The sequence below is a fragment of the Lepisosteus platostomus genome, chromosome 5 (assembly GCF_059453375.1).
Source record: "Lepisosteus platostomus isolate fLepPlt1 chromosome 5, fLepPlt1.hap1, whole genome shotgun sequence".
Classification (NCBI taxonomy): Eukaryota; Metazoa; Chordata; class Actinopteri; order Semionotiformes; family Lepisosteidae; genus Lepisosteus; species Lepisosteus platostomus.
In genome coordinates, this window is record NC_142615.1 from 15,565,418 (window position 1) to 15,709,596 (window position 144,179).

Genomic DNA, 144,179 nt, shown 5'->3' on the forward strand with positions numbered 1-144,179 from the left:
CACATGGGCTCAAACCCAGGTCTCCTGTGTTGCTTAACAGAAGGTTTTTTCAGCTGAGCTACAGAAAACATCCTTCAGTACTAGTGGCTGCAACCGGCTTGTACCATTTGTATGCCTGTCGTTTGTTACAATATTAATAATGAACGACCATCGATGAACTGTAAACTGAAGAGTTAGAGACGACATGTTGAGTCTTGTCTTTTCAGCTTGGAATTTAACCTTTGCTGCGATCCTTTTGGCCATATTTTTTCCATAGCCGGATTAGTAAAAATAGATCGGATTAATAACTGGAGTAAGACGAGATATTTCACACATACTTTGAAACCATACAGCTTTGGAACAGCAGGAGGCGAGATCCATCTGGGAGGGGGGGAAGGTATTTTGTTTTTCCTGCGCAAACCGTATTTGCTACAATACTAAAATGAGTCCCTGAGGCATACCATTCAAATTTTAGAATTATAAAAAATATATCTGTGTTGAGTTTGCACGAGAGACAAAAGGTACCTTTTGAGAAGTCGTGTACTGCTTGCAAAATATCAGATTTTGACGAACAGCTAATTTTGCTTGAAGAATTTAAAATCTGTCTGTACTGTAGCTTTATTTAGTTTAGAAGAAAGTCACCTTTCTCTTACAAGCGGCTCTGTTAAGCAGAGTTTGTGTTAACACACCACTCCCTTTTGAATGATTTTTAATCAACTTCGTCTGTCAGTGAAAAAAAATGACAGCGGGCACTTTTCCTTCCCCCCTGGTGCGAGGTGATAATGTGGAAAACGTTTTTTTTATTTTACTGGGAGTGTGAACATTGAGTGAGCACTGGGGCGTACAGTGAGACTAACACAGTGAGATTGATGTGATGGAGAGTTTTAGTAAATATGTTGACAAATATCACAATTTTTGCAAGACAAAATTATATCCAGTTTTGAATGAGCTATGTGACCTTGCCCTGTGAAATTGTGGGAAAGAGGTTTAGTGAACAGCATTACTCACAGTGTAGTGACCATAAACTGTTTTATTACACTGTACAGTATAACAGTGTAAAGCAATGTTTTTTTTAATGTTTGTAATCGTTATTCTTGCAAGTACATTTTGTATTCAGTTTGGTTCTGTGTGTCAGCTGGTGTGTCAGCTGGTGGGCAAATATTCAAGGTGAAAATTCTTCCAAAGCAAAGAACACGGCACCAAACTTTTTCGGCTCTGTATGTCTCTCAAGCCTTTTCTCTTTGGCAGTTTAGTCATAAAGGTGGGAAGACGCCTCCCTTCTCCCCCCTCCCCCTTCCCTCTGCCTGCCTGACCTGTTCCCATTTTTAACCATTCTGTGTCTGAATCATAGTGGGTGAGAGAGAGTAGCAAGAGACAGAAAAAAATTAACCCTGGTTTAATTTTATATTATATTTTACCTTCTTTTTTATTTTATAAGTTAATATAGTTTACTTATTTTTATAGTCGGATTTAATGTATATTTGAACACAGTTTTGCAAATTAATGTTTTTACAAGATGGGGAAGTGTAACAATTTGTCACAGTGAGAATTTTAATACTAATTATTGATTACTAATAGTTATGCACCTGATGCCTGACTTTTAGATGTATATAAAATATTGAACTGTGACTTAACATTCAGAAATACAATCCAAAATAGTCTGTGATATTCGTATAGATTAAACTCTTCTAAAATGTATTTAAAAAAATAAAAATTATTAAACTGTATCATCTTTCCATGTGTAATGTCATTAGAAAGTACAACAATGTTTTGTTTAACGATGGTTTCAAATATAAAACTAACTGGTAAGAAAGCTGTTTAATGACAATTAAAAGATTTCAAGTTAAACTAAATGATTGACATTCCTTTTCTATGTTTTAAAGGCAGACACACTCAGTGCCATAAACACTGCAAGCTGCAGAACAGTCTTCTTACAGCACCACCTCTGCTCTGACTGAGCTCAGTGGGTGCACTATTTTCTCAGCTACCTGCTAAGTTGCTTCATACCATGGGAAGAAATGAGAATGTGATTGTACTGTATCTGTATGAAATGTGTTTAAAATGTTTAATTCAAAAATTTAAAAAATTGCATCTTACACAAAGATTCTAATCTGATCACAAGGAAAATCACCCATTTTTGGATTAAGTGTTTTTAGCTATTTAGATTTTAAAATCATGCAGTGTCTGTTTTAGGCAGACACGTTTTTTCTTATTTTTTGATTTTCTTTAAAATTAAAAGAATCAGTTGCCCATCATGCCACACGATATTATGTTACATTTTTATGTTTTTGAGAGACTTCAGAAGGCTTCAACTGATGCATAAAAAATATAGCATAATGCCTTCTCACGTTATGAAGTCACTTGCACCTGGGATCCGGTTTATTCAAACTAAGGTTTCTAAAAATGCAACCAGGTACCGCTTTGTTATTCTCGATTTTAATTACAATCTATATGATTTCGTGTTAAGACTTGAGGCGTCTGTTAAATTGCCCCACTGAATAAAATGTTTTGAATTAAACTGGTTGAACAGTTGACAGTATTCACGTTTCCTTATTCACATTTTTATTCCATTATTAATATAATTTAACATTGAATATGTTATAATAGTTCAGGTGGGTAGCTGCGTCAGCATGCGTAGGCTGCAAAGGAACAAGTAATAGGTTTATTCCATGCTGGAAAAAAGAAGAAAGAGAACACAACGTTTCGGCCGTGGAGCCTTCTTCAGGTGTGAGAGAGACAGGGCAGTAGGCAAAGGTAAAGTAGCGGGAGAACAAAGGTTGAGAGGGAGGAGGAGTGAGAGGCGGGAGCAGGGGACAGAAAGAGAGGCCAATCAAGAGGTGTGAAGTCAGAATGGGTGCAGAGAGGTGTGAAATGAAACTTCCAATGAATGGAGAAAATTTAAAAGAACAGTAATCTGTCGTTAAGGGAAGGGAGAATGTGTGATCCTAGCTGCAGAATAATTTTAGTTTCGGTGGTCTTTCTGATGTATGAGTTCGGAAAACCGTCTTTGAGAACACAGACGGAGAGATTAGAGTGGTCGTGGCCATCAGAGGTGAAATGAGAAACAATGGGCTTGGAGAGATCTTTAATCTTCACAGCCCTGACGTGTTCTCTGAAGCGGTCTCCGAGTCTCCTTCCTGTTTCCCCAATGTAGATGGCTGGGCATTTACTGCAAGAGATACAGTAAATAAGGTTGTTGGAGGTACAAGATGCTGTCTGGGTGATCCGGAATTGTCCTGAGGGGCCTTGAATGAGTGTGGTGGTGGCTGTGTACTTGCAGGTGATACAGCGAGCTCTGTTGCAAGGGAAAGTGCCTGGTGTGGATGGTTGCTGAGGGCGGTCAAGGGAGCTGTGAACAAGGAGGTTACGCAGATTAGGTGGTCGGCGATATGAGATGATAGGTCGATCAGAAAAGAGGGCCCCAATGGAGGGATCATCCTGTAGGATGGAAAAGTTCTGGTTAATGGTCCTGGGGATAGGAAGTGTGTTAGGGTGGTAAGGAAGCACCAAAGGAATGCGGTTGTTATGGCGGGAGTTCCTGATCGGGTTGATGGTCCGGGGGGTGTTTTTGGCTCGGGCAAGGGCCCTGTCAATCACACTGCTGGGGTATCCTCTGTTGATGAAAAATGAGTACATTTCTATAAATCTATAAAAGGTGATTTGAAATACACTAGAATAAGATTGAGACAAAATGGAAGTTATTATATAGGAGAAAGTGTTTTTTTTTTACAAGAAGAGACAGTAAGAGAGGAAGATGCCTTTTTTAAAATATGTCTCAATGGCAAAATTATAATTAAAATAATAAACAAAACCCCATTCTAGTTGTATTTGATGAAATGTCAAAATCAGCTTGAGCACTGTATTTAATGTTGTACGAGTGAATTAACTATTCAGCAAAAAGCACATATACTTTTGTTATTAATTTCAAAGATAGTTCTTTATTTAACAACATCAAACAATAATCAAAAACAGATAATCTGAGGATTCCATCCAGCTGTTTCCTGAAAATAGCCAATGAATCCACTTTAACAACATGGCTGGGTATCTTGGTTTACATTCCCACCTCCCACATTTATATCTTATTAAAAAACACATTAAACATGTTACAGAGGAAAACAGTATACATTCAGTCACAGCGATCTGTCTAAGCTACAAAATAAAGCATGTTCTATTCACAGACATCTGAATTAGGTTAAACAGAAATGGAACAATATTCAATACACAATTTTAAACTTGTGTTCAGGTAGTATGTATCCAAAATACATGACTGAAGTATTTCTGAATGTCATTACAGAGGAGAATATTAAATATTAATTTCAATTTGTATTAAGATTTTATCAGACTTAAATGACTTCAATTTTTTGTGTAATAGCAAGTCCTCTTTCAGATGTGTAGGCAGCCTTCTGACTACAGTGCAGTGTTGTTTAAAGGTTCAGTGCATGGTGTCATCATGATTCACAATAGATTATCCATTCACACAGTTTCCAGAGTCTCATTTCTTTCTTTTGTAGCATTTGTATCGTACACCGTGTCTCTTCTTTTGATGTCTTCGCTTGTCTGATTATCACTTTTGAAATTTCTGGAAATGCTGTAGTATTAATTTGAATGATTTGCATTTATTTTACAGTCATTGAATTGAATGCATTGTGTTGTTTTCCAATTTAGTAGCATTTGATACATTCAATGCAATAACTAACTCATTTATTTACAGTATTCATAAAGGTTCAGTGAATAGAACATGATGAGTGCTGTGCATCGATTAACGTATTTGCATTGGTGGATATTGACATCTTTCATGACAAAGTGTCTTTTAGAAACTGAATCTTACTGTGAACCAAATATGCTTTAAGATTGTTTTACTTCTACATGGAATTTGGGTGGACGAATGCTGTGGATACTACAGTATTTTGAAGTTCTACTGCATTATTTCCTGTACTTTTCGATTTGTGTTTTTTTTTCTTAATTTGTGCGGTTGATCTCTTACTCCTTTTGTAATTTCTTTTAATCATTGTTTTTGATAGGTCAAGCAAGATCTTCAAAATTATCACAGCAAATTGTACTAGTTAGTTTTTGAAACTTTTGTATGTGCTCATCAATTCGATTGAGATCCTTTTCAACATCTGTTATCAAATGATTTATTTGTTTAGCAATTTCAGAACCATCTTTGAATTCCTTTGCTTTATTTTTAATGATTATTATATCAAAAATCATGGTGGCTGCGGCAAGAATTCCACCAGCCACTCTGACAACGCGGCCTGCAACGCTGGCCCCCGCAGCTATAATGTCATCTAAAGGCCCAAGTAAGTTCACAGCCTGGAAGCACTGGCACAGCATATTATTTGCCATATTTTCAATGTAAGAAGCATGATCTTCTCTAAATACTTTCATCATTTGGCCAACATATTCAATTATGTTTTGGAGCTCCCTCATGTGTTTCTGTATTTCTTCCTGAATTTTTTTAGCATCATCTGTCTTGTTCTTGGTAACAAAGTACTTAGTGATATCTGAGGTTAGGACAGTGGCACCACCGCTTACTCCTGCAACAACCCCTCCAACTGTAAGTGCTAAAGAGGCACCAGCAGTAAAAGGAGCAAGTAGTATCCCACCAATAGTAGCAGCTGATCCTGCAATTCCAACACCAGCTCCCACAATGCTGCCTACTGCAGTGCCCTTGTGGGTTTTTTCAATGCCCTCTGCCAGGGTTTTCATAGATCCCACAAAGTTGTCAATTTCTATCTTCTTTTTGTGGTACAGAAGGACTGTGTAATATGTGAATTTCTGTTGAAAGACACAGAAATTAGAAAAAAAAAACAATGCATTGTACTAAACATAAAGGAACACAGTTGTATACAACCTCTAGAAGAATCAGAATTATTTTAGATATTATATATTATACAATTAGTATACATTTACAGAATATTACTACATAATAAAACATTGTATCTTATTCGTACCATTTTGATATCTCATGTACTTCGACACACAAAACAGGACCCTGAAAATGGTCCTGTGATCAATGGTTCTTGATCAGACTATATTTAGGTTTCTCATTGCGTTATTTACCCACATCCAGAACATATCTACCAGATTTCATGTGCCTTCAGGTTTAATTTTTTTTTCCAATTTGTGATTAAAAAGGTAAATGCAGTTTATTTAGTTTTTTGATAGTGTACCAACTGCTATCATAATAAAAAAATAAAATATTTATACTGATTTAGTTTTATGTGTTTTCAAATGTTTTACGTTAAGATGCAATTACCAGATCTGTTGTGTTCATTTAAAACATCATAAATTACAGTTTTGGAAAAAATGACAAAGAACCTAAAGTATTATTCAGTGAATCCGTGATGATGGTAAGATAGTGATAGTAGATCCATTCAGCTGATTTCTCCTTAGTGTAACAGTTTATGTCTGTTAATTCATCCTCAGAAAAGTATTGACATCTTTCCACAGATTAATTAATGTGAAATTCAGATATTTGTTTTACTTTGTGAGTTAAATGTTTAAAATCATGACCTATTATATCTATTATGACTAAACCATATTATACAAAAGCATATACATTTTTTTATTACACTAATATATAAATATGGTGTGCTGTGGCCTCTAAAATATTTAGCTTTTTTCCAAAAAAGTTGGAGAGTAAATTAGGTTCAACCCTGAAAAACTGTAAACTCTAGCTCATGTAAATTCCAATTTCAAAACAATTTCTCCCACAGACTGCAAGATAATTAAAAGCAAAATCTGTGGTCTACTTAATAAGTGACAGTGACAAAACACTGCACTGCAAAATTAGGAGATCATTCAAGTCATGAGACTGTTTCTTAATGTGTTCTTGCATTTCTCCAATGCTTTATGTTGTGCATCTTATTTTCCGAAGCAATTTTTGCACATAAGTTTGTACTAGTGAAAGACGTTGTGATTTATATACAGATGCAGCCATTTAAAATGCGCGGGCAATACCGCATTATTTTGTGGTGCGCTTTACGCAGTTTACCGCGAGTTACCGTAAATTCTCCTATAATACCGCAAGCAAAATAATAGTATCCGGAATTTCCTGAGCTAATAAAGCTCAACCTCTCATGTTTGAGTTGTCGCCATCAAAGTCTTTAACGAAGATATCACTAATAGTATTAATAATGAATGACCTTGGACAAGCTGTAAGTGTAAATTCAAAGTATTGTAAAAGTAACACCACAGCATTTCGCAATCACGCATTTGTTTCCAATCATGCAAAGTACAGTAATTTTTGAGAATCGATTCACCATGCCTTTCACATGCTCATAAAAGAGATTGATTTAGGAACATAAACATATTACCATATGCAAACTGTACTGTATATAGTATGTATATGTATATTTAATGTCTTTACTGTGCCCGTTTAAGTATTGAATATTTATATGGAATTTTACCATTGAAGGGAAATCTTAGTGCCTGAGCATAAAAAGAATAGGAGCATACTGTAATGCGTGTGAAGGCCATAAATGATATTAATTTTGGAACTTAAACATACAGTATATGGCTGGTCTCGGTACTTTAAAGAAAACATACAGATGCAGCCATTCAAAGTGCGCGGTACAGACACGTACCAGAGGTAATTGGCTACGGCGTCGCGCATTGTGAGGCACGATGACGCGCGGTACCACGGTACGTGATTGGTTGACCAACAGGGACACTCGTGGTCCGTTGGTCTGTCGTAGAAAGATTTACAGTAAACGTCTTTATGGTGTCCGTTTTAGTATTTAATATTTATATGGAATTTTACCACTGAAGGGAAATCTTAGTAGCTGAGCATAAAAAGAATAGGAGCATACTGCAACGCGTGTGAAGGCCATAAACGATATTAATTTTGGAACATAAACATACAGTATATGGCTGGTCTTGGTACTTTAAAGAAAAAATACAAACCAATATTCCATTTCTCCCTAAACATTTTAAGCATCGAAGTCTTTAACTAACGTGATACCGGAGTCAACAAGCATACTTTTAGAATTTGATTAAAAGGGAATATTATATGGAATTGCGTATCTAAAGAAATTAATAACGATATAATTATATTCATGTACCGCAACACAAGAATAATGCACGCTGTACATTGTCTGTTGATAATGTTTCTGTAGTGCTTTTTCAGCACTCTGCATGTGACCTTGCTGGTGGTGCAGTGGATTAGGTTCCTGACTCCCATGTCACACAGTCTGTGATTGAATCCCATGGGAGCCATGAATTTCCTTTAACAAACATTTCTTTGAAAAAATGAAACGTTTCCCTGCGTCAGAGATTAAATAAAACCTCACTCGCACCAAACAAATGTATATTTCTAAATATCACAACATGATCGAATTTAAGTCATTTTAATAACAATGAATAGTCACCTAGGCATTACAATATAAACATTTATATTGATTTAAATCGCGTTTTGATTTAAATCGCAAACGCGGGTTTAAATATATGTGTTTTTTGATTCACAATCAGACAAATGCAACATAAATTGATATCTTTGTCTTCTAAGTATCTTAATAAACTTTCAGCATAGCTTTCTCCCCGTTTAGATTTATTTTTCTTGGGATCTTGGGATCAAACGTGGAAAGATTAGATTGTAATCGTTTTTATTTTTTAAATACATTTTAGAAAAGTGTAATCTATACTAAAAAGCTGTACACCACCTGCTATAAAGATACATATTGTAATACTTTCAAGTTCGGATAGGACAGACACGAGAACTCAGACTTGCGGAGTTAAAGCAAATTAAAGCCTTGATTTTTTTTATCACCTTTAAAAGTGGCATCTCAAAGCAAAGTAAATACCCAACACTGATTGTATCCATCTGTCATGCTAATAAAGCACCTTGAATTGAATTGAGGGAGAGAGGGAGGAGGGCGAGCGAGAGAGCCAGGACAGACAGGCAAATAAGATACACTCCACAGACATTCACAACAGCGACATATCATAAAACGTTTGCACATATAGTTAAGGTATTACTTGGTTTTCAAAGTGCAATGAAATACAATATTGTTGTTGTTGCTGTTATTGCTGTTTTTATCCTGTAAGGCGTTTTGAGAAGCCACCTTTAAAGGCGATATATAAAAGCGCTGATTCTTATGGCATGTGTTCTGCCGGGGATTAAAAAATGTTTTTTTTAATCGCGTATCTAAGGAAATAGCAGTATAACCTTGTTCATGCACAAACAGTGGCATGTTACATTATTAATTTGGGTGTCTCCTCTTGCCAGAAAGCTCTAAATTGCATTTTGAGTGCGTTTTTTGGCTTTTTTAAAATTGCAACCCATAAATAAAGCTGATACTGTTTAGACTTTAAATTATTTAAACTGTATTACAGCAGCACAATGGACAATGCAACGTAAATTGCAAAAATGCACTTGGAATCTGTCCAAGCCCTACTTTGTCAGGCATTTTCTTTTACTGCAACGGACATAAAAACTCCCTTGCTTTTAACAGAGCGTTTCATAATTTCTAACTACGAAAATTATTTAAACTGCGACACTTATCATTCAACCAGAGCTCGAAATATCACAAGGATCCCCAAGAGCACAGCAAAGACTGTATTAAAAGTATACTAGTGACAAACTAGTATACTTTAGATCTTTTTTTCTGAACCGGGGAAAATCTGATCATGTTTCTCTATAACAATAATAAAAAACATTATTTTACATATCACCTTTATGTGATATCACCTTAAGGACAGCACATACAAGGGTTAATTGCACAATGGACCGCGCAAAGAAATTTAATATAGTCTTCTTTAGGTGTGAGGGCAGGAGTGGATCGCAGAAGGCATAATCAGCAAATTAGGAAAACAAAGAACAGGACAGGTGAGACGTTTATCCAGAGAGCAAGTGATCAGAAATAGGAACAGCTGTTACGCCCAGGTTTTACGCTCTCTCTGCTGAATGAATAAAATAATTTTATTAAAAACGCGTTTGCGTTTGTCTGGGTATTTACTCTGTAATCTGTGGTTTACATCTACTGTATTGCTTTGAGATGCCACTTTTAAAGGTGATATGTAAAATAAAGTTTTTTATTGTTATAGAGAAACATGATCAGATTTTCCCTGGTTCAGAAAAAAGCCGATTAAAATCTGTAATCTTTCCACTTGTATGTCATCGGAAAATACAAGAAGTTTCTGCTTTGTGTAAGGATGGTATCAACAAGTAATCTAAGTGGTGAGAAAGCTGTGCTCCTCAAAGCGCTTTACAGGATAAAAACAGTAACAACAATAGTGTTAGGCTGGGCAAACAATTTTTTTATAGAAATACAAAATGAGATATAATGATGTGTTCCGGCTAAGACATTAACGAGTACAACCCTTCTCTCTGCGGGAGGGCTGGCTGTGACAAATTAAACCGGTTTCACAGGTATTTTCAAAGTAGAAGGGGGCGAGATTTCTAGCGAAAGACACCTCCCCCTCCAAAACCAAGGAAGTACAGTACTTACTAGTTAAGAAAGCTAGGCTTCTCAATGAAATCGCTTTAACATGCTAATGCGTTGGTGTAACAGTCCGGGCGTGGCAAGCTTTTAATGTCAACTCGACTCGATTGGAAGACAATGAACATATTCTAGCCCTAAATGAATTAATAGCAAACATGGTTTACATAAAAGACATTTTTCCAAGAAAGTTTATAATAATACGATCTATAGTTGAAATCTGAGCCTAAATAAAAAGAAAAAGCATTTTCAGAGAGCAAGTACGCTGTGTTTATGTAGAAAAAGTGATTAGGTTTATAAGCAATGTAATTACTTATTCGTTTAAAATGCTATATAAAATAAAGTTTATTATTAATTTGCTGGACAGAGTGGTGAACATTATGGATAAGACAAAGATAACGATCCTGATCAGTTTAGAAATCTGTGTACGCTGTAAGGTTTTTACTTCTTAAACTTTTAAAATACACGTTTTGAATAGAAAGAAATCATCTTCCTGGTACAGTATGTATAGCAAACCAGCACGTCTTTTTTCTCCAATCAGAGGGGTTAGACGCTCGGTTAAAAGCAAAGGAGATTGTCTGTTATAGTGGACATAAAAACAAGAGTTCGCTGGCATTATATCCTAGAAGACACAGACCGGCACCAGACCGGGAGAATGCCCGCAGTATAAAAGAAAATGCCTGATGAACTAGGGATTGGACAGTTTACAAGTGCTTGTACAATCGATGGAAATGTTCAAATAAATGTGCAAAAGAAATAAACAAAATAATCATTTATTTTTTTATCATATTGGCTAGCTAATGTCCTCTCTTTGCTAGTTAGTGGCTGTGTTTCTGCGTTGGGTAGCAACGGGTGACTGTTCTCAGGCGGAAGATGTAAACAGCTTAATTTTCGTGTTAAATAATTTTTTAAGATTAAAATTCATCCTATACAGCAATCACATATTTGGGTACCGTTTCATAAAACTTTCATGCTTAAAATGTTTAGGGAGAAATGGAAGACTGGTGTGTATTTTTTCTTTAAACTACCAAGACCAGCCATACACAGTACAGTTTACGTACATATAGTAATGTTTATGTTCCTAAATTAATATTTAATTTAGATTAAACCTTTAGACCTTCAGATGCGTTATGCTCCTCTTCTTTTTATGCTCAGCTAATTTGAAATTTCCCTTTAGTGGTAAAATTACATATAAATATTCAAAACTAAGCGGATTAAAATGTGCACAGTAAAGACATTAAATGAAATAAATCTTTTCACTACCAACCAATGCACCACGAGTGCCCCTGTCGGTCATTTTGGCCAGCCAATCACTTACCGCGGTGCCCTGCAGTGGCTTGTGGGTAGATTACCATACCGCGGGTTTGTACCGCGCATTTTGAATGGCTGCATCTGTATCAATAGTACCACTATTCTGTAACAGGTCTTTCAGTAAACCGGTGGACCAAACAATTCAATAAGAAGTTTTTAATTTAATGACAATTACCTTCAAGGAGTCTTTAAGCAAAGGGTCCAGGTGAAGGGTGCCAAGTTCAGAAAACACAGTCTTGCTTATATCATCAGACCCTAAATGAAAACATTTTAAGTGCTTTACTCCAACAGCATAAAGCACGTTAAAAAAAAAACTTAGCCTGTGAATATCAATGTTTAAAGATGTACACAATCTTTAGAAAATGTGTCTTTATAAACACATGTGTAGTTCTCAAGTGAATGACTGATACCTTTTATGTTCATTAAGTTCAGTGAGAATTTCAGAAATTTTAAATTATTTTTGTTTTGGAATCTTAATGCATGACAACCCCTGTAATACAGTACAAGCACCAGTAAAATATAGCAAAACTTTGTATTCATTAATCACAGTGTTTTGTCGATTCAATATACAACAGGACAGGATTATTAAAAAAATGAAAGGTTAGTTCAAATGAAAATAATGATTGTATAATTTTAGGACAGCACTAAAAGTCAAACAAATCGGATACATCTCATACAGTTTTGGATCTTGGATAGAAAGAACATCTTTGCATGTACAACAGGAAAGACTAAGCTGTCAGAAGTGAAATCTCTTTGTATTCTGTGAGTCCTAGAACCTAAATAAATTGCTATTATCTCACACCAGAAAGGAGAGATTGTTGAGTTCACATTCATGACATTCATATCACATGAACTGATAAAGGTAATTCTCTAGAACAGGTAAACCATAGCACAGTGTTGAAGGTATTAGTGCTTAATGTGTAAGCCTTTTGAACTGCTTTTCAATTGGCTTGAAGGAAGGCTTGCTTAAAACATTGGACTGTGTCTGGGATCTACTTCCATCGGATTTCAGCTCTGCCATCAGTAGGAAAGAAAACTGTAAACTTACAACTAAATATTTGAACAATTTTTTTTTTTGGTAACCAGACTGAGATTCTGTGTCCCCTTCTCCACAAGATATACTGAGTTAAGGAAACTTTATTTTAACTTAAAAATTACTAACCTGTACGAAATGATTACATTGTTTTTTTAATCAATTAAAATTAATGAATACTCTAACAAGGCAGAATCTCACCAGAGTATTCAGTAAAATGCAGAATACAAGGTGATCCTATAGCTTGCCCTGACTCTCCTATAAGGCATGAGGTTATTCAACAAGAAAATCAGGAAGGCATGGCAGAAGAGCACAATAACATTCTGCAGTGAAGGGGTTCTGATGAGCCAACAGCTGCTCCAGTCAGGCTCACTGCCAGTATAGAGCCCAGCCACAAGAAGAGTGAGGAAACTGACCCAAGTGTGATTACAGACCAACATGTCTGACTTCTACATCTAAGATTATGGAAATAATTAGAATAATTCAGCCCATTTTTCAAGGTTTTCAGTTTGTACTTTCAGAAGGTAGGAGCATTTGGTTTTTACTTGGAGGCTGTCTGTTAAAATGTGTAAATAAAGCTAAAAGAAAATTCATATTTAATAAGTCTTTATTTCGCCCAGGTCAGGATTTTACATAATATTGGATTTATGTAAATCTTGCATAACTCTGGGGAGTTATTTTATTCCTGGTAAATCGTCCATATGTTATTTCTGGGTAAGTTATGCATACGTTTGATCAGATTATAACAACAACTTACTTTGTGTTCCATTGATTTCAAGTCAACATAAGTACCGAGACACATCCACTTTAAGTTAAAAACGTAATCACTTGAGATGCTTTAATAAGATGTTTTAATGAGCAAAACAGGATAGTTTTGTCCATTCTTTCTATCCCCCCCCCCCATTATATTAAATGCTGCTTAATTGGATTTGACTTGGACTGGCTGAGATAACTCGAGGTTTGCTGGGATGGTGTGTTTCGGGTCACTGTCATTCTGATGGTGATGATGGAAGTCATTTCTTCAAAATAATGGCCCAAATATTTCTGTAAACCTCAGAATTCACTCTGCTGCTTTCTCATTATTTATATAATTAATACATTATCTATCAAAAGCATTCACTCCCGTTGGATATATTTATCTATTATTGGGTTACTATATGGAATAATTGAGTATTTAATTGGGATTTTATGCCATTGATCTGCACAAAATACTTTATAATATCAAAGTGTAGCCAATTCTACAGATCCTGCCAAATGAATTATGGATATAAACCAGAAAATAACTGATTGAATAAGTATTCATACTTAAAAAAAACACACACACAAGTGTTTCAATCAATGTGAGATGAGCTCTTAAAATAATCTGTAAATTCAACTGACCAGTGCTTTCAATTTATCCAATGATAAAGGCTTCCAACATCATTTTTCATGCTTTGATGCAGAGATTAAATATTTTGTCCTACAGATGCAGCCATTCAAAATAAGCGGGGTACACTGCGGTACAACGCGGTGGGCATGTTGCATCAAACATGCGTCATAACAATTCATTTCAGGTCATACCGCATTTTACCTCTTGGAAATTAGATTATGTTAAAAGTATCCGGAATCACCTTATAAAACCGCCAGGTGGAGTTACAGAAGCAGCCATTCAAAACAACCGGGCGATACTGCGTTATAACGCTTGTCGCGGTATAACTCAAGTTACCGTATAATACTGTATTAATACCGTATATTCTTGCATAATACCACATGGTACCGCAAGTAAAATAATAGTATCTGGAATTTCCGCAAGGTGGAGCTAATAAAGCTCAACCTCTCATGTACAGCGTTTGAGCTGTCGCCATCAAAGTCTTTACCAAAGATATTACTAATAGTATTCATAACGAATGACCTTGGACAAGCTGTAAACTCAAAGTATTACCCTGGTCCACATTCTTTGAAAACGAAAATATTTAATTTTCCACTCATCATGTGAGTGGTGTGATGGTCTAAGTGCCTGACTTCTAAGTGAGAGGTTGGCTGTTCAAATCCAGCTAGTGCTATGCATTTTCTTTTAACAAACATTTCTTTGAAAAAATAAAATAGCAATATTATGGACAATTAATTGACTTTTTTATATTTCTAAATATCACAACATGTTCGAATCTAAGTCATTTTTTTAATAACAATGAGTAATCACCGTCTTGCCCTCTGATCGTGTGGGGATCCGTTTAGATCTCCCTTCAGATTTAAAAGGTTATTAATAATATTTTCGGTGTCACAACTTCAAATTTAGCTGATATTTTGCTGCCTTCGCATGCTTACACAGCTCCATGGGTAAACTATCGTACGTGACTGAGAAAGCTTTAGAGAACTTAACATTTTTATTATCAACAAATTGTAAATACGATGTTTACATTGGGATTATTAATTTTTCACTTAAGTGTACGGAGGAGTGTCAGCTGTCAATGAGAGCAGACCCCCCCCTTAGACTGCGCAAACGATTTTTAAAAATGTTATAAAGAAATGGAGGCTGTATGCGTTACAATATAAACATTTACTGTCAAACTTTAAATCAAAAATTAATTTACAGACGATCTGTCAAAGTGCAAGGAGAAGCCACCTTTAAAGGCGCTATATAAAGGCGCTATATAAGGGTGCTGATTCTTATGGAATGTGTACCTTTCTTCTTTTTTCAGCATGGAATAAACCTATTACTTGATTCTAATGGAAGCCCGATTCCACCAGGAATTAAAAAAAACACTCACTCTCTTGTTTCAATACTTTTTTCAAAATCGCCAAAGCGAGAGAGAATTTGACGTTTATATTGGCATTATTAATTTTTCACTTGAGTGTATGAAGGAGTGTCAGCTGACCCCCCCTCTTAGGCTGGCCAAACCTGTTTTTAATACAAGTAATAGGTTTATTCCATGCTGAAAAAAAGAAGAAAGAGAACACAACGTTTCGGCCGTGGAGCCTTCTTCAGGTGTCAAGACCTGAAGAAGGCTCCACGGCCGAAAAAAGAAGAAAGAGAACACAACGTTTCGGCCGTGGAGCCTTCTTCAGGTGTCAAGACCTGAAGAAGGCTCCACGGCCGAAACGTTGTGTTCTCTTTCTTCTTTTTTTCAGCATGGAATAAACCTATTACTTGTTCCTTTGCAGCCTATGCATGCTGATGCAGCTACCCACCTGTTTTTAATACATCTACTTAAGAAAGTTAGGTGTTAGCATAAACTATTAGTAATCAATAATATTAAATTTAGCACTGTAATAAATTGTTGCACTTTTCCCCACATCTTGTAATACCATATTTTTATTGTTCAAATGTACATTAAATCTTTCTATCATAAAATAAGTTAAATACAAAATTAAAGAAAAAATAGGGTAAATATTTTGCTAAAAATGTTAACTGTTTATAAAAATAAAATGTATTAACTAAGGAATAGGATGGCACAGTTGTTAGTATGCTTTTTGTATGTTTTTTTTCATAAATACAACAGTAGTACCAGATGTCTCAGTGGCTCTCAAAATTAAATTATGCATGCAAACCTCTTGTAGCGGTGAGGCTTAATAATAATGCAGAATTAAGTGTTTCTGAGCTTTCCCAAATTAGGCCTCATTTCTCTGTTCATCTCTGTGGTGCAGCCACAGAGAAACCATTCATGCAAGGTGATTTAAGGTCCAAGGACAGCTCCCAAAGGGGGATGCACTTAGCTAAGCCTGGCTATCATGATCAATGGTCACCCATTGGCGCCTATCTGTCTAGGGAGTGCGAGTTGGACATCTGGATTGCATTCCTAAGTGTCAGGACTAAGTGACTCATATCTCACCTTGATCAACCAATCAGGGACTGGTAGGGCCGAGTAACCCACGTGGGACTCTGATGCCCATGGAACTTTCAGCCAATCAATGAGCTGAAGTTCCTCCAGGTAAAAACAGGCAACACAGAGAGCCTGAGAGATTCAGAAAGGGAGATTCAGACAAGATTCAGATTCAGATTCAGATTCAACAAGATTCAGAAAACAAGATTCAGAAGGGATTCTGGAGAGGATTCTGTGGACTGTTCTAAAGGGAATTCTGTGAGAATTCCAGGGCAGGACGGCCCAGGAGCAGAAGGCTCCCAAGGGCAGGACATTCTCGCAGCGCGCCTCCTGACCATCCTGAGACTCAGCCCGGACAACCACGGAACGGCCAGTGTGTCCGAGTGCCAGAACTTTCCTTTGTTCTAAGAGTCTAGAGTGGAGGTTGCCAGAGAGTAACCAGCAGCAGGCCTCCTGAACAGGTCGGAACTGTGGAAAGCTGAATCACTATTCAGAACTAGCTCTTCATCAGGAACGAACCAGTCCTCTTCCTGACTTGCTGGGACCCACAGTCATCTTTTCTCCTGTGCACAAACTTTGCTAGTTAATGCCAACAGTGAGCATCAGCAGCGCACCGTCGCAAGCCGCACAGCACAGCCTGGCACGGAGCCAGAGAGCGCGGATTGGACAGCAACAGCCTGCAACTGTTTCTTTGTGCCCGCAGGAGATCTGAATCCCCAGAGATTGGATGAGTATTCAACTTCAATGCATTACAGCTCGAGAATTCAATTGTTATCCCAACCAGTTGATATCAATTTAATTCCTAAGAGTTATGTACTTGTTTGAGTATCTAATGTAGAAGTTGTAACCAAGTTCACTTTACGAAACGGTCTTAATGAATGATATACTGAACGTATGTCCTCTTGATGTGTAACACTTTGTAACTGATTGAATATATATCTTTTGTATTCTGATAACCCTCTCGATAAGATCTGTTAGGTTTATATGCATATTCTATGTATTAATAAATGTATCCTCGTGTATTAGTACCTGTGTGTGCGCGTTGTTTGAGTTATGTCGCATGGTTGGATTCTAAAGCCATCAAAAGAATCAACTTTGTGATTTACTGCTACAATTAATAATTGTCTCAGTAAATGCCCAAACCCTACAGAACTGGTGCCTTCAGAGAGCCACTATGATTACATATTTGGCGTCCCTGAACCGGTTTTCACTACACTCTGAATTAGAAAGATAACTAAGATATCCATCCATTTTTAATGGTGGTGAAGTGGTTAGCATTGCTACCTTGCAGCACTGGGGCTGTAATGTAGGGGAATCTGAACGAATTAAACTTTGATGCAGGAAAAATGTATTTCTATACATTCTATATAAATGTAAGCTATAGTGATTCTCCCCAATGTAATGCAGTTAAAAAAATATCTCTGATGCAGTTCCTAAATTAATATAGTTTATGACCATCACACGCTTTATGCTTCTCTTCTTTTTATGCTCAGCTACTAAAATTTCCCTTTAGTTTCCCTACTGGCCATGTAGTACACAGCATTGTGGGATAATCGTTTATTTTAAAGGGAACATAGAGAAACTAGGAACTAGAGAAATCAAGAAAGGCTTTTTTCAACACAATTAATAGATGCACATCCTGTTCACTAGGTTATTTAACTCCACACTGAGCAATCTCCAATATGTTCAGAATTTGATAGCCAGAATCCTGTATTACTTTGAGATGCCAGTTGTAAAGGTGTTATATAAAATAAAGTAATATATTTACAGTAATTTAAAGTATATATTTAAAGTAATAACTTAACAATATATGTAAATGTTTTATGATATGTCTTTGTTGTAAATGTCTGTAATACAGATGCAGCCATTCAAAAGTTTTTTTATACATAGCATTCAGAAATACAATCGAAAATAGTTTTGTGGTGTATGCGTAGATGAAACTTTTCTAAAATGTATAACAAAATTAAAGACGATTAAAATCTGTAATCTGTAATCTTTCCACATGTAATGTCATTAGAAAGTACAATAAGTTCCTGCTTTGTCTAACGATGGCATCAAAAAAGAAACCTGTGCTTGATGATAATAAAGGGACTTAGAAGTCAAAGAAAATTATTTACGTTGTTTAATTTTAAACACTAAGTTATGAACGCAATTGGTGCTTCACAGCCATTGTGCATTATTGAGCTCTGCGCTTTCTCCTTTCCAATGCTACCTCTCCCTCTGACACAGTGCAGTGGGCAGCACACTGTTTTCAGAGCCTCTGATACGGGAAAAAAAACCTGCTGATCTGTTCTACATACCAGGAAGATAACAGAATATTATTTTTTTTAATCGAAACGTGTGTTGTGTTTATGAAATTCGTGTATTTTAAACGTTTAATTAAGTAGTAAAAACCTTACAGCATAAACAGAGATTCTAAGCTGATCATGAGGAAGAAAAATCACCCATTTTTAAAAAGTGGTTATTAACTATCGAAACCTGTTTTTTAAGCTTTTAAAGTCGTGCAATGTCTAAGTAGGAACACAACATTATATCTTGTTTTTGATTTATTTTTTAAGAATTAAAATAATCATTTGACCAGCCTAATTTTAAAGACCTCTTTTTGTGAAACTTTTCACAGCCTGTACAAAAAACTATATACACAATACTGCTGACAGCAGGAAAATTCCTATTCTTTACTCAGCAGCTTATTAAAAACAGCCCCCATGGTGTTCAAACCGATTTTCTTTACACAGAAGACTGACACAGCTTCGCACTGTGAACCTGTTTTACTAAGAAAACATGTGTCCGTGGGGGAAGGTGGAGTGTCTTTTGCTGGAAGACTCGTCCTATCCTACTTTGAAAAAAACAGTGAGACCGGTTTGATTCGGCACAGCCAGCACTCCTGCAGAGAGAGATGTAAACCGCGCAGCACCAGGCGAATGCACAACGTTAATGTAGGGCTTTCGGGCTCATGTGGATTTACGCCCTACAACCTGTGGTACCACTGTCTACATACGGTACGAACATGTGATATTTAGCAATATAAAAAATGTCAATATACTGTAGTGTCCATAATATTTGCTATTTTAGTTTTTCAAAGAAATGTTTATTTGTCAAAAGAAAACTCACAGAGATTGCTGGATTGAAACATCCAACCTCATGCTTACATATCAGTCACTTAAGCTGTCACGCCGCCAAGGCAAATCATAAGACATGCACTGAAACAGCAATACACATATCAATATAGAACTATAGCTATACCGTTATTAATTTATTTAGATACACAAATCCATTTTATATTCCCTATTTATCCAATTCTAAAAGTATGCTTTTGTTTATCCGATAACGAGCGTATTAGCAAAGGTTAGAAATATCAATTTTTCACGAAGTATATAAATGTACAGTAATATGGTCAGAAGGAGCAAGTAAAAACATTTCAAAATAACCACATGTACTGTAAGACTTTGATGCTTAAAATGTTTAGGGAGAAATGGAATACTGGTGTGTATTTTTTCTTTAAAATACCAAGACCAGCCATATACAGTACAGTTTACATACAGTAATATGTTTATGTTCCTAAATTAATATCGTTTATGACCTTCAGATGCGTTATGTTCCTCTTCTTTTTATGCTCAGCTACTAAAATTTCCCTTTAGTGGTAAAATTCCATATAAATATTCAATACTAAGCAGATTATAATGTGCACAGTAAACAGATTAAATGATCAAATCTTTTCACTACTGACCAATGCACCACGAGTGCCCCTGTCGGTATTTTTGGACAGCCAATCACGTACCGTGGCATATGCCGAGGTGGCTTGTGGTTAGTTGCGTGCTGTACGGGTTTGTACTGTGAACCTTGAATGGCTGCTTCTGTATATACTGTATACTGTATCATATAAATATACCACGATCCTTGAGCAGAGAATTAAATTTCTGCTGCGTTTGTGGAAGACACAAGACAACTTAAAGTCAATTGCTGGTCCGCAGTCATACCAAGCAACAGTTTAAAGGTACAGCCTTGTGGAAACAAGTTTAAACACTGAGTTTAAACACTGAAGTGCACAAAACACGTCAGGCCAAAAACTAAGAGCACCATGGGAGCTCATTCTTTGTGTACTGAAATGTTCTTAAAAAAACAGAAGTAAACTGTAACAATTGATAAAACAACTTTAAAAGTATTGTTTTCAATTAAATTGAGCCGACAATTTAACTTACTGTGAAACATGAAGTATTCTTCTCTGATCTTCTTTATGCTCTTCATTGTTTCATTAAATATTTCTTTGTCTTTGTGATTCTGAAGACCTCTAGTGTATTTATCCTTTAGATTCGTAAATCTTTTCATGCAATTCTTTTTACAAAGTTCATTCAGCCATTGGTCTTTCAGTTTCTAAGTGGAATGGTAAAATTTGATGGAAATTCATGTTTTAATAAGCAAAGAAAAGGGATTATAAACAATAATAACAGGTTTCCTAAAGTGCTTTTCCTAAAGTTTCAATTAACAATATGTTTGCTGCTTCAATGAAGATATACACTTTGTTCTTTCCTTTTTCTGCACTAGACCATATCTACTAAGGCATACAAAACCATAATGTCACCTTTCCCTTTATTTTATTATCAAACTTGTGCATCTTTGTATTCTTTTTCTGTTAATGATAAATCAATTTGAAAAACTTTTGCGAAATGTGATACAACACACAGCATGGCATGATGAAAATTAATTTAGGAGGCGAATGTTACTTGGGAAATATTAGTGAATGTGTTGCAATGCATTGCTGTTCCTTAATGTGACACAGTTGATTTTAACCTCTGGTACTCTAATTCTCTATTACATCACTTCCTAAAGATCAGTAAATACATCTGTGGTTGTCTGTTTTTTTTTCCTGGACTACTGATGGCATGAATGAGTCTTGCTGTTAACCAGGCAATTTGTTTTACTCAAGCAGGGCAAACCTTCACCATTCTTGCATAAAAAAACCCATGTATTTTGGCTTTTTATACAGATTTTTAAGGAACTCGTTAACATTGGTCATCTGTGCTTTGAGCTCAGTATTTTGCTATCCCAAAGAACATATAACACACCTATCTGCTGACTAATTAATATTCATGTATGCAATGAAGTAGCTATTAATGTAAAACCTAGACACTTATACTTTCATTGCTCTTCAATAAACAGTGTAATTATTTTCACTAGATTAAAAAATTATTTAGGAAGATGGGAGATATTCAGGTTTTCAGAAAATATTAGCATTTCAGCCTTATTGATATTTATATGTAGCAAATGTGTATGCTTTTTATAAACAAAGTAAACAAGTTAGAACTATTTAACAATGAAATCAAGTACAGTATTCATTCTCTACTGATATTTTAATTTAGTATTTAGTATTTAATGACAAACTATTTTTTAGATTTACCTGTAACTCCTTCTTCTTTTCTTCCTTTTGATTCGTGCCGCTGGTATATTCCAGTTTTTTCATGAACTCCTCAATTACTTTGTCACATTTTTCATTGTAGTCTTTGCACAGTGCATCTTCATTGTGTGGAAGGTGAACTTCCATCTCTGTTACAATATTTTCCATGTTATCTTTTGCTAATAGAAATGTTTTGTTTATCCAGGCCTCATTCATTTCCAGAGCAGCTACTGTCAGACAGACATTGTCTTGTTTGTTCAGCATGTTGATGTAGGAGCGAGCCAGCTCCACAAAGGCTTCACAGAGGGGAAAAGAGTAATGTCAGGTGGTGATATGTTGAGATTAAGCAAATGAGAACAAACAAAATGTGTATATTTATACTGAAAAACCATAATAATACAACCAGTAATTACTGGAACTGACAGCACCTGTAATGCTTTTAATGCCTCAAACACTTAATAAAATAATGAAAAGTTCTTTGTAATATTTCCAGGATTTTAAAAATATTTAATAATATTACAGGGCAGTAAACATTAATATTTATCATGCTTTGTGTGAGATCCATATTTGCACTTTGAGGCATTAAGAGACACATCTGATTGACATTCCCAGACATAAAGTTGGGGCAACATGTCAAAGGAAATTAAAGACCAAGGGGCTGAGTTTCCTTTCTTCACTGAATGAGTCCAATACTGGAGAACCTTTGTGTCCTCCAGGTGCTGCTGTCAGTGGCCACATGGACTTTTTTGATATTACAGAAGCATTTCTTTCTCTCTGGGAAATCTTCTTCCACCTGGTGAAGGGGGTGAGATTACATTTTGACTTCTTCCCAGAAGATTGCTTATATCTCATTTCTTATATTCTCAGCAGTAAAATAAGTGCTGAGACGAGTTTTTACATTTGGTTAACTGATTTTTCAGAAATTAATAAAATTAGTTTTTAATGTAGTTTACATTAAAAACAAAGATGGATTTTCCCTCAGCTGCTCTAATTTGTGAGCATTCCTGAAGTAATTTCCTTAATTAAAAAATACATATTCTTTCATTAACACACTTTTCATATTATTACTATCAATATACAGTAATGAAACACATTAGTATTGCAACAATTGCAGTGATAACATTCAGAATTATTTGAAACATTAATGATGTAAAAATTCATTGGTTGTCCCTGTTTAAAAAAAAACACATTTCTGCACGAAAATGTAACAAAGCAAATATGTATTTTCAGGAAAAATATCACATCTTTCACCAGAAACTGAGGAATAAAAATGAAACTGCAATTAGAAATCTGCAATGTAATTATTCGTTCTTTGAATTCTGATGAGGACTGCATTTTAAATTCTAGTTTCTTCAAGGTATTATAAGAAGAAGAATCATACATACAATCACAAAACATTATTGCTACAAAATGTGACAATTTTTCCTTACTATTATTTATTTAATGTACACCAGCACTGACACAATGATCAGTTTATATCAGTGTATATACTGTAAACGTAAACGTTTTCTCCTCCTTGCTCATGAATTCATTCCTCCCCCTGTCTCCACCTCTGCACCAGCCCCTCAGCCACTCTTCTCTGAACTGGGCTTACAGTTTCCTCACCCTATAGCCTGGGAACATGGGTTCAGCCAAGTCTCTCTATGCATTGACATCTTAGTTTACTCATTTAATGATCACTCTTGAATACACTATATACTTCTGGGGAACCAAAACCATGTGTTTTATTTTATTACCTCCCAGTATAAAAGAGGTTAATTTGTCCCATAAATATGCTAAAACAAAGGATGAAAATGGAGACATTTTCAATGTGCCAATGTAACAGACCCCTCCCTCCACCCCAACATCCTTTGCAGCAGGTCCCTCATGCTCATCCTTCTTCAGTAAGGAGGCAACACTAATCTCCGACCAGCACTGTCAGTTCCTCAGCCAGGTGTACTGTCCAAAGTGTAAAGCCAAAGTGCTAAAAAAAGTGCTTTTTTACGTCAGCTCATTCCATTTTTAGAATTTGAACAAGAAAATCAAGAGATGTAATTGACAACAGTCGCATAACTGAATATCCACTGTCATTTAACAGAGCTGCTTGTGAAGGCTTTACCTCCTGGTGTGCAGACGAGACTTTTCACTGCCTTGGGAGCAGACTGTTTATCACGAACAGTGGTCACAAAGGTGTTGAGTGATGTTAGAAAGTCATGGTCTAAATCTTCATCTTTTATTTCCGGGAGTTTTCTGAAGAAGAATCAAGTACATATGTTAAAAACACTTAAGTAAGCATGCTCTTATTACCAAACTTACATATAATAAAGAAATGTAAATAGAAATTATAGTTTACTTAAATTTATAAATTATAGTTTACTACTTAAAATGTGGATCCATCAGGTAAGATAGAATAGGATTTTAGGAACAGTAGAATGTTATAATTATTATAATAATTAGAGTGATAATTAATATCATATTATGATGTCAGGCAAATCAAAATAATAGGGGTACAGGGGTAAGACTAAGTGACAGAAAACAAAACTGTTTAGCAGAGGTGAAAAGCAAATAAGGAAGAAAAGATGATCTATGAATAGATTGTGTCTCACTTGTTTTTTCCTCACCAAAACAAATCCTAATACATTAGCAAGGATGTGAGGGGACAACAAAAACAGAAGGTTTGAGTTTGAGAGGAAATTACAGACAGAAGTAAGCAGAGTCTGTTGAGTACAGATGATATTTGACCCTTCCTTTCAAATACTGTACACACACTGGAAAGGAGAAATTATATAAAGCACAGCAAACTTTCAAAAACAAGAACAAAATGTTTAAGTATTTGGCAATTCCTGAATAGTTTATTATATTATTATATATAAATAAAAAGTATACTTACTTGAGCGCTTTCCCAAGAGCTGGTTGTGGCAGAATATGAATTTCTGTTTTGTCAAAGACTTCCTTATATTTTGTCTTTGTTTCTTTATCCAAGGCATTCAGAAACTTGTCCTTAAACTTATCATGATCAAATTCTTCAAACTGGAAATCTCTTATCAGTATATAGAACAAGTTCGGAAGGTAATCTTTAAGTGACTTATTTTTCTCCTCACTGACGAAAGACATCTGATGTACAACTTGTAAGAGGCAGCTGTACTGGGTTTCAGGAAAAAAAAAATCTATGACGTCACATTGATAATGGCCTTTAATTAAAAAATAGAGTTTAACATTGCTGATATTTTTAAATCACTGAACAGTCCTTCGGATCAGACGTAAAACCGAGGTCCTGACTCTCTGTGGTCATTAAAAATCCCAGGGCGTTTCTCAAAAAGAGTAGGGGTGTAACCCCGGTGTCCTGGCCAAATTTCCCCATTGGCCTTTACCAATCATGACCTCCTAATAATCCCCATCTATGAACTGGCTACATTACTCTGCTCTCCTCCCCACTGATAGCTGATGTGTGGTGAGCGGTCTGGCGCACTATGGCTGCCGTCGCATCATCCAGGTGGATGCTGCACATTGGTGGTGGTGGAGGGGAGTCCCCATTACCTGTAAAGCGCTTTGAGTGGAGTGTCCAGAAAAGCGCTATATAAGTGTAAGCAATTATTATTATTATTATTATTTGAAAAATTCTTAACACTGCATCACTTACAATAAGCACTTGTCCATTTCAGAGTCCCAGGAGAGATGGATCCTACCCAGGAATCAATGTGCAAAAGGCAGGATACACCCTGGACAGGACATCAATCCATCACAGGGCATACACTCACACCAGGGCCAACTCTACCAAACCACTTGGTTAAGCACCTGGAGGAAACCCATGCAAAGAGTATGCAGAGAGCACCCCAGGAATTACACCAAGGGCCCCAGTGCTGCAAGGCTGCAATGATAATCACAGTGCCAATGCACCACCTGGTTTAAACATGGATAATAATATTTTCTTATTTATAATCTCTTTGTTAGTCAGAAACAATAATTTTGATATGTGTTTTAAATTCCAATATAAGTCTTCATTGTCCTTTTTTTCCTGTAATGTCCTGTTGAAATGCTCCAGAAATCTGATTTTGGCTTTTATTTTGGCTTTTATTGGACTTTTGCAGTTCTAGATAATTAGATTGTTTCAGTTTCAGTTTCATATGATTAGAATATGATTAGAAGCTGTCATAAGATTATAAAAAATATTTTACAGCAGACTTCATTAACACTCTGACTGCACATATGTACTTGTGGTTCAGTACTGAAAGGGGTGAAGTGAAGTGACCCAGCAATGATATTAACTAATTCTCCAATTAGACAACTCCACACAGCTGGTACAGTAACAGTACTGGGCATCATGGGTGACACAAATCAGCATAAACAAAGATCACCACAGCTCACCCCAGAATTCACTTTAAACTGAAAACTAAATCTGCTCATGAAATTGGAGGATTATGTAAAGCTCAAGATTTCTTTTTTAGTAATTTATATTGTTGTATAGTTTAAAATGTTTTCTTCCCAAGGATACAGAATTTCTTCAATAGCGCTTCTGTCGATACATCCTTTGATGTTGAAGATTATACTGCTGGACAGCAGTGTTGTCAGTAAAAATATAGTCTTATCAGTTATGAGCCTATTTTCACAGTCGTCCAATCCCTCAGTATCCAGAAGCAGGAGACAGGCATTTGTGTGGAAAGGGTGTGGTCTGGACCACATCCAAATGCCTTTGGTACATCCTTCCACTCCATGTCCAACTTTGAATCCTTGGTCTTCATTAAAGAACCGAGACAGCAAGTAAGACTTTCCAGTCCTGTGCTTACCCACAATGCCAATCACCTCTGCAACACCTGTCATTCCTGACAGAACTTCAGCTGCCCTCTCATTGAGTACAACTTTATCATTCTGGATCTCAATGAATATCTGTGGAGTTGCCATCATGCCTATTCTGCTCCTGGTAAAATAAGAGAAAACTAACTTAAGAATACATTAACTCATTTTTCACTATTTTATACTATGTGAATTTTGTAAAAATTCTATAGGTTCTGATTCTTATTAATTCATTCAGGATACCTGTGCCACAACAAATTGACTGTAAAAACATGTATACGTACTATAGCTGTCAACAGTTAATGTATATTGATTAGTTTTACACATTATCACAATTCCTTGAACCAGCAATACAAATTGATTCTGAAATTTGCATTATAAGTCAAAGTCATAACTTGGAAGTGATTATATAATGGAACAGTGTTATAAGTTGGTGACTAACTCCTGATTCAACAGCAGCTAGGCAACATTCATTATTTTGTGATCACAAATAACTTAAGGGAGTAGACAGAGGTCTGATTTATGCAAGATTATTTGAAACCATGAAGTCAGCTCTGACTGGATGGCATAAAAATGTGACCTGTGGGAAAACTGGTTTGCCTATGGTTATACTCGATTAGAGCAATACAAATATGAAAAATGCCATTTGGCTAATTTTCCCATTTGGTAGTTAGTTAATTGATCTGGGGACTCATTCAGCTGTTTCTTGAAAAATAAAGACAGGTGTCACATAGAAAACAAAATAAATTCACCTCCCGAATCACAACCCAAATCTCTAATCACCACCAGAGGGCCCCACACGAGAAAACCAATATCACTCTTCCCTAACAGCCAAGTGAATATCTCTCTAATCATCATCACCTTTAATTAGGAGCATTATATTAAAGGCTCAAGTGGCTACTCTAGCATTCATGCCAGGACCATGAGCCTTCAGCTCAGATAATCCTCTCTTCTCTACTTCAGAGAAATAAAATCCTTAACTGAGTTTTAACATTCGCCCTAAAAACCTTCCGAAAAGCTAAATATGGAGCGACTACAAGCTGACTTTCTACTTCTGTCTGGGATATTGAGCCTGAAACCGGTGAAAGGTGTCGCTAAAACCCACACAATGTCACACAGGCTGTTAAATTTAACCATATTACTGTCTAGCTTGTTCCACACTTTGCTAACAAGTCTGCATGCCTGCATCTCTGAATAATGGGGAATTTATTATTCTTTGAGTTTCTACAAAGGCTAGAAGGACTGTGAACCTCTCTCAAGGAGAGATAAGAATTGTACTGAAACAGACATAAAACCATTTAGCCAAGAACAAAACAGGGCTAGTGATTCTCAAGTCAAGAGAGGTGATTTCCCAACACCTGACACAAGGCCATAATTTAAGGGCCACTACTTAGTAAGAAATGCAAGAAGGACTTTTTTTAAGATTCATTTTAAAGGAACTGACCAAACATACCTTAAAATCATCCATAAATAGATATTTTATTTATCACATTTAAAAGAAACAGAACCAACTGCATTAAACTAAGAGAAACAATGGATATCTGAGCAAATGCCTGTAACTACTGTATCACTTGTATGGTCTTAAATTAAAGAGCAATTCATAATTAAACAGTTGGAACAGTTGGAATCCTGGTTACAACAAGCATTACTGTAAGGATTTTTCAGATTTTTCTGATCCATCAACATCGATTGAGGGTCCAGGTTTGAGTCTAGTGAATACATGAGGATACAATCCTCTCCAATTGCTTGTAAAGCAAGTCAGAATTTTGACCTATTAAAATTGCATCCTTCATTCTGTATTGATAAAAGACTATATTAAGTACTGGATGTGTTGCCACATGTTTCATTCCCTTACGAAAGCTTAAACCTACATTATTAAATTAAAATACAATATAATTCATCATTATCATTTCAGAAATAAACAGGCTGTACTTGTTTGGTATCAAATGAATGGGCAAAGCATGAGTAGGTCAGAAATCTAATAATCTAATATTAACTTTGTAAATTTTACTCAGAAGAAGTTTTGAGTTTTCTCAATTATTGGATATTTTATCCTGTCTTTCCTGTTAGAAGCAATAAAAATTTCTGAAGGCAAGATATGCAAATCACAGGTTTGAACTGGCCAATCAGAACCCTGGAAGAAAAGACTCTGGTATGTCTTTGTCTGAGGCTAATCAATAGAGCAAGCCAAGAGCCACACTTTGGAAGTCTGGAAGTTTTAGAAGACCTTAGGTCCTACTAGTGGATGTCAAGTCTAAAGGAATTCAGCAGACAAGGGAGAAGAAGTAACAAAGAGCTCAGCTAGACAAGAGGAGTAAAGTCTGATCCACTGCTCCACCCTCTCCAGCCAGCAGCCCATCTACATGAGCTCCACAGCAACTCTGGATCAGCTTCTGAGCAGAGTCACAGCAGTCTTCTACTTAACAAATCCGCACCAGATGATGCCTACTTCCCCGCTATCCAAGACATAAGCAATACGGACGCAAAGCTTTTTTAGTTTGCACTGTTCCTTAATATATATATGTATTTATTAACTTTGTGTTTGGTTTATCTTGATAAAGACTTAATGTAACATGATGCCTTCTGCCTCAAATTAGAATTTGACTTTGTTAACACTACTCTATAACTTAGCAACTTGCACTTTTCAAATTCTCTATTTCCAACCATTTCCACTTTCCTTTCCAAAGGCCTTTGTTGTATTAATTGTATTTCTAATAAACTCATCTGTTTTAATAAACTGAAGGAATCTGGATTTGAATTCACACAGATCAACCTCACCTTTATCTTGAATTAGGAATATTCAGCACAGTGGTAATTATCACATTAAACTGGCTGTGTTTTCAGAGGATATGGTCATCTAAGGGTTGGTGTGGTGATAAACACCAGATCACAAGACCTGTTTTATCCTTCTATTGGTGTTTCAGTAACCTCGGACACATGGTTTTGGTCGTGTGCTGGAAAGTGCTTACAGCAGTGCCTAACCTTTAGTCACATGTGCTGTACATGATTTACTGAAGATTCAGGCAACCCTCCAAAACCATCTGATGCACAGCTTCCTGTTCTCAGCTTTACATATACTTCCATGTAGTCCTCACTTGTGTCTTCTAATTTGTATTTAATTGTGATGAATTTGTCAGTACCTTTGAGGATATTGAATACTTTATCAAATCCCCTTGATCTTCTCTGTTCGAGACATAAAGGCTTTGGTCCTTCAGTCTGTCAGTGTAGGACATTCTCCTGAGTCCCAAACTGTATCTGGTAGTTATCAGACTTAATTCTAACAGGAATATATATATATATATTGTTGTTGTTGTTGTTGTTGTTTTAGTGTGGTGAGCAAAAGTGTACACAGTATACCAAATGAGGCCTTACTATTACTATATTATGTGATTTTAACCTTTTAGTACTCCTGTTTGTCATATGTCCAGAGGCCATTTCCAGATGGAATAATGTCCCCTGAAACATTCTGTATTAATTTTGTAAGTACAGACAGTTGAGGCCTGGTTGACAGCTTAAATTGAAACTAATATAACATTCCCTGATTTGCATTCTGCTCTAATAGATGTATAATCTAACATTTTGTTTTGCCTTTCTTTCTTAATGTTTTTATTATTTCCAGGAATTGTCTAGAAGATATGTGCTCATATTATCCAATGTGTATACATTGCGTGTTCATGACTCGCTTGTGAGCATGTTTCCACACCTGTCTTTTCCTGATAATAACAGCAGAGCTGACCCATGTAAAACTATCCTCACTGTGAGGAAAAGGACTGCTTACCTTCCTCTTCTCAAGAAAATATGTTACACAGGCTCCACTGTGACTCTGCCATGTAGGAATGTTAATTAATTTGGGTAGTATGGTGTCATATGAACAGTGACTCACACACCTGGGAACTGACAGGCAGCTGTAGCACCAGACAGTTGCACAGAGAAATTCAATATAAAAATTGCACTCTCCATTCAACAAGATATATTAACATGTCCAACAACTGCATAGCTGCTTGTTTTAATTTTCATAGTAAGGGACACACTGTCACAACTACAGGAAGGGCTCTGTTTCAGTCTCACTACATTTGTTTCCACTGTGCATTTAAAACAGCCTTAAACTTTGAATAATACAATTTTATCTGTCAACATTGTAGTATGTACTGCATATTTCCAAACTTCAGTATCTCAGATTTACTGGTTTAACCGTAATTAACAATAAAACAGGATGGTTTTGAGACTTTATCTACTTACATGGGATCTCACTTGTTTAATGTTTTGATAATTTAATATCCTTATTTTTAACTTAATCTCAGCAAAATGTGTTTCCAGTGCTTTGGGTTTTACAAAAGAAACACAAATCTGGAAATAATTTCTCCTGGTGGCATAACTCAAGGGACCAATTGTATCGACCCCAAAGCAGCGAGCCAACTGGAGTTCAGCCTGTGCAAAACTAGTGAGCAAACTTAAGATCAAATGCAATGAACATGGCTGAAATTTGTCCACAGCTCCATTCTGAACCTGTCCTGAATTACAATGAACCCAAAGTAACAACTGCTGCCCTCTACATATTATTGTAGTAGTAGATTAATTTAAACCACCTCTTCACAGGTTTTAAGCAACTCAGTAGCGGACTAAGCACGGGATCCCATTAGAACTTTCCTGAACATAGTGGAAATGATACCTTCACTAAATGATGAACTTAGCATCTTTAGCTTGACATTTATTGTAAAATTTACCTACAATACTTGAGGGGCTTTCCAGACACAACAATTATTTATCAATACAAGTATTTATTAATAAAAGTGTAATCTGTTAATAATGAAGTTTAATATCTATCTTTATCAGTAGCTGTACTACAGATAATGCATGTTTAACCTAACACTAACCCTTTTGTATGTGATAGTTAATTTTTCAGATAACCAGGGGAGGGAAGAGAACTGAAATCAAGGAAATACAAATTGAAATGGAGTGTAATTCTTACATGTGTTCTGTTACATCTGGGAGTTAATTGAATAGATTTGTTGTATTTTTCTTTGGGATTTGACTCTTCACTTGTGTTTCTCAGGGAAAGCAGGGATATTGGGGATGCAAAGAATAAGTTGTACTGTATAGGCAAAGGTATGGGTAAGTTAAAGAAAAAAAAAACATATTATTAAAAGTGATAATCTAAGACAATTCTTTGGAACAGTGTCCTTTCTCATATCTGTGGCTGTGGTCCAACAATAATGGTGTTGAAATGTGCGGAAAGATTTGGAGACGAACAGGAGGCCCATCCAGTCGGTAACAAGGTTGAGCAAGACCGCACATGCCTCAGTGACGGTGCTGTTAATGGAATAGTACACAGACCACATGAAAGGCAAGGAAAAGGTGGTTTTAAAATTTCAAGATCAGAGGAACAGCAATTAACTGAAAAGATCTGTTACAGAGCTCTAAGTTTTCCTTTTTAGAGCTGTAAATGTAACTTGTTTTTGTAGATCAAATCCACATATTGATGTTAATTCTATTTAAAAAATAAAATGACTAACGCTGTTGGACATTAGATGATGCTTTGTGTAACATTTGTTTTCACTCAGCTGTAAGGAAAATGCACTACGCGCCATTATTTTAATTAAAAACTCTTAATGTAGATGAGTTGTACAACAAACATTACAACAAATGCAGCCCCTGAAGTTGCATAACACTTACGTTAAAATTATTGCAGACACAAAAGTAGCTTATGCCTATTATAACACCGAAATAGCAATGTGTTTTCTTTATTTGTCTGAAGGATCTCTGTATGAATCAGTATAATTTATCAATGGAAATAAAAACTGCTATAATACATGTTCAAGCTTAACACGCACCTGCTATTATCGTTTGTTCGTTTGTGATTAAATGCAATTGAGTATCTCATAAGCAGTTACCTTCTCTGGTTTATTTCAATATAAATGCCGTTCTTAAATTCAAATTAACATTAAATTGCCAAGAACATTCAGTTATATATTAACACAAGACAGATAAATGAATAATTATGGCTGACATATTAACGCACTGAACAGACTAATTGAAAAGCTCTGATTCAGAGCACCGGCAGTTCTTGCTAATTTGAACAACAACGATGCTGAACCCTCAGCACCGTACGAAACACAAGTTCATTTGGTCCCCAGCTTTTTTTGGTCCCCAGCAGTTTTCGTTGCATCTGAACTCAGAGCTGGAGATGATCTCCTGATAGTACCTCATTAAGTACTCCGGAGCTTAAGCAGAACGTGCTAAATCTGAAAGTTCGTTGAAATTGAATGATCTTGACACAGTGGCCTGTCTTGTAATCATGAGCCGAAAAGGTCGAAAGACGCATCCTCACAATAAACACCTTTGCATTTCTGGGCACTTGTGCCATCGTTACTAATCTATTCTATCTGCGCTTCCAAACTATTCAATGTTGAGATTTTGACAGCTACATTTATGTATATGAAATACTATGAAGGCAAACATAGGATTACTGGGACTATTAGAAGCAGAACTAGAAGAAAGCAAAAACATTATAGGAGTCCCATTTATTAAGGTGTATTTGCCTAGATTTTAGTTCACTTCACTCCATAGAATATTAATCTACGTCACAGTATGTCTCCCAGAAATCTATCACAAATGATCAAAATGATGACACTTGCTTCAAGACTGGAATACAATTTCAGTTTTATATTTCAATACAGTATATTAACAGTCACTAATGTTTAAATTAAGTTCATATTAACGATATTATTTCAGTAATGCGTTTCTCCATCATTCAGAACTTTCCCTTGCGATCTGCTTAGCACTGTACTAACTTGGTTAGTGTAGTAACCTCTAGACGGCAGCAGCTGTTTGTGTTTGTTGCAACAGAGGATATATTTTAGTGCAGAGATAGCGACTAATTTCAGCAGCCAAGTCATCTGCAATTGGTATTAGGAGTGATTTCCTTCGCTTACCTTTGTGCTGGAATCGGTCAGTACGATTCAATTTCTGTGCGGTTCCCCTCTGGTCCTGACCACAGCTCAGTTCTACAACGATGATCTGGTGTGCACAATAAATCAGCTATATTATATGTTGCTTTTAACCACAAAAAAATGCATTTGTGTTAGTCAGTTAGGTTAAATATTTTTATATCTGTAGCTTCTCCGATAAGAGGAGAAATCAGAAATGATAAAATGTCTAATTTAAAGCAAACAGATACCCATTTCTCTAACGTAAATGTGGGAGGAGACACTTCTATGGATTCTGTATTGTTTCAAAGTATTTGAAAATGAAATTAGAACATTTCTTGAATCTGTTTAACTGGAAAAAAAGATTGACTGGAAAAAAAGATTTTCAGTCCTAATCAGATTTTAATTTCCTCGAGGGCCACATTTTCTTCGGAAGAAAGGCCAGATGGCCAGACACAGGGAGGGTAGGTATTTTATGATGGAGGAATACGTAATAAACAACACAATTTACACTTATAATAAATTAAATGAAACCCCTTATATTGTAATATTCAAATGAACAAATAAATCTAGAAGAAATATTCACATACATGTGTGCAAATTTAATGCGATATTTGGAATTGCTTCAGTGACAGAATGTCTGTTTCATCTTTGTAAATGTTTGTTCACACAAAATGTGGAGGCAGAAGACAGAAAACTTTAGAAAAGTTGCTCGTGGAATGTTCTTAAAACACCTTTCAGGCAGTGATTTATGTTTAACAAATCATTTTCCTTAAACAGATCCCTATTCAAGTCATTCGCAGCAAAGTCAATTACTTCGAGCGGCAATTCAGGCTGAAGATCTTCAACTTCACTTGCAAAAGGGTTCTTGAACAATCTTATGTTCTGTGAGATACTGTTAAAATCTTGAAAACGGTCCTGAAATTTCTGCTTCAAATGTGAAATCACATTTAAAGTGAACGGGATCGGAAAAGGTTCGGCACATTCATTTCTGTACTTTTCACAAGTTGCGAACTGAACAAAATTGTTTGCTGCCACTTGTTTGTCCAAAAAGAATTATTGTCTGAAGAATTTTTGTCTGAAGGATTTTACGAGTGAAAACAAATCTGAAATTATAGAATTTGAAACAAATCTGAAATTATAGAATAGGTCGTGTCCTTTGAGTCATGAAAATATCGAATTCTGTGCGTAATTCACTAAATCTCTAGCACTTGGGTTTGCTGATCCAGCGAACCCCTCAGTGGTACGGAACGTCCGGATATTCACTTTCGATTTCAGATAGGAAGTTTTTAAACTGACGATGATTAAGGGAGGACTATCGTATAAAATTCACTGTCACTATCCATTACTTCAGATAATTGTAATTTTTTATCGCACAAAGCCTGCTGATGAAAGATTATGAATACAGTGCAAAATAATCGTTTTTTCCCGGGTCTTCTGTGCGACGAGCAGTTGTATTAGATGACAGGTATATTTGTTCGAGCAAAGCAACTTTTTCTTTGTATATGCTGCCCATCAGTAAATGGTTTCCCTGCCTTAGCTATGACGTGCTATTTTGAAACTCGCCCTTACAATGGATTCTGATTGTTGTGATCGCTTTTTTAAATATTTCACGCTGATAAATTAAGTTTTTCTTCAGTGCTTCTACTTTATCTGAAATCATTTTGCCAATCACATCTGAGTATTTCTGTGCTTCGTATCGTAATGCCTTCGGATATTATACTCCTTGAGAACAGCGACGGTTTCTCTGCGTATTAAGCACAACGCTTTCAATCACGAAATAGTTTTCTCATTAAAAATACGGCACTCTTCGTCAACGTTTCTCCACTTAGCTGACATTTCGATGTAAAAAAACAATGCAAGAAAACTCAAGCACAACAAACGTGAACCTGAGGTAAAGGTTATTTAATTTAACACTTGCGCGTAAGCATGTAGTGGTGACGCTTTCCTCTGTTCTCGGGCCGGATAAAGATACCGTAGGTTGGAGACACTTGGGTTAATCCATTCGATCGCTGCATATTGTTAAATGCGGTGAACTCAGCGTTCTGTATAATGCGAGTCTGTTTAAAACCGTTCCTACAGCTGTATCTGAACAGGAGGAAGCGACAGTTACAAGCTGTACAGCTCTATCCTGTCCGGCGCCCTTTATCCTGGAGTTTTCGATAGTTACGTTTAAACCTCCTGTCAGTAACAAAAAAAGCCTAGACTCCAAACTAATCTCATTTCTTGTACTTGAAACAGGTCCAGAGTGGGGGCTCTCTCTATTAGTTTCAAAACTATTATTAGTTCAGACTAATTTAAAGCAGAAATCTAACATGCCAGCAATCTGCGCCACACGATACCTCCTTGTCCGAAGGCTGTGCTGAGTTTGAGATTGTGACTGATCGAAACAAATGATCATCTCACCTGTATCCTCCGGTCCTCCTCTGTGGTGCGAATCGGTAAGGTGGTGAAGGGGATTACCGCGCTGGAGTTTTATAAACACACATTTCCTTTCACTTTCGAGTTTTATCATGACTAGAACAGGGAGTAAGTAACTATCCTTCCTTTCACTTTCAACTTTTCATACTGATAAACTATTCGCGGAAATCCCAAAGAAAGAAAACTTCCTATAGAGACTACTACATTTTTCTAATATAAAACTTTGAAATATAAGCACTAAACAGTTAATCAGAACAGGTTTTAGACTACTTTGTATGTTAATTGAATTGTTTCCATAAAACACCTGCAATTGAGACAACTCACATAATCTGGTTATATTAAAGGGTCTGAGGTGCAGCTCATAAACCTGTCTAAATATTGTTGGATTGGGATTGATGGGTTAAACTAGTGTAGCGCCCTTGCCCAGTGGTGAGGAGGAAGTTTGGAGATACTGTGGAAATGTCTATAGAGATAGGCCCCGTAGAAATGTGCAGTACACAAAATATGTCAGTTTACTTTGACTTTATCCTGTCCATACAGACAAGATTACATTATTCTCAGAAACCAACCACACAGTGCTCTATAACCACCAATGAGGGCAATGTCTGACTGCTCTATACAGGGAAAGGTGTGTCTCAAATCTTTATCTGTAGCTGGAGACATACTGTATCACCAACAGCCAGTCTCGTCTCTTCTGTTACCTCTAGCATACCTCCTGTCTGACATGATGTAATTTTTTTAACCCTGTGTAGCGTACATTTCTTTACACAGAAAAATACTTAAATTACAATTGCAATCAGCTAACTCCCGTCAGAGTCCTGACTCCTATGTAACGAACAGTTCTTTCCGGACCCTATGCGGACGACACAGTCCGACGGAGTGAGGAAACACTGGGGAAACGTCATGCAGGAATACGGGGCTGAAGACAAGGGGGCGTGTCCAAGGTGCGCTGGTGCACGGGGGAGGTGTGGCCGAGGCAACAATCCCAAAGAGTAATCCTTAGAGTATCCAAAACACACGAGAAAGTCCAAAACCAGGAAATCCATCAAAACACGAAGTTAAAACCACGAAGGCCGGGTCAGAACCGGCGGACAGGGAACAGGAACGGGAACAGAGGTTAAAACCTTAACGGGACCAGGCGCTTCCAGGTCCCGGACTCGCACGATACGGAAATCAGATGCAGAGCCCGGATGAGCGTCAGCGCCTGGCTTTTAAGGTGGGCTGGGAATGGGGAAACAGGTGCACAGAATGAAGTCTTGAGTGAAAGGGCTGGAGCACCCTTAAGGAGGGGGAACTAATATCGTGACATCCTAAAGACCCTGACTAAACACAGCCAAGCCGTCTCAGAAAGGTCCTTTCCTGTAGCACCAAGGATATAACCACACAGTTAACAGCAGGATGTAGGGAGGACCCTAGCTAAGAATGGAAAATGCCCTGCAAATAATTTCACAGTGCGTCCTCTAAACCACTGCTTGTTACGAAATAGCAGAGAGGGCCCTATGCAGAAAACCATAACGATCTCCAGAGATGTAGTCGATATAACAATCCGAGGTCCGAAAGCCGTATTAAACAAGCTGGTGCAAAAGTACAAAACCAGATGTGGAGCCATGAGGAAGCCGAGAGTAGAAACCAGAATGATACCCAACATACAAAAAACCAAAACCAGGAGACGTAGTCACAGAACAAACCAGGGTCAGGAAGCCAAAAACCAAGTAGTAAGTCGTAGTGAAAATAGAAGTAGCTCTAACCAGGAAAAACCCTCATATGAGCCCAGGGGAGAGTGTGAAGAAGCATTAAGTAGGCAGGGGTAAATGGGCAAATTGGGAACTGTGTTGGAATGTGAGGTGGAATGATGAGTCCTCCGGGGCCGTGGCATAACAGTATGGAGTTTTCTTTCAGCAAGTGAGTCTCCTATTCCTGTGAATTGTGTAGGTCCACATATTAATGCCTGCAGGTTTTCAGTGTGACTGGATTGTTCAGGTGGGTGTTGGTGCTGTAGTGAGTCTTACCTGAGAACCGCTCTGACTCATCTGTAATGGAAAGGAGACTCTGGGGTCTCAGGTGCTGGGTAAGCTAAGCTATCTGAGCTGAGACCTGGGCCGTTAGAAATAACGGACAGACAGGATAAAGTGAAAGTTTAAGCTGTCCTGGACTGCTAATTAAATTAGTTAACACCTCAGTACTACTGTAATAATTTCAGAGGTGAAGCTCAGCCTTATTGTCATGGTCACTGCTAACTGAAGTGATAAAAACCCACTATGGAGGAATAGTTAGTGCTGTTATCTCAGCTGTAGAATCTGGATGCTGTGGTCAGTCTAATGGCCAGGGATGGTGTTCGTACAGATCCCTGTATAGAATAGACTGTACATTTTACTGTAGTACTGTAATATTGAATGTAGTAAACTGTCATATAAGTCCACCCATTGGTGTGGAAACTTACCTGCTTTTTAAACCAGCTTCAGAAACTATGATGCTGAAGTTTTTTTAAATGGCGATAGATACAGGCCCTGTAGTAATATACAGTATTTCAATAACAGCTGTTTACTTTGGCCTTATCCAGTCAACCAGTGGGGTGTTAACCTGGCCATATGGACAAGATTATCTCATTCCCAGAAACTGACCATGCAGTGTTTTGTAAATACCAGTGAGGACAGAGCCTGACTGCTCAGTACCGGGAATGGCGTGTCTCAAGTCTTTATCTATAGCTGGAGACATACTATATCAACAACATGACATGATGCAGTTGTTTTAACCCAGTGCAGCATACTGCCCTACACACAGAAAAATTGAAAATAGAAACAGCTCAGTCCCATCAGAGCCCTGACTCCCAAAAGTCCCTTAACACATCGTTCACAGCAGCACTCAGGGAGGATACTAGCTGAGACAAAACAGTCTGTTTCTCTGAATGGAAAAGGCCCTGCAAAATATTTCACAGTGCTAAACCACTGCTAGATCAAGGTCTAAGTACAGTCTGAAACTCCTCACCCCGAGCTACACTTTAATAATATTCCTGTTGCTTGTGCGATCTAGAATTCCTTTCCTCTTCTGTTACAGGCAAAATCAAGAACATCTCTGAGGCCATGATGGTCAAAACCATCCTAATAAGAATGGCTGTTTACTTTGGCCTTATCCAGGCAACCAGAGGGGTGTGTAGAGACAAGATTATCTCTTTCAGAGAAACTGACCATGCAATGTTCTGTAACCACCAGTGAGGACAAGGCCTGACTACTCACTCAGTACCGGAGAAAGGCTTGTCTCAAGTCTTTATCTACAGTATAGCTGTCAGTATAGTATAGACATGCTGTCTCTTATCTGCTCTTAGCTCCTGTCTGACACAATGTAGTTGTTTACTTCACATTCTCAGGATATAATGATGGTGCCAAATACCTCATATCTATCTCTTCTAGTGTTATTTATTGCATAAATCTTGTAAATTGTAATTTGTATAATTTATTGCAGGGATTCTTAACCTTTTTCAGAGACCTTTTTTGGGGTTAATAAACTTAAAAATAAACACATACAGTAGATTTAAAAATCGTCACAGCCTACTCACATAATACTCACATAATAATATTTTTTTATTTATATAGCACCTTTCATACAATTGTTTGCAACTCAAAGTGCTCATAACTTAAAATAAGCAACAATAGCAAATTAAAAGAACCATGCACAAACAATACAAATAGCACTAAAATTATGTATGAAAAATCAAGTAAAAGCAAAAGTAAAAAAATAGGTTTTGAGCTGTTGTTTACAAATATCCACAGAGCCAGCCCCTCTAATATTTTTTGGAATACTATTCCACAGTTTGGGTGCGTAGTAGCAAAAGGCTGCCTCTCTTATCATCCTATGCTTAATTTTTAGAATAATCTTTAATAATTGTGCGCGTGTTGTACTGGCCTTGATGGAATTTACAGCACGAACAACTTCATCCATTACTTGAGTTCGGGAGGCATGTTCTTATCTGGGAGTGTTTGCCAAGATTCATACAATGTGTCCACAAAGTGAATGGAGCAACGGCCTGTACTTTCATGAATGGCCCGCTGTGACCGGACTACTGTGACCGGACTGCTGAGACTGGCCCTCTGTGACTGGTCCCCCTTTTCTCTGGTAAATCCAGGTTTTATTGCTCATTTCAATTAGTTTTCATTCTTTACATTTCATTAGTATGAAAGACGCGACCTTGTACTGGATAAAGCGAATAGAAACTTGACGGACCTCTGTTCACGACTAAAGACACTCAGGATAAAGAGTCAATTAACTGTAATTAATGTAATGAGCTGTAATGAGACCCGGTGTCGGAGTAACTGTGACTGATAACATCACAGATGGTATTATATTAGTGAGAGTAACAGTCAGGAGACCAAATCTTTCATAGGATATCACCTGACTACTCCATTTCTGGAAATATTAACTGTTATTTTAAATTGTCTTCAGAGTGAAGTAACTGGACACTTTAATCAGAAAGTGTTGCTGTAAAAAGCGAAGTTCCCAGTTTTTATACTCGTCCAGAGACTCTCCCCGCTCTGACCTCTCCTCCAGGTCGCTTCTAATGTGTCTGTTCTGGCGGGTTTCTGTCTAAAGACACGTTACAGGACTCCCATCTCCTGTGGAGACACATGTGGGGTCGTGTCAGTGCAGAAGTCCCACATTGTAAACCAGTGTAAACTGGGACTGGGTATTGAGTCCATTTCTCTCACTTATCTGTCTGAACATAAGAAAGGTTACAAACCACAGACACAGACAGGACACTGTAAGAGTAGGGGTGTCGACAATGACACACACAGTATGTATAAATATAAAAAAAGTCCTGACTGCTGGTCAGTACAGATCCAGGACACTGTGTGAGAGAGTAGGGGTGTGGACCCCAGTGTCCTGACTGCTGGTCAGTACAGATCCTGGGACACTGTGTGTGAGAGAAGGGGTGTGGACCCCAGTGTCCTGACTGCTGGTCAGGGGTGTTGTTTAGTCAGGGTTCAGTCTGTGCTCTCTAAAGTCCCTCTCCTCAATTGTTTGCAGGTGGGATGAAGGGGGTCCCCGCCTTTAAAGTGCTTTGGGGATCCTTTGAGATAAACTTTCCTGAACCCCAAACAAGAGAGTTTTCTTATGAAAAATAAAAAAAGTATTTTTAAATTCCTAAGTGATTAGATAAGCCAGAAATGTTCATATCAGGTGGCGCTCAAGTCTTCATTCTGCCCTGAAGAGGTTATCATTAATTGAACCAAGTAACTATTTTGTCAAGGGCCACTGAGAGGACAAAGTCCAGCCCTTCAGATCACCAGGAAGAGAAGGAGAGAGAGAGATGGCGTCTGAGAGCTCAGCACTCTGCCCTGGTGAGTTAATCATTAACTGAACCCAGTAAATATTTTATCAAGAGCCACTGAGTCCATTTCTCTCCCTTATCTGTCTGAACATAAGAAAGGTTACAAACCACAGACACAGACAGGACACTGTAAGAGTAGGGGTGTCGACAATGACACACACAGTATGTATAAATATAAAAAAAGTCCTGACTGCTGGTCAGTACAGATCCCTGGACACTGTGTGTGAGAGTAGGGGTGTGGACCCCAGTGTCCTGACTGCTGGTCAGTACAGATCTTGATTGTTTGACAATGGGATTAAGTGGGGCCCCCGCCTGTAAAGTGCTTTAGGGATCCTTTGAGATCAACTTTCCAGAACCCCAAACAAGAGAGTTTTCTTATGAAAAATAAAAAAAGTATTTTTAAATTCCTAAGTGATTAGATAAACCAGAAATGTTCATATCAGGTGGCGCTCAAGTCTTCATTCTGCCCTGAAGAGTTTATCATTAACTGAACCAAGCAACTATTTTGTCAAGGGCCACTGAGAGAACACCCAATGGGACAAACACCCCACAGAAACTCTGCACATGGAGATCTGTAGAATCATCCTCCGTGTGCAGAGAAAAACTCCTAACAACGGGTGCAGGGCCGAATTAGGCCAGTACCCACTATTGATAAACACACAGAAAAGAATATTAAAGTATTGGCTTCACCTAAAAAACAGTGACCAAAATTCCTACCACCACAAAGCCCTGCTGAGCCAAGAGTTGAGCCCAAAACAGAGCCCCCTGAGCCAGCTGGTCTTGAGGCTCACCGACCTGAGCCACACCAACACTAACCAGCCTCAGGACAGCACTGTTAGAGCACCACAACCCAGACTCAACCACATCACAGCACAGATCAAACAGCAATATCTCACACACTGGGACACACACACACAAACAGAACATAAACTGGAATGCTACAGAACCTTAAACAGACAATACACACTAGCTGAATATTTGACCAAAATAAAAAATAACAAACAGAAACAGACCCTGACGAAGTACAGGCTCAGTGACCACAACCTGGCCATAGAAACTGGGTGACACAGGCAGACCTGGCTGCCCAGAGAGGACAGGCTGTGCTCCCACTGCCAGCAGGGAGAAATAGAGACAGAGGTGCACTTCCTGCTGCACTGTGACAGATACTCTGGGATTAGAGAAACATTCTTCCCGAAATTCAGAAATCTAATCCCAGAGTTCCCACACCTGCCAAAACCACAACAGGTCCCAATCCTACTGGGAGAGGGAGGAGGGAACTCAGTTGATCTGGCAGCCCAGTATGTGATCTCCTGTCACAGCCTGAGGAACAGTGAGTCCGTCTCCCAATAATGCTCCAGCCGCCTACAGTATATGTCAATATTATATAATATGTCTTTGTTGTAAATGTCTGTAACATGTCTGTAGATTTTATTTTACTTCTAATTTTTGTTTTGTTCTATGTTAATTTTATTATTTTTATTTGCTTTGGCAACACTGATTGTACCCATCGGTCATGCTAATAAAGCACCTTGAATTGAATTGAATTGAACAAAGTCCGGCCCTTCAGATCACCAGGAAGAGAAGGAAAGAGAGAGATGGCCTCTGAGAGCTCAGCACTCAGCCCTGGTGAGTTAATCATTAACTGAACCCAGTAAATATTTTATCAAGAGCCACTAAGAGGACAAAGTCCTGCCCTTCAGATCACCAGGAAGAGAAGGAGAGAGAGAGATTGCTACACATACAGATGCAGCCATTCAAAATGCGAGGGCGATACCGCATTATTTTCCGGTGCGCTGTATGCAGTCTACCGCGAGTTACCGGTAAATACCGCTAGTTACCGTAAATTCTCCTATAATACGGCAAGCAAAATAATAGTATCCGGAATTTCCACAAGGTGGAGCTAATAAAGCTCAACCTCTCGTGTTTGAGCTGTGGCCATCAAAGTCTTTAACGAAGATATTACTAATAGTATTAATAATGAATGACCTTGGACAAGCTGTAAGTGTTAACTCAAAGTATTGCCCTGGTCCACATTCATTTTTTCATTGACCGTCTTTGTAAAAGTAACACCACAGCATTTCGCAATCACGCATTTGTTTCCAATCATGCAAAGTACAGTAATTTATGACAATCGATTCACCATGCCTTTCACATGCTCATAAAAGAGATTGATTTAGGAGCATAAACATATTACCGTATGCAAACTGTACTGTATATGTCCCCGCGCACCCCAGCCGGGCTCTTCGGCCTCTGCCCGGGACGAATGTATATTTTGATCTTTACACCCGGCGTGGCACCGAGGGAGCGTCTGCATTAATAACTTAGTTTTTAAAATTAGTCAAGCAATATGAAGCATCTCCTTTTACTTTTAAGTCCCTTAAATACATTGAGCACAGCTTTCTCACCACTTAAGATTACTTTTTGATACCATCCTTACACAAAGCAGAAACTTTCCGATGACATACAGTACAAGTGGAAAGATTACAGATTTTAATCGTCTTTAATTTTGTTACATTATACGTTTTAGGAACATTTCATCTAAACAAACACCACAAAACTATTCTCGATTGTATTTCTGAGTGCTATGTTACATCTACAGTAGTTCACTGCTTTAAATACATCGAATTAAGAAAGTTAGATGTAGCACTTTAGATCTTTTTTTCTGAACCAGGGAAAATCTGATCATGTTTCTCTATAACAATAATAAAAAACATTATTTTACATATCACCTTTAAAAGTGGCATCTCAAAGCAAAAAAGTAGATGGGAAAAACAGTTAAAAGGGACCAAAGTAAATACCAGACAAACGCAAACGCGTTTTTAATAAAAATGCTTTTATTCATTCAGCAGAGAGTGAGAGGGACATCCAGCAGAGAGAGACACACACACACAGGTTTCCATTGACAAAAGTAATTGTTTTTTTACATTCCTCTTGTCTAACAGGAATGTTTTGTTTGTGGACAGACTGTTAGACGAGAGGAAAAGAGCACCTCCTTCTACGAAGCATTTCGTTGATCTGATCACAAATTATTTTCCAGTCGCACAAAGTAAGGGTTGAGAATCTCCGATTCACCATGCTACTAATGGTTTCCCGGAGATTGCAAGGCAAGGCACTTTTGCCTCTGGACCCATCGAAATTTACAGACGTGGTCCACCCCCAGTAAATTTCAAAAGTCACAAGATTTCGAAACATGAGGGCGGCGTAGCGGTCGGCTCTTGTTTTCCCGTCTATGCCGATGCACTGCAAGTACAACCCTCCCTCCATCTCCTGAGTGATGGGTAGCAGTTGGACATCTGGGAGAATTATTCGTCCCACTGGCGTCTGTGACTTCCGCTGTGCTTCCTGGGGGGAGATAGACGGCGGGGACAGCATCAACCAATTCCCATGTGGTGGTGAACGGAGAGGCCGGGATGGAGTGTCCTGAGGCGGTGTGTGCTCTGCGGGGGGCAGAGCTTCCGCCAGGCATTGCAACCTGCGCGGAGGGGAGAGGCACTTTTCGGGAGACAGCTGCTCAACTGTTTGACTGCTGGAACATACTGTCTCCTTCCTCTGCACTTTCAGGAGTGTCTCTAGCCTCCCAGTCCTCCCCAGTAATGCATCGTACTGCTCCCGCTGCTGCCGAAATGTCTCCTCACAGGTGCTGCTTCTACAGGTTGGCACCCTGGCCAGTGGCCGAGAGCAGAGACCCACGGCCTGTGGCAAAATAACATAATTCATGTAAGAAATAAAGTCACACAGTAGTATTCATCAGTCGCGGAACAGAAGTCAAAATAAACTTTTCTTTTTTTACGTCTTACCGCTTTCTTTTTTACTGTCCTGGTGGTAGATCGTTTCGCCCGTGCGGTGTTTTCTTGAAGAACAGGCTACGAAGAAATAATAATAATTGAATTTAAAATTCAAAATGGCAATAATACCTTGTAATATACGCTGTAATCACGTATTTCAGATGAAGTCTGCTGTATTTGCTTACCCTTCGCTCTTTGGAAGCTGGGGCGGCAGAAGCACCCCGTCTCTTCCCGTAAAAGGTCTTGGTCTCCATACTGTACTGTGGTCGCTGTAGTGCAGGTTCGCAGTTTTTTTTTGTGATCGGAGCTCACCCAATCCCTTTGTGTATTGATGCTATATTCACATGTACGGCTAGAATGTTCATTGTCTTCCAATGAAAGGTGGGTGCCTCTTGCCGAAGTCGGGAGACATTAGAGGCTTGCCACACCCGGACTGTTAAACCAACGCATTAGCACGTCAAAGCCCATTGAGGAGCCGGGCGCAATAATTGTTTTGTCCCTTGATTTACTGATCTGCATTAATTATGGAAATCGAGTTCCTGCTCTTTGCAGACGACCTGGTCCCGCTGTCGCCCACAGAACAGAGGCTGCGCCAGAACCTGCCCAGTTCATGAGTTGTTTGTTAGAAAATTGTTCATGGTTTTTTTTAAACATATTTTCAATACCAGACAAAAAGTCGAAAGTTTCAATTTCATGCAACTGATGAAGTCTCTCTTCGATGGAAGTTATAAGTACAGTACATCCAAAATACTGTGGAATCAATCAAATGTACATGTTTCTTGAGGATCCAGAAGATCATTTTGAGACTCAAAACATGCCTGTCTTTTCTTTTTTCGAGGACGAAGGAGTAGCAGCAGGAGTAGCAGTAATGGCAAGAACGTGTTTAGAGTTCAGCACTTCTCATTTCTAATGCAGAGCCATCGACTCGGAAAGCACCGCCCGCGATAAAAGAAATTGCAGAATTGGTCTGTTCATGCTGCCTACACGCTTCGAATTGCTGGCATTTTCTGCAAGCATTCCTTTTTGAGGGTTCATTAAATTCCTCACATTTGAGCCAACACTAAAATATTTTATTCGGGGTCACCTAATTCATAGTGCAAACCGAATCTACAGGGGAATGCTGTGGCACATGAAGCCGTTTGTTATTCTGTTGTGAGGTGTGAGGGGCAGAATGCAAATCGAGTTGGTGAATAGAAAATGAAACAGGAGTCACTTCTTGAGCTACAAATTCCAAAAAGTATGAAAACCTGTCATTTTAACAGTGCAGAATACTCACAAATTGCACTGAGTTGCTTGCTTTCTTCTGCTGCTTTTATATTTCAGTCATTCACTGTCAGCTAGCACTGGAACAATTCAAGAGAGGTAAGAACGGAAGCTGTCAGGAGTGGGATTTGAACCCACGCCTCCATTTGGAGACCAGAACACCCAAGCCAGCTGGAAAGACACATGTCCTTGAGTCTGGCGCCTTAGACCACTCGGCCACCCTGACAAGCACAAGCAAGTGGTGTGCTGAATGCACCAGTAGTTGACTAAACTGAGTTTCTTCCCTGAAATTATTTGCTTGCGAAGACCCAAGTTGCCTTGAATGGATCTTGGAAATCAAATATACGGATGGATTGTTATTCGGTTGTGAGTTTTGAGGGGCGTATTATAAATTGAGTTGGTGAAAAGGCGCTTTTTGTTAGTCTGTCGGGAGGCTGCACAAGGTGTTTAGAGGGAGAACTTCTAAAAGGCAGGCTCTCTATGTTTAACATCAAGAAAGATTTTTTTTTCTCAATGGAAATGCTCTTTGGCGCTTTCAGCTTTACGTAGGGAACAACGTCTGCCGAGACCAATTTTTAGCCAGTGCAAATGGTAATGTGCCACCAAGTACATTTAATATTGGCTGTGGTAGCGAGCTGCTTTTGTTTGTGAAGCTTTTACTTCTTTAAGCTGAATCATCGGCAGGAGTAGCTTATTAAATCTTTGCTCATTGCGCTCCATCAGAAATACCTTGTCCATGTTCAAAAGAGATCAGGGGATTTACTTCATGCTTTCACATGGCATACCTTACACGAAAGATTTAAATGGGGAATTGATTGTGCTTCTTGATGTTGTTCCTGTGGTTGCCTTGGTTACAATGGTGAACGTTCTTCCACGTTCTGTTAGAGTATCCACTGGGTGGGCTTTATCAATTGGCTCGGATAGGTCATCAGTGCTCCGTCTCCAGAAAAATAATCAGCACTGTCTTTTTTCTGTGCGCATGACCGTCTTTTAAAACATATAAAATCACGAGTTCATTGATTTCTCCAAATAACAACAATACATTTTAACCCTTCAATCCAATAGTTTTACTCCAAGTAAAAAGCAGCGCAATATATAGAGAGATGACATTCAAAGATTTCAACGTTCTTATTGGATTGCCTGTATGCAGATATCGCTCAGAATTGCTAATATGATTTTAATTCAGTTTTTCTCTACTACTTTCAGAGTCTTTTATTGACCTTGCTGAAGCAGAGAAGTGACATAATCACAAATGCAACCAGTTGTGCAGCTGTTTCTGGTTAATAATGATTAATGCAAAAAAAAAACAGCTCCTTGCATTAAGAGTCCTCCCTCTGGATTCCTCTGAAAGCTGCGCAAATTACTCACTGCGTGTCCTGTACTGTGTAGCACAGTGACAAGAACGCCTTGAGTTTTTTTCCGTATGTGAAGGAAAATGCAAAAGAGCATGAAAAGTATCGATGGTATAAAATATCCATGGTACAACTCGAGAAAGAACTGAAGGACAAAATAATGACATTTGATGATTACAAGAGAAACACAACCGTCCAAACATGGGCTTGGATCCTGACCGCTTGCGTTAAAAGACAAAGCAAAGAATATAACCTGTAAATGTCTTCATGTCTTACAGTTTATGAAATAACACAATTTCTTACTTTCTTGATAATTTCTTACTATTGATAGATGTTTTTTTAAATTTTAACAGAATCACAATTACAAACAAATGGGGTTAAACTGTTATTCACATACTCTAACGAAGAGAAACGTTAGTGTCTTCCGGTGTGTGAGCCCATCTCTCAAAAAATAAAAAAATAAGTTCTTTAAATTGAATTGTTCTATTTTTCAGGCTTGCATAGTCTTATTCATATTTCAGTTAAGCCTTTTCCTCGGTAGTAATTTCATTTGATATTAAAATTAGTCCTGATTTACAATTTTTGGACATGGTTCATCTTAAAGAATTTTGTAATAAGTTTCATTTTAGGAAAATCGTGCCCAGAAGCTACCAAAACTGGTAATGTTCACATAATGTGTAATGCAAAAGCAGCAGTTGGGGTGGGAAACAAAAGGCATTTCTTGGTATGAATCCTTAAACTTCATAGATGGCGTTCTAGGACTTCTCGCTTCAGATTAACCTGTCAATACATCATAGATTTCTACTCAATCAATATCAGCAGTGTTATCACTACCGAACACTAAATATAGATCCTGGCAATAATTCATGAGTTGTTTGTTAGAAAATTATTTATGGTTTTTTTTAAACATATTTTCAATACCAGACAAAAAGTCGAAAGTTTCAATTTCATGCAACTGATGAAATCTCTCTTCAATGGAAGTTATAAGTACAGTACATCCAAAATACTGCGGAATCAATCAAATTTACATGTTTCTTGTGGATCCAGAAGATCATTTTGAGACTCAAAACATGGCTGTCTTTTCTTTTTTCGAGGACGAAGGAGTAGCAGCAGGAGTAGCAGTTATGGCAAGAACGTGTTTAGAGTTCAGGACTTCTCATTTCTAATGCAGAGCCATCGACTCGGAAAGCACCGCCCGCGATAAAAGAAATTGCAGAATTGGTCTGTTCATGCTGCCTACACGCTTTGAATTGCTGGCATTTTCTGCAAGCGTTCCTTTTTGAGGGTTCATGAAATTCCTCACATTTGAGCCAACACTAAAATATTTCATTCGGGGTCGCCTAATTCATAGTGCGAACCGAATCTACAGGGGAATGCTGTGGCACATGAAGCCGTTTGTTATTCTGTTGTGAGGTGTGAGGGGCGGAATGCAAATCGAGTTGGTGAATAGAAAATGAAACAGGAGTCACTTCTTGAGCTACGAATTCCAAAAAGTATGAAAACCTGTGCATTTTAACAGTGCAGAATACTCACAAATTGCACTGAGTTGCTTGCTTTCTTCTGCTGCTTTTATATTTCAGTCATTCACTGTCAGCTAGCACTGGAACAATTCAAGAGAGGTAAAAACGGAAGCTGTCAGGAGTGGGATTTGAACCCACGCCTCCATTTGGAGACCAGAACACCCAAGCCAGCTGGAAAGACACATGTCCTTGAGTCTGGCGCCTTAGACCACTCGGCTACCCTGATAAGCGAAAGCAAGTGGTGTGCTGAATGCACCAGTAGTTGACTAAACTGAGTTTCTTCCCTGAAATTATTTGCTTGCGAAGACCCAAGTTGCCTTGAATGGATCTTGGAAATCAAATATACGGATGGATTGTTATTCGGTTGTGAGTTTTGAGGGGCGTATTATAAATTGAGTTGGTGAAAAGGCGCTTTTTGTTAGTCTGTCGGGAGGCTGCACAAGGTGTTTAGAGGGAGAACTTCTAAAAGGCAGGCTCTCTATGTTTAACATCAAGAAAGATTTTTTTTTCTCAATGGAAATGCTCTTTGGCGCTTTCAGCTTTACGTAGGGAACAACGTCTGCCGAGACCACTTTTGAGCCAGTGCAAATGGTAATGTGCCACCAAGTACATTTAATATTGGCTGTGGTAGCGAGCTGCTTTTGTTTGTGAAGCTTTTACTTCTTTAAGCTGAATCATCGGCAGGAGTAGCTTATTAAATCTTTGCTCATTGCGCTCCATCAGAAATACCTTGTCCATGTTCAAAAGAGATCAGGGGATTTACTTCATGCTTTCACATGGCATACCTTACACGAAAGATTTAAATGAGGAATTGATTGTGCTTCTTGATGTTGTTCCTGTGGTTGCCTTGGTTACAATGGTGAACGTTCTTCCACGTTCTGTTAGAGTATCCACTGGGTGGGCTTTATCAATTGGCTCGGATAGGTCATCAGTGCTCCGTCTCCAGAAAAATAATCAGCACTGTCTTTTTTCTGTGCGCATGACCGTCTTTTAAAACATATAAAATCACGAGTTCATTGATTTCTCCAAATAACAACAATACATTTTAACCCTTCAATCCAATAGTTTTACTCCAAGTAAAAAGCAGCGCAATATATAGAAAGATGACATTCAAAGATTTCAACGTTCTTATTGGATTGCCTGTATGCAGATATCACTCAGAATTGCTACTATGATTTTAATTCAGTTTTTCTCTACTACTTTCAGAGTCTTTTATTGACCTTGCTGAAGCAGAGAAGTGACATAATCACAAATGCAACCAGTTGTGCAGCTGTTTCTGGTTAATAATGATTAATGCGAAAAAAAAAACAGCTCCTTGCATTAAGAGTCCTCCCTCTGGATTCCTCTGAAAGCTGCGCGAATTACTCACTGCGTGTCCTGTACTGTGTAGCACAGTGACAAGAACGCCTTGAGTTTTTTTCCGTATGTGAAGGAAAATGCAAAAGAGCATGAAAAGTATTGATGGTATAAAATATCCATGGTACAACTCGAGAAAGAACTGAAGGACAAAACAATGACATTTGATGATTACAAGAGAAACACAACCGTCCGAACATGGGCTTGGATCCTGACCGCTTGCGTTAAAAGACAAAGCAAAGGATATAACCTGTAAATGTCTTCATGTCTTACAGTTTATGAAATAACACAATTTCTTACTTTCTTGATAATTTCTTACTATTGATAGATGCTTTTTTAAATTTTAACAGAATCACAATTACAAACAAATGGGGTTAAACTGTTATTCACATACTCTAACGAAGAGAAACGTTAGTGTCTTCCGGTGTGTGAGCCCATCTCTCAAAAAATAAAAAAATAAGTTCTATAAATTGAATTGTTCTATTTTTCAGGCTTGCATAGTCTTATTCATATTTCAGTTAAGCCTTTTCCTCTGTAGTGATTTCATTTGATATTAAAATTAGTCCTGATTTACAATTTTTGGACATGGTTCATCTTAAAGAATTTTGTAATAAGTTTCAGTTTAGGAAAATCGTGCCCAGAAGCTACCAAAACTGGTAATGTTCACATAATGTGTAAAGCAAAAGCAGCAGTTGGGGTGGGAAACAAAAGGCATTTCTTGGTATGAATCCTTAAACTTCATAGATGGCGTTCTAGGACTTCTCGCTTCAGATAAAGCTGTCAATACATCATAGATTTCTACTCAATCAATATCAGCAGTGTTATCACTACCGAACGCTAAATATAGATCCTGGCAATAATTCATGAGTTGTTTGTTAGAAAATTGTTTATGGTTTTTTTTAAACATATTTTCAATACCAGACAAAAAGTCGAAAGTTTCAATTTCATGCAACTGATGAAATCTCTCTTCGATGGAAGTTATAAGTACAGTACATCCAAAATACTGCGGAATCAATCAAATGTACATGTTTCTTGTGGATCCAGAAGATCATTTTGAGACTCAAAACATGCCTGTCTTTTCTTTGTTCGAGGACGAAGGAGTAGCAGCAGGAGTAGCAGTAATGGCAAGAACGTGTTTAGAGTTCAGCACTTCTCATTTCTAATGCAGAGCCATCGACTCGGAAAGCACCGCCCGCGATAAAAGAAATTGCAGAATTGGTCTTTTCATGCTGCCTACACGCTTTGAATTGCTGGCATTTTCTGCAAGCATTCCTTTTTGAGGGTTCATGAAATTCCTCACATTTGAGCCAACACTAAAATATTTCATTCGGGGTCGCCTAATTCATAGTGCGAACCGAATCTACAGGGGAATGCTGTGGCACATGAAGCCGTTTGTTATTCTGTTGTGAGGTGTGAGGGGCGGAATGCAAATCGAGTTGGTGAATAGAAAATGAAACAGGAGTCACTTCTTGAGCTACGAATTCCAAAAAGTATGAAAACCTGTGCATTTTAACAGTGCAGAATACTCACAAATTGCACTGAGTTGCTTGCTTTCTTCTGCTGCTTTTATATTTCAGTCATTCACTGTAGCACTGGAACAATTCAAGAGAGGTAAAAGGAGAAGCTGTCAGGAGTGGGATTTAAATCCACGCCTCCATTTGGAGACCAGAACACCCAAGCCAGCTGGAAAGACACATGTCCTTGAGTCTGGCGCCTTAGACCACTTGCCCACCCTGACAAGCACAAGCAAGTGGTGTGCTGAATGCACCAGTAGTTGACTAAACTGAGTTTCTTCCCTGAAATTATTTGCTTGCGAAGACCCAAGTTGCCTTGAATGGATCTTGGAAATCAAATATACGGATGGATTGTTATTCGGTTGTGAGTTTTGAGGGGCGTATTATAAATTGAGTTGGTGAAAAGGCGCTTTTTGTTAGTCTGTCGGGAGGCTGCACAAGGTGTTTAGAGGGAGAACTTCTAAAAGGCAGGCTCTCTATGTTTAACATCAAGAAACATTTTTTTTTTCTCAATGGAAATGCTCTTTGGCGCTTTCAGCTTTACGTAGGGAACAACGTCTGCCGAGACCACTTTTGAGCCAATGCAAATGGTAATGTGCCACCAAGTACATTTAATATTGGCTGTGGTAGCGAGCTCCTTTTGTTTGTGAAGCTTTTACTTCTTTAAGCTGAATCATCGGCAGGAGTAGCTTATTAAATCTTTGCTCATTGCGCTCCATCAGAAATACCTTGTCCATGTTCAAAAGAGATCAGGGGATTTACTTCATGCTTTCACATGGCATACCTTACACGAAAGATTTAAATGGGGAATTGATTGTGCTTCTTGATGTTGTTCCTGTGGTTGCCTTGGTTACAATGGTGAACGTTCTTCCACGTTCTGCTAGAGTATCCACTGGGTGGGCTTTATCAATTGGCTCGGATAGGTCATCAGTGCTCCGTCTCCAGAAAAATAATCAGCACTGTCTTTTTTCTGTGCGCATGACCGTCTTTTAAAACATATAAAATCACGAGTTCATTGATTTCTCCAAATAACAACAATACATTTTAACCCTTCAATCCAATAGTTTTACTCCAAGTAAAAAGCAGCGCAATATATAGAAAGATGACATTCAAAGATTTCAACGTTCTTATTGGATTGCCTGTATGCAGATATCACTCAGAATTGCTAATATGATTTTAATTCAGTTTTTCTCTACTACTTTCAGAGTCTTTTATTGACCTTGCTGAAGCAGAGAAGTGACATAATCACAAATGCAACCAGTTGTGCAGCTGTTTCTGGTTAATAATGATTAATGCAAAAAAAAAACAGCTCCTTGCATTAAGAGTCCTCCCTCTGGATTCCTCTGAAAGCTGCGCAAATTACTCACTGCGTGTCCTGTACTGTGTAGCACAGTGACAAGAACGCCTTGAGTTTTTTTCCGTATGTGAAGGAAAATGCAAAAGAGCATGAAAAGTATCGATGGTATAAAATATCCATGGTACAACTCGAGAAAGAACTGAAGGACAAAATAATGACATTTGATGATTACAAGAGAAACACAACCGTCCAAACATGGGCTTGGATCCTGAACACTTGTGTTAAAAGACAAAGCAAAGGATATAACCTGTAAATGTCTACATGTCTTACAGTTTATGAAATAACACAATTTCTTCCTTTCTTAATAATTTCTTACTATTGATAGATGCTTTTTTGAATTTTAACAGAATCACAATTACAGACATTTGGGGTTAAACTGTTATTCACATATTCACATATAATTATGAGACTCAAAATATGCGTCTTTTCTTTTTTCGAGGACAAATGGATTATTGAGGTGTAAAGATGGGTTCAAAACCAAAATCATCTGCTATTGCTGCTGTTTCTTCAAATCCTTTAATTGATCATTGATAACGAGGAATAATATTATACAAATTGTGGTTTTCTGTGAATTGCCAATTTTATTGTAATTACATCTTCGTTTACAGATGACTTGCATGTATCACAAGGTATTACAGATGCAGCAATTCAAAATGGGTGGGGTATTTCGCGGCATACCCCGGTGGGCGTGTCGCGGTGTCACGCAGTATCACGCGGTTAATCGCGTCATTTGACGTCATCCCGGAAACTATCCGGCGTCACCTTGTAAAACCGGCAGGGGGAGCTTAACCTCTCATGTACAGCATTTGAGCTTTTAATTTAGAACTGTGTATTACAGCATGTTAATCATCAGTCATTAAAATGTTGGTATATTTTATGAAAGCAAGATTGCTCAGTTGGACAAAAGTACACAACCTACCTTTATCAGAAATATTTATGCATCAAAGCCTTTACCGAAGATATTACTAATAGTATTAATAATGGATGACTTTGGACAAGCTGTATACTCAAAGTATAATTTCTTTAGCACATTTGTACAAGCACTCGGAATCTGTCCAAGCCATACTTTGTCAGGCATTTTGTTTTACTTCAACGGGCATAAAAACTTCCTTGCTTTTAACAGGGCGTTTCATAATTTCTAACTACGAAAATGATTTAAAATGCGACACTTATCATTCAACTAGAGCTCAAAATATCACAAGGATCCTCAAGAGCACAGCAAAGACTGTATTAAAAGATACTCGTATGTAGCAACGCTTTCTTTTCCGTATACCGAATTTTATGGAACCACTTCAGAGGGGTGTCAGCCAGTCAGATTCCAGGAATCGGTACTTTAAAGGAAAAATACACGCCGGTATTCCATTTCTCCCTAACGATTTTAAGCATCGAAGTATATAACTAGCATGTGAAATAAATGTGAAAAAGTGGTAGTTTTAAGCTTTTCTGCTAATATAATATGGAATCGCGTATCTAAAGAATTTAATAACGATATGATTATATTTGTGTACTGCGACAGGGCTGTGTAGGGCTGTTTCGCCTCTCTCTTCATGCAACTTCCCTTGTAGCCTACTGGTCTACATGCCCAACTATCAAATACACTCCACAGGCATTCACAACAGCAACATATGAAACGTTTGCACGTATAGTTAAGTTATTACTTGGTTTTCAAAGTGCAATGAAATACAATATTGTTGTTGTTGCTGTTCTGGTTGTTTTTATCCTGTAAAGCGTTTTGAGAAGCCACCTTTAAAGGCGATATGTACTGTAAAACCGCTGATTCTTATGGAATGTGTTCCGCAGGGGATTCAAATTTTTATTTAAAAGTAAAATCACCTTTAAAATTGGTAGTACCTTTTTTAGTACTATATTTTTGTATTATATTCCCTATTAATCAAACTCTAAGAGTATGTATCGGCTTGTCAGTCAGGTCTTTTTTCTCTATTTCAATTGTCGTTTACACATGCACGACTTTAAAAGCTAGCAAGACAGGTTTCAATTCACATTAGCTGGCGAGCCTTGTTAACAAAAAAACTAATAATAATTTAACATGCCACTGTTTGTTCATGAACAAAGTTATACTGAGATTTCCTTAGACAGCGATTAAAAAATAAACGTTTCATATGTTACTGTTGTGAATGAGTGTGGAGTGTATCTTATTAAGCTCTAAATTGCATTTTGAGCGCGGTTTTTGACTTTTTTTAAATTGCATTTTGGGCGCGGACAGCACACACAAGGGTTAATGAACTGCGCCAAGAAATTTTAAATAGTATTCTTTAGGTGTGAGGTTAGGAGTGGACCACAGCAGGCATAATCAGCAAACCAGGAAAACAAAGAACAGGACAGGTGAAATGTGTATCCAGAAAGCGAATGATCAGAAAAAGGAAATGGTGTTACGCCCAGGTTTTCGACCCAATTGTTTTAACTTGCTAATGCATCAGACACATTTCCTGGCGTATTGTGTTTTAAATAAAATAGGAGTGTCTTTCCCTGGCATTAGCTCATCGGTATGGTGTAAGTTTTATCTGTACCATACCATACAGTATATAGGTACAGAATTCAAGCTGCACCACTGTATCACTTTGGTAAGGGGACGGACAATGACTAAAATCACGAAGACTCTCTCACACCAAATAATGAAGATGAAAAGAAACGGGAAGTCAACATGGGACATTGTACAGCAGTTGGCTTCGATGGACATCTTCGTTTCTGAAAGCACAGTGAGATGGCATTATAAAGGGGAGAGGAGGCAAAGAGAATCTAAGGTAAATAAATTTCTAAAAATACCTTTCTTGCATGTAAATACAACTACGCACATTATTTTTAAAACTAACTGCTGATCTCTTTTTTTTTCCTTATTGTGTCTTATTGTGCGAGCTGTCGACAAACTGACTGATGAAAATGATGAGCTACCGGCAATGCAAGTCCAAAGACGGCTATGGGCTGACCTCGGTGCGAACATTAGCCCGACATCGATAAGAAGAGTACGCAGGAGGCTTGGATGGAGATACAGAAAAACCAACACATGCCCCATGATAAGGCAAAAAAACAAAGAGGAAAGACTCAAGCAAGCGCTCCAATGGATTGAACAGGGGGAGGCATTTCAGGATGTACTTTTCACCGACGAAACAACAGTGGCTCTGGAACAGTTTTCAACAATGGCATTTTGCAAAAAGGGGAGATATGTGGACAAGCCAAAGCCCAAACATCCACTGAAGGTTCACGTCTGGGGGGGTATATCTAGAAGAGGCCCGGGACCACTTCTTATTTTCAAAAGAATTATGGACCGTGTATTCTACGAGGAAGTTGTGGTCACACAGCATGCTGCCCCATATATCAGGGAGCAGTTTGGATCAAGGCACCGTCTCTTTCAAGACAACGATCCGAAACAAACAGCAGTAAGGGCGAGGCTTATAGCAGAAGGAGTGAACTGGGTGAAAACTCCAGCCGAATCCCCAGATCTAAATCCGATAGAGATGGTTTGGCATTCGTTGAAAGACTACGTTCGGAAAACTGCTAAGCCCGTCACAAAGCAGGAACTGATCGATGCAATCTGTAAATTCTGGGAGGAAGAACTGACCGAACAAAATTGTAAAAATTTTATTAACAGGCTGTTTCGTGTTCTTCCTAGGATTGTTGACCGGGGCGGGGGACATTCGGGAATGTAAGTCTGAGAAAGACAGTCTCACGTTTGTGGACAGTCTGTCCACAAACAAAACATTCCTGTTAGACAAGAGGAATTGAAAAAAAAAAAATTTTGTCAAATAATTTTTTTGAATCCCCGGCGGAACACATTCCATAAGACTCAGCGCTTTACTTCGCGCTTTACAACCCTTACTTCGTGCGACTGGAAAAGAATTAGTGATCGGATCAACGAAATGCTTCGTAGAAGGAGGCGCTCTTTTCCTCTAGTCTAACAGTCTGTCCACAAACAAAACATTCCTGTTTGACAAGAGTAATTGAAAAAAAACAATATTGTCAATGGAAACCGGTGTGTGTGTCTCTCTCTGCTGGATGTCCCTCTCACTCTCTGCTGAATGAATAAAAGCATTTTATTAAAAACGCATTTGTGTTTGTCTGGTATTTACTTTGGTCCCTTTTAACTGTTTTTCGATCTACTGTATTGCTTTGAGATGCCACTTTTAAAGGTGATATGTAAAATAAAGTTTTTTATTATTGTTATAGAGAAACATGATTAGATTTTCCTTGCTTCAGAAAAAAAGATCTAAAGTCCTACACATAACTTTCTTAATTCGATGTATTTAAAGCAGTGAACTACTGTAGGTGTAACATAACATTCAGAAATACAATCGAGAATAGTTTTGGGGTGTTTGTTTAGATGAAACGTTCCTAAAACGTATAACGTAACAAAATTAAAGACGATTAAAATCTGTAATCTTTCCACTTGTACTGTATGTCATCGGAAAGTTTCTGCTTTGTGTAAGGATGGTATCAAAAAGCAATTTTAAGTGGTGAGTAGCTGTGCTCAATGTATTTAAGGGACTTAAAAGTAAAAGGAGATGCTTCATATTGCTTGACTAATTTTAAAAACGAAGTTATAAATGCAGACGCTCCCTCGGTACTAGTATTTTAGTACTTAGTACTAAAGTACTAAGTATTTATTTTAGTACTAAAAATAAGATACACTCTACAGACATTCACAACGGTGACTGTCAGAAGATGGGACACAGCGGCTCAGGCACCTGCTGAATGGAAAAGGGGCACTTTAATGTTCTGTATGGCTAATACTAAAGCCAATACTAATATTCAATACTTTAATATTCTTTTCTGTATGTTTAACAATAGTGGGTACTGGCCTTATTCGTCCCTGCTCCCGTTGTTAGGTGTTAATGTGTTGTTAAGTGTGAATTTGTACCTGTTTCCCTGAGGTCTGGCTTTTTTTCTGGAAAACCATAACTCTGGTCTTGTCCAGATTGACTGTCGGCGCCCAGGTCTGACAGTGCTGCTCCAGCAGCGCCAGGTTCTGGCGCAGCCTCTGTTCTGTGGGCGACAGCGGGACCAGGTCGTCTGCAAAGAGCAGGAACTCGATTTCCATAATTAATGCAGATCAGTAAATCAAGGGACAAAACAATTATTGCGCCCGGTTCCTCAATGGGGTTTGACGTGCTAATGCGTTGGTTTAACAGTCCGGGTGTGGCAAGCCTCTAATGTCTCCCGACTTCGGCAAGAGGCACCCGCCTTTCATTGGAAGACAATGAACATTCTAGCCATACATGTGAATATAGCATAAATACACAAAGGGATTGGGTGAGCTCCCATCACAAAAAAAACTGCGAACCTGCACTACAGCGACCACAGTACAGTATGGAGACCAAGACCTTTTACGGGAAGAGACGGGGTGCTTCTGCCGCCCCAGCTTCCAAAGAGCAAAGGGTAAGCAAATACAGCAGACTTCATCTGAAATACGTGATTACAGCGTATATTACAAGGTATTATTGCAGTTTTGAATTTTAAATTCAATTTTAATTATTTCTTCGTAGCCTGTTCTTCAAGAAAACACAGCACGGGCAAAACGATCTACCACCAGGACAGTAAAAAAGAAAGCGGTAAGACGGAAAAAAAGAAAAGTTTATTTTGACTTCTGTTCCGCGACTGATGAATACTACTGTGTGACTTTATTTCTTACATGAATTATGTTATTTTGCCACAGGCCGTGGGTCTCTGCTCTCGGCCACTGGCCAGGGTGCCAACCTGTAGAAGCAGCATCTGTGTGGAGACATTTCGGCAGCAGCGGGAGCAGTACGATGCATTACTGGGGAGGACTGGGAGGCTAGAGACACTCCTGAAAATGCAGAGGAAGGAGACAGTATGTTCCAGCAGTCAAACAGTTGAGCAGCTGTCTCCCGAAAAGTGCCTCTCCCCGCCGCGCAGGTTGCAATGCCTGGTGGAAGCTCTGCCCCCCGCAGAGCACACACCGCCTCAGGACACTCCATCCCGGCCTCTCCGTTCACCACCGCATGGGAATTGGTTGATGCTGTCCCCGCCGTCTATCTCCCCCCAGGAAGCACAGCGGAATTCACAGACGCCAGTTGGACGAATAATTCTCCCAGATATCCAACTGTTACCCATCACTCAGGAGATGGAGGGGGGGTTGTACTTGCAGTGCATCGGCATAGACGGGAAAGCAAGAGCCGACCGCTACGCCGCCCTCATGTTTTTGAAATTTACTGGGGGTGGACCACGTCTGTAAATTTCGATGGGTCCAGAGGCAAAAGTGCCTTGCCTCTCAATCTCCGGGAAACCATTAGTAGCATGGTGAATCGGAGATTCTCAACCCTTACTTTGTGCGACTGGAAAATAATTTGTGATCGGATCAACGAAATGCTTCGTAGAAGGAGGTGCTCTTTTCCTCTCGTCTAACAGTCTGTCCACAAACAAAACATTCCTGTTAGACAAGAGGAATGTAAAAAAACAATTACGTTTGTCAATGGAAACCTGTGTGTGTGTCTCTCTCTGCTGGATGTCCCTCTCACTCTCTGCTGAATGAATAAAAGCATTTCTATTAAAAACGCGTATGCGTTTGTCTGGTATTTACTTTGGTCCCTTTTAACTGTTTTTCGATCTACTTTTTTGCTTTGAGATGCCACTTTTAAAGGTGATATGTAAAATAATATTTTTTATTATTGTTATAGAGAAACATGATCAGATTTTCCCTGGTTCAGAAAAAAAGATCTAAAGTGCTACACATAACTTTCTTAATTCGATGTATTTAAAACAGTGAACTACTGCAGGTGTAACATAACATTCAGAAATACAATCGAGAATAGTTTTGTGGTGTTTGTTTAGATGAAATGTTCCTAAAACGTATAACGTAACAAAATTAAAGACGATTAAAATCTGTAATCTTTCCACTTGTACTGTATGTCATCGGAAAGTTCCTGCTTTGTGTAAGGATGGTATCAAAAAGTAATCTTAAGTGGTGAGAAAGCTGTGCTCAATGTATTTAAGGGACTTAAAAGTAAAAGGAGATGCTTCATATTGCTTGACTAATTTTAAAAACTAAGTTATAAATGCAGACGCTCCCTCGGTGCCACGCCGGGTGTACAGATCAAAATATACATTCGTCCCGGGCAGAGGCCGACGAGTGCCCGGCTGGGGTGCGTGGGGAAGAGCAGGACAGGAGTGAAAGTGGTCAGGGCGGGGTTTAGGAAGGCGTACAGTCTGGGCAGGTATAGATTACACTTTTCTAAAACGTATTTGAAAAATAAAAACGATTACAATCTAATCCTTCCACGTTTGATCCCAAAATCCCAAGAAAAATAAATCTAAACGGGTAGAAAGCTATGCTGAAAGTTTATTAAGATACTTAGAAGACAAAGATACTGTATCAATTTATGTTGCATTAGTCTGATTATGATTAAAAAACACATATAATTAAACATGCATTTGCGATTTAAATCAAAACACAATTTAAATCAATATAAATGTTTATATTGTAACGCATACTGTCCAGCCTCCATTTCTCTATAAAAATTTACTCTATTACACACACACACAATAGAAGCAGGAAGCAGAAGCAGGGACCGTTGTCAGAAGGGAAGAAGGTGACTATTCATTGTTATCAAAAATGACTTAGAATCGATCATGTTGTGATATTTTGAAATATAAAAGTCAATTGATTGTCCATAATATTGCTATTCTATTTTTTCGAAGAAATGTTTGTTAAAAGACCTGTGAGTTGGTAATCGGGCACGTAGACCAGTGGGCTACAAGGGAAGTCGCATGAAGAGAGAGGCAAAACAGCCCTACACAGCCCTGTCGCAGTACACGACTATAATCATATCGTTATTAATTTCTTGAGATACGCGATTCCATATTATATTCCCTTTTAATCAAATTCTAAAAGTATGCTTGTTTACTCCGGTATCACGTTAGTTAAAGACTTCGATGCTTAAAATGTTTAGGGAGAAATGGAATACTGGTGTGTATGTTTTCTTTAAAGTACCAAGACCAGCCATATACTGTATGTTTAAGTTCCAAAATTAATATCGTTTATGGCCTTCACACGCGTTGCAGTATGCTCCTATTCTTTTTATGCTCAGGCACTAAGATTTCCCTTCAGTGGTAAAATTCCATATAAATATTCAATACTTAAAGGGCACAGTTAAGACATTAAATATACATATACATACTGTATACAGTACAGTTTGCATACGGTAATATGTTTATGTTCCTAAATCAATCTCTTTTATGAGCATGTGAAAGGCATGGTGAATTGATTCTCAAAAATTACTGTACTTTGTATGATTGGAAACAAATGCATGATTACGAAATGCTGTGGTGTTACTTTTACAAAGAGGGTCAATGAAAAAAAGAATGTTGACCAGGGCAATACTTTGAGTTTACACTTACAGCTCGTCCAAGGTCATTCATTATTACTACTATTAGTAATATCTTCGTTAAAGACTTTGATGGCGACAGCTCAAACATGAGAGGTTGAGCTTTATTAGCTCCACCTTGCGGAAATTCCGGATACTATTATTTTGCTTGCCGTATTATAGGAGAATTTACGGTAACTAGCAGTATTTACCGGTAACTCGCGGTAGACTGCGTACAGCGTACCAGAAAATAATGCGGTATCGGCCACGCATTTTGAATGGCTGCATCTGTATGTTCCAGCAGTCAAACACTAGGGTGTCAGCCGTCTCCAAACAGACCTTCATCTCCTGAAAAGTGCCCCTCCCTGCCACACAGGTTGCTGTACCTGGTGCAATGCGTATCTCCATACAACCCTACACCCCCAGCAGAGCACACCCCCTCAGGACACTCCATCCTGTCCTCTCTGCTCACCACCACTAATGAATTGGCTGGTGCCGTCCCCACTGTCTCTCTCCCCTCAGGAAGCACCATCTACACAGCAGAACTCACAGATGCCACGTACAGTTCTCCCAGATGTCCACCTTTTGCCCATCAGTCAAGAGAAGGAGGGATTGAATGTGCAGTGTGTCGGCACAGAGGGGACAGCCAGAGCCGACCGCTACGCCACTCTTATGTTTCGCAATTTTGGGACTGGGGGTGAACCACATCCATAAATTTTGACTGGTCCAGAGGCAAAAGGGCTTTGCATTCTCCAGGAAAACATAGGTATGTTGAATTGGAGATTCTCAGAACTTACTTTGTATGATTGGAAACCGATACATGATAGGATAAACAAAATGCTTCAAAGAAAGAGGTGCTATTTCTCTCTGGTTTTAGTCTGTGCAGCAATAAAACAATCAGATTAAACAAGAGAGAGTGCGACATTACTTTTCGTCAAAGAAAAAATAGTCTTTTCATGTTTATTTAAGTGTCCTTCTTTAGTTTGGATTGCATTAAACAACTCGGGAGTTATTGTTATGATTACTCTATTATCGAATCCTCAACTCGTTCACTTTTTGTTATTTTGGGAACATTTTGACATGTTGCTTTTAGCCGTCGATTCTGTTGAATTCACTCAGTTTGTAATGTAGGGTGTAGGGTAAGTTAAACTTTGATACAGGACAAATATATTTCCCACAAGCTGTACTGTAGTAGCATTAAAAGTATACAACATGACACTGTATGCATGTGGCACATCTTTGTTCAACTTAAGAAAAAACAGGACATTTGATTGCTGATTGCCTTATGTTAAAGGCCAACAATGACACCAGAAAACTGAAAGTTCCTTCCCCTCCCCAAGTAGAACTGTCTAATCTACATAAACACAGTGAGGTGTAACACCTAGCCTAGACTTTGTGAGAAGTATGGAGCTGCGTTGCATTAAAATGGCTGCAATGGAATATACATAGTAGGCAAAAGTTAATTTCAAGCTGAAAAGAAAAGACTCAACATGTCTCCTCTATACATCTTCCATTTAGACCATCCAATCATTTATTATTAATATCTTCCATATCCCATTAAAATCAGAAAGTTTCTTACAAGTGTAAATCCAACTTTTTTCTAATCGCTTTATCCAGGACAGGTAACAGTTTCACCAAAATTATTTGGTAACTTTTTACGATTGTCAGACTTCAGAATGCTTCAACTGATGCTTAAAGATATGACATAATGCGTACTGTGTTAAAGAGCTATTGAGCACAGAACATCTTTACACTTGTGAAAAGATTTGCACGTGCAGTTTATTCTTATCTGTGTGAAAACAGGAAATATCGATGGAGTTTCAGAAAGTAAACAGAGGTCTGGAACACCATATCTCAGATGTTTAATAAATTGAAGTTTGTGAAAACAGTGACAAATCACCACCAAATAAAATACAATTTTAGAATACAAGCAGTTTGAAATTATTAGTTATTAATAAATCACTTAACTTTGAACATGTTGTGATATTTAGAAATAGCAACAAATCAATATAATTTACTATTTTAGTTTTTCAAAGAAATGTTTTTGTTAAAGGAAAACTCATGCCAGGAGCTGGGTTCAAACAAAGCTAAAGCTGAAAAGGGCAGGCAAAATGTTTAAGTAATCATGGGTGAATGAGACAAATTGATGCAGATGTTTAGAAAGAAAGTGGACTATGGTAATATTTTGAGCTTACAGCCTATCCAATATTATTCTTTATTAATCTTTCATATCACATTAAAATGAATGTTTTTTTTAAATGTAAGAGAATACACAACGCGTGTCCTCTATAACACTTCAGTGTACTTTTTAATCAGTTTAATTTTTATCAATGTTATACAAAGCTTAAAATTATTAAATTGTATGTACCGTTTAGACTGTTAAATTCTGTAATTGACAAAAGATTGTCCCTCAGTATTGACAGGGATTCAAAACCAAACATTTTCTAGCAACAGCGCAAATGCTGCACATGAGACATTAAGCTTTCATAGCTCCACCTGGCGGTTTTACAAGATATTTCACCCTACTTTGATACATCATGCGGTATCCTACAGTTCTTTGCAGAACAAGCACTGCTATTTACTGCACATTTAGAATGGTTGGATCTGTAGTTCTACTCAGTTTGGTGTATTCTTGATAAACCAAGCTGTCGCCCTCCCTCCAACTCACCATTCCTCCTTTATGGTAGTGTATGCAGAGAAACCCATGTATATAAACCCACAGGGTCAATTGCAATGGACATCCCAAGTTAAAACACAGCTGCGTGCTAAGTTAGTACGGTACATTCTGGAGATCATCTCCCGCTCCGAGTTCAATTGCAGCAAAAACATGTGGAACAAAGATGGAGCTCAGCTCAACTTGTGCTTAATCCGGTTCCAAGGGCTCGGCCTTGTTATACTAATTAGCCCGAACTGGAGAGGACTGTACATCAGAACACTTCTGATTAGTAGGATAATACATAGGCCACGTTAATATACAATTACTTTTCTGTTTCTTCTTTATATTCAAGCTAAATTTCCTGACAAATCAGTTAGTTTTTAATTTAAGAATTGCATTTAGGCTACAATTCACCTGATGAGGCTACGTCATTATTAAATGAGATACCCAATTGTAATTAGTCATGAAACAAATGAGAACCGCAGCTGTGCATCTGAAATTAAACACTACTGTATTATTGCAGCATAAATTTTGTTTAACACTCCAGATGAATAAGTGGACACATCGTTATAGCTAAATCATTACAAAACACACCGACTAATAACCAGTAAAGTTAAGTTTAATTTTTAACAGAACTGGAAATTAAACTTGTGCAAAAAAAAACAATTGTTCCTCCGACCTAAGCATTTTTTTTTTAAGGCAATACATTTCTTTAGCAGGGTGTGCCTTGTGCTTACTTTTCAGAACTTTGATTTTCTCTCTCTCCTGTATCAGTAGGAGCGTACATTTCAAATTAAGTTATTTTTTAGTCAGTTCCAATGTCTTCCTTTCAGTTCAGCTCAACTTGTGCTTAATAAACATTTGGAACAAAGTTGGAGCTCAGCTCATCTTGTGCTTAATCCAGTTCACAGGGCTCAGCATTGTTGTTGTGCTATTTAGCCCGAATTGCAGGGGACTGTGCATCAGAACATTTCATCTGATTAGTAGGTTAATTCATAGGCCATGCTAATTACTTTGTCTCTTGTTTAAAATTAGTCAGGAAATTTAGTTTAAATATAGTTTTTAAATGTAAGAATTGCATTGAGGCTACAATTCACCAAATGAGGGATACTCAATTGCAATAAGTCACAAAACAAATGAGAACTGCGGCTGTGGGCTTGAGACAGGACACTACTGTATTAATTTGACATTCATTTATTTTTAACAGAACTTAACTGAAAATTAAACTTATAAAACTACCTGAGCAAATAAATACAACAATTATTGTTCGTCTGACCTTCTCAGAATCAGTTCCAGCATCTTCCTTTCAAAGTGGGGAAGTGCTTGCTGGCATGTTGTTTTGCTAACTCATGCTTATCCTTTATAACGGTATCTTCTGACACCTGCGCACAATCCAACAACATTACAAGACCAGCACTATAACAGGAGTCATAAAAACACAAGAAGCCACATTGAACGAGCTTTCAGAATTGTAAAACAACGCTTTGCTTGTCTGTCATTTGGTTTGCATACCAGTCCATCAAGAGCTAGCACAACCCTGGCTGTTTCAACACAGTCATTGGATCACAGCCACAGGACAGAAAAGGGACTGTAAACCATCATAAATCACTTAAGATGCCAAGTTTTTTCCTTTAACATGCTTGGGTGCCACCTATTTCCTCCTCATCCCTGCTTTCCTCCGATAACCACAAATACGGAGACCCACCACTAAAATATTTAACAAATCTATCCAGTTGACTCCTCGATTTTATAAAACACATTAAAGGCTCACGCTACATTTATATAAATAATAGCTTAGGTTCTGTTCTCTTCACTCCCTAGCACCTTAAACTTCACAGCTACTAGTAATGATTAACATTCAACATAAGTAAATGTCACTTTTGTAAATACCCACATTAAATCAACTTCATCATGAATAAATGTGGTATGAGTGTTAAGCAATTTTAATTAAATATTACAATGTTTCCAAGCGACGGATGCATAAATTCAGTACGTGGTAACGATATTATTTCCATTATATTCTGGAGCCTTCTAATGCAATTCATCGTTATGGTACTAAGTTGCTCAAGCCATATTAAGACGTGGTTTAAAATAATTCACTAGTTTAGTCACTTCTAGAGGGCAACAACTATTACTCTGTGTTCGTTGCAATTGAGAACAGGTTTAGTACGGTGCTGGACTAAGCACAGCAGCATCGTTCGTTGCAATTGGACTTAAGGTGGAGCACAACTTCAGACCACAGCTGCGTACTAAACACGGGTTGAACGCCTGTTAGTACTTCACTTTCAGTTTGTTGCAATTAACCCCTAGACTTCGCACTATGAAGGTGTAAATCAAGCTCAAGCAGAGACAACCCATTAATGGCTTTCATAACTTCCATTAGTCTCCACCTCTGCCTTCCCTAACTCATTCTTGATCTTCCTAAACTAGGCGTTTAACTGAAATGCAGCCCAATGATACTGTTTAGTCTGAGAAAAAAAAAATATCATAAGCGCTATTCCTGACAGCCTGAAAAGAAACACAGATTCCTATAGCCTCAACTGAGCAAAAGAGTCCGTTTCTGCACCTTCTGAAGTATTATTTAAAAAAAAAACTCCAGCACTGGCTGGAAAGGCTGTGGGTGTCCGGGCTCAGCGGTTATATAGGACAGGACTCAGCGCGCAGCAGGTGTGACTCATTGCTCTGCGCTGCCCGTGAGGAATGCGCGTCTCTTCCCTCGACACGCCACCGCCTCGCTAAACCGCCTTCATACTCCCCAGCGGCAATAACATCTCCATTTATTAAATTTATTCTTCCATCTTAACCCAGAAACCTCCTGGGACGTTTCTGTGAACCGGTAAAGCTCTCTCTGTTGGTGGTCACAAGTAGAAACAATGCACGAGCTGAAAGCAGGAAGTCAAGCACTCCTCCCTCACTGTATATCTGGGTCCAGACTTCCGAAAACTCCTAAAAGTGAATTTCCAGAAAGCCATATTAAAGTCTCCCATCCGTTCGTTTCAAATACATAAATTAGATGAGTTCGGGTTCTTTTCTGATGTATTTTAATAGTTTGGCACTGTACCTTGTTAAATATGTTACAGGCAAAGTTTATCAACTTCATGCGAGGTTTTGCGTGGATACAAAAACATTATATGATATCTATAACACACGTGAAGAGTGAATCTGAATTAATCAGAATGCCTCGCTGCACCAGAATTGTTATTTACGTATTTTAAAAATACATCTGGTGCATCTGAAGACAGAATAAAACCCAGAACTGTAAAAGGACGACAGACCATTAAACTGTCTGGTGATATTGCTGCATGGGGCGCAAGATCACAATAGAACACGTTATTGTAAAAAATGTTTACATTCGTGAATGAGTATTTTTTTTTAATTATACCAAATGTCCGTTAAATAATGAATTACGTTTATCAGACCATAAACACTATTATATGAAAAAAAAAACATTTACTATATATGCATTTAACTTGCTTTTTTAAAAAACATGACAATACGGTAGATGAAAATTGTTGTTCAGCGCTCTTGTATTAAATATACTCTACCAGCCTTTTAAGTCATGTGTCAGAAATAAAGTGTATAAAATTCGCTAAATCAAACAAAACACAAGCGCTACGAAAAAGAAAAAAATGTGTTTATCCTGCAATTTTATCTTGCTGAAACGTTTTTTTTTTCCTGTGGCACTAACGGGCTAACGGTTAGGATTCCTGGTTTCCTGATTACATAGAAATGTGTCTCTCTTGTCTTACGGTGTCCAAATGACCAGTTCAGTGTAGAAAGGAGCAGGGTAAAACACCGGGGTAAAGTTAGCTTGAAGTTCGAAAACGATTTTGCCACGCCTGTAGCGTTTACACGAAACCTCTTAGAATCGCGAGAATACTTGCTTTGTGCATAAAATACATTGTGAATGCTTTCTCAGCCTTTACTTTTTCGTTTATATTACATTTCTTGGACCAAGCACGAATAGTCTTTTGTCCATATCTTCGCAACGGAAGCACAGAACGCCTTCAAACCAAATGCATTTTAAAGACCACGACGTGGATATTTCCACAGCCTCTACATCAAAGTATCAGTGAGCTAATTATCTTTTTTTAAACCTCCGGTTTTTCATCGATGCGTAATTACGCACTAACTGGAACCCGGGGGACCGCTGTATACACAAGTTCACAACGCGAGAAATACTGTTCAATACGGCTTCATGCGAAAAACCCGTATATGACCATAGGCAACAGAATAGCGCAGTCTCCAATTACTCAGACTGTAAGCACGGGAATAAAGCTTTGTCTGAATTCTGAAACCCTTCCTTTACGTCCTGTTTTCATTCAGGTAAGAGTCAACTATATGCACAATACTACTGACAGCAGGAAGATTAAAATATTCTTTACTCAGCAGCTTATTAAAAACAGCTCCCATGATGTTCAAACCGATTTTTTACACAGAACACTGACACAGCTTTGCGTTCTGAATCTCTTTTTCTCGTGTGTTTATTTAATGTGGCACAATGTACTGGGATAGGGGTATTCTGTTCACAAACCAATATCATTTAAACCACAGCACCCACAATGCTGCAAGTAAGTGTTTTGCACACTAAGCAGAGAGCGATGTCTTCCTCGTTAGTATAGTGGCAAGTATCCCCACCTGTCACGCGGGAGACCAGGGTACATCAGGACACGCATTGAAGTGAAAGCAGGATGCGCTGCGACATCCACTGTGCAGATCCCGCCACACTAAGAGGTGAGTGGGTCTGTTCGATCACAGCGCTAGGCGAATCCCCAAACAGTGTGCATGGCAACAAACGAAACGGGCCTGTTTCCGCCCGGTTTCGATCCGGGGAAATCGGGCCCAGTAGTGGCGGGATCTCTACAGTGCATGTCGCAGCGCTTCAATGTGCTTCCTGATGTCCTACCCCGAGAACAGAAAAGACAGCATCCACAGCAACAACAGCTCAGGTCTCTGTACAGGAGCTAAGCTGCCCTCATCTCCTCTGCTCTGCGGCTCCTGCGGAGTGGAGTCCTGCCTGGAGCCGTGTTTGCAGGTGGCGGCTCCCCGCGCCCTGTCTGTGCGTCGTGTCCAAGAGCTCCTGGGAGGAAGAGAGAGCCCTCCCACTCGGGGGCTTTTCCACGGTCTGTGTGAGGAGGGGCGGGTGTGTCCAGTAGCTTATCGAGCGGAAGCCTGGGGCGGCGGAGAGCTGTGATCGTGCAGACCTTGAGGTGTCACCTCTTTGTCTGCTTTCCCGCCCCCCCTCCGCCCAAGCTCTGCTCCAAAGTAGCCCGGCAACCCCTCACACCTGCACGTGTCACAACCTAAGGTGCGGTCATGAGACACCCATGGGGTGTCGTTCTGTTCTTGCTAATTGTTTCCTGCCCGTCGCAGGCAGGAGTCCATGCGAGGAAGATGCGCTGGACAGAGCTCAGAGGGCGCAGCTGGGTGGCTTTCCTTCTGAGTGACGTTCCTGCAACACTCTCCCGCTACTCTTGGTGCGCTCATGCCACAACACAGGAAGGCTGGAGCAGGTGGCTGTGGGCTTTGCGCACCGCCGAAATAGCTCAGTTGGGAGAGCGTTAGACTGAAGATCTAAAGGTCCCTGGTTCGATCCCAGGTTTCGGCATTTTGTTTCATCGCGCCCTTTGTTCCTCTCTCCAGCGCCCCCTTCCTAAAGTGACGCGTCCCTTTCTCAGTGTACTCTGAATGATGTAGTCTCACATCAAGATGTACTCTGGGTAGCATGAATGAGTCAAAGGTAGCATGTCAAAAGAAAGGAAGTGACTTCTCCCCAAATATCTACTACAGAGGTATCAGATATTGACAGTGAACTTCCTCATGTGTAATTCCTAGACTGAGATAATGTCTCCTACCGTGTTTATACATACTCCAGATGTTATTCATCCTGTTTGTTCCCAATGCTGGTTCTGGTATGAATTCTCGAGGAGTAATGTAGACATTTAAGATTAGTGTTCTAATGACAAGGGACATCACTTAACTCTGTTTTGTTTTGAAGGCAACAACGCCTCAGGACCTCGTGACCTTCAAAAAGGGGGGATATGTAGCGGCGAGGCTTAAAAATAAGGCAGAATTAAGTGTTTCTGAGCTTTCCCAAATTAGGCCTCATTTCTCTGTTCATCTCTGTGGTGCAGCCACAGAGAAACCATTCATGCAAGGTGATTTAAGGTCCAAGGACAGCTCCCAAAGGGGATGCACTTAGCTAAGCCTGGCTATCATGATCAATGGTCACCCATTGGCGCCTATCTGTCTAGGGAGTGCCAGTTGGACATCTGGACTGCATTACTAAGTGTCAGGAGTAAGTGACTCATATCTCACCTTGATCAACCAATCAGGGACTGGTAGGGCCGAGTAACCCACGTGGGACTCTGATGCCCATGGAACTTTTAGCCAATCAATGAGCTGAAGTTCCTCCAGGTAAAAACAGGCAACACAGAGATTCAGATTCAGATTGAGATTCAGCAAGATTCTGGAGAGGATTCTGTGGACTGTTCTAAAGGGAATTCAAAGGAGAATTCCAGGGCAGGACGGCCCAGGAGCAGAAGGCTCCCAAGGGCAGGACATTCTCGCAGCGCGCCTCCTGACCATCCTGAGACTCAGCCCGGACAACCATGGAACGGCCAGTGTGTCCGAGTGCCAGAACCTTCCTTTGTTCGAAGAGTCTAGAGTGGAGGTTGCCAGAGAGTAACCAGCAGCAGGCCTCGTGAACAGGTCGGAACTGTGGAAAGCTGAATCACTATTCAGAACTAGCTCTTCATCAGGAACGAACCGGTCCTCTTCCTGACTTGCTGGGACCCACAGTCATCTTTTCTCCTGTGCACAAACTTTGCTAGTTAAAGCCAACAATGAGCATCAGCAGCGCACCGTCGCAAGCCGCACAGCACAGCCTGGCACCGAGCCAGAGAGCGCGGATTGGACAGCAACAGCCTGCAACTGTTCCTTTGTGCCCGCAGGAGATCTGAATCCCCAAAGATTGGATGAGTATTCAACTTCAATGCATTACAGCTCGAGAATTCAATTGTTATCCCAACCAGTTGATATCAATTTAATTCCTAAGAGTTATGTACTTGTTTGAGTATCTAATGTAGAAGTTGTAACCAAGTCCACTTTACGAAACGGTCTTAATGAATGATATACTGAACGTATGTCCTCTTGATGTGTAACTCTTTGTAACTGATTGAATATATATCTTTTGTATTCTGATAACCCTCTCGATAAGATCTGTTAGGTTTATATGCATATTCTATGTATTAATAAATGTATCCTTGTGTATTAGTACCTGTGTGTGCGCGTTGTTTGAGTTATGTCGCATGGTTGGATTCTAAAGCCATCAAAAGAATCAACTTTGTGATTTACTGCTACAATTAATAATTGTCTCAGTAAATGCCCAAACCCTACAGAACTGGTGCCTTCAGAGAGCCACTATGATTACATATTTGGCGTCCCTGAACCGGCATAATCTACAGTACCACCATCCATGGTCTCCTCTGTCTATTGGAATTGTTTTATCCTGTGTATTCTTATTGTAATTATTTCAAGTGCTTTGCGAAGCCACCTTTGGAACCATTATATAAAATAGTTTATCCTAAATCCTTGAAACTTTAATAGGGCATTGCAGTAGGGCTAAAAATTAACAGTGTTAGTGGGCCAGCAGGATTTGTGCAAATTATAGGTAGTCACAACGGGAGACTAGGATTCACTTGAAATTCATGACATGGGACACTGAAACAGTGGAGAGGCTTTGTGTAGTAAGCGTTCAGTCTCAATCTACACAGTCTGTGCTGCTGGTAGAGGTGGTTGTGAACACTTGTCTTCCGGATCAAGTACTGGGATCTCCAGTTTCAATCTGAATACTTCCCGTGACTGTCCAATACTGTGAAACCAACACCCATAAGACAAGACCTCCAAGATTCTAACTGTACCTTTATTCACTGATGTTTGGGCACCAGAATTGTTCCTCTGCTAAGGAAGGGAAGGCCTACTTTACACCAAGCCCCTGTTGACAATCCCTTCCTTGTGTTTCTTTTAGGAAGTTTGTGCAGCCTAGAATAGGACATCAGATCTCACTCTTACTGGGCACTACAGTAGCAACTCACACTCCATAAGCACTACCCCTCTGGGAAACAGGAGGACTGCCAGTATATTGAACACCTCTGTCTCTCCCCCAGTAAAAAAGTCACAATGACCTGCCCAAGGAATAGTGCGGCTATCTTCCCCCAGTACAATGCTTTATTACTCCAGCCATTTTCAGTCCTCATTGGCAACAATACGGGAAGCATTCTTGAAAGGGGAACCCCCACAAATACTTCCCTTGATTAATGGGTCTCACTTCCCTTGAATTCCTCCACCCCATTCAAACCTATAAACCATAAAGAAACAAGGGCAGGCAGAAGGGTCTTTCACAGCTTTATTGAGATGTTGCCATTACAAGGCGAGTGGAGGCAGGAGAGTCACAAGGGCCAGGCTGGAGCCTTCATTCAGGCACCTGGGGAGGAAGAAGGAGAACAATCCAGCTACACTGCAGGACACCACCCCTACAGGAGCTCCTCCTGCCAGACCCTACCTGTCCACTGGCCAACATCTCCAAAGTCATCTGCTCCCTCCACATCCTCACTGGTGCTCTCAGCATCTTCACTGGAGGTCTGAGGGTCTCCTTCCTCATCCTCAGTCCAGTCAGCTCCCACATCCAGAGGAGCTTCTACTGGTGCCACAGCCACCCGACTGCTGGTCACCAGGCTCCTGGGACCTGTGGACAAGCAGCACCCAGGAGTAAGGGATCCGCTATACCGAGAGACCCACAGTCTACTCATCTAAACAGTCCCTTTGTCCAGCACGGGATCATTCCTCAGTTGTCCAAGCATGGTTGTCTCTTGGGCAGAGATGCATCCACAAGGGATAGAGAACCAGACCCACCTTCATTCCGACTGCCAGCACACCTGGACTCACAGCAGGCACAGACCTCATGGTCACCATACAGCTCCTCCCACCTGGAGGAGAGGAGGAGGACAGGTGAGGCCTAAACCTGGCATGTCCCAGAGCACCCTCAGCAGGCTCCTTGCAGAAGTACCTCTTAGCCTCCCTGTTGTAGGTGCAGGACTTGGTCCCTGGTGTTGCTTTAGCAGGAGCCACAGCCATGACACAGTGCATGTACAGCTCAGTCACTTCATGCTGCAAGAGGGAAGGTCACAGCATTAAGGGATCAAGGCCAATAGAGGGACAGAGAAAGACCTTCTGCCATCAGTGAAGGCAAGCTGGCAGCTCTAGGCACTACAGCTGCCACAGTCTGGTTCACATCTAGATCATGGATGTGAAAGCAGACCATGGATCAGTAGAGCAAGAAGGCTGAGCAGCCTTTGAGAGCAGTACCTTCCTGGACAGCTTCTTCTGGAAGAGGAAGGCATCAATTGTGAAGCGGAGCACATCCTTCTGCTTGGAGGGGACAAACCTGGACAGGCAGCCATCTGCCTTGCTGTCCACCATGCACCTGGGGACAAGGACAAGGACGAACCCCTGCAGGCTCTCAGGGCTCCTGCCCACCTCCCCTCCCAGAAGGGGCCGTACCCCAAGTTGTCGATCACAGGGAAACGGGGCTGGGAGTGCTGGTCTGGTTTCTCCGTTACATAACACGAGTGGATGTACAGCCTCTGCTCTGCTGTGGCAAAGTAGGCAGTGGCCTGGAAGTACATGGGCTGACCCAGGAAGTACTCATCCTTAGGAGAGAGCCGGACCCAGCGGGCTGGAGAGAGAGAGGCAGCATTACACCTGCACACAGCACCCCCTGCAGGCAGGAGGAGCCACTCACTCAAGGAGCTTACAGTTGGTGGTGAGCAGCACAAAGCTGTGTTTGTTCTTCAGGTCCTTGAAGAAGGTCCTTCTCCTGGCCCACGTGGGGACATAGCCAACCTTGTAGGAGTAGTGGAACCTGCAGAACAGAGGGGATGAGGGGCTTCTGGACACTTTCCTAGTGGCTTCTCAGCAGCAGAGCCCTGCCTACCTGTTGTAGGAGCACTTGACCGGCACAGAGAAGGGAATGAAGCGATGCACAGGTGCACTGGAGGAGGGCGGGGCATAGCGGAGAGTGTTGGAGTACACCAGGCGGCCCTGGACAACCTGCAGGGTCACAGAGGAAGGGATATTCCCAGGAAAGGCAACCCCGACACTGGCCCTACAGCTCACGTCGATACACTGCCTGTAGATGAAGACACGCTTACCGATCGCTCGGTGCCGCACTCGTGAAGCCCGTAGATGAAGTAGAAGTAACTGCGTGTGGTTCGGCTGACGCTGCAGTTGCCCAAGGTCACCTCCGATGGCCGACAGCTGAAGCCGAACAGGAGCCGACTGACCCTCACGTACATCCTGCTGGAGTCACACCACACAGCCACTCCTCGGGTGCCCCCGATGGCCGGGCGAGCCGGCTGCCGCCCTCCCTGGGGAGGAAACAGGACGCTCTTGATGTAGGCGGGTAAGGGGCGGCTGCCGGCTTCGGGCTTCATCTTCTCCTTGTCGAAGTAGGGCGAGTACGCGTCTCTGGACACGGAAAGTCGGGAGCCAAGGACTGCGAGTCGTTCTCGCTTGCAGACAGGTCTTCGGAGGGCGCATCTGCCAGGTTCAAATCCTCCAACTGGGCTGCGTCTTCAGGAGCCGGGAGGTCGGCCTGGAGCGCCAATTCCCGAGAGTCCCAGCCAGCCGGCCCGGCGGAAACCAGTGCGGGGAGCCCGGCCCCTGTGCACAGGCACAGCATAAAGAGAAACGAGCGCATCGCCAAATTAACGTCCCGCTCAATTGCTACAGGAGTAAAATAAGTAAACCAATAAACTGTGTTGAAGCAAGAAAGCATAAAGTGTGAACGCGGTGACTAGGTTTTTATACTGGCAGGACCTGTTACCGCACACCTGGTCACACAATCAACACAATCAATTACATATAGAGATCCGGATTGTTCTCAGCGTCTAATTAGAACCTGATTTCAGTCTGAGGCGGGACTCCGTGAAGCCGCCTGAACATTTTCCCGTGTGTATCTGACCTCAGCGGAGGAGTTCCACGCAATTTCGACAGAATTAAATCACCCACACGTGTAAAATTTGCTCAGATTAATTTATTGTTCAATTAGTTTCTAATTTCCGTGGAAAGTGTGTTAAACTCGCTGTCAGACAGAGTACGGAACATGCGACAAGTCCGTCCACACTTTCTTTTATCGAGGGGGCTGTTCTATCAACACGTACCGCAATGAAAATAATTTTACTATTTTTCATGTGTAATTGCATGTCATATTAAAATGTGTAATACAAGCATTTCTTTGCTTCCCAGTAAAGAAATACTGATCAGCTTTTGACATGATCTGATAATAATTTGTCTGATTTTCCAGAGATTGCTTTTGCTTCGCAGCACTGAGAACCTATGGAAGCCCGTTTCCGCCAGGGAGTAAAAAAAACGCACTATGGTATCTCAGAATTGTGACTTAGAATCATAGAATTGCGACATAAAAACTCAGAATTTTGACTTTATCTCTCACATTTGCGACTTCGAAAAGCCCATATTTCATTGTCTGACCTTTTGTTATTGTAACGAATTCGGGTTCTAGGGCTTGTGCCCTCGCCGCTCCCACCCTACTTCGTGCCTCACTGTATTGGCTCAAACCCAGGCCTTGCTAGCTAGAACCCGAATCCGTTACAATAACAAAAGGACAGACAATGAAATATGGGCTATTTCGAAGTTGCAAATGTGAGATATAAAGTCGGAGTTGTGAGTTACTAAGTCGCAATTCTGAGTTACTTAGTCGGAATTCTGCGATACCATAGCGCGTTTTTTTGTAACTCCCTGGCGGAAACGGGCTTTCATACATTTCAATTAGTCTGATCAGTGCAGGACAAGTTAATGTAGAATCATTACTATGTCTGTCTCTTGTTTGTATATAAATGAATGTCTTTGACAACTTAATGTTAGTTTTTAATTTAGTTTTACGATGTAGGTCATGTGTTAACATATGCACGAGCATACGAAATGTCTCACTCCTGATTCAGCTCATGCTCCATAGGAGAGAAGAGATTCCTCCTGCTTCTCGTACAATCATATCAGAACAGAAGCCCGTGTCGCCCAGCTTTGATTCAAGAGCGACTCGCATCTTCAGCCCTTTTTTTCTTCGTGATCCTAATTTTCTTTAGTTATGATCAATATTGAACTTTTTCTAAATAAAACGACAATAATCAAACATGCAGGCAGACTTTTAAAAAGTATTAGGAGCTGACAGGGTGCCCCTTTGGAATAGTTGTCAGAAAATGTGAGAAAAGGAAAGGTACGTAAGCTCTCACACACAGCATTAGAGATTGGCATCTGATGAAAAAAACAACTACCTGTCTCCCCAGCATTTAACGGTGCTGTTGTTTTGATTTTACATATTGTTAGCATTTTAATGAATTGTTAAAAGATTGATACACAAATCGCTAAATAAGAAAACGTAAAAACCCTAGCTGTAAGCAATTGGCCATTCATATTCCTGAATTTTAAATCCCGGTGCAGCTAATTTGAAAGCAGAGTCTACCATTTACTGTATTGCAGAAGCGTATTGTTGCCACCAAGGAAAAAAAATCCTGAGTTTACAAGAGTAAAGAGGAAACAAATGCAAACACCGTTAAGAAAAAACACACACGTCTCAGGCCTTAACCATGACAAGGATGGGATTTGAACCTAGACGAGCAGAGCACAATGAATTAGCAATCCAAAAAGTGACTCCTGTTAAATTTTATTTTCGCTTGCTCGATTTGTAGTACGCTCCTAAATCCTTACAACCGATAAACAAAACGGCTTCATGTGCCACAGCATTCTGCTGCAGGTACGGTTTGCACCGTGTATAAGGCGAACCCGAATTAAATATTTCAAATATGTGAAGAATTTCATGAAACCTGAAAAAAGATCACAGCCGATGTCAGCAATTCAGAGCCTGTAGGCAGCTTCAACAGAACAAAACGATCTGAAGCCGCAATAATTTCATAGAGTGTATTGTGACACTCTAACCACGTTGTTGCTATTACTGCTACTGCTACTGCTGCCGTTGCTTTAAACTCTACTCAGCGGGCAAGTAAAGTTGTCCAAAGAATAGACTACTTTGAGCCGTCCGAATTCCATTATGTGAATTTAAGCTTTTTTTTAATTAATAACAGCATTAGTAATACAATGCGTGCTCAAAAACCTTACTTATTAGCTTATGAAGCAATAGTGTTTCGACAATTTGCGGTCTTCAAAAAGTAAACGCTGAAGTTTTTATACTTCCTTGTGAGCAGATCACCTTTGATTTAGAAAAGGAAAACTTACTCCACTGTTGCTTTCATTGCAATATCTGAATCGAGACCCAAGCGCTAAGAAAGCTGAAAAACGCAGAAGTCATAAACCCGATTTTAATTTAGACACACATTTTCTAATGCAGCCTTCATTACAAGACAGTCTATTTCTCGAAAGCGTGTTATGTAAAAAAGAGAAAAACGAAAATATATGGATGACAATATTTAAAAGCTGAAGATTTTACTTTTGAGAAATTGTCATTTTATGTATCTACAGTAGACGCTTTTTAACCACTGCTTTTAGAACTTTGCTGTGCTTCCTGAATCATTTTCAGTGTTATAAACTGGGTGTGGAAGTAGCGATCACTTTGTAGAGCAGTTGATAGACTGGAGCTGTTCAGACTACTCTTGTTATTCCTCAAATGCTTCCATCATTTTTCTTTCAGGCTAGGACGCGAGTGTGTACATGTGTTTGGTTTTCGTTTCACTGATTCTCATTGAAGATTTGTGAATTAACAAGGAAAGAATCAGTTGCCTCGGAAAGCAGAAGGTTTGGTTCTCAACGATCTTGAAGACACGCCCATGTAGAGCAGCGTGTGATGATTCGTATTATAAAAGACCAAGTGCTCAAAGTGACGTCTGCGTTTGCCGTTGAAACTTTTCATCTTGGGCGCACTTTTAGAGAGCAAAGATAGAGCAGTTGTGTTGAATCACACTGTGACAGCTGTCAGCAGAGTGGCGCAGCGGAAGCGTGCTGGGCCCATAACCCAGAGGTCGATGGATCGAAACCATCCTCTGCTATATATTTTTTATGCACGATTGATAAGCACACCATCAGTTTAATGAAGTGCATTAAAACTGATTTTTCTCTCCTGTGTATGCAAGCTTCACACTTACGGTACTCTTTCATCTTTACCAATAGCAGATGCCCAAATGTATCTTTGGTTGTTCTGCGATCCTTGATAGTTTCCTCAAATCCTTCAAATGAACATCCATATCAAAGCAATTGTGTTAATATATATTACAATTAAGGTACATATTAAAAATATCAACGCACATTTGTATAATGCTCATTTAATAATAATTGTCAAAGATTGTCAAGTTCTCCAACAAATGAACAAATGATCGACAAATGATGATTAATCTCTTCTTGAATATAATCTCAAAAAAGAACCATTAAGGTTTACTAAGATCAAAGCTTAATCAGTGTATTAAGTTTAGCTTGCATCATAGTAATTGAGCAATAAAGTCTGTCCTAATTAAAGAGTACCCAAAGTTTGAAAGTACAACGTAGAATAAGAGTACCTTTAATTGCTCTAAAAAGATTTGTGTCTCCCAGGCACCTCTTTTGTCTTTGATCTTTCTGGTTTGTGCCAGCGAAGTTGAATTCCATCATCAGTTAATTTGTCTTAAGTCTGAAAACCAAATTATGACTGAGCTTAGACATTTCTCAAGCGAGTTTTCACTCAACGTTTATTTACTCAAATATTTAGTATCAAATGTACTACTGTAATCCTTATATTTTAAAAGACAATTTAGCGGTTTTACACGTTGCAAATTCAGTGGTTAACAAGGTATCTTTAAGCTAAATTTTGTGGATATTTTAACTTGATCAAAGTAAAAATGTAATGTAAAAACATAAAAAAATCTATAAGCAATACCTTAACAACACTGTGAACACACTTTCTTTGAAATCACTGTTGCCTACTCTCCAAAGTTGGTTTATCTGGAAATAATATTATATTAGAAATAATATTAGAAGCTATTTTTACTACTGGATCTTCACTAATCAACTAATCAGACATACCCATTACACATTTTCACATTTTAACTCCACTTTTCTGCAGTATTTGCTAAGTCCTAGAATACAAAGTGGCAATATTTCAAAGTTCAAAAGTTGTAGTAATTTCTTAGAACATGAAGCTTTTTATAAAACACTTTATTTTGGCATTAAAATAATTAGCAAGATTATACATTATAAACTAAAAATAAGAATGTATGCCAGAGATGGATCCTATTAATCAGATGTAAGCTGTCATATAATGACCTATCTGTAACCTATAATACTAGTAGTGAATATTTTCTACACCACAGAGAGAATATAATATCATACCAGTACGTTTTGATTGTCCATGTTGTCAAGGACTCACTTGTGTGTACAGGACTCTTCCATTGTGATCAGCCTCTTGATGTGGAATTGGGAGTTCACCAGTTCTGTACACTTTCCCACATGGCTCAGTTCATCTCTGATCTCTATCAGGAGACCCAATCCCCGAAACTCTGAAATCATTCACATTTTGTATCAGCATTTGTAAGGAATTAGGTCAGGATTTTTTTTACACTATTGTTATATTAGCATTACTGTAGTGTTGCTAATGTGCTACATGCAATTTATAATCCTAAAAATGTAAAATTCCCACATTTGTAGTTGATTTTGTGTGATCTTCACCTTCACACTATTTTATATGCCATTTATTGCTTATTAACGTACTATTTTTAATCAAAATAATATTAAGACCTGTATGTATTCAAATAGTATTATCATTATTTATACTTACGCATCAAAAGACGATTGCTGAGAAAAACATGACAGTATTTAACCTAAATGGCAAACAACAAATATCAGCAATGCATTGTGGTATATAACCAGAAAAGATGCTGTGTTAGATATGTTTTCAATTTCAATTATATATGCATTTATTAATGTTGTCAATATTATTACGGTTGCAATTTAACCATGGTGAGAACCCCTGCCTGTCATACAGGAGAGTGGGGTTTGATTCCTGACAGGGAGCTAAGGAGCTTTTTCTATGACCTGTTTACAATTTAAACTGTAGTGTGAGACACCTTTCTTCTACAGAAATCTATTTTTTAAAAAGGAGATGAATTAGTTATAACAACACAAAACATCAAAGTGAAGGAGCTTTTCAGCAACTCCTTGGCTACATGGGAATTTAGTTTTTTTGACAGCAGGGTCATTTGCAAAATTAAACAAGGAATTGATTCACTCCTGTGGAATACTGTATAAAATGGAAGACAGGTTTGATATGGAAACAACTACACACATTTTAGTTTTTTTTTCCAATTGTACTCCCATCAAAGTGACATAAGAAAAGTCATTGTCAGAAGTGAGATATGAAAACAAGCCACCAGGGGAGACCGGTGTAATAACTTCACCAGAAATATATTGAAAACAAATGGGCTGTCACTAAGGAAATTCATAGAGAAATACAGGTCCCACCATAAAACACCATAAGGAATGCAAAATATGTTAAGTTATTTCTGTACTTCATCAGTGTCGGTAAAAGAGGGACTCAAGGACACAAAGACTCTAGTTTGGGATTCAGGCTGAGAAAGGGAAGTGTGACTTTGGACACAGGGCATTGCATAGAGGAACAAATGGCGCAACGAAACAAAATGCCAAAACCCCAGATTGAACCAGGGACCTATAGAGCATCAGTCTAAGGCTTTCTCAGCTGAGCTATTTCAACCTCTGTGTACGATCTAACCTCTGCTGTCTGCAGTAGCCTCCCAAAGTTCGAGCATGGGTGCACGAAGAGGCGTGGTAGAGCGTTATGTCATTCAGAAGGGGAGTAATCCAGTTCAGCTCTCTGAGGTTTGGTAGATACATCTTCTTCCTGAGTAATGTAGGATCAACTTCTTCAGGCTGGAGGAAGGGCTTGCATTTCGGCAGTAGTAACTGACTGAATAGTGACTTCTAGGACCTGGTCTTATCAGGTTGCTTTGCCACGTTTGTCAGTTCTGCTGAAAAGACCTGTCTCTAGGAAATTTAGGAAGCAAAAGAATGACTATCTGAAAGGTGACATGATCTGCTGGCTGTTTGATGTGATGTGATGAATGACACAGGAAATTCGAATTCTTGCAATAAGACAAAACAAGATCCATAAAACACTGGCAGGAGTGCAAAATGTGAGAACATAAAAAGACACCTGTTTCTGCCCAATTTCAAACAGGGGATCTTGCGCATGTGTGATGAATGTGATAATCACAATATTACAGAAATGACAGCAGCATTGAACATGGCGAGACGTAAAAGATTGTTAATTCCCTTCAAATACTCAGTGTGTTTATTCTGCTGTATTAATTTACTGTGCTCATCAGGCAGTAACAAACCTGTTATCTACACACTGCTCCCAGAGCTGGATAGGTGACTCCACATTCTACAGCTCTCTAGCAAAAGAGGAAGTCAGACTACAGAAATGGAGAAAATCTCCTCTTCAGAATGTGGAAATATATTCCTGAGAGAAGTCCTTTCTCGAAGTTCAACACTCTCTGCAAGTCACCCATTCCCACCATGCGCAGTGTAGTGGTTATCACATTCTCTTAACACACCAAAGGGTTTCAGTTTGAAAGCGGGCGAAAACAAGTGATCACTTTTTGCACATTTGTCACTGCTGAGGTTGCTTTATGGGTCTATGCTGATCAATTGGAAATCAAATGGCAAAAAAGACCCTTTCCCACACCTAAGGTCAAATATTAGGAATCCAAACTGCTCGAGTGTATGGAAGCACACAGCTTTATTAAGATTTCCAAGTGCAAGATCTTTTTATTCATAAAAGACCCTATTTATGTTGTATGAGAAATATACTAATATTAATACAGAATCTTTTTTCACCAAATAAATGGGCTTCCTGACTTCAGAAAGCCTTCTAGACAAATACTAAAAGAGCAAAAATTCCATTTGGTAAATGAAATGAAAACACATACCCTACCAAACCTTGAGTACAGGCCATTCAGGGTGATAATACAGAACCATTTATAATTCAACAAATAAAACCTGTCAACTGCTAATCACCACTTATCATAAAAAAATAAGTAGCAATACACAGTAGGGGACTCTTGGGTGCAAGTTAAATCCATGCAAGAAGGGGGTTTAGTGTTGTATTTCCAAATCAGATATGCAAATGAGAGATCTGGCCCAGCCAATCTCAAAGCTACCTTGGTCTGGAATGGAGCTGCTCCCCTCTTCTAGTTATTCACACTGGAGTTAGGTTACATATTAGCACATTTCATCTAACAGTTGCTCCAGAAACAAAAACGTAAACAAATGACCTGGACTGTGACCACACCTATTAGAATGTAGTTCAACAGATAACTTGTAAACCTTGTCATAAGATTTTTTTTGTTCTACAAAATATACTTTATTCCGCAAAAAAAACATCTCAAAAGGAACATCTCACACATATTAACACTCCATGTAATAAAAAACAACGGCGATTGATTGTCCGTTATCAATCTTTGCAAGTGGGGGTGGATTTGCGCAATTAAGAGAGTCCCTCCAAACCTACCACTCGCTATTGTCCTTTAATCCCTGTATAGGGCCCAAAGTCCTTTCCAGCACTCCCTCGCCGTGGGGAAACCCCATTTGGCGACTAGGCGCTTCGTCCTCCTCCTGAGGGCCGATGGGCTCCCGCAGCGCCCGACAGAGGTTGCAGTAGAAGATGCAGTCGAGTTTCAGGGGGAAATGTGGGACATCTCGACCCCCTTCCTCGACCGGCTGACACATCCGGTTTCTCGTGATGTACTCGTACTTGCCGCCCCAGAGGAAGCCGAAGATCATCCCTTGCAGCGCTTGTCTGAGTCTGGCCGGCAGCGGGTACACCACCTCCAGGTAAACCAAAGCCGGCAGGATGTCTGCTTTCAACACCATCACTTTCCCTGTGTAGGACAGCGACCACGTTGTCCACAGACCCAGCTTTGCGTTCACCTTAGCATCCTCTTGGTCCAGTTGTTGGTCTCGTTGTCCTGGCTCTGGAAGGAAACCCCCAGTATTTTGAGGGGCTCCGTGCAGAGCTCGAGAGCCTCCGGCGCCGTCGTCCTGTGCTTCCAGGGCCCGAAGAACTTCAGTTTGCTCTTTCGGCGGTTGACTTTCGACCCCGAGGCTCTGGAGTATTGCTCCATGACCTGCAGGGCCCTCCTCAACCCCCTGTCCGACCTCAGGAACAGCGTTGTGTCGTCGGTGTACTGGGAGATCTTCAGGGTTTCCCCCGCGCCTCCCGGTATCTCCAGGCCGTCGATGACAGGGTCCCGTCTCACCGTCTCTGCTAAGGGCTCTTGGAGAGCAGGGAGATGATGCCCTCCCTCATGGTGTCTCCGAGTTTCCCCCGGCGGAAGATCTCCTGCGCCACTTCCACCAGATCTTCCGCCAGGGTGTCCCAGAAGCAGGTGTAGAATTCCTTGGGGAGTCCGTCCGGCCCTGGCACCTTGCCATTCTCCATGGACAAGAGCGCCTCCTTCAGCTCCTCGGCCGCGATCGGACCATCCAAGTCCTCCCTCACCTCCTCCGGTACTCGTGCCTTCAGCTCCTCCAGAAAAGCATCGCCTGCCTCCACCTCCGTCTGCTTTTCTGAAAAGAGCTCCATGTAGAAAGTGGTGGCCGCTTCTACCTTGTCGCTCTCGTCCAGCACTTCCTCTCCATCTCCCTGTCTCAGGCCGTGGATCACCCTCTTTTTCTGGGCTCCTCGGACCTGATTGAGTTTGCGGAGCCTCTCCTTCAGGTCCCGTTCCCGGGCTGAATTGAAGGCTCCTCCCCCGTTAGCCGAGCTGTACTCCTCCTCTAGTTGTCTCTGGAGTCGTGCAGCTTCCTTCCTCTCCCTGGCAGCCTTCCGTCTGCAGTACGTCTGCTCCAGGGTTCGGGTCCTGTCTTTCACCGACTCCCACCATTCCACCATGGAGCTGTAGCCGTCTCTCAGATCGACCCAGCTCGCGTAGTCTTTACGGAACAGCGCCTTGAAGTCGTCTTCCTCCAGTATCTCCCGGTTCAGCTTCCAGTACCCACGACCGAATGCCGGCAGGTTGGTGTTAGCCACCACCGTCAAGCGCTCGTGGTTGGAATACCACTCCGGGGACACCGTCGCCGACTCCAGGGAGCAGGTCGTGTGCAGAAAGATGTAGTCCAGGCGGCTGCACACTCCCCGGGAGTTTTTCCATGTCGTTCCGGCGTCGTTAGGGCGGCACCGTCTGAAACCGTCTACCAGGGAGAACTGCTTGAGTAGCGACTCCAGCTCTGCCGAGCTAGCGTCGCTCCCCTTCTCCCGGTCGACGTTGAAGTCCCCGCCAAGCACCACCTGTCTGTTGGTGGCGCAGCAGCTGGCCAGGTCAGCAAACACTTCCTTCCGGATAGAGGGTTCTGTCGGAGCATAGACGTTAATTGCTCTCAACTTCTGCCCCCTCCAGTCGATCTCTGCGACCAGGATCCGGCCCTGCACCACCGAGAAGGAGGAAACCAGCGTCATCTCTGGGTTTCCGAGGAGGATTCCCACTCCGGAAGAGTGGACCCCTCCTACGCTCCAGCATGATTCTCCCTTCGTCAATTCCCTGGTGAATGTCAGCTTGTCACTTTCATCCTTCAGGTGGACCTCCTGTAAGAAACAAACTGAGAAAGACTTTGAGGCCAGATCATGAAAGAATCCCCATCTTTTCACCGGGTCTCTTAGCCCTCTCACATTAGTTGTTAGAAAGGTAAGTTTCACAATCATGATAATACAAGTGAAAGTTGAACCTCCTCTCTTTGTGCTTACAGTGGAAAACTTGGGAGTCTACATCTGGGCACTGTTTAGCCTAGATGTAACTCCTCTCGTTCGGGTCCTGGGGGAAATATGCTGGGCTCCCTCCAGGTCTCGCTGGGGACTGAAAGGTAAACATGCTGGACAGGTCCAGCCCTACCATCAGTCCCGGCTCCAGGGCGGCTTCAAAGTAATCCTCGTCTTCCTCGAGGATACTCTCCGCCACCGCTTCGGGAAGGCTTTTTTCTTCCCTTTCTCCAGGAGTTTCGGGGACCTCCAGTTGCTCCTGGGCCTTGGGGGAGGGGGGCTCCACTTCCTGGGCTGCCTCTTCCTGTTGTCCCTGGGCCTCGGGGGAGGGGGTTACCTCTTCCTGGGCTGCCTCCTCCTGTTGTCCGTGGGACTCGGGGGAGGGGGGTTCCGTTTCCTGGGCTGTCACTTCCTGTCGTCTTTGGGCCTCGGGGGGGAGGGTTTCCATTTCCTAGGCTGCCTCCTCCGGTTGTTCCTGGGCCTCGGGGGAAGAAAGTTCAGTTTCCTCTAGGACGAGGAAACGGTTCTCCCTTACCACTCTTTTCTTTTGTCCTTCCGAAGGTGGATCCGCCCTGCATCTCTTCTCCCTCTTTCTCTTTCCCTTCTTGCTGGGAGTTATTAGGGCCCTTCCTCTGGTCAGCCATTTTGTCCGTCGTCCTGGCGGCCATCTTGTGGCACTGGTGCGGCTGGGGGTGTGGCCTTCTTTGTTCTCACCTCTCTCCCTTGAGACCAGTTTCTGCCGGCCGGCTTCCACCACCTGCGCAAACGAAGGTTTGTTTACCTTGCATTGGTGAAGGAGGTGTTCCTCGGCGCTGCATCCGTCGCACTTTTTGGCTGCCCGGCAGGTTTTTGCCAGGTGCCCCTCTTTGTTACAGTTGTGACATCTGACATCTGATGTCACACGTGTTCTCCTTGTGGCCGGACTGTCTGCTCTTCTTGCAGAAATCCGGCATCCTGGGGTAGTAAAGGTACCCCCTGTCGGCTCCGATGTTGAAGCGGGCCGGGACTGCTGGAAACCGTCGACGCCCTCTGGGTCCTCTTTCAGGAGGACTCGGTACTGGCGTTTGCCGTACCAGACGCCGCAACTGTCCCTGATCTCCGTCGGTTTGCCCACCACAGTTTCATACCTCCCTAGGTACACTGTTACCAGTTCCATTGGTACGTAGGGGTTGTATGTGAGGACTGTGATGGTCCTCTGGTTTGTCTTCCTTATAGGCTCCGGCCTGAAATCAGAGAAACCGGGGTGCTTACCTTTTTCTCTGATCATTTTCGTTGCCTTTTCATATGAGGCGTCCGTGGCCATGTAGGCCTCCATGTATCTCTCTGCCTTGTTGTCTTGCAGGCAGTAGAGATCTCCAGCCACCAACTGCAGGATCTCTCTCAGGAAGGTAATGAAAAAGGATTTCGCAGTTGGCATCGTCTCTGTTTTCTTGGTCCAGTGGAACCGGATCAGTGTCTTCTTGTCTGCCATCTGGAAAGGAGAAAAAAAAAAAGAGAAAGAGAGAGAGCAAGGTCCTGTGGAGAGGAGGGTTTAGCTGCTAAAGGAGCAGCGAGAGAGCCCTGGCCTTTGTCCTTGTGGGCAAAGCCCAGCTAGGTGCAGGCGCAGGAGGAGAGAGAGAGAGGGGGCGGATAGTGCTTCCGAGTCTCCAGGAAGAAAGCAAGCACCGCGGGCAGGCCACGAGTACCTACTCCCAGCCAAGAGGCCAAGGAGGCAGAGCAAGAGAAAGGGGGAGGGGAGAGGAGAGAGCAGAGAGAGAGAACGTTGCTGCCGGATCCCACCCAGCTCAGCTGCTGCTTGGCCTTAATCCCCTAGGCTCAACCTAGGGCGATACCAGCTCAAGCACTCTTCAGGATCTTCGATCGCCTTCTAGAACTTTGGAAAGACAGGAACTGCGGGCATGCCACTTGAACTTGATCTTAGCCAAAAGGCCGATAAAATTGGATTCCAGCTCACTGGCCCTGCAAAACTTAGTTCAAGACTTTAAACTCTCAGACACATATAGATGTATATATCCCACAACAGCAGGATATACATGGTCAGGGAGGAATAGCAGCTCCAGAATTGACTATTGCTTTGTCTCAGAGAGAGTGAAAGTTGTTGGGGTCACTCTTCAGCCTGTCTTCTTCTCAGATCACCAAGCTTTAGGGTGTAGAGTGGAACTCCAGGGCGGGACTGTCTTTGGGCCAGGCCTCTGGCAACTCAACACAAAGCTGCTAGAGAACGAGGGGGTAGTATCCCGCTACAAGGAGAAACTATCACAGTGGCTGTCCTTGCAGTGTCTGTACGGGTCAGTAGGAGAGTGGTGGGAGGAGGTGAAGGTGAGGACAAAGGCCTTTTTCATGGCTGAGGGAAGGAAGGCTGCTGCCAGACGGAGAGGAGTGCTAGCCAGGAAACAGAGGCAGCTGCAGCGTCTCTACACGATGCTGCACAGTGGCTTCGATGTGCTCGAGGATATCACCCTTTTAAAAAAGGACATCCGGAGCATAGCCGAAGAAAGTAGTCGAGGAGTGCTGTTAAGAAGCAGAGTGCAGTTCTTGGAAGAAAATGAGAAGTGTACTCGCTTCTTTTTCAGGAAAGTGGTAGGCTCCAAGTCTGTCATGGAAAGTGTAGTTGATGAGGAGGGACGAGAGAGAACAGAGCCGAGTGCTATCCTCTCCTGCACCGAGGCCTTCTACTCAAGACTGTACAGCTCTACAGAGGTAAAGGATGAAAAAATTCATTTTTTTACCTCAAAGCTAGAAAACGTTTTGAGTGAAGAAGATAGGGAAGTACTTGAGAGGGATTTGACAGTAGAAGAGCTGAGACAGGCTATGGAGAGCTTACAGAAGGGGAAAACTCCGGGTGCTGACGGGCTCCCAAAGAATTTTATTGCACCTTTTGGGATCTGCTTCAGGATCCGCTACTGCTCCTATTCGAGGGAAGCTATAAGACAGAATTGCTGCCTGACTCCTTAAGAGAAGGCACTATCTCTCTCTTGTTTAAGAAAGGAGCAAAGAATGACATAAAGAACTGGAGACGCCTCAGCCTGTTAGGCGTGGACACTAAGATCCTGTCCAAAGCCCTTTTCCTGCACCTACAAAATGAAGTGGCCTCACTGGTAGAAAAAGAACAGACTTGTGGGATAGCAGGACGCCTGATGAGCGACAACCTGGCCTTGTTGAGGGATGTCTGTCTGTACTCGGAGGATCGCTCCCTCCCTCTGTGCATTTTAGGTGTAGACCTAGAAAAGGCGTTTGACCGCCTAAACCGGCAGTACTTAACATCGGTACTTGAGCACATGAAGTTTGGCCCCATCATGAGAAAGTGGATTAACCTGCTGTACACAGGTAGCAACAGCAGAGTAATGGTGAATGGCAATAGATCACGCCCCTTTGAAGTCTGTTCAGGGGTGAGGCAGGGCTGCCCATTATCCCCCTTGTTATTCGTTTTGGCTATGGAGCCCTTAGCCTGTGCCTTGCGCCAGGATCAGGCCATTAATGGGATACCAGTTCCTGGAAGTGGGGGAGGAGAGGTAAAGACATCTCTATACATGGATGACGTCACCCTGCTCCTCTCTGACAATGCCTCAATTAGCAGAGCTCTGCAGTGCTGTGATCGTTTCTCTTTGGCTTCCTCTGCAAAAATTAACAAATCTAAGAGTGAGATTTTTTATCAGAACTGGAGGGAGCCAAAAGAAGGAAATGATCTCAGGCTGCAAGAGAAGAGAATTAAGGTCCTGGGGGTGTATTTTGGAGAAGAGATGGGAACAGTAAATTGGCAGAACAAATTGCCAATCTTAAACAAAAAACTGATGCAATGGAAGGACCGAGACCTCACCATGACAGGGAAGGTGCTGGTCATCAAAGCCAAGCTCTTGCCTGTCTTGAATTTTCTGGCTTCTACCTTCCCAATCCCACACCGTGTTGCGGCGGTGGTGAGGAGATTGATGTTTCAATTTCTATGGAGTGGGAAGCAGGAAAGACAGAAGAGAAATAATGTACAGGCCGCTACTCTCAGGGGGGAAGTCTATCCCAGATATTGCTACGAAGCTGCTGTGCATTTTCCTGGCCTCTGTGCTGAGAGGCTTTGCAACAGCGCCTGTAGCGCGTACCTGGACTTATTTTTCCAGGCTCTGGGTAGGTAGGGAGGTGTTCAGAGTGTGGGGTGTCAGACCCAAGCTGGATGTCCCACTCTCTGACACATGCCCTGCAATTTATGGGACAGTTAAAAGTTTTCACCCAATTGGCCATATTCCCCTCCGAGATGTCAGCGTCCAAAAACTGGAAGATTTCGTTGCACCCCAGAACAATAGGCAGACCCCTGTGGGCATTTTAACATCAGCCCAAACAAGGACAGTGTGGAAACACACATCCTCTAAGTTTCTGTGCAACATTCACAGAGATTTAGCCTGGAGTGTCGTCCACCAGTGCTTACCGGTACGAACTTTCTTGTACCGTAGGGGCCTCACCCCCAGCCCTCGCTGCGTTAGGGTGGGCTGCGGCGAGGAGGAGACTGTGACCCATCTCCTGTGGTCCTGCTTTTTTGCTAAGGCCTTCTGGGCACAGTTTGAAGATTGGTTGCAGGCTCTCTCGCCCCAATTTACCCTGACCACTGCTTTCGTCATATACGGCATCTCTCCTGTCAAACTTCCTCCTGACGTGTTTGACAGGATCTGGGCCGTGGTGAACAGTGGGAAAGACGCCCTGTGGAGAGTGAGGAACATGGGGCTGTTCAAAGGCATCGAGGTCCCAGTCAAGGCAGCAGGTAGCCTGGCCCTGTTCATCACCCGAGAGAACTATTACCTCAGAGATCTGTGGAGAGAAGGGAGGGAGGAAGCAGAAAATCTGTGGGAAATAGAGAGCATAGGTCAATATCTCAAGAAACTAAGGAAAACATGATCATGTTTAAGTAAAGAATGTGATTTGCACCAGAAAAAAAGAAAATTGTTGCTATGTAACTGGTACCGTGTCAAAATGTAATGAGATGTGATCATATATACTGTTTTAAGTATGTATATTAATGTAAAGCTTTCTAATTTGTGATGTCCAGTATTTTTTTTGTGAAGTTCTTAAAAAAAAAATCGGTTCACCCAGAGCGAGGCTCGGCCATTGCACTCCGGCTGTGCTGACCCCTGCGAATTCCCCAAATGTGGGAATCTCGACTGCATAATTTCTGGTAGTGGGGGACTGCGTTCGCGCTCTCCCCTGATGTGCTTGGTCCAATATCAGATACGGAAGAGTTACGACATCACGAGCTGCGATAGGATCCCAGTTCGAAAGGAGTCGATGCCACTGCTGGTTCCCGGTTTCTTTTAGTTAGAGGTCCGGAGAAGCATTTCAAGCTGGTTACACTACTCCTTCAGGACATTCAATCCCTTTTCAAAGTCAGTCGTTTTGCTGTAGTCTGCATTATTTAGGCTGATTATCGAGGTTAGCCTTTATTTGGTCATGGGGGCCTCGGTACTGTATGCTAATTCTCAAGACAGTTTCACCCGTTTTCTGATTGCTAGGTTCTGTACCAGTGCAGACATGTCAAACAGTGAATGGCTGTACCTCTATTGTATCCGTGCTCAATGAATGAAATCAGTAATAAATGAATATATGTATAGTTATACGAAAAACAAGTGGTTTATCGACTCATCTTCATTTGCAGATTTAGAAGCAGCTTCGATATTCGTTTTACAAACGGGTTTTTTTTTATATGGGTCACACACATGCCATAGCAACAAAACATCTCTAGAGATGAGGCTATAGATCACCTTTCCATCCTCCAGGTTTTCCTCCCAAAGCATACGGCACCAACGGCGACCCCTGCTGGCCGAGAGAGCAAAAGCTTGAAAACCTGGTATTCTTAGGCGGTCTCCCATCCAAGTACTAACCAGGCCCAACCCTGCTTAGTTTCCAAGATCAGACGACATCAGGCGCATTCAGGGTGGTGTGGCCACAAGCGAAAGCCTTGGCGCCTGAGTCGCTACTTGAAGCTGTGTGTGGCTGGGGCTCTGTACCCCCCGAGCGGGACTGAAGGATCGTTCGTGTGCAACTCTTTGGAAAGGAGCCTCTTTCCAAATCGCATTGCGTACCTGGATGTTGGCGAATGTGCTCCCTTGTGTTGGCTTGTCCCGCACTGGAGGAGAACAAACAAACTGCACGGAGGAGCACAAGGCAAGTCTTCACAAGACAAAAACCTCCAGTGCACAGCACTCTGAAAACATTTCTGGGCTGTCACGTGTTTATTTCAGCACATAAAGCACACCAGTCCAACACGTCGGCCGGGCGCGCGGCGCCTCCGCCCTCTTGTGGCCTTGCGGCGTCAGAGCAAGAGGCTCCTTCTCGCTGCCTTTCCGCTGTGTTGCAGAGCCCCAAGAGGGAACCTGGAGCGCACACTTTGTGGGGGGCGGGGGACTGCGTTCGCGCTCTGCCCCCGGTCTCTTGCGCGAGTACTAAATCTCACGGCGCCAGCCAGCGGCCAGGAGACAAATACAATATCGCGGGACAGGGGGGCCTCGTCATTGATTGTTACATATGAGACGGGGATTAGGAGGAGACCCAGACTGATTGGTAAAGGGGAACACTAACACCAGAGAGAGACTCTTCTTAATGGCCAAGGAGGGTCGGGACCTCGGTTTTATGCCTCCCCCGAAGGACGGCGCCTGTTTGTGCAGCAGAGTGTCGCAATCAGGATGCTGGGGCATAAGAAAGCCACACAGACCGCAGGGTGAGCGCTCCCTACTGGTCCCAGTCACACCTCTTGTAGGAGCAGCAGCAACCTGAGCTTTTCCGGGGGGAATCTCCCATCCGGGTGCCGGCTAGGCTCACACCTGCTGGGCTGCCGTGGGTGAGCCCAGTCAAGAGTCGCAGGGTGAGATCTAGTCACCGGGGAGAAACGATACAAGCGAAGGATTACTCGACTCCCAGCACTTGAAAAGACCGACAAATGACTCGTTCCCACCGGAGCTGAAGGTACCTGCATGTGTCGTGTCGTCTTCTTCCCCCGCCCCGCTGTGTTTGCTGTATTGTCTTTGAAGCCGGCCCCCAAGACGAGACGGGCTGTTCCTGTGCCCCAATTAACACTTTACAGGTGCCATTCCCCGGCATTGTGGCCATTGTCGGTGGTCACACGCGATAAGATAAGGTGGAGGAGAGCGGGGCATGCCCAGCGCCAGACATTCGAGGAGGGGGCTGTGCGAGGTGAGGTGAGGTGCGACACGCCGGAGCCCCGAAGCTGCTAATGCGGAGCACTTGTTGAACTGGCATTGAAAGGACGTGTGCGCACGGAGCGAGCCTTCCCTGCGGCGGAGCGTGGAAACTTTCTCCCCGCGCTGCAGGAGTTGTGTGCGCTGCAGCGGTGCTGAGAGAACAGCACAGAAGGCAGCAGGCTCTGGAGAGCGGGTAAGAGACGGAGCCTTGTGGGCAGGCGAGCAGGCCCATTTTTTGGAAATTGCTGAAAAGGCTCCGGTGTTTGTTCGGTGCGTGGCAGGCGCACGACGCGAGCTTGCGTAGCGATTTGCGGGTCTGGTGTTATGCAAATGAGGCCGAATTGCATCCCGGGACATGCTGCGAATGCGCAATGGCGACTGCAGATGTGTAGGAAACGGCGCGCTCGTTTTCTCGTTTTGCCCACCCTTTTGAGTGTTAGTGTGGCGTGTGAGTGTGCGAAAGAGTGGGCCCAGCAGGAGGCGGTGGCGTGCGGGGCGAGGAGCTGGGCTAGGCTGCGCGCTTTGTGCTGTGGGTGCAGGCCGCTTGCAGGGCCTTATACAACTTATACTTACCTGGCAGGGGTGATACCTTGATCATCCTGTAGGTGGAGTAGTTGGATTGTTTTCTTGTTTTGTTAAAGCAGTGTTTGTTTTGCAGTTTACGAAATGGCAACTTTTGGATCCCGCAAGAATGCTGTGCGTTTTGAGCTTTTGGATGACCTCTTCATGGATCGCATGCAGTTCAGCAGAAAAAAGTGTTGCAGAAGGAACTTGGCTTTGAACCTCGGCACTTGGATTTCATCTTCGCTCTCCCAGGTCAGAAAGCATTTGAGGTTGTTTTTGCTACCTATCCTCTGTTTGAACGATGTGTGGATGTGTTTGAGGCAAAAAGAGGGAAAGTTCCTGCCCTTGAGAAGATCAACTTGCAGCCTCTGACACAGAGAGAGAGGAAAACGGTGCATGTTGTTATGTTCTCGGATCTGGCAAAGACGGAGGACATTCACACCTGGCTTAACCAGTACTGCACCGTCCACCATGGAACTGAGGTTAAAGATGTTGATGGTATAAAAACAGGAGCAAGGAAATTCGAGGTTCGCTTGCTACCGGACAGTGTAAATGGAGGCTTAAGGCACCTGCCCTCTACAATCCGGCTGGGCACCTGCAATGGCTATGTTTTTTATGTGGGACAACCAAAGGTGTGTCAGCGCTGTGGTGCTGTGGGACACCTGGCATCGTCCTGCACTGTGAAATGCTGCAAGACCTGTGGCAAACAGGGACATTTAGCCTCTGACTGTTCAATGCTGCCAAATTGCAATTTATGTGGCTCGGAAGGACACGTTTTTAAGAACTGCCCTCACGCCTACGCCAATAAACTCAAAATGAGAAAGGATGAGGCAGTGCTTGTTTCAGCCAAACCGGCCCGAAAATCCAAAGCAAGTAACAAGTCAAACAAAGAACCCTTGTTGGACAAAGACTCTCAGCCTCCAGCCAGGATCAGTCCTGCTGTGGCTCCGGGGCCGGTGGAAGAGAAATCCACTACGCCCCCACAACTGCAGACTGCACCAGACAAGCACGAGGGTTTGAAAACCCCCGAGAACAGCGAGGACCCCTCCCCCACTCCTGCTCCTCAGAATGAGGGCCAGTGTGGGGCCCCCCGGTGGAGTGGGTCCAGCGAGGATACCCAGGATTCAGCGGAGCTGCTTTTCTCAGACTCTGCAAGTGCTAGAGATGTCCTCCTCTCCTCCATCCAGTCCATCACGGAGGATCTGCAGCAGCTGGTGGGTGAGGGGGAAGAGGAGACTGGTGCATCGGCTGCACCTGTTTCCCCTCAGTGCTCCCAGGAGCTGGACTTGAGGAAAAGGAAAAATGACTCTGTTTTCTCCCCGAGCGAGGAGGAAGGAGAGCATGGTGATGGGGACAGCTGGAACCCCTCCACCCCTCCCTCTACCCCTTTCCTTGAAATGGACTCCGTGAACGCTTTTACTGCTGCCACCCTGATGAAGGCTCATTCAGAGGATGGCTGGCAGGAAATTGGTAAGAAGAAAAAGAAAAAGAAGTAAATCAAGAGAGGTATAAAAGCTTTGAAGATAGGTGGGATAAAGGGCCTTCTGATTGGTCAGGGGACAATAACAACAGAACCTCTGGCGTGGCCATTCTTTTCAAAGGATGGGCATTCAAATTGAAAAGTATTCAGAGGGTCATAGATGGCAGGTTGCTGTGTGTGGATGTGGAATGGGGGACCGTTAACCTGCGTCTAATCAATGTGTATTGTCCTACTGACGTGGGAGGAAGGGTGGAGCTACTCAAAGCACTCTCTCCCCTATTGTTATGTAGCACAGACGTGATAATGGGAGGGGATTTTAATTGTATCTTAGAGCACACAGATAGGCAGTCTAGCTCTCTGATAAAATTGGATTCCAGCTCACTGGCCCTGCAAAACTTAGTCCAAGACTTTAAACTCTCAGACACATATAGATGTATATATCCCACAACAGCAGGATATACATGGTCAGGGAGGAATCAGAATTGACTATTGCTTTGTCTCAGAGAGAGTGAAAGTTGTTGGGGTCACTCTTCAGCCTGTCTTCTTCTCAGATCATCAGGCTTTAGGGTGTAGAGTGGAACTCCAGGGCGGGACTGTCTTTGGCCCAGGCCTCTGGAAACTCAACACAAAGCTGCTAGAGAACGAGGGGGTAGTATCCCGCTACAAGGAGAAACTATCACAGTGGCTGTCCTTGCAGTGTCTGTACGGGTCAGTAGGAGAGTGGTGGGAGGAGGTGAAGGTGAGGACAAAGGCCTTTTTCATGGCTGAGGGAAGGAAGGCTGCTGCCAGACGGAGAGGAGTGCTAGCCAGGAAACAGAGGCAGCTGCAGCGTCTCTACACGATGCTGCACAGTGGCTTCGATGTGCTCGAGGATATCACCCTTTTAAAAAAGGACATCCGGAGCATCGTTCATCGTTGATGAACGACAGAGGCCACTCCGACCTCTTCTCGGTTTTCTTCAATGACTTAATAAGGATCTTCTTCACATTCGCCCATGCAGGGGAAGCCAGTTACACCAAAGCAAACGCAGGAAAGTGCAATTCAAACAGAGACCAGGAGGGACTTGTTTACACCCAGAGTGGTCGGAGAATGGAACAATGCGCCCAGCCCTGTTGCTGGAGCCGATTTTTGATGAGATCTTGGGCTCACTAAGAGGCCCCCACTGGATGCTAATCTTTCTGTTGTTCTTGCAGGTCCTGCGCTGCATTTGAGCCGACAGAGCTCGTCCTGGTCTGTCGCCACAGCCCAATTGCAAATGATCGGCTCCGCGCACAGAAGGAACGTGCGTTTGGTACAAGAGTGCATGAAGGCACCGGAAATACATTGGCAACAAATGATCGGTCGCTCAAGACCTCTGTGAAGTACAGGAGCGTGCAAAACGAGGCTGTTTCCGCCCAGTTTCGAACCGGGGACTTTTCAGGTGTTAGGCTGACGTGACAGCCGCTACACTACGGAAACCTGCAGGGACTGCTGCTTGTGTCTCGCTTGCGTTTCAGGCTGAGAAAGGGACTTTCACTTTAGGAAGGGGGCCCTGCAGAGAGGAACAGAGGGCTCAATGAAACAAAACGCTGAAACCCGGGATCAAACCAGGGACCTTTAGATCTTCAGTCTAACGCTCTCCCAACTGAGCTATTTCAGCAGTGCCGAGAGCACACACCCACCTGCTCCAGCCTTCCTGTGTTGCGGCATGAGCGCACCAAGAGGAGCGGGAGAGTGTTGCAGGAACGTCACTCAGAAGGAAAGCCATCCAGCTGTGCCCTCTGAGCTCTGTCCAGCGCATCTTCCTTGCATGGACTCCTGCCTGCGACGGGCAGGAAACAATTAGCAAGAACAGAACGACACCCCATGGGTGTCTCATGACCACACCTTAGGTTGTGACACGTGCAGGTGTGAGGGGTTGCCGGGCTACTTTGGAGCAGAGCTTGGGCGGAGGGGGGGCGGGAAAGCAGACAAAGAGGTGACACCTCAAGGTCTGCACGATCACAGCTCTCTGCCGCCCCAGGCTTCCGCTCGATAAGCTACTGGACACACCCGCCCCTCCTCACACAGACCGTGGAAAAGCCCCCGAGTGGGAGGGCTCTCTCTTCCTCCCAGGAGCTCTTGGACACGACGCACAGACAGGGCGCGGGGAGCCGCCGCCTGCAAACACGGCTCCAGGCAGGACTCCGCTCCGCAGGAGCCGCAGAGCAGAGGAGATGGGGGCAGCTTAGCTCCAGTGCAGACACCTGAGCTGTTGTTGCTGCGGACTCTGTCTTTTCTGTTCTTGGGGTAGGACATCAGGAAGCACATTGAAGCGCTGCGACATGCACTGTACAGATCCCGCCACTACTGGGCCCGATTTCCCCGGATCGAAACCAGGCGGAAACAGGCCCGTTTCGTTTGTTGCCACGCACACTGTTTGGGGATTCGCCTAGCGCTGTGATCGAACAGACCCACTCACCTCTTAGTGTGGCGGGATCTACACAGTGGATGTCGCAGCGCATCCTGCTTTCACTTCAATGCGCGTCCTGATGTACCCCGGTCTCCCGCGTGACAGGTGGGGATACTCGCCACTATACTAACGAGGAAGACATCGCTCTCTGCTTAGTGTGCAAAACACTTACTTGCAGCATTGTGGGTGCTGTGGTTTAAATGCTATTGGTTTGTCAACAGAATACCCCTATCCCAGTGCATTGTGCCACATTAAATAAACGCACGAGAAAAAGAGATTCAGAACGCAAAGCTGTGTCAGTGTTCTGTGTAAAAAATCGGTTTGAACATCATGGGAGCTGTTTTTAATAAGCTGCTGAGTAAAGAATATTTTAATCTTCCTGCTGTCAGTAGTATTGTGCATATAGTTGACTCTTACCTGAATGAAAACAGGACGTAAAGGAAGGGTTTCAGAATTCAGACAAAGCTTTATTCGCGTGCTTACAGTCTGAGTAATTGGAGACTGCGCTATTCTGTTGCCTATGGTCATATACGGGTTTTTCGCATGAAGCCGTATTGAACAGTATTTCTCGCGTTGTGAACTTGTGTATACAGCGGTCCCCCGGGTTCCAGTTAGTGCATAATTACGCATCGATGAAAAACCGGAGATTTAAAAAAAGATAATTAGCTCACTGATACTTTGATGTAGAGGCTGTGGAAATATCCACATGTCGTGGTCTTTAAAATACATTTGGTTTGAAGACGTTTTGTGCTTCCGTTGCGAAGATATGGACAAAAGAATATTCGTGCTTGGTCAAACAAATGTCATATAAACGAAAAAGTAAAGGCTTAGAAAGCATTCACAATGTATTTTATACACAAAGCAAGTATTCTCGCGATTCTAAGAGGTTTCGTGTAAACGCTACAGGCGTGCCAAATTCATTTTCGAACTTCAAGCTAACTTTACCCGGTCTGGTACCGTAGGTCACGTAGTTTAAAATCCCAGTCATGTTTTTTTTTCCTATCTTGTAGTACATAACGACCCATTTCGGACTATCACAAAGGGCTTGATTTCGTTAAATGCATGTATTCATTTCCTTTCTGGAAAACTTGTATTTCAAGAAATTCACACAGCTTGCGAGAAATGAAATTCAATTCTTGATTATCAGTGCAGAAGAAATATTACCAGCTGGCAAAAAAAGTTTTTTTTTAACCGGAAAGTCGTGATGCGAGACATAGACCCACCATTCCGTCTGTGTGGCTCGTTCGGTTGTTAACTGAAAGGTTGGTGATTCGAGTCCACCCAGGGACGGGTTTCTTTTGCGATGTAAACATTGTCTTCGCAAAGGTCGATTGGATTTCTCAGCGAAACCTTAACCAATTTAATTTTTACAGGAAATGTGAGTGCTTAACACGTGTCAGAATCACCGGGAAATGTCCAGTTACTGTATGCCCAACATCGCAACTCCCCAGAAAACCAAATTCACCCAAGAAAAAGTCGAGTCGTCATTTATACCCCCGTTGCATCCTCTGCTGAAATATTTTAAAAATACAATGCAGACTTGTTTAAGAACTTGCAAGCTTTGTTACATTAGCACCGTGCATTTGGACTTCGATATTTTGACACATTTACTTTAATTTTAAACATAAATACTGTACAATCTATTGTAGTTTTGTTGTACTATTAAAATATGTTAGCTGAGGATGCAAAGGGGTGAAAGGGAAAGGTCAGAGGGTGTAGTAACACCAAGGTTAAGTTTGGTGGAGGTGATAAGGGTGTTGATGGTTTTTCTCTGTAGAGGATTTTGAGTTTTTTATCCGTCTCTGAAGTGAGAAACTGGAAGAGTTGGGAGTTGAAGGATCTGATGAGGTTAGTTATGAAAGGAAGTTGATGTGGAGCTGTTAGCCGTAAAAACTCCTTAATGTCTTTGATGTTGTCATCAGCGATAAACTGCACTCAGCAATGATAAAAAAAAAATATCTTTGCTTACTGCCCTGTCTTTCTGTCACCTGAAGAAGGCTCCACAGCCAAAACATTGTGATTCTTTTCTTCTCTTTTCGGCAGGAATAGTCCTTTACTTGTTCCTTTGCAGCTTACGCATGCTGACGCAGCTACCCACCCGATATCTAACATTCTATAATCACAACTATGAATGTCCACTTTGGGTATTTTTTCCATGCTTATTTATTATTATTATTATTATTTATTCTGTCATTGAAGCATATTTTATGTCATACTGAAGTGTCATAATCACTGAAAAAATATTTTTTTTCATTTAGAAAGTAAGAAAATGATAAATCACTAGGAATTGCATTTAGCCTGTTCTGATCTAGATTTTCTATATACTTTAACATGCCATGGTCACAATGTCACAACTCATAAATGAAACAGTGAAGTGTTGTAATTACAAATGTACGTAGTGCCGGGACATTGAGATGTTTTGGTAATGAGGAAGGAGGGACATGCAATGTTCACAGGGTCAAATTTATAAAACACTACAGTAAAATTTCTTGTATTTCGGGATTATGAGAGCCTGTTACATTGTGTCTCACACCTCAGTGTCAGAATTGTGAGACATTTTTATAACCAGGGGTAGGTTCATAACAATAAGCAGAAAGTGCGATCATCCTTTGCTCATCCTCGGTTAACCATATATTCTCATATGCCATGTTCTGAATGTCCCATTTAAAACTGCTATATTAAAATTAAGACTTTTTATGATCAGAAGGCAAGGTTGTGGTAAATATGCATAAAGTGAAAGTGAACTTATGTTTTGCCTTTGTCTTGTTATTGTGAGTTTTGAAAATTGGTTTTCGATTTTCTGAAATGTGTTTCACACAAAAATGCAATTTGGATAGTCACTACTTATATATTCCCCTTTACTGAGGATATGTACAGTAATCCATCCCGATTAGTACTTTTAAAAATTACTGTAGAGAGCCATCAGAAAGGGAATGAAAACTTGCATTAAACAAAATCAAGCTGCACGTAATCATCCATAGTGATACATTTTGTAAGACAAGACAGGAAGAAAGACACTGCTGGGATTTGAATGCAGAATCTCCTGTTTAATAGGAAAACACTTTAACCAAATCAGCCAAGATGCTGTCAGAGTCTTAACATCATGTCTGCGTCAGTGATTCCAGCTGACTATCGCTGGAGGACAGTTCACTGTGAACAAGTCAGCCTGCATAATGAGGGGGAAGAGACTGACCTCTGCGATGCACTATAGAGTTACACTAACCTTCTATCCAACTGTTCTATGCTGCATTCTACCCTAGTGGTAAATATTGGTTTCCGTGCGTGTAATATTCCTTTTTTTGTCAAATATTTGCAAGCATAAATTTTGCTGTTGAAAATAACCCTTGTGGTTTTCAATGTTGTGATCCTTTTCCCCCAATGTCACCAAAATTGATACATTGTGCTTTGGCAATTCTTCAGGCGATATTGTTTAGAGGAGCTCAGTTGAATTAGTTTGCGTATATAAAGTATTTCTTTTCCCTTTAATCCTTTAAAACATATTACATTTTCAAAACATTGTATCTTTCTTCCTACTTATTGTAGCGGCAATGCTTGTTAATAAGACAGAATTAAGTGTTGCTGTGCTTTCCCAAATGAGGCCTCATTTCTCTCTTCATCTCTGTGGTGCAGCCACAGAGAAGCTATTCAGGCAGGCTGATTTAAAGATGTTTTCTTTTGATAAGGGACAGCTCCCAAAGGGGGATGCACTTAGCTAAGCCTGGCTATCATGATCAATGGGCATCCATTGGCGCCTATCTGTCTAGGGAGTGCCAGATGGACATCTGGACTGCATTCCTAAGTGTCAGGAGTAAGTGACTCATATCTCACCTTGATCAACCAATCAGGGACTGGTAGGGCCAAGTAACCCACGTGGGACTCTGATGCCCATGGAACTTTCAGCCAATCAACGAGCTGAAGTTCCTCCAGGTAAAAACAGGCAACACAGAGAGCCTGTAGTGTAGAATTCTGTGGACTTTTCTAAAGGGAATTCAAAGGAGAATTCCAGGGCAGGACGGCCCAGGAGCAGAAGGCTCCCAAGGGCAGGACATTCTCGCAGCGCGCCTCCTGACCATCCTGAGACTCAGCCCGGACAACCACGGAACGGCCAGTGTGTCCGTGTGCCAGAACTTTCCTTTGTTCTAAGAGTCTAGAGCGGAGGTTGCCAGAGAATAACCAGAGGATCCACCCGAGGTTAGCACCAGCAGCAGGCCTCGTGAACAGGTCGGAACTGTGGACAGCTGAATCACTATTCAGAACTAGCTCTTCATCAGGAACGAACTGGTCCTCTTCCTGACTTGCTGGGACCCACAGTCATCTTTTCTCCTGTGCACAAACTTTGCTAGTTAAAGCCAACATTGAGCATCAGCAGCGCACCGTCGCAAGCTGCACAGCACAGCCTGGCACGGAGCCAGAGAGCGCGGATTGGACAACAAGCCTCTTTGTGCCCGCAGGAGATCTGAATCCCCAGAGATTGGATGAATATTCAACTTCACTGCATTACAGCTCGAGAATTCAATTGTTATCCCAACCAGTTGATATCAATTTAATTCCTAAGAGTTATGTACTTGTTTTGAGTATCTGATGTAGAAGTTATAACCAAGTTCACTTTACGAAACGGTCTAAATGAATGATATACTGAACGTATGTCCTCTTGATATATGTAACTCTTTGTAACTGACTGAATATATACCTTTTGTATTCTGATAACCCTCTCGATAAGATGTGTTAGGTTTATATGCATATTCTATGTATTAATAAATGTATCCTCGTCTATTAGTACCTGTGTGTGTGCGTTGTTTGAGTTATATCGCATGGTTGGATTCTAAGGCCATCAAAAGAATCATTTTGTGATTTACTGCTACAATTAATAATTGTCCCAGTAAATGCCCAAACCCTACAGAACTGGTGCCTTCAGAGAGCACACTACACTGGAGTGGACTGTTAACACTGTAGGAAAACCGGCTCAGGGACGCCAAATATGTAATCATAGTGGCTCTCTGAAGGCTCAATAAACTTATCAAGAAGGCTGGCTCTGTGTTGGGGCTGAGCCTTGACCCCCTGGAGGTGGTGGCTGAGAGGAGAATGCTGCCCAAGCTCACAGCCATCATGAACAACACCTCTCATCCGCTTCATGGGACTGTTATTAGGCAGCGGAGCACTTTTAGCAACAGACTGCTCCAGCTATGGTGTTCAAGGGAACGTTTTCCCAGGTCTTTCCTCCCGGCGGCTGTGTGTACAGTATAACGCTGCCCTAGGCTAGGACTGTCAGCCCTTCATTTGCTCATCTATGGACAGCATGTTGCACTATTGTACTTTTTTAAACACTCAATCTATATTTACCTGTGCATATTTTGCGCACACCTATATATTTATTTTATGTTTATTTTGTATTACTGTATGTATTTTAATTTTTCGTCTATTCTGATGTTTGTTTTTGCTTGTCTTGGGCTGGGCTGTTGTAACACCTCAACTTCCCTTTGGGATCAATAAAGTCTTATCTATCTATCTATATGTCTACTGTACTCTATCTGTACTGTACTGTATCTGTACTGTCTCAATATCTGAACTATAACTATATGTCTAATGTACTATATCTGTACTGTATCTGTACTGTAGCTGTATCTATAGATATATTCACTAGATCCATATTGTATTTATTTTAAACCTGTGTGCCTGAAGCAGTGCTTTGCAGTACCAGTACTGTATCTGAACTGTCTCAGTATCTGTACTATATCTATATGTCTACTGTACTATATCTGTACTGTATCTCTACTGTAGTTGTATCTGTAGCTATAGATATATTCTCTAGATCTATATTGTACATGTATATATTATTATTGATATATATTGTATATTTGAAACCATTCCCAGTACCAGGACTGTACTGTCTCAATATCTGTACTACATCTATATGTCTGCTGTACTCTATCTGTTCTGTATCTCTACTGTAGCTGCATCTGTATCTACTGTATAAATATATTCCCTTAATTTTAAACCCTGTGCCTGTAGCAGTGCTGTGGTATGTGTGAGTGGTGTGTGTCAGTGTGTCTGTATTAACCCCCCTCTCTCTCTGTGCAGTGTTAATGTACAGGAGTGTCCAGTCAGTATGTCTGTATTTACTCCTCTCTCTCTCAGTGCAGTGTTAATGTACTGGAGTGTCTGTATTAACTTTAACATCCTAAATTTTCATTTGTCTTAATTTAGACTGACATTTAGCTTTTAGGTTTTCTCTATCTTTTGTTTCTTGTCCCACAGAGCTGTTTAATTTACATTACTTGATGTATATTTTAAACTTATTGCACTTGCCCTATTATTGTGCTTGGAATGGCTTAATTCACCCTTTCCTGAATGTCTATGAGAAGCAGAGCTAGTGCTGTCTCCGGTGCGATCTTCTGCAGCTGAAATTTCACTGTTTAAACAAATGAGAAATCCGATTACTCATACATCTACTTATTCTATGTAAACACGAAGTAGTTGTTCTCTGAAAAGGCTCTTTTTCTTGTTCGTTTTGGAGACCTTGATGAAACTGATCTGAGATGTTAAAAAGCATTTATCTTCTATTTGTATTTATGCCCCTGAACAGTCACACGTTTCCAACATTCCTCTGTTTTTTGAGATTTTAACTTTATATTTAGGCTCAGAATTCAGCCATAAGTCTTACAGTAATTACAAGCAGTAAATACTGATGTTTTGCTCCCCCTGACCACAATAATATATTTGTATCATTGCTGGGATTCACTTTTTTCTCTCTGGCCCGCTGCGATTGGGACATGGAATGGTTAAACATGGCGCCAGAAGGAAGGGTGGGGGTCTTCCTGCTTTTGTAACTACAGTAAATGCCAGGAAAGGCTTAAGTGATATACAGAGCCAAGTAGCAGACAGTTGCAGAGAGCCTGGCGAGTAAATTTCACTTTGTTGTTGATACTTACGCTTACGAAACTCTTCCAAAGAGTCATGTGACAGATTTTTGGCCCTGGTCAGTTGGTTAAATTCAACAATCTCCAGCATGTTAACCCTCCTGGTGGAAGAATTTTCACCTCGACAGTTTCCCAAGGCTTAGAAAGCCTTTATAAATATGCTTAAATTTTCACATGGAAAACTCTGGAACCCAGGTCTTTATAAAATTCAGATTTTGGTATTAATATTGTGTATAAATAGTAATGGGTGGTGGGGTGGCTAAGGATCTGTGCTTGGGCTGGAAGGTTGCCAGTTCAAATCCCACAGCTGGCAGAGGAATCCTGCGTTGTTGGGCTCCTGAGCAAGACCCTTAACCCCAGCTACTTCAGGGGCACCATATAAATGGCTAACTCTGCTCTCTGACCCCAAGCTTCTCTCTTCCTGTCTGTGTGTCTCATGGAGAGCAAGCTGGAGTATGTGAAAAGACAAATTCCTAATGCAAGAAATTGTATAGGGCTAATAAAGTGATCTTATCATTCAGCACAATTTATCTTGGCAGTTCCCTTGCTTTTCCAGATTTCTGTCACAGAAATTTTAGGATGTCTGTCTGACCTTGTCAAAAGACTAAAAATGCCTGAGTGCATAGCTCAGCAGCACCAGGTACTGACGAATTTCAGTTTCAACAAACAATGTCCTGCTGTTCACACCACAGGCAGAGGAGCTAACAACAAAACGAAAGAAGAGTTTCACAAATCAAAGAAAGGTTGTGAAAGATCACGGGTACTGTCTGCTCCATAAAATGCTTGACTTCACCTTGGCAGGACTTTCATGTTTGCTCGAGTACCTATCTTGTATCACACCTGGTTAAAGGTTGAATATGATGGTAGTCCAATTAATAATAACAGACAGATAGAATGTGGTTTCATATAGCACATATATGAAATTCCTTCCCTGTCTCCTATAAGCACTTTTTTATGTGGTACTAATTTATACTAATGATAAATTATTTGCTAAGAAGTCAAGTAATTATTGTTATGAATCATCCCTTCGAGAGACTCAGAGTGAAAGACAATTTCTCACAGAAACTCCAACTCCCCCAGACTGGAGGACACGGGTGAGAGAAACGGCCAGCATCGTCATCATCATCATCATTATTATTATTATTATTATTATTATTATTATTATTATTAGACCAGCAAAGGAGGGTTGTCACGGGGGGTTTGGTTGGTCCGGTTTCCATGACGACGGGCCCGCTGACAGTCCGGCGGCTCCGATCCGGATTCATTCCTCTTCAGTAAAAATCCACTGCAGCCTGACAGCAGGTTTGACAGGTCAGGTTCGTGTGGGTCTGCGGGTTGAACTGAGGACGGGAGAGAGCTGTCGGTGCAGAAGCACACGAGTGGACAAGAGCTGACATTGAAGCGCCGGGTCGTGTTTTTTATATAGCGCCTTTAAAGGTGGCTTCTCAAAGCGCTTTACTGAATGACAACAACAATTAATAAAAAAATTGATACAGGATCAAACACAGTTACACTATCAGCTGCAGGTCTCCCAGGAGTTAAATAATAATAACTAAAGGTTATAATAAACATTAAAGGTTTGTTCTTGCTGAAAAGAGAAAACATAACGTTTCGGCTGTGGAGCCTTCTTCAGGTGTGAACTGTATCTATAGAGACATGTCTCTCCTCTTACCAGCAGGGAATAAAGCTGTTACTTGTTCAAGTGTACAAGAGCTGACATTAAAGCGCTGGGTCATGTTTCTATGCCAGGAGCTGTTACTGAGGATCAGCTGGGAGTGTTGATGTACAGTACCGGACCCCTCTGCTTGTGAGGAGCTGACAGGTGTGAACCTGCTGTATCTGGCGAGCTGCTTGTGTACTACATTACCAACAATACCCAGAAATGGAGGGTGGAAGTGAGGTCGATCAAGTAAAGACACACGAGTATTCACATCCCTTCTCCGAGTCTCTCTATTAATAAAAATACAAGAGCATTGCAGCAGGAATTGATGGCAGCTTCTATCAATGACGATTTGAAGTTTGCACATTTTAGTTATTTTTATTATTGTACAGCTCTTGGGTTCACGTGGGTATGCGCCCTCACTGTTGCCACCTCAGATCAACCCCCCACCATCAGGAACTCAAGCCTTGGACTCCAGCATCACTCAACAGGGACCCAGCCAGTTGAGCTAAAGGTAGATCTCCCGTCAGCCCGACGGCTGCGGTCCCTGCTATTCACAGGGAAGGGCGGTGACGTCACAGCGCTGGTAAGCCGGCTCGCACAACCTGCAATTTTGGCCGTATGCGTTTCAGTTAAACATGTCTGTAGAGAGCCATCTACAGGGGAAAGGCGATATAACATCACAGCAGCAGCATTTAAGGTGGAACGAAAAACGCAAATAAGAAGCCAACTTCAGCCTCGTGGGGGAGTAACAGTCAAGAGATGAAATCTTTTTCTAATAAGAAATAAATAATCAATTTCTGGAAGGAACAACTCATTTTAAATTGTTTTCTTGAGAGTGAAGTAACGGGACACTTTAATCAGAAAGTGTTGCTGTAAAAAGCGAATTTCCCGGTTTTTATACTCGTCCAGAAACTCTCCCCTAAACACACGTTCTGTCTAAACACACGTTACAGGACTCCCGTCTCATGTGGAGACACATGTGGGGTCTTGTCAGGGCAGAAGTCCCACATTTTAAACCAGTTTAAACTGGGACTGGGTACAACCCGGATCAAGACAAGAACTGAGAGATTCATCAAGCACTCTCTCCCACTGGTGTCCTTTTATATGTCTCTGTCCTGTTTCCTAAAAAACCCCACTAATACCCCATGTAGGAAAGAAGACTCGCTCATCACTCCCGTTCTGTCCCGGTGTCTCAGTAACTGGGACTGAAGCAGACGGAGAGGAGACGCGCACTTCCAGAACTTTCCTTCCCGCTCGGTTATTCCTGCTGAGCCCCAGACGGACTTTTCCCCTCCTGAGGAAAGAACATCTTCCCACACAAACAGCCCGTTTCTCTCGGAGACACCGGCAGCCCACAACACCCACAGCACAGGGAGCGTTTTTACCAGCTGTGCCGCCACACGGGCAGCAGGACTCCCCTCGTCTGCAGAAACACCAGGGAAGAGCCTCCGCCATCCCTCCCAGCCCACAGGAGATTCCCGCTGGAAGGAGCTGGCGAGGGATTCCCAGTCATTCCTGGGATTTCCAGGAAAGAAGCGGCTCCTCACCTGGGACTAAAACAGCCCTGAGAGGAGCTCGAGCGCTCAAACTCGGAGTGTCGCTTAGCAACCGGCGCAGCAGCGGTATCCGGAGGACGAGCCGGAAGCGGGTTTTGGCGCCAGTTTTTCTCTTTTATTATCGGCTCATGAGAATAAAGTCAATATAAAACATAAAAGTCAATTTCTCTCCCTTATCTGTCTGAACATAAGAAAGGTTACAAACCACAGACACAGACAGGACACTGTAAGAGTAGGGGTGTTGACAATGACACATACAGTATGTATAAATATAAAAAAAGTTCTGACTGCTGGTCAGTACAGATCCCTGGACACTGTGTGTGAGAGTAGGGGTGTGGACCTCAGAGTCCTGACTGCTGGTCAGTACAGATCCCAGGACACTGTGTGTGAGAGTAGGAGTGTGGACCCCAGTGTCCTGACTGCTGGTCAGTACAGATCCAGGACACTGTGTGTGAGAGTAGGGGTGAGGACCCCAGTGTCCTGACTGCTGGTCAGTACAGATCCGTGACACAGTGTGTTAGTGTGGAGGTATCTTCCTTTTTCAAGTTTCGCTGTGATATACTGAAATACTTCCTCAGTGTCTGTTCCTCTTTGCTGTTTCTTACCCTGGTCAAATACTCAGCTTCTCTATTTAAGTTGAAGTAGTATTTCAGTTTGTGTGTGTGTTGTTTAGTGTGTGTTGTGTTTGTGTGTGCTCCAGTGGGTAAGGTTGTGTTGTATGTCTTTTGCTGTGATTCGACTTTGATTTGTTTTGTGGTGGTTGTTGTTCTAAGGCATGTCACTGATTCACTGAGAGGATAGGAACTATTCCCCCTCAGTTCACCTGGAAGATGGAAGGAGAGAGAGACTGTACTGAGTCCTGTCTGTAGGATACCCATTACGACAAGCACACAGTGTATATAAATGAGATATTAATGAATCTGTACTGTTATAGACTGTACTGAGTCCTGTCTGTAGGATACCCCTCACAACAAGCACACAGTGTATATAAATGAATCTGTACTGGTATAGACTGTACTGAGTCCTGTCTGTAGGATACCCATCACAACAAGCACACAGTATATATAAATGAGATATAAATGATTCTGTACTGTTATAGACTGTAATGAGTCCTTCTATCTCAACAAGCACACAGTATAAAAACGATTGTAGCTGATGTAACATCTAATCATGATATACACTAGATAGATACGATTTTATTGTCCCCTGAGGGAAAATTTTATGGACACCCAGCACTCCTGTACATTTAAACAGAATGGAAACAAAAAAAGAGAGAAGAAAAGAAAACCACAGCACATTATTTTATTACAAAAAATAAGAAAAATATTGCACATGTACAGTATAACACATAACAACATGTAACATGTATAACACGTCACAAAACATATCTCACTCACTCATGTGTTTATTAAAATGCAGATTACATTATATCGAAATTATTTATTTCATTTAAATTTGTTTGCTGATATAATTTATATAATTTAATAACTGCTACACATGCACAGTTAAAACAGAGCCTCCGTATAGACACACCTGTCAGCTCTCCTACCGTTTTATCTCTACTATAGAAGTCCCCGCATTTATTGGAGCCTCGGTCACCGCTAGTACACGGCAGCCCCACAGAAGAAACTCTTCACAGTGGTCTGGGCACGAACACTCGTGGAACCCGCCCGTCTTCTCCGTGGACATGGTTTCCCTGCGAGAGCCGGGCGAGGCGGGTCCTGGACGTGCGAATCTCTCAGGCTGCAGAGGCGCCTATTCTCGCAGTATTACGGCGCGCCGGTGCCGTGACTCGCTCCCGGCGGTGCCTCCAGTTCCTCCGCATTCCTGAGTGCCGGTTCCTCCGGTTCTGCTCATTTCATGTGAACTGCGCTCGGACCTGCGGACCGGAGCGGGTTAGAGCGCCGGCACGGCCGCTCCGAAGGTCAGGAGAAAATTCTGAACTTTTCTCTCTTCTCACGGTGTGTCGGTTTAGCGAGAAATTATGGATTTTCAGTTCTGAAATCGAGAAAGTGCTCGAAAATCACGCTTTCAGGATATACGATCAGCTCCTGAAAGCTCATCGTACATCGAAGCCTGTTTAAAGCATATCAGTTTCTTTTAAATCGTATTTAAATCCCCGAACAATTTCTCTCTCCTGATCCGTGATGCCTGGAATACAGCCTTGGGACAAAATCTAAAACAAAAACAGCACAATTGATTCTTTTTATACACAGAGTTTATTAATATACTTCCTTAATTCTTTGCAGGTAAATTAACAACGCTGAAGTGAGAACATTAATAATATGTATCTTATATAGCGCCTTATATTCCAGAGAAAAAGTCCACACTGAGAGGAAACAGCAGAATTACACAGGGGCAGTGAAATTAAAGCTCTTTTATTGAAGAAGGTTTAGAGTCTGGATGTGAAAGACTTCAGGGAAGTAGACTCTCTGATGTCCTTGGTGATGTTTTCACCTGTTTCTCTAAATACTACTTGTTTCTTTTAAATTAATTTTACATGCTTTTCCCCCAGTAAGAGTGTTTGTTTGATGCACATATAAAATATTAGCTCTTCTTAATACAGGCACATATCAGAAAACACTGACTCAGTGTTCCAGGTTCACAGGAGAAGTGGCTTTTTCATTCCATTTGTAGTTAATAATTGTATTAAAGACACAGCTTGTGCGATTTGCCTCAGTTACTTTTAAAATATCTGGGTTTTCTTAGTCTTTCACCTGAAGCAACTTTCATTTGTATTGATTGACAGACCTGCCTGTTACTGGAACAACACGAGTCACATGAGAGTTTACTCATGAAAAGTATTTTAATGTTTAATGCTTCCTGAGTGAATAGATGCGTTATGAATTTTCCTGGCAGTTTATTAAGTTTCGTTTGTACTGATCTACCAGGTGGCGCCAGAGAAGACTCTTCCTCACCCAGGTGAGCTCACCTTTACCTGAAGAGAACAGGAAGTCTTTCTCCTTCAGGTCACCAGGAAGAGGGAAGGAGAGAGAGAGATGGCATCTGAGAGCTCAGCGCTCAGCCCTGGTGAGATGTCTCTTGTTCTAACTGTCAGAGTGTCGGTAAGGGAGTCACTGAAGGTCTCTTCTCTGTCACAGAGCACAGCAGCAGCTGGAGAAGTTTCTTCCTGTCTGCTGAGAGTTTGTTCTGTCTGTCAAACACACAGGGTCTGAACTAAGAGAGAGGAGCTGATTTACTTTCACTTTCTCTTGTCAGCGATCGGAGATTAGTACTGTGAAACCTGAACAGGAAGGACATCATATATTTCCCCTGGTTTGTACTAAGAAGTTAATTTACAGTAAAAACAATTTAATTGGTGTAAAACCTCAGGTTCACTAATGTATCTGCAGGAGTTTTAAACACGGCTGATATGTTCAGACATGGTTGTTTCCTGTTTGAAACCGGAGCAGCAGAGAGACACGCAGAATATAAAAAGAGTCTTGCCTGTTCGTTATTTAGTCACTGATGGATACAAGGGCCAGATGTGACAGTAGCCAGGGAATTTCTACTTTCAGTGTTTGAACTTGAGTCCCCAAAACTTCTGTCCTTGTTTTTTGTTTTCCTACTTCTTGTGTTCAGAAAGTTGATGACCGGAGAAACTGACCCATAGCTGTAACTGGGATTTTTATCACCTCAGACAAATAAAACTGTTTCTTTTTGAATAGGTCATTCCTCATGTTTTTTTTTCCTTTCCTGAGCTGTACTGTCACCTTGACCTGATTCTTCCACTCCATCATGAAGGAGGTGAAAACACATCTCTGCTGTACAGAATTTCAACAGCAGGACGGACACAGCATCTCTGATCAGCTGGCTGTTCTACACCAGTTAACTAATTAAAACTTAGTACTGTGAAGAGGGCCTAGACACTAACTCCATTTTTCCTTTGACCTCTGCCATTTCTTGACTCATCTGTCCTGAAATGATCATCTATAATGTGAATCTTGGACACAGGTAACATGAACAGATGTAGCTTCACATGCATAGTTTGACTGGCTTTGGAAATCCGTGAGAATATTCTGAATTTGCTCTCTGATGGAAGAGGTGAAATCACACCAACACACTTTGGGGCTTGGTGACCTGTGGACTCGGTCATTAACTATCTAATACAAGTTCAATACAGCTTGCATGTGAAAGAATCCGACAGGTGGTGTGGAACTCCGAAGTCCACGTCAGGCCCATGACTTTCACACTTTTGCACCATCAGTTCTGCCCTTTGCTCATCTCACCCTCTGTTTCTGTATCTCGGCCTCGCTGGTGGTGAGGCACTGTGTTCAATCAATGAGCTCTCTGAGGCGGTGAACAAGTTGACCTGATCTTCACCAGCAGGGGGTGCCTGCAGGCAGTGAGAGGTTTCCACAGGTTGGGAGTTTTATCTGTCATCTGCTCTTTCCTCCCTGACCGGGTGCTGTGAGCTCGGGTCTTCACACAAAAAGGAAAATCTTGCACTTCCTGTGCCTCTGCCATGGTTGGGAGACATGTTGGTGTCACAGTTAATAGCTGAGTAAACAATGAGGGGGGAGATTGAATAAAATAAAGAAAATAAAGAGAAGGTGGGGCAGAGCTTAAATTTCAGCAGGCATCTTGAATTGGTCACTTGACCCCCCATATATTTTAGTAAAAAATAGAACAAATCATCTACCATCAAAGGACATGTGTCTAGAGAGAGAATAGATACAAAAATTGCATGTGTGATAAAAATTTGGTAATCTGTGATCTTTCTCTCTGACAGGGGAGCAACAGGCTGATTCCCATGAGGCACCACAGTGTCTCTCAGAGATCAGGATCATGCTGCTGGGGGAGAGATGGTCTGGGAGGAGCTCGGCAGGAAACACCATCCTGGGCAGAGAGGAGTTTGACACTAAGAGAGGAATGGAGGAATTTGAGAAGAGACAGGGTGAAGTAACTGGGAGGCAGGTCACTGTAGTTAACACACCAGAATGGTATTTCTGTGTTCAGTGGTACTCAGGTGGACAGGAGCATCCTTTCGAGGACACTCTAGACTGGAATAAAAAGGTGATTCAGCCCAGTGTGTCTCTGTGCCACCAGGACCCCACGCTCTCCTCCTGGAGATTAATCTGGACTCAATCACAGACCACTGGAGATCAGTGGAAAAGCATCTCAATCTTCTCAGTGAGAGAGTGTGGAAACACACAATAGTGCTGTTCACCTGGGAGAACACACTTAGAAACACAACCATTGAGCAGCGCATTGAGAGAGGAGGGAAGGAGCTCCAGTGGCTGGTGGAGAAATGTGGGAACAGGTATCATGTTCTCAACAACAAGAACAGGGGCGACCACACTCAGGTCACAGAGCTCCTGGAGAAGATAGAGGACATGGTGGCAGGAAACTATGGGCTGTACTTCACAACTGACATTGAGCAACTACACACTGAACCAGAAAAATATATTAAGCAAAAGGAGGAGAAGAGACAGAGAGAGACAGAGGGAGGGGGAGAGACAGAGAGAGACAGAGGAGTTGAGACAGAGGGAGGGGGAGAGACAGAGAAGTTGAGACAGAGAGAGGAGGAGAGACAGAGAGAGACGGAGGAGCTCACACAGAGGGAGGAGGACAGATAGAGAGACATAGGAGCTGAGACAGAGGATTGAGGAGAGAGAGAGATGAGGAGCTCAGACAGAGGTTGGAGGAGGAGTGAAGCAGGAGAGAAGAGGAGCTGAAGGAGAAGATGAGAAAGACACTGAAGGAAGAGGAGCTGGAGAAAGAGACAGAGGAGCCCAGACCGGCTGTCAAGAGGAGAAACAGTAAAGAATTCAACCCTCCCAACAGTGAGTGTGATTGAAGCTGTATTACTGAGTCACTGATTTTACTGGTCATCAAACTCAGAGATTCAACCATCTTGTTTCCTGTTAGGAATTAAAATAATACTGTGCTCCGCTCTGTACTGTATTACTAACAGTGGCACACAGATGTGTGTCTGTTTAAATCCTCTGTGCTGTAATTGAACTGTTTTCTATCTGGATGATTAGATTTAATCCATCACACAGCAGCTCAATCTCTGTAATATGTTCCTCAAGACTGTCTGACCAACAATCAATCAATAATCTAGGCTTATTTATCAATGCGCGAACAGTACAGCACACAGCAGTGTTGTCGGCATTGAAATGCTTTCGCCGCGAGTTGGTTAAAGGTTCGGTAAGAGGGATAGAAGTGTAGAAGGACAGGAATTTATAGGGGTTAACATTAGGATACAACAGATTACACAATTGCAATTTACAGATAGTGCAGAGGTAACACAAGGATAGGTGGTATTTACAGATGCAGCCATTCAAAGTGCGCGGTACAGACACGTACCGGAGGTAATTGGCTACTGCGTCACGCATTGTGACGCACGATGACGCGCGGTACCACGGTGCGTGATTGGTTGACCGACAGGGGCACTCGTGGTCCGTTGGTCTGTCGTAGAAAGATTTACAGTAAACGTCTTTACTGTGCCCGTTGTAGTATTGAATATTTATATGGAATTTTACCACTGAAGGGAAATCTTAGTAGCTGAGCATAAAAAGAATAGGAGCATACTGTAACGCGTGTGAAGGCCATAAACAATATTAATTTTGGAACATAAACATACAGTATATGGCTGGTCTCAGTAGTTTAAAGAAAAAATACACACCAGTATTCCATTTCTCCCTAAACATTTTAAGCATCGAAGTCTTTCATTAACCTGATACCGGAGTCAACAAGCATACTTTTTAGAATTTGATTAAAAGGGAATATAATATGGAATTGCGTATCTAAAGAAATTAATAACGATATAATTATATTCATGTACTGCAGCACAAGAATAGTACACGCTGTACATTGCCTGTTGATAATGTTTCTGTAGTGCCTTTTCAGCATTCTCCATGTGATCTTGCTGGTGACGCTGTGGGTTAGGTTCCTGACTCCCATGTCACATGGTCTGTGATCAAATCCCACAAGATTTATTTTTCTTGACTAGTATACTTTAGATCTTTTTTTCTGAACCGGGGAAAATCTGATCATGTTTATAACAATAATAAAAAAACATTATTTTACATATCACCTTTATGTGATATCACCTTAAGGACAGCACATACAAGGGTTAATTGCACAATGGACCGCGCAAAGAAATTTAAAATAGTCTTCTTTAGGTGTGAGGGCAGGAGTGGATCGCAGAAGGCATAATCGGCAAATTAGGAAAACAAAGAACAGGACAGGTGAGACGTTTATCCAGAGCGCGAGTGATCAGAAAAAGGAACAGCTGTTACGCCCAGGTTTTACGCTCTCTCTCTGCTGAATGAATAAAAGCATTTTATTAAAAACACGTTTGCATTTGTCTGGGTATTTACTTTGTAATCTGTGGTTTACATCTACTGTATTGTTTTGAGATGCCACTTTTAAAGGTGATATGTAAAATAAATGTATTATTGTTAGAGAAACATGATCAGATTTTCCCTGGTTCAGAAAAAAGAGGATTAAAATCTGTAATCTTTCCACTTGTATGTCATCGGAAAATACAAGAAGTTTCTGCTTTGTGTAAGGATGGTATCAAAAAGTAATCTAAGTGGTGAGAAAGCTGTGCTCCTCAAAGCGCTTTACAGGATAAAAACAATAACAGCAATGGTGGCTGGGCAAACGATTTTTTTATAGAAATACAAAATGAGATATAATGATGTGTCCTGGCTAAGACATTAACGAGTACAACCCCCCTCTCTGCGGGAGTGCTGGCTGTGACGAATTAAACCAGTTTCACAGGTATTTTCAAAGTAGAAGGGGGCGAGATTTCCAGCTTAATTTTCGTTAAATTAAATAATTTTTTAAAATTAAAATTCATTCTATACAGCAATCGTATATTTGGGTACCGTTTCAGAAAACTTTCATGCTTAAAATGTTTAGGGAGAAATGGAAGACTGATAATGGAATGAAATGAAATGGAATGAATGATAAGTGTCGCAGTTTAAATAATTTTCGTAGTTAGAAATTATGAAACGCTCTGTTAAAAGCAAGAGAGTTTTTATGTCCGTTGCAGTAAAAGAAAATGCCTGACAAAGTAGGGCTTTGACAGATTCCAAGTGCATTTTTGCAATTTACGTTGCATTGTCCATTGTGCTGCTGTAATACAGTTTAAAATAAGTCTAAACTGTATCAGCTTTATTTATGGGTTGCAATTTAGAAAAAGTCAAAAACCGCACTCAAAATGCAATTTAAAGCTTTCTGGCAAGAGGAGACACCCAAATTAATAATGTAACATGCCACTGTATGTGCATGAACAAAGTTATACTGCCCCGGTAGTTATATACCCTGGCGGAACACATTCCATAAGAATCAGAGCTATTATGTATCGCCTTTAAAGGTGGCTTCTCAAAATGCTTTACAGGATAAAAACAACAATTACAGCAACAACAACAATATTGTATTTCATTGCACTTTGAAAACCAAGTAATAACTTAACTATATGTGCAAACGTTTTATGATATGTCGCTGTTGTGAATGTCTGTGGAGTGTATCTTATTTGCCTGTCTTTCCTGGCTCTTTTGCTCGCCCTCCCCCCTCTCTCCCTCAATTAAATTCAAGGTGCTTTATTAGCATGACAATCAGTGTTGGATATTTACTTTGCTTTGAGATTCCACTTTTAAAGGTGATATATAAAATCAAGGCTTTAACTTGCTTTAACTCCGCAAGTCTGAGTTCTCGTTTCTGTCCTATCCGAACCGAAAGTATTACAATATGTATCTTTATAGCAGGTGGTGTACAACTGTTTAGCATAGATTACACTTTTATAAAATGTATTTAACAAATAAAAACAATTACAATCTAATCTTTCCACGTTTGCTCCCAAGATCCTAAGAAAAATAAATCTAAACGGGGAGGAAGCTATGCTGAAAGTTTATTAGGATACTTAGAAGACAAAGATATCAATTTATGTTGCATTTGTCTGATTGTGAATCAAAAAACACATATATTTAAATACGCGTTTATGATTTAAATCAAAACGCGATTCAAATCAATATAAATGTTTATTTTGTAACGCATAGGTGACTATTCATTGTTATTAAAATGACTTAAATTCGATAATGTTGTGATATTTAGAAATATCAATTTGTTTGGTGCGAGTGAGGTTTTATTTAATCTCTGACCAAGGGAAACGTTTCATTTTTTCAAAGAAATGTTAGTTAAAAAAAAGTAATGGTTTGCAGTGGAATTCGATCACAGGCTGTGTGACATGGGAGTCAGGAACCTAACCCACAGAGCCACCAGCAAGGTCACATGCAGTGTGCTGAAAAAGCACTACAGAAACATTATCAACAGACAATGTACAGCGTGTACTATTCTTGTGTTGCGGTACATGAATATAATTATATCGTTATTAATTTCTTTAGATACGCGATTCCATATTATATTCCCTTTTAATCAAATTCTAAAAAGTATGCTTGTTGACTCCGGTATCAGGTTAATGAAAGACTTCGATGCTTAAAATGTTTAGGGAGAAATGGAATACTGGTGTGTATGTTTTCTTTAAACTACTGAGACAAGCCATATACTGTATGTTTAAGTTCCAAAATTCATATCGTTTATGGCCTTCACACGCGTTACAGTATGCTCCTATTCTTTTTATGCTCAGGTACTAAGATGTCCCTTCAGTGGTAAAATTCCATTAAAATATTCAATACTTAAATGGGCACAGTTAAGACATTAAATATACATATACATACTGTATACAGTACAGTTTGCATACGGTAATATGTTTATGTTCCTAAATCAATCTCTTTTATGAGCATGTGAAAGGCATGGTGAATCGATTCTCAAAAATTACTGTACTTTGCATGATTGGAAACAAATGCGTGATTGCGAAATGCTCTATAAAAATTTACTCTATTACAAATTTACAATTTGTTGATAATAGAAATGTTAGGTTCTCTAAAGCTTTGTGATAGTTCACCCACCCAGGCAGCAAAAGATCAGCTGCACTGGTAAGATGTGACACTGAAGATATGATTAATAACCTTTTAAATCTGAAGGGAGATCTGAAGGGATCCCTCCCCCCCACACACACACACAATAGAAGCAGGAAGCAGAAGCAGGGACCGTTGTCAGAAGGGAAGAAGGTGACTATTCATTGTTATCAAAAATGACTTAGATTCAATCATGTTATGATATTTTGAAAAATAAAAGTCAATTGATTGTCCATAATATTGCTATTCTATTTTTTCGAAGAAATGTTTGTTTAAAGAAAAGTCACAACGCCAGCTGGATTTGAACACACAACCCATGAGTTGGTAATCAGGCACGTAGACCAGTGGGCTACAAGGGAAGTCACATGAAGAGAGAGGCGAAACAGCCCTACACAGCCCTGTCGCAGTACACGAATATAATCATATCGTTATTAATTTCTTTAGATACGCGATTCCATATTATATTCGCAGAAAAGCTTAAAACTACCACTTTTTCACACGCTATTTCACATGTTAGTTAAATACTTCGATGCTTAAAATGTTTAGAGAGAAATGGAATACCGGTGTCTATTTTTTCTTTAAAGTACCGATTCCTCGAATCTGACTGGCTCACACCCTTCTGAAGTGGTTCCATAATATCTGGTATACGGAAAAGAAAGCGTTGATAAAAAAGCCTGGATACTCATGTATCTGATACAAGTATCTTTAAATACAGTCTTTGCTGTGCTCTTGAGGATCCTTGTGATATTTTGAGCTCTAGTTGAATGATAAGTGTCGCATTTTAAATAATTTTCGTAGTTAGAAATTATGAAACAACCTGTTAAAAGCAAGGGAGTTTTTATGTCTGTTGAAGTAAAAGAAAATGCCTGACAAAGTATGGCTTGGACAGATTCCAAGTGCTTGTACAAATGTGCTAAAGAAATTATACTTTGAGTATACAGCTTGTCCAAAGTCATTCATTATTAATACTATTAGTAATATCTTCGGTAAAGGCTTTGATGCATAAATATTTCTTATTAAGGTAGGTTGTGTACTTTTGTCCAACTAAGCAATCTTGCTTTCATAAAATATACCAACATTTTAATGACTGATGATTAACATGCTGTAATACACAGTTTAAATTTAAAAGCTCAAATGCTGTACATGAGAGGTTAAGCTTTATTGGCTCCTACTGGTGGTTTTACAGGGTGATGCCGGATACTTTCTGGCATGACGTCAAATGACGCGATTAACCCCGTGATACTGTGTGATACCGCGACACGCCCACCGGGGTATACCGCGAAATACCCCACCCATTTTGAATGGCTGCATCTGTAGGTATTTAGGTGTCCTGACAGTAGTAGGGTACAGGGTAGGAGGTATTTAGTGCTCTTCGTAGGTGTCCTGAGAGTGCAGTTCAAGGAGGTAACTGCAGGCATCTGCTGTGGTTGGCTGTTCAGTAGTCTTACTGCCTGGGGGAAGAAGCTGTTACGAAACCAGGTGATCTTGGTCTGTATACTTCGGTACTGTTTCCAGATGGTAGTAGACAGAACAAGTTGTGGTTTGGGTGACTGGGGTCCCTGAAGATGGACCTGGCCTTCCTGAGGCATCTAACAGAGTCGATATCCTCTGTGTTCAGTAGCGCAGCCGGTAGTGTTTTGAGTCAGTTTCACCACCCTCTGGAGGACCTAGCGCTCGTGGGCGGAGCAGTTACCACACCAGGCAGTGGTGCAGCCGGTTAGGATGCTTTCAGTGGTGCAGCTGTAGAAGCTGGTCAGGATGTGTGACGGCATTCTGAACTTCTTCAGTCTGCGGAGAAAGCATAGCCGCTGTCTTGTCTACGGGGTTGGTGTGGTAGGTCCAGGTTAGATCGTCTATGATGTTGACACCTAGGAATTTGAAAATCTGGACCACTGCAGACCCGCTGATGTGAATGGGTGCGTGGTCTGTTACTTGGTGCTTCCTGTTGTCCACGATCAGCTCCCTAGTTTTGCTGGTGTTCAGAGAGAGGCTGTTGTCATGACTTCATGCTGTCAGCGTTTCTACCTCCTCCCTGTTTGCAGACTCATCACCGTTCGTGATCAAGCTGATGATCGTTGTATTGTCCGCAAACTTGATGATGGAGTTTGTCTTGTTCCTGGCGATGCAGTCGTGGGTGAATAGGGAGTAGAGGAGAGGTCTGATTACTCAGCCCTGGGGGGGCACCGATGCTCAGAGTCAGGGTGGAGGATGTACTTGTGCTGACTCTCACCACCTGTGGTCGGCCTGTCAGAAAGTCCAGGATCCAATTGCAGAGAGGGGAGCTTAGTCCTAGGTCCTGGAGCTTGGTGATAAGCCTTAAGGGTATGATGGTGTTGAATGCTGAGCTGTAATCGACAACATTCTCACATACGTTTCTCTCTTGTCTAGGTGTGAGAGGGTAGTGTGTAGAGCAGTGGCGATGGCCTCCTCAGTTGATCTGTTAGTGTCAAAGGCAGCTCTGAAGTCCTGCAGGACAGGAATGGATGAAAGAGCCCATCAGCAGGTCATTAGAAACCCAGACAAGAGCTGTTTCTGTACATCAGTCTGAAAGACTCACAGCTTGTCTGCAGATCAGTGAGTCTGTGACTAAACAGCAGCAGCCTGTTGTAGAATCTGTGTCAAACAGGGTGAGATGGAGAATTACTGAACAGCCTGGAGTCTGAATTTTGCTTTTTTAACAAAGTGGTCAAGACTGAAGGTCTCAGTGTTGAAGGGACAGTTCCTTACCGACTGAGGAAGAGAATCACTGCAGGACAGCCCAGCCGTGGGGATGTGGTACCAGGAACATGAGGTTGAGTTTATTCCGCTGAGAGGTGCTAAGCTTTAAGGCTGTTTCTCTCTTCTCATACTCTGAAGTAAAGACACAGTGGACTCTGACTCTGGGTGTGATCAGTTTCAGAGTGAAATACCAGAAGGATGATTGCACTGGACTGCACACTCTCCTAGAGTGCTGTTCTTAACTGGATTGAAGAGATTATCTCTCCTTTTTCAATTAACTTCCTTCTACACTCTGCCCCTGTCACGCCCCACACTCTCCCTTGCAAACGGCATTGCATTCCCAAGCCCACTGTTTCACAATCTCACTCCTAATTGAACCCCTCACATTCCCACATTCTGCAAGATTCATGGTTGCGCATAAAGTTCCTCCTGTTCTACCAATTGGTTTCCTGGCAGCCCCTGTAACAGTACAGTACTACAGCATGACTGTTGTTGCTTGAAGGCCGGTAAGTGAACATGATTTTTAAAATGAAACTTGACTCACTTTGGGGGGGAAAAGTTCTGACAAAAGTTCACAAAATCATGAACATCCCGTAAAACTCTGTAGTTAGTTGATGCTAAAGATTATGAGTCTCTTTTATAATGGCTCTTTAAGTTTTGACTCTTGAGCAAACTGAACCCTTCTTATCTGTGGAAAGGTTGGTCTCCTCTCATGTGTATCCTCCCTGATGTTCCTGTCTCTCCTCCTGTTGCAGTGAATTAAGTCAAACCCAGACTCCAGCCCCGCCCCTCTGAGCTGAGACTGGTGCTGCTGGGCAGGACTGGTGCTGGGAAGAGTGCAGCAGGAAACACCATCCTGGGCTCAGAAGAGTTTCCCTCCAAAGCCAGCAGCTCCGCGGTCACTCAGGAGAGCCGGAAGAGGACAGGAAGTGTCCGGGAGATGGGTGACTGTAGTGGACACTCCAGACTGGCTCCACACTGGACTGTCTGAGGGGGACAGGAGACAGGATGTGGGGCTCTGTGTTAACTTGTCTGCCCTGGGACCCCATGCCTTCCTCCTGGTGACCCCGCTGGGCCGATCCACAGGGGAGGAGAAGAGGACACTGGAGATATTCGGGGAGAAGGCCCTGGAACACACCATTATCCTGTTCACCCACGCTGATGAGCTGACCAGCAGGACGCTGGAGGAGTTTGTGCACACAGGCAGCAGGGAGCTCCAGTGGCTGCTGGGAAAGTGTGAGAACAGGTATCACGCCCTCAACAACAAGGACAGGGGCGCCACTCAGGTCACAGAGCTGCTGGAGAAGATAGAGAAGCTGGTAGCAGGAAACAAGGGCAGCTACTACAGCAGTAAGATATACCAGGAGGCCAAGTCCCAGATCAGACAGGGGCAGCTGCAGATCCTGATGGAGACAGAGGAGAGGAAACAGAGAGAGGAGGAGGAGAGACTAAGGGAGAAGCACCAGAAGGAGCTGCAGAACTACTTCCGCAGGATGGAGGAGGAGATCCAGACACGAGAGGAGATCAGAGCGCTGGAGGAGCAGATAGCAGAGCTGGAGGAAAGGGATGAGGGGAGAAGGAGAGTGCTGGAGGAGAAGCTGAGGAGAGAGGCTGCAGAGAGAGATGGAGGAACTGAGAGAGGAGAGGGAGAGGAGAGAGAGAGGAGAACACACAGGAGGGAGATGGAGGAGCTCAGGCAGCACTATAAGGAAAAGGCCAGAGAGGAGGCAGAGAGACACCTGGACCTGGTGAAGCAGCAGCTCAGCACAGGAGCAGTGATACTGGGAGCAGGACTGAGGGCAGCATTTGGGCCCCTAGCAGGAGCCCTGGGGGCCCAACAGGAGCAGCAGCAGGAACAGTGATAGGAGCAGGAACTCAGTGCTTTACTGTGAGGAGAAGCCAGAGCAGCACAGACTCACGCACAGGAGCATGCACAACCCACAGGCACACAAGAACAAACACAAAAATGAAAACTAATTTTAAATTAATATTCTGTTTTGATCATGTTTTTATTATGGTATTTTTTGTATATGTCATGTATACTTTTTGGAGGTACTGTAATTGTAACAGTGTATATGTATATACTTGTAACACTAATGTCTGTAACTTGGGGGTGTGCTTTCTTTCCTGTTCTCTCTGCCTTGAACAGCACCCCAGTTCTTTTAAATTATTAGTCTAAATTGAAAAACCTTGGGGTAATATTCAATTCTGGTTTAATATTCGACACACATGTGCAGCATACTGTCAAAACATCTTTTTTTTCACCTCAGAAATATCACTCGACTACGCCCTATGCTATCGCTAACTGTGGCTGAAAAGCTGATCAACACATTTTTGTTCTCAGGAATTGACTACTGTAATGCTCTACTCGCTGGAGTTTCTAAATCTACTCTGAACAAACTGCAGTATGTCCAATATTCAGCAGCCAGAATCCGGACCAGGTCTAATGCAAGTGATTACATTACTCCTGTTCCGGAGTCCTTGCACTGGCTTCCGGTCAAATTCTGTGGGGACTAATCCTCATGCGCACCTATAAGGCTCTGCATGGCTTGGCACCTCAGTACTGTACCTGTCTGCACTATTATCGCTCTGCTCCCCACCTCGCAACCTTCACTCTTCTAATTCTGCTCTCCTTACTGTCCCCCAAGCCCGTCTACATTGTATGGGTGACAGGGTCTTCTCCTGTTATGCCCCCAAGCTCTGGAACTCTCTCTCCAAGGATATCAGAGAGTCACCTTCTCTAAACTCCTTCAGATCCAGACTCAAAACCTTCTTCTTCAGAAAAGCCTTTACTGAACTGGTTCCATTCTTCACCTCTCTGCTTTTCTTAGTACCACCATACCATCCTCTGTATATTGTAATTGTGTTTTGTCTTGTGTATGATCTTGTTCTATTGTTGTCATTCTGTAAAGCACTTTGAGAAGCCACCTTAAAAGGCGCTATATAAAATAAAGTTGTTTTTTTATTATTATTATTACTTGTGATTTTGTGTGTTTGACTGATGGGCAAAGATCCCAGATAGTGACTGGATCCCTGGATTTCTTGAGATCCACCAGCAGGATCAGGGAAAGGGTCACTGTGTCTGAACCTCTTTCCAAGGCTAAAAACTTAACTGGGATACTGTTGATATAAAAAAGTGAAATATATATTAAAGGTGAAATGTAAAACAAAAATACAGTGTGTTTATTGCAAAAGACAGGACTAACAAACTCTTCTTCAATACCCCATCATAAAATGACATTTTCTTGATCAATTGGCACTTTTTTAATTATTTTTTTAAAGAGAAGGAAGAGGATGTACAATTTGAAAAATTGAAGTATCTTTATGTTTTTTTTTTGTGAGTCTATTATCTATATCACCACCCAACCTACAAAGTGATTTTTTAGCTGATGTGACAGAAGACTAGTATATCTCGCAATTGCGACTTAAAGTCTCAGAATTACGACTTTATTTTCGGTAATTAGGACTTTATATCTCACAATTACGAGTCATAAAAGTAGTAATTTTGAGAACTAAAGTCAAAACGGTGAGATACCATAGCGCGTTTTTCTTTTTACTCCCTGGTGGAAACTTTATTCTCATGAGCCGATAATAAAAGAGCAAAACATGCGCCAAAACCCGCTTCTGGCTCATCCTTTTAATTACGGCACCAAAACTCGCTCGTCCTCCAAATCCTGCTGCTGTGCCGCTTGCTAAGCGACGCTCCGAGTTTGAGCGATCGAGCTCCTCTCAGGGCTGTTTTAGTCCCAGGTGAGGAGTCGGTTCTTTCCTGGAAATCCCAGGAATGACTGGGAATCCCCCGCCAGCTCCTTCCAGCAGGAATCTCCCGTGGGCTGGGAGGGAGGGCGGAGGCTCTTCCCTGGTGTTTCTGCAGATGAGGGGAGTCCTGGTGTCCGTGTGGCAGCGCAGCTGGTAAAAACACTCCCTCTGCTGTGCCTGTTGTGGGCTGCCAGTGTTTCCGAGAGAAACCGGCTGTTTGTGTGGGAAGATGTTCTTTCCTCAGGAGGGGAAAAGTCCGTCTGGGGCTCAGCTGGAAGAACTGAGCGGGAAGGAAAGTTCTGGAAGTGCACGTCTCCTCTCCGTCTGCTTCAGTCCCAGTTACTGCGACACCGGGACAGAACAGGAGTGACAAGCGAGTCTTCTTTCCTACACGGGGTATTAGTGGGGTTTACTGAAACTGATTGAGGAATCTCTCAGTTCTTGTCTTGATCCGGGTTGCACCCTGTCCCAGTTTAAACTGGTTTAAAATGTGGTGCTTCTGTACTGGTAATAATAATAATAATAATAATAATAATAATAATAATGCTATATGTCTCTCTCACCTGTGTCCTCCGGTCCTGAAGAGTTTTATAAACTGTCCCATTAAGACGGCAGATAACATTTATACTGGGAAGTAAAAAATCAGCTTGCTAACTATTTTCTTCCCAAATGTCCTGTACCTGTTGGTAAATTGCGTTAATTTTTTCACCGAGTCATGAATCAGTGTTACTAAAGCACATATAGATATACATCTGGTCAGCGCCGAAGAGCGTGTGATTAAAACTAAAAGAGGAAACACTGAGTCTGAGATGCTGAGGTGAGAAATGGTACAGGATGTGTGAAAAGTTTGACTTCAAGATCCAAATGTTACAAGAACAACAAAAATAATAATAATTAATATTGTAATGCTCCTGGGCTTACGTGGGTACGCGCCCTCGCCACTGTCGCCCCAGGTCGGCTCCCCAACGTCGGCGACTCGAACCCAGGCCTCCGGCGTCACTCAACAGGGTCCCAGCCAGCTACTTGAGCCAAAGGGAAATCTCCCATCAGCCCGATGGCTGCGGTCCCTGCTATTCACAGAGAAGGGCTCAAATAACCTGCAATGGTGGCCATATGCGATATTATTAGACGAGCAGGGGAGGTGGTTCGGTTGGTCTGGTTTCCATGGCGACGGGCCCACTGACAGTCCGGCGGCTCCGATCCGGATTCATTCCGTTTCAGTAAAAACCAGCCGCAGCCCGACAGCAGGTTCGACAGGTCAAGTTCGTGTGGGTCTGCGGGTCGAGTTGAGGACGGGAGACAGCTGTCGATGCAGAAGCACACGAGTGTGCAAGAGCTGACGTTGTGTGAGTTTTATATAATAATAATCCACTTTATTTTATATAGCGCCTTTAAAGGTGGTTTCTTAAAGCGCTTTACTGAGTGACAACTACAATAAATAAATATATATACAAGATAAAACAAGTACCAGGTTTATTCCTGCTGAAAAGAGAAGAGAGAAAACACAACGTATCGTCTGTGGAGCCTTCTTCAGGTGTGAACTGTATCTATAGTGACATGTCTCTCCTCTTACCAGCAGGGAATAAAGCTGTTACTTGTTCAAGTGTACAAGAGTTGACAGGAAAGCGCTGGGTCGTGTTTCTATGCCAGGAGCTGTTACTGAGGATCAGCTGGGAGTGTTGATGTACAGTACCGGAGCCCTCTGCTTGTGAGGAGCTGACAGGTGGGATACCTGCTGTATCTGGCGAGCCGCTTGTGTACTACATTACCCACAATACCCGGAAATGTGGGAGGAAGTGAGGTTGATCAAGTAAAGACACACGAGTATTCACCCTTCTCCGAGTCTCTCTATTAAACAATGAAAATATGAGAGTGGTACATAACAGAGCATTACAGCAGGAACTGTTGGCGGCTTCTATCAATGACGATTTGACATTTGTACGTTTGAGTTGTTGTTGTTATTATTATTATATTATTATTAAACACCGACTCCTTCGCGGGCTGGTTTGTATATTTCTGCTTTCAGTAAGGGGCATTTTATAATAACAATAATTATTGCTGACACTTATATAGCGCTTTTCTGGACACTCCACTCAAAACAATTTACAGGTAATGGGGACTCCCCTCCACCACCACCAGTGTGCAGCCCCACCTGGATGATGCGACGGCAGCCATAGTGCACCCGAACGCTCACCCCACATCAGCTATCAGTGGAGAGGAGAGCAGAGTAATGAAGCCAATTCAGAGATGGGGGTTATTAGGAGGCCATGAATGGTAAGGGCCAATGGGAAATTTGGCCAGGACGCCGGGGTTACACTCCTACTCTTTTCGAGAAACCCCTGGGATTTTTAATGATCACAGAGAGTCAGGACCTCAGTTTTACGTCTCATCCGAAGGACGGTTTTGACTATATTATCCTGTTAATAATCTTTTAAATCATAAAGGGGCTTATTACCGCACCTTACACCCTCTCTGCCCAGACGGAGGGGTGAGAACAGATGTAGTGTAGCAGGTAGAAGAAATATAACATTTTAATTAAAATATATATTAATATACCAGTGAAGATTCCTATTTTACAGAATTATTACTGACCATTTGTTTCATGTGAATGTAATTCTCATTCACTCAGTAAGGTCTTTATTCATATTGCAATATGGTTTAGGGACACACCTGGGAAAAACAGCCACAGTCACCATATTCTCCTACTGGTGAGTGTGTGTGGGTCAGTAACAAGATGTCCTCTGTACAAGACAACAGTACACAACAGTACACTCCTCTGCACCATGTAGTATTTCTTGTATGGAGGGCTTTTTTACCAATAGAAATATAATTGTTTATATATTGTTTATATATTGTTTTGTATATCTGTCCATTTTCTAATCCAGGATTGCAGGGGAGCCATAGTCTGTCCTGACAAGCAATGGGTGTAAGACAGCACACACACCCTGGACACAGACACACAAACACACACTCACACACCCTGGACGGGATGCCAGTCTGTCTCAGGGCACACATAGACACACAAACACACACTCACACACACCAGGACATCCCGTCCCGCCAGTCTGTGTGTGTGTCTGTGTGTATCGCAGGGTACACACAGACACACACACACATTCACACCAGGGCCAATTTTCCCACAAGCCAATTAACCCGAAACCCAAGTGAACACAAACATGCAAACACCACACAGACAGTCCCCCAGGAACTGAAGCCAGGCAGCGATGTTAACCACTGCACTACCCTGCAACTAAGATGTAGCAGGTATAAAAGGGTGAAAACAAGACTTAATGTTGTGTGTATTTCTGCCCTCTGTAGAGCAGTTACAGTTTACAGCTCTGTGCTCACTACTATGTCAGCTGATAAAAACAGAACCATTGAGGTGTTGAAGTTGTATGGTATGTTTGTTTATTTCATTTCAGGCTTTGTCGGAACACTTTAAGATCTTTAAGTAGGGATCCTAATAATTTGACCATGGTGGGGGTTTCAGTGGTCTGGACTTGTAGTGTCATTTGACTGAAAGTGAAGAAAGTATACAGAATCGCTGATTGTAAAACTGGAGGGAACTGTACTGGCAGATTAATCTGGTATGATGTATTGCAAAATTGTATGTTTGTCAAACAACAAACAGTTCAAAATGAAGAAAACAACCCAAGTGAAATGTCACTACTTTTTAATGCTTGTAAAAAGATACAGTTTGTCACATTTGATTGTGATTTCCTTTATTAGATATTTAAGTTAGAAGCAGTAATTATCCCATCTGTCAGTACAGGAGCAGAAGAAAGTTTTGTCACCAACTGTCACCAATTTTCAATTACCATTTCAATGTATTGTGTTTCTATTGCAGTATATCATTTTTTTCCCTATTTTAATCTTTTTCCATTAATCACACACCAGAGGATATAAGAATTTATCAGCACAGTAAACATAAGAATTTTCCTACACAGAAAACCCGACCCATGATGGAGTATGAGAGCAGATGCCGGGATTTCCTGTGGACATCACACCCACAGCTTCAAAATACAGCATGAAGTTCCTTAGTCAAACTCTGAATGACTTTTCACAAACAGCAAAACAAATGTCAGAATAAAGTTTAAAGATAAAACCAATTTCAGGTTAAAATAAAACACAATAGTTGCAGAAATCTGCAGTTACTCATTCACTATTCAGTGTCTAAATGTCTGTTGAGTGAGAGCTTTCTGTGACATTCTAGTACTGAAATAATTTTACTGGGAGACAGTTCTCTTTTTGGAACCTCAATCCTAAATCAATCTGAAGGCCATATGTTACCATATCTAACCCAGAGAGCTTCTCATCTGTTCATTAATAACCAGATTTGTTACAGATGAGCATGACGATATGATATGAGGACCTGTAAGACTGACTTGATCCGTAGGTGAGCTCCTGAAAGGATTGATCCATAATCCCTCTGAATCGGTGTCCCTGAATACCTAAATATTTACACTGATGTGGGTTTACTACACGTCTCTCAGGGCTGCTTCCTTTTTGCTTCTGTCCCAGTCATGAGGGAGTTTACCCAGACCTGTGAATTTCAGTCCAAATTCCTGCTCGATCTTTATCCTAAAAGTACAGATGAACCATTTCCAGTAGAACTGTTTGTTTGATATCACTTCATTTTTACACCATTGCAGGTGTCAGTTTATACAAAAAGACATTTATATGAAAAGTTCATCTTTAAATTTTGTTATTAATGGTACTTTTTTCTTTCTCAGATCTAAAGTTACTTCATTTCCTCTTTTCAATTGTTTTCCACTCATCGGGAATTTCACCACTACCTTCAAATTTTAGCTTTAATTTCCCCTCCAGCTGTGACCTGAAAGTACAGATGAACCATTTCCAGTAGGACTGTTCGCTGTTATCTGGGGTGATGCTCCATCTACTGTAAGGTTCACCTGCTGCTCTGTAGGTCTTATAAGGGAAAGAACTACTGGAACTCAAAGGTCTGAATCTCTTGTCACTGCTGACTGAAGTGGTACAAAAATCAACAGAGAATTCATCAGTTCCACAGCGATGCCAGCCAGCCAGAGCTTTTGATCGGTGAAACTGGACACTGTGGTCAGTCTCATGGCCAGGGATGGTGTTTGTACAGATGGCTTTACAGAAGGGACACTGTTCCCAACATCCACTGAGCGCCTCACACAGAATCTCATCAGGTCTGAGTCTGAACATCTTTAAGTCAAGGTCAGGTTTGCTGCTGCTTTCTTTCTGAAGATTTTCCAGTATCTCCTCAAGTGATCTGTCCATCGTTTCTCTGAGGAACTTCAGGTCTGTGATGTCTTCATTTTCAATGTTTCTGAAGTCCTGTCTGGGGAGCTCCATATGATCACTGAGTGCTACACAGAAGTCATCCAGCCACAAGGTGGCACCACCATGTCTCTCTCTCACAGCTGCAGTGACAGTAGTGTTCACTGTTATAACCTGCTGTACTAGGTCAGTCAGATTGGTATTAAACATCACTCTCAGTTGATCACTGTTGTTTCTACAGTATCTTTCAACACGCTCCCTTATAAACCTCTCAAAATAATCCTTTGGCTGGTTAATATATTCCATATAGGAGTCAAAGTCCTCCTGCTCAGCGAGGTGTCTCAGAATGTGGTTCTCCAGGTTGGATCTGTTACCACTGAAAGCAGGGCAGTTAGATTTCATATCATCTGTGATCTGGATACAGGTCTTAGCACACACTGCCTGCTGGATCGCAGGTTTGAGACATCTGCACAAAAAATCTACAAAGAATGTGACAGATGTGGCTCCTTTACAGAAGCTCTTAAAAGAGTCAAGGTACTGATCCCTCTTACTCTCGAGGTAAATCAGAGGATTGTTGGCTCTCCTGAAGGCTGTGTGTAGTTTCTCAAATTGTGGTGCTGCAGTAAAGCACAGATAGACAGACAGTTCAAACTCGTACTCCTTTGTGAATATATTTTGCTCTGTAGACTTTTCATAATCAGTTATGTTACTTTTTATCAGCCCCAGGATTTCATGGATGAAGTTTTCATTGAAATCCACTTTCTCCCCTTCTCTCCTGTCAATGTATTTATTAACAGCTCTCTGTATGTGCTGAGTGAGTTCATTCCCATGAAACCCGCACTGTGGGTCTTGAGAAGTAACTGTGTTCCATACAGATCTTGCCCAGCTTTGTTTGATGTGTTTTTTCTTATTGAACTGGAACATCTCCTCTCTGTTGACAATCTTGTTGAGGACATCTCCCTGGTTCTTGAATTTCTCCAGCAGGATGTTCTGCACTGTGGCTCTGATGTCCAGCGGTTCCTCAGGGGGCAGCTCTGAGGACACTCTGGTCACCCAGCTCTTCCAGAGTCTGTCAAACTGCTCCTCCACTTTCTTATCACTGAGCTTCTGCTCCTTCAGTCTGGAAGCCAGGTCTTTGCTCATTTTAATCAGTTCTGATTCATATTCTGATTTCTTCCTGTCCAGCTCTAATCGGAATTTCTTCAGTCTGATCAGTTCATTGCTCTGTTTTGGGTTTCTTCAGTGAGCTCATTCCTCAGGATCTCAAATCTTTTATCAACATTCACCTTCCAGTTAATCAAGATCTCCTGTTTTTTTTCCTCTTTAAAATACTTCTCTATTTCAGCTGTCAGAGTCCTGTAAACCCCATTAAATTCTCTCATCAGATCTGACAATGTCACAGCCTGAACTATATTATTGTTAATTTGGTTGCTCAGTCTGTTCTGTATCTCCAGGGCTCTTTTCCTCATCTTCCATGACCACTCTCCGTACTTCTCCTCCAGTTTACTGTAAACCAACATTTCCAGGGTGTTTCTGAAGCTGAAGACAAAGTTCTCCCCCAGCAGTGCATTCCAGACATCTCTGATCCGTAATTTAAACTCGGACAGTGAGGGAAACTTCACTCTAGGCTGCCACTGAGCAACACTGAGGAGCTTCATCTTCAGCTCCTGGACATTCTGGCTGTAGGAGGGGTTGGGAGGAGCCATCGGAGGGTCTCCTTCAAGAAGGTTTTTGAAGTAGAAAACCTGTGATTCCACATCGAACTGGATTATATCACTGAAGCCAGTAACTTCATGCTTTTCCTCTGTAGCAGCAATGCGGGCCATTTCATCCAGTTTCTCCAGGAGACACCTCCTTCCCTCCATATTCTTGTCATTCGCTGAAGCTTCTGCAACATTCTGGTGCACAAAAATACAACTTGGTTTGATCTGAACACTTGTCATTCTCAGAAATGCCTGGACGCAAATCTGGAGAATGTCCTGCATTTCAGACGGATTCTCTCCCATGATGTTGATAAGAGTCATGTCCCCAATCCCGATAATTAAAGTTGCTAATTCATTGTCATGACTCAGTGAGGTTTTATTACTGAGCTCTGGTGACTGAAGCCCCTCTGTGTCCACCACCAAGACAAAGTCATACTGCAGCTGGGCTCTGACCTCCTCACTCACTCTCACTAACTGCATGAACGCTCCCCTGGTGCACCTGCCTGCACTCACTGTGAACTGCAGCCCAAACATTGTGTTCAGCAGAGTGGACTTTCCTGAGCTCTGGACTCCAAGGACTGAGAGGACAAACACCTTTCTGTCTCCAAGTCTCTCAGTGAGCTTGTCCAGGACGGCCTCAATCCACACCAGGGGCACATGGGCAGCATCTCCGTCCATCAGCTCCAGAGGGTGTCCTGACATCAGCATCTCCGCTCCAACAGCAGGAAGGACACTGAGAAACTGTCTCTGATTTTTTAGACTCTCTCCTGATTGACCAGCTTCATAGAGCTGAGCGGTTTCTCTCATGAGGTGTTGAAGTCCGAGAGTAGCAGCACTAATCTGTTTAGATATTGTGTTCAGATCCTTCTGCAGTTTAATTTCCTGATCCTTGTCCTTACTCTTGTCTTTCAGTCTCAGTGTTGTCCACGTGGAGTGGTATTTCTCCTGAAGTTCATTCAGCGTGTCTGCAGTCAGTTCATCTAGATACATCCCTAGCCAGTGCAGCATGAACAGCTTGGTGTCTTGTGGATCTGCAGAAGTTAAACACTCTAGGAAGGATCTCGTGAAGTCATGGAGAGGGAAAGCTCTCTTCAGCTGTTCATGACGGAGGACTGTTTTCTCAGCTCTGATCTCACTCATTTGCTGTTCAATACTTTTGTTCGCTTTGCTGTTCAGACGATATTGTTCTTTGTCCTTCATGCACCACCTGTGCCACAGCTCACCCTGCAGAGGCAGCAGAGTCTCTTTTAGGGTTGATAATCTCTCCTCTTTCAACAGATTCAACAAAATCTTGGCCTTTTCCTTCCCTTCTGTACAGAATTCGCTTTCTTCATCCACCCTGAACTGCTGTCGTCTCGCTGCCTGTAAGTATGTCTGCAGGCTGGAGGTCTTGTTCACAGTGGAGATGCAGTGTTTGATGTGTGAACTGATCTCATCAGTCAGATTACCTTCGCTCCTGTTCTTGGCTGCCAGTCTCACTTTGGTTGGATTGTTTCCTGGAGAGACTTTACTCTGTCCAGCAAACAGACAGATCAGGGGGACAGGAGAGTTGGAAAGAGCCTCAGCTTTCTTCTTCTCTTCTCCAACCAGCGGAGACTCTGGGATCAGAAGCACGTTGACAGTGCTGACCTCCTGGAGAAACTGCAGCTGCTCTGGGTGTTGGCTGGCATCTCCGTGAAGGTTCAGGAAAGCTATACAGCTGTCGAACACGTCGTCCTTCCTGCCTCCTGGACAGTACCAGGCGATCTCCACCACCCCGTCCATGAGCAGGCAGTCTGGGGAGCTGCCCCTGCAGTGCCGGTGGAAAAACACACTGTGTCTCTTGGGGCTGATGACACTGTTCAGGATCTGGGATTTTGAGATGGAGGATGATCCCAGCCTGATGAAGGACACAGTTGGCACTGGAGTGTTGAACATGTCCCTGCAGTTGTGTTTCACAGAGCTGCCTCTCACTGAGAGCTCCTTACTGCACCAGGACCTCTTGACCTGCCTCAGGGCCCACAGAGGGAGCTCCACTGCCCCAGTCTCAGGGCTGGGCACCAGGAGGGGCAAGGCAAACTGACAGGTGGAGAGCTTGTTGAAGAGGAACGCTCTCAGGAAGTCACCAGAGCAGTGGAACACAGCCATGTGGACGTCCATGGGGTGAATATATGAGTCTAGTTTGTTATCCTCTTCATCTTCCTCCTGTCCAACGCTGAAGAAGTCACTCCTTTTGTTTTTACTGGAACACTGGTTGTCTGGACTGCTTTTCTTAAATTCATTATCTGGAAGTTTCAGTACAAAAAACCGAGCACTGTAGTCCAGCGTCATGAGCTTGTAGAGATAGTAAGAACACAGCTGTGTCTCTGTTGTTGGCTTCTTGGCACTGAGTGATAGACTGTCAATGACAAGAACCTCTGATTTTTCAAATTGCTGGAATACACAGACTTAATTCCCAGTTTTTGAAGCAAATTAGTAAAATCTTCCATTTTCATTTTATTAACAATGTGTGTCAACATCAGGTCTGCGTCCTGCCCTGTGATCCTTCTGTAGGCCTCCAGCAGGCTGCTGCTCAGTCTGAAAGGGTCTGTGAAGTCTTGAGTGTGAGCAGACAGGATGATGTCCCACACAGGAATCAAACTGGTTCCTCTGTCTATCACCTGCCAGGTCCTGTTACTGCTGACCAGAGCACACTTCCACTGCAGGTGATTGTTGGTTTCAGCAGGTCCCCCAGTTTTAGAGACAGAAAGCTTCACTCTGCTCATCTGTGCTTCACTGTAGCTCCCAGTAAAGGATCCTTTCAGCTGTGATGCAGACACGCTCACTTCACTTTTAGGCGCAGTGATTGAAAAAAATATTTTTTTCAGTAATAAGAAATGTTTTCTGATTCCAGCGACATTGCTCTCTTTAGGTGAACATAAAGAGGTTAATTTACTGTATCCAGCACCAACATAGAGATGTAAGGCTTCAGATATCAGGCTGTTCATCTGTCTGACTTCACTGCTGCTGAACCCCTGGGCAGAGGCCTTCCACCAGAACACCCCACCAAAGTGAAGAGGACCCTGGTCAGCGTGGGAACCAAATCTCTTGAAAAACTCACCAACTCTGTCCAGTAACTCAGGGGTCATGTCACCCTCATCACTGTTGATCAGCACTGCTTCTATGTCTCTAAGGTCTTTCATGGCAGCACTTGACAGCTTCAGTTTGTCCTTCTGAATAAAGCTGGACGCCAGTGGGACATAACTGTACATCGTTTTCCACACGCAGGACTCTTCAGAGGAGGATGTGTGAGATTTCCCCTGTTCTTTAGTACAGTGTGACTTTTCTGTTGTGTTTTCAACAGTAAAAACTTTAAATCTAACTTTTGCTGAAATGCTAAAAGTTTAGCCGAGCTTTTCCACGACCTTCTGGAAGAAGGTCAGAGATGTGCAGGAGGAAAATGCTTCCTTCTCATAAAGCGAGCTGTGCTGGGGTCTGTGCAGTGAGAAGCCCTCAGGAACCTCAATGAGCTGCTCTCTCTTCTCCAGCATGTTCTCCAGAATCCCAGTGCAGTAGACTCCCTGCAGAGCCAGGCCTCCAGACGCGCTTCTTAACACATCCTCATCAGGAACATTCCCAGGGTGAGACAGGGAGGAGTCTTCCAGAAGGTTGAGCTGTTGGTGCAGATTTTCCACCAGCTCGTTTAGAGACTCTCCAGCAGGTACCCAGCATTCCTGAGGAACGTCAAGGGCTGAGCGAATCTTGTCTTCCAGTTCTCTCACCTCAGCACTGTTTCGGTCTTTGCCTCCCTTGTGCAGTTTCTGAAGCTCTGTGAGGTTTGCCCAGGTATGAAGCCCAATGGTTTTCAATATCATGGTGATACACAGAGTCTTTAACTGCTGATTTGTGTCATTATCGATGGAGGGCAGGGATCCTGGCCAGCCATATCATAAAATTTATTTACTACAATACATTCCTAATGTTATGCTTTGGGCCCTGAGATCTCGGCACAGTGCTTAATGACAAGCCAAGCTCCAAGTGCAGGTTCACAGCGGAACCTCTTCAGGCTTTTAATGAGAGATGATGAAGTAATAAGGCAGGCTGATTGAAACCAGAGCTGTATAAAATAATTGGAAGTTGGAAAAAAAGCTGCCTTGATGCAGCAGAGAGACTGGTTTGAATACAGCTGTCGGAATTGCAGAGAGTTATGCCAGCGGAAGGAGACTGTCTGGAGATGGTGGGAGAGCTGTAGCTTTGAAGGAAAAAGAGAAAAAAGGGTAAAAAAATCACAAGCCACAGAAAAATAGAGATGAATGTTCTCACTGATTGAGTGCTTGTGACTTTTTTTGGATGTAGCATCTGCTTCGTGGTCTGTCTAGCAGCAGAATAACAAAAAATTAAGCAAGAGATGTCAAAGTATGAAACTAAAAGCTGGAGGCTGGCTGGAGGCCGCGCGGATATAAGACCCCGGAGGCCTCTGAGGGTGCCGTGCAGAGATAAGGCCCTTATTGACTTTAAATTGAAATTGCTGCCAAACACTGCGAGTCAGAAACAGGTACAGCCTCGAGTGCAGATGAGATGGACTGGCGAGCCTCCGTATCTGATGCACTGTCCTGAGGCTGCAGAGACTGCTGCTTAGACCAAAGACTGGCTTCATGTGCTGGGCGACGCTGGCGCTGAAAACTTCTGCAAAGCTCAGTGAGAAGAGCTGGATTAAATCCAATACTGCCGAGCAGACCTACGTGCTATACTGAAGCCAAAATATCTGCCAAACAGTTTGCTGGACAGAAACATGGAGCCCTTGCTACAGGTTCCTGAGAAGTGATAATAATAAACCCGAACACTAACACTAACCCCAAACCCGTGAACTCCTGAATAAGTAGGCTCGCACTTTCACATTCATTGACCTGACAGCCTCGGGTGAAGTACAGAAGGAGGTGATAAAATTTCCCCTTTTTCATCTTTCTCCATCTCACAGGATTACAAACACCAACCAGGGCAGGAGTGTAACACAAAGATCAACTACAGAGAAAACACCACCACACAAAGACAACACATGAATGTCTTCACATTAGCCAGTCTGGGGCACAGGCTGTATATTAACACTGACAGGCTGGAGGAACTCAGTCTCTTTAGTCCGAAGGAAGTGTCCCACACTGACAGGCTGAGAGAACTGAGTCTCTTTAGTCTGAAGGGAGTGTCCCACACTGACAGGCTGAGGGAACTGAGTCTCTTTAGTCTGAAGGGAGTGTCCCACACTGACAAGCTGGAGGAACTGAGTCTCTTTAGTCTGAAGGGAGTGACCCACACTGACAGGATGGAGGAACTGAGTCTCTTTAGTCTGAAGAGAGTGTCCCACATTGACAAGTTTAAAAAACTTTTTGTCTTTCAGCAGGCAGAGCAGAACACAAAAGGAAACATATTTACTCATATTTTCCATTTCTCCACTTCAGGAGAGTTTTAAAGAGCTATACTGTCCTAATACAAACTATTTATTTAACTATTTATTTATTTTAACTATTTAATAAAAACTATATTAACTTCATAATTGATTAAGAACAAACTTATAAATATCTACTCTAAAGTATCTGTCTGTAGGAACAGTAGTTTATAAGTATTAAGTAATAATGAGATTTTTACAATACAATTATTTATGTTTCAAGCATAAGATTTTTAATTAAATATACACTATATACAGTTCCTCTCATGCCTGGAGTTGATGGGATACAGTGTTTTGATCAGGACGTCTCTGAAGAGGAAACACAATTATTACAGGTAGACATGATTAATACTGTAGGTGCCAACTGAACTACACTGGCTACAGGTCTGACAGAACCCACTCATATGAGCAGTTGAGCACAAACAGAAGAGTAGTTACAGTGGATATAAGAAGTCTACACACAATTATTGAAATTGCTGGTTTTTGTGATGTAAAACCAGAAATCAAGATAAATCATGTCATACATTTTTCCATCTTTAATGTGACCTTGCAAACACAAAATAGATAAAAGAGAAAAACAAATAGATAATTATTAGGAAAAAAATATTGAAATTAAAAAACCTACAACACCCTGGTGGCAAAAGTGTGCACACCCTTTTATAATGGGGGCTGTAGCTGTGTTCAGAGTTAACCAATCACATTTAAAATAATGTCCAAAGGTAAGCAGCATACACCTGCCATCAATGAAAGTGATTCTGATTAACCCCAAATAAAAATCAGCCGTTCCTGTAGGATTTCCTTGAAACTTTCAGGTTGCATCCTACTGGGATAGCCTTGGTCTGCAAGGAGCTGACAAAACATCTACGAGATCTTATTGTTGAAAGGTACCGATCAGGAGAGGGATATGAAATCTCCCCCACTCCCTCCCATCATATTATGATGTCTCCTAATGTCTTCCTATACCCACAAGGACTGTACTCCTACACCACTACACACACATGTAAGCCGAAATTGTTCTGTCCCGATACAATAGCCCAGTAAAACTGTACCGGTCAAAATATTTATTAATTAACCATACTATTTTTAACCATACTATTTTTGCACTGTTCCAAGAATGACCTTGCACTGTTTTTGTCCTGTTATATTTTCTCTGTTTGCACAGTTTTTGATTACTTGATTACATGTTATTACTGTTATGTTATTACACATTACTGTTATTGCTATTGTGTTACTGTCTATTGTCTTATCTTCTGTCCTATTTATATACTGCACCTGAGTGACTAATGAGGAACACTTTTCATTATACTATGCACCTTTGTAAGTATAATGACAATAAAGTTGAATAAAGTATAAAAGAATATCATAGGCATTGGATGTACCATGCAGCACTGTGAAGACTATCATCAATAAGTGGAGACACAGGGACAAGATGAGGATAACCCTCCAAAGTTGATGATAGGACAAGGAGAAAACTTATCAGGGAGGCTATCAAGATGCCTACAGCAACATTAAAGGAGCTGCAGGAATTTCTGGCAGGTACTGGTCACTCTTTGCATGTGACAATGGTCTCATGTATTATGCACACGTCTGGGCTATGGGGTGGGGTGGCAAGACAGAAGCCATTATTCACAAAAAAGAACATCCAAGCCCATCTAATCACCCCAAACCATGTGGGAAAATGTCTTATGGTCTGATGAGACAAAGGTTTAACTTTCTGGCCTTAATTCTAAAAGATGCGTTTGGTACAAAGACAACACAGCCCATCATCCAAAGAACACCAAACCTACTGTGAAGCATGGTGGTGGCAGCATCATGCTCTGGGGCTGCTTCTCTTCAGCTGGGACAGGGGCTCTAGTCAAGATAGATGTGATAATGACTAGCTCCAAATATCAAGATATTTTGGCACAAAACCTGCTGGCCTCTGTCAGAAAGCTGTAGATGAAGTGGAATTTCACCTTCCAACATGATAACGACCCCAAACACACATCCAAGTCAACCAAGGAATGGCTTCAGAAAAAGATCAAAGTCTTGGAATGGCCTAGTCAGAGCCCAGACCTCTATCCCATAGAAAACCTCTGGAATGATCTAAAGAGGGCTGTGCACAGGAGATCTCCTGGCAATTTGAAGGAGCTTGAACTTTTTTTGCAAGGAAGAGTGGCATAAAATCGCAAAGTCCAGGCCTTTACATGATTTATCTTGATTTCTGGCTTTACATCACATAAACCTGCATAATAATATTTCAGAAGGGTGTGTAGACCTTTTATATCCACTGTACATAACGAATCTCACTTAACCAGTCTGACACCCAACGTGTCTGTTCATGTCAAAAAACAGCTCTCGTCTGAGCCAATGGAAATGGGACAGAGAGAGAATGAATTCCAATAAGCACTGAGAGAACTTGAAAGATAAAAGCTATTTTAACCTCAGCATTTGACTAACTTGGTAAAATGTCAACTGAAGTTGCTGATAAAAATTCCCATCTTCTTCCCCCATCGTAAAATGCAGATTTAAATTTTTAACACCTTTTTTAATTTTACTGCGATGACCCCTCCTATCTCAGAGATGAAAAACACCCAACCTTCACCTTCATTAGAAACGCAGATGAGAAATTAGTTTAGATTAGAACTCAATTACAAACTAAATATCATCAAAGCAGACCAGCTTCCAGAAATTCACAAAAAACAACCATTTGTCTCCAGAAGTGTCTCTACAGGTCTGGGCTCTGAGGACAGTCTCAGGCAGGACTATGCAGAGACACTGCAACACATTCTGATCAGTTAGTTTTAATCTAAATCTCACTACTTGATTGTTACCAAGAAAACCCCAGCATTCTGACAGCCCAGTGACTTCATCCATCCTGCTTGTTTTTTCTGTTTTTGTAAAGTTCTACTTTCTGTACTTACAGGAATCTCTCGCTTCTCCGTGTCTGGAGTCTGGTGTTCACTCCTGAAGAGCTGGGCTCACACTTTCACATTCGTTTACCTCCACAGCCTCTGGTGGCATAGGAGTGTGAACATGTTACTGCAGCTCCTAAAACTTCCCTGACAAGGAACTTCTCCTTCAGGTAAAAGACACCACTCGGTTTGAGCCCCTGTTTATTAACATGAATTATAAGTATTAATACTACGTATTAGCATCCTTCAGCGTTTCCATCTGCTGTTCATGTTTTAACAGCTCATTGCCAGGGGGGCTAGTTTACTCTCTGACTGCTTTGTTGGCTCAGTCCCAAACTTGTCCCATTCCTCTGTGCCACACAGGTTCTAAAGCACCAGACCACTGGAGCCCAGTTGGACAGGAGGGAGGTGGTTAGGTGGTTTCACTGCTCACAGGGTCTCGGACACCAACCAGGGCAGGAGTGGAAGTAAGGAGATCTGCTACAGGGGAAACACCACCACACGTGTGTGAGCTCCTACCCAGCAGCCCCTCTGGGGAACAGGCTGCATCACCGCCTGCAGTATGCCCGCAGTTCTTGTCTTTCCAAAGGTCTATAAGGCGATCGAAGATCCTGAAGAAAGCTTGAGCTGGTATCGCTCTAGGTTGAGCCTAGGGGGTTAAGGCCAAGCAGCAGCTGAGCTGGGTGGGATCCGGCAGCAACGTTCTCTCTCTGCTCTCTACTCTCCCCTCCCCCTTTCTCTTGCTCCGCTATCCTTGGCCTCTTGGCTGGGAGTAGGTACTCGTGGCCTGCCCGCGGTGCTTGCTTTCTTCCTCGAGACTGGGAAGCGCTATCCGCTCCCTCTCTCTCTCTCTGCCTCCTTGGCCTCTTACTTTCCTTCTCCCAGCCAAGAGGCCAAGGAGGCAGAGAGAGAGAGCGGATAGCGGATAGTCTCGAGGAAGAAAGTAAGTGTTTATAAAGTTGATACCCTGACTACTCTGAAGAAATACCCAGATGTCCAGTCTTCTCTTCTAATGTTTTGGGAAAAAGCTCTCAGTTGTTGTAAACAGTACAGTGAAGACTGCCTCTGAGAAACACCCAGGTAACAACCATGACTGATCATGTCTGCTGCTGTCATTAACACTCATGTAAACACAACACTATCAGCAAACAGCCAGGCTTCACACCCCTGAACACCAACAGTGAACCACTGGGGTTCATATCACTAAACACCATCACCGAACAGTCAACATTCACATCACTGAAGACCATCAGCAAAAAGCCAGGGTTCACACCATTGAACACTGTCAGGGAACACTCAGTCAGGTTTCACATCACTGAACACCATCAGAAAACAGACAGGGGCTCACAGCATTGAACACCGTCAGAGAACAGTCAGGTGTTCATATCACTAAACACAGTTGGCAGTCAGGGTTCACATCACTGAACAGCTTCAGAGAACAAGCGGGGTTCACACCACTGAAGACCATCAGGAAACAGTGTTTGTACATATGAAGTGAAGAATCAAGTTTTACAACTTCTGATTAAAAGCCAGTGAAATATTCCGTCAAATCCACACACATCAGGTTTTATAGTTTTATGACAGTAGAAACTAAAAGTAAATCAGTTCCCATCTGTCTCCTAGTTCAGACCCCGTGCGTTTGACAGGCACAACAAACTCTAAGCAGACAGAAATAAACTTTTCCAGCTGTTGCTGTGCTCTGCGACAGAGAAGAGACCCCCTGTGACTCCCTTTCCGATACTCTGACAGTTAGAACAAGAGAAAACTCACCAGGGCTGAGCGCTGAGCTCTCAGATGCCATTTCTCCTTTTTTCCAGTTGATCTGAGCGAGTTGTTTCCCGTCTGCTCTGTGATGCTGGTTTGGCGCCACCTGGTGGAAAAGTAACACTGCTACATAGACTGATGGATAAATTAAATAATAATTCCTTACTCTTACATAACGCTGTTCTTGACACTTCACTCAAAGTGCTTTACAGGTAATAGGGATACCTAAAGACAGAAATGAATCGATGATTATTATGTCATCAGAATACCGAAGTCACAGCACTTCAGTCGACACCCCTACTCTCACACACAGCATCCTGGATCTGTACTGACCAACAGTCAGGACACTGGGGTCCACACCCCTACTCTCACACACAGTGTCCCGGGATCTGTACTGACCAGCAGTCAGGACACTGGGGTCCACACCCCTACTCTCACACACAGTGTCCCGGGATCTGTACTGACCAGGATACTGGGGTCCACACCCCTACTCTCACACACACTGTCCCGGGATCTGTACTTACCCAGCGTGTCTCTGGTTTATAACCTTTCTTATATCCAGACAGATAAGGGAGGGATATTGACTTTTACGTAAGAATAAAAGAGGAAAACTGGTGCCAAATCCTGCTCCCACAGCCCAGCGCGAGACCAGACACTGGCCGTCAGGCTCGAGGAGAGAGCGCCGGTTGCTAGGCGACGCTCTGAGTTGGAAAATCCCGGCCAGAGCGCTCGAGCTCCTCTCAGTGCTGTTTTATTCCCAGGTGAGGAACTGCGTCTTTCCTGGAAATTCCAGGAATGACTCGGAATCCCCCGCCAGGTCCTTCCAGCGGGAATCTCCTGTGGGCTGGGAGGGATGGCGGAGGCTCTTCCCTGGTGTTTCTGCAGATGAGGGGAGTCCTGCTGCCCGTGTGGCGGCACAGCTGGTAAAAACGCTCCCTGTGCTGTGGGTGTTGTGGGCTGCCAGTGTTTCCGAGAGAAATTGGTTGTTTGTGTGGGAAGATGCTCTTTCCTCAGGAGGGAAAAAGTCCATCTGGGGCTCAGCTGGAATAACCGAGCGGGAAGGAAAGTTCTGGAAGTGCGCATCTCCTCTCCGTCTGCTTCAGTCCCAGTTACTGCGACACTGGGACAGAACAGGAGTGACGAGCGAGCCTTCTTTCCTACACGGGGTATTAGTGGGTTTTTTTTTAGGAAACAGGACAGAGATATATAAAAGGATACCAGAGGGAGAGAGTCCTGAATCTCTCAGTTCTTGTCTTGATCCGGGTTGTACCCAGTTCCAGTTTAAACTGGTTTAATTAACTCTTTAAACTGAGTGTCTTCAGTCATTAACAAAGGTCCGTCCAGTTTCTATGCGCTTTATCCAGTACAGGGTCGCGTCTTTCACACTAATGAAATGTAAAGAGTAAAAACTCATTGAAATGAGCAATAAAACCTGGATTTACCAGAGAAACAGGGGAATTTATTAAAACGAGACTGTATTAAATAGGAGTCTACTTCATCAGTGTGAACAACGCTTTCTAATATCACTTCCAGCTTTTTTTAAGCTTCTTTGATCCTGTAGTTTATATATACATATTTATTAATACCTCATATTGTATTTCGGTACTGCAGCAGTGATATGAGCCTGGTATGTTCACCCACGGCTATTTTAAAGAAGAAAAGGAGGAGAATAATGGAGGCAGGTAGTTCCCTCTCGTAACCCTGTCTGAACGAGTAACGCGATGCAAGCTTCACTAAGAGACGCTGGCTTGGTAGCACCTTTCAAAATCAAAGTCCACTAAACCTGCCTCAGAAAAAAAATAGTTCAAACTTATTCTACAGAGCCACAGCTAATAGAAAATCACCATGGTTTTCTCAGATAAATGTCTTTGCTGAAGTTGCTGGGGTTTATAGAGCACCTCCCATCCTCAGACTGGGACTGTGCAGCCATGGACAGGGAGTGGTCTCACCCCGCTCCCGACCAAACAAACATCTGTGCCTCTTCAAAAATACCTCAGATCTATTCTACGGACCCTCAGCTAATAGAAAATAGCCATGGTTTTTTTCAGATAAGTGTCTTTGCTAAAGCTACTGGGGTTTATAAGACTACTTGCTGTTCCCAGACTGGGACCGTGCAGTGATGGTGCAGGGATTGGTCTCATTCCCCTCCCGACCAAACCAAAATTTGTGCCTCTCCAAAAGTGACTCAGATCTCTTCTACAGACCCCCCAGCTAATGGTATATAACCATGGTTTTGCCAGATGAGCATCCTTTGCCAATGTTGCTGGGGTTTATAGGGGCCTTTTAGCAGCCGATACTAGATTTGTCTCGAAGGGCATGTTATTGGAATGTGGGCATTGTTAACACTTCACCTTTCTGGTTTGAAATAAAGTGTAAATTTCACACTTTTTCCCTACTGTCTATGGGATAATTGTTTGGGGTGTAAATGTAAGACATATTATAAAACTTAGGAATTTTGCTATATTAAATTTATTAGAGTGTATTGAAACAGCCAAAAGATTGAATAGACCTTCAATGGTGATGTATCTTTTCTGGGAAGGTGGCTCTGCCACAGACATGGTATGCAGCCTTTTTGAGTTGATGTAATGTGGAAACGATGGGTTACATGGTGCCCAAGTACCAGTTGATAACTGATCCCCCCCATGCGTTCCGATAGACTGGGAAGTAAAGATACCTTGCAGGTGTTCTGTATCAAAACACTACACTATGGTATTTTCTCTTAAATCAGATGAGTTTTTATTATTTCGAGTGTAGAACTACTCAGACAACATTCAAGTGCTGCTTTAGTTATCTGGCCTATTATCCTCTGGACACAACAATTCTGCACAGCACAGAGGGGAGGAAAAACCTCATTTAACTGCAAGAAAACCTCCGGGAGTCCACGGCTTGGGAGTCCAATTTTGGACGATAGATGTTTCACAAGAAATTCTCTTACTGTATATTAGATTCTATTTCAATTTTACAAATATGGGTATTTTTGAAAATCTGAATAGCTTTAGATCCCAGAAGGGTCTTGAAAGTCTTGTGTATTGTTACAGGTAACGCTGCCCGTTTCTTCGTCACTGATTGCAAGCTATTCAAAGACTCGTTCAGTGCCTCTTTACTATGCAGTGGAGTTGATATGTAACTGTTCAGTGGCTCCAGGTTTTTTTATGTTTCATGAGTATTGACATTCTCAACTGTGAGTACATAGTTTGACCAACATATGTCTCTGTCTGATGCCTCCTTTATTTCCAGAAAACAAACACAACATTAGTTTAGTTTATGCTATGTGTTGGCTGTGTTGTGATGTTTTCATCATTTACTTTAATTCTAAATTTCTGTCCAGTGCACAAAAGTACCACCCAATAATGTTCACCTCTGTTTATAGACTTTCCTTCATGGCATATTGTTGATTTAATAGTACATTGCACTTTACCAACACCTTCCAATTCCAACTGCAGTTCTCAGTGGAATGTGCTCTGGGAATCAGAATCACAATAGTTTGTGGACAAGAGCTAAATCGTTGCTTCCAGACCACTGTTTAATGATAAGTAGCTTGTTGTGATCATTTGGATGACCATCAATTTTGCATTTATCATTTAGACTAAAAATGTG

At 41.7% G+C, this 144,179-nt stretch overlaps 2 protein-coding genes, 3 long non-coding RNA genes, 6 other non-coding genes and 2 pseudogenes across 13 annotated transcripts; 4 read left to right on the forward strand and 9 right to left on the reverse strand.

Annotated features, from left to right (window-relative positions):
• Window positions 1-3,889: 3,889 nt before the first annotated feature.
• On the reverse strand, window positions 3,890-36,218 carry LOC148664053 (guanylate-binding protein 5-like). Of its 3 annotated transcripts, none has more exons than XM_088631439.1 (9): window positions 36,060-36,218; window positions 33,660-33,744; window positions 26,429-26,851; window positions 24,827-25,075; window positions 24,056-24,186; window positions 21,961-22,253; window positions 20,765-20,936; window positions 11,908-11,987; window positions 3,890-5,757 (listed from the first exon to the last, which is right to left on the reverse strand). In XM_088631439.1, exons 3-9 carry the CDS (start codon window positions 26,836-26,838, stop codon window positions 5,002-5,004), a joined length of 2,091 nt encoding a protein of 696 aa, XP_088487565.1. In that variant the 5' UTR covers window positions 26,839-26,851; window positions 33,660-33,744; window positions 36,060-36,218; the 3' UTR covers window positions 3,890-5,001. The 3 variants fall into 3 exon arrangements, with proteins under 3 accessions (XP_088487565.1, XP_088487567.1, XP_088487566.1); XM_088631441.1 differs by lacking the exon at window positions 36,060-36,218 and adding an exon at window positions 35,996-36,020; XM_088631440.1 differs by lacking the exon at window positions 36,060-36,218 and adding an exon at window positions 35,629-35,959.
• Window positions 36,219-46,558: 10,340 nt separating this feature from the next.
• Window positions 46,559-46,671, reverse strand: trnal-caa (transfer RNA leucine (anticodon CAA)). Its single transcript has 2 exons — window positions 46,634-46,671; window positions 46,559-46,604 (listed from the first exon to the last, which is right to left on the reverse strand). It is a non-coding gene; the product is annotated as a tRNA-Leu (tRNA).
• A 2,759-nt stretch (window positions 46,672-49,430) lies between these two features.
• trnal-caa (transfer RNA leucine (anticodon CAA)) lies at window positions 49,431-49,543 on the reverse strand. The gene is made up of 2 exons: window positions 49,506-49,543; window positions 49,431-49,476 (listed from the first exon to the last, which is right to left on the reverse strand). It is a non-coding gene; the product is annotated as a tRNA-Leu (tRNA).
• Window positions 49,544-70,071: 20,528 nt separating this feature from the next.
• On the forward strand, window positions 70,072-70,144 carry trnaf-gaa (transfer RNA phenylalanine (anticodon GAA)). The gene has a single exon. It is a non-coding gene; the product is annotated as a tRNA-Phe (tRNA).
• Window positions 70,145-72,929: 2,785 nt separating this feature from the next.
• On the reverse strand, window positions 72,930-73,278 carry LOC148664057 (uncharacterized). The gene is made up of 2 exons (XR_015936463.1): window positions 73,100-73,278; window positions 72,930-73,021 (listed from the first exon to the last, which is right to left on the reverse strand). It is a non-coding gene; the product is annotated as an uncharacterized LOC148664057 (long non-coding RNA).
• Window positions 73,279-73,381: 103 nt separating this feature from the next.
• On the reverse strand, window positions 73,382-75,075 carry LOC148664058 (zona pellucida sperm-binding protein 3-like). Its single transcript, XM_088632872.1, has 7 exons — window positions 74,748-75,075; window positions 74,531-74,646; window positions 74,352-74,458; window positions 74,098-74,272; window positions 73,903-74,020; window positions 73,604-73,704; window positions 73,382-73,523 (listed from the first exon to the last, which is right to left on the reverse strand). Exons 1-7 carry the CDS (start codon window positions 75,027-75,029, stop codon window positions 73,382-73,384), a joined length of 1,041 nt encoding a protein of 346 aa, XP_088488998.1. The 5' UTR covers window positions 75,030-75,075.
• Window positions 75,076-78,539: 3,464 nt separating this feature from the next.
• On the forward strand, window positions 78,540-78,611 carry trnam-cau (transfer RNA methionine (anticodon CAU)). Its single transcript has one exon. It is a non-coding gene; the product is annotated as a tRNA-Met (tRNA).
• Window positions 78,612-82,453: 3,842 nt separating this feature from the next.
• LOC148664060 (U7 small nuclear RNA) lies at window positions 82,454-82,511 on the reverse strand. Its single transcript, XR_015938893.1, has one exon. It is a non-coding gene; the product is annotated as a U7 small nuclear RNA (small nuclear RNA).
• A 7,880-nt stretch (window positions 82,512-90,391) lies between these two features.
• On the forward strand, window positions 90,392-90,550 carry LOC148664061 (U1 spliceosomal RNA). The gene has a single exon (XR_015937812.1). It is a non-coding gene; the product is annotated as a U1 spliceosomal RNA (small nuclear RNA).
• Window positions 90,551-91,173: 623 nt separating this feature from the next.
• On the reverse strand, window positions 91,174-91,291 carry LOC148664062 (5S ribosomal RNA; annotated as a pseudogene).
• Window positions 91,292-108,940: 17,649 nt separating this feature from the next.
• LOC148664063 (uncharacterized) lies at window positions 108,941-113,156 on the forward strand. The gene is made up of 3 exons (XR_015936454.1): window positions 108,941-109,073; window positions 110,041-110,179; window positions 111,882-113,156. It is a non-coding gene; the product is annotated as an uncharacterized LOC148664063 (long non-coding RNA).
• Window positions 113,157-127,216: 14,060 nt separating this feature from the next.
• On the reverse strand, window positions 127,217-128,071 carry LOC148664064 (uncharacterized). Its single transcript, XR_015936468.1, has 2 exons — window positions 127,849-128,071; window positions 127,217-127,813 (listed from the first exon to the last, which is right to left on the reverse strand). It is a non-coding gene; the product is annotated as an uncharacterized LOC148664064 (long non-coding RNA).
• A 30-nt stretch (window positions 128,072-128,101) lies between these two features.
• LOC148664065 (interferon-induced very large GTPase 1-like) lies at window positions 128,102-133,871 on the reverse strand (annotated as a pseudogene).
• Between the last annotated feature and the right edge of the window lie 10,308 nt (window positions 133,872-144,179).

What these genes read in the sequence shown, in the direction of transcription:
- LOC148664053 (XM_088631439.1), bottom strand. Translation starts at nt 26,838, where the DNA reads ATGATGGCAACTCCACAGATATTCATTGAGATCCAGAATGATAAAGTT. An exon ending in AGCGCTATTGAAGAAATTCT is followed by an intron (nt 25,076 to 26,428) that starts GTATCCTTGGGA and finishes AACCCAGTACAG; the next exon opens with CTGCCTCTTACAAGTTGTAC. An exon ending in AAAAGAAGAAGGAGTTACAG is followed by an intron (nt 20,937 to 21,960) that starts GTAAATCTAAAA and finishes CATTCCACTTAG; the next exon opens with AAACTGAAAGACCAATGGCT.
- LOC148664058 (XM_088632872.1), bottom strand. Translation starts at nt 75,029, where the DNA reads ATGAAGCCCGAAGCCGGCAGCCGCCCCTTACCCGCCTACATCAAGAGC. An exon ending in TGTGCTGCTCACCACCAACT is followed by an intron (nt 74,273 to 74,351) that starts GTAAGCTCCTTG and finishes CTCTCTCTCCAG; the next exon opens with CCCGCTGGGTCCGGCTCTCT. An exon ending in CCTGTGATCGACAACTTGGG is followed by an intron (nt 74,021 to 74,097) that starts GTACGGCCCCTT and finishes CCTTGTCCCCAG; the next exon opens with GTGCATGGTGGACAGCAAGG.